Genomic DNA, 122,526 nt, shown 5'->3' on the forward strand with positions numbered 1-122,526 from the left:
AGAAACATCATAATTCATATTCTCATTTGTTTCATCACAATTTAAGCAAGCCTAGTAATAGACACAATATTTCTGACAATGTGAATACATTCCCTGAGGTCCATAGATGTCCCTAGATACCAATAATATGCAAATGGGCCTTTCGATTTTGATTACTATTATTGTGAAATAATAATTAAATGTGAAATATTGCTATGTTATTGTGAGATTACAAAATCTGATGTGATATTACAGAGGATTTGATTACAGTATTTTATTGTGAAATAATAATTAAATTATGTGAAATCAAAGGATACTGTATGAATGTCACTGTAATATGACACTCATAGCAGAATTAGTTATCAATAACCTACCTGTATAAATGTTAAAAGTTGTTGCAAATATTTTTTTTCCCTCATAAATATACCACTATATACATTAATTTCTTATATTAGTTTTAAAATGACCATTTAACAGTTTAACAGTGCTCTGAAAATGCTCTGAGAACATGCGGTCATCATTCACTGTTTTAAGCACAAACACATTAGGGAGGGAGGGAGAGAGACAGGCCCGGCCTGTATGCCTGCACCCTGCCATGTTGTTGGTTTACCATGACTTTTTAGCAAGCAAGGTAGCAGCAATGCTAAGCTAACTGATTGTGCCAGTGTATCCTGTTAAAGAATACATCATAAGCCACATTTTGAAACGTTACTGACGTTAGCCTACATAAAATGTATAACAGTATATGCAACAGGTGGATATCACTAAACACCAAAATCAAGAAACATTCATCATAGCTAACTGCTAACGCTACTAGCTAAATTAGCTTCAGCTAGCAGGCATGAATAACGGTTAATATAATATTCTCTACCATGTAAAAACGAACACGGCACTACTCCGCTGGCGTTTGCAATCGAAAGCATACATACAACATACAACATACAACATAATCGACATTATTGCCATGCAGTACTCACCAGTCTTAACGATGCAGAGAGACATGAGGTAGCAGCCAGGAAGCTGCCGCACAGGTGCATTTTGGGAGGCGGGGCAGCACAAGTGCAGTGCAGTCTGGGTGATGAGACAATGACGACAGCATACGTTGAGCAGTATACATTGATTCAACATTTATTAGATCTTGGCATTTCAATCATTAAAATTCAACCACAAAACAATATTGATTCAATGACATGTTTTCAACATTGGTCAAGTGGTTCATCGGTTAATGGTTGATCCACCATCAATCGTCGACCTTAACCAAAAATCAAGCATTTTGACCATAACTCAACATTGAATTAACATCTTTTGCTATCTGGGTATATATATATATTAGAGGTGGGCATAGATTACTTTTTTTAATCTAGATTAATCTATCTGCAATCCTGGATTTAATCTAGATTAATCTAGATTAAAATGGCAAAAAAAAAAAAAAAAAAAACTGCCGAAGGCATTCAAAATATGTGTGTTCTACCCAAATAATGACCAGAAGTAAGTCCTTACTTTTTCTTTCCTCCTTATGTTTCTCAGGCCAGGTGGCCCATTACACCATGAGCCCATCTACCGTTTCCAAAATGCATTACAGACTGTTTGAAAAAGCTGTTTTGCTATGATAATTGGTAATGAAATATCAAAATAATGTTCAATAAGATGTACTTGTGTTTAATAAGTTGTTTTATTCAGAAGTTAACACAAATAAATAATATTACCAGTACAGTACAGTATCTAGCACTCTCAGGAGCAAAACAGAAAGAATAATTTCAAACTTGAACTATGTGACATGGCTTGAATCAACTGCTCCAGTGGAGTTGCTCAGTGGCCAATGGTGTCAACTGTGGTTGTACTGGGCAGCTCCCAGGTGTGAATGGAACTGTGTGAATGTGAAGCAGGGCGTTCCTGAAAAAGAGCATCTGTGCTCAGCGAACCTACCCTGGGTAAATAAAGGTAAGAAAAAAAAATGTAAAAAAAAAAAAAAAAAAAATTAGATTAATGCGTTAATTATATTATCACGCGATACTAGTATAGCGTTAACGCAGCACGTTAACGCCGTTAACGGCCCAGCTCTAATATATATATATTTGATCTAGATAGATAGATGATCTGTGTGCTCCAGTAGTGTACCTTCCTTTTCAATGACTATATGGTCCTTATCTGAGCAACACCGGTCCTCATCAACAGGCTAAGCACGTGGACTTTTAACTATAAAACTATAATATATATAAATATAATAAAATGTCCTGAAAAGAAACAACCCTGTCCCCCCTCAAGTGACAGATAACATGTGGGCTCATACACACTGACCATATTTATGTTCCTGATTAATCAGATCACTTGAAGACACATCAGTGATCAATCCAATGATTGATCGGAGGTCAGTGATGCGGTGGAGGGACGTCCTAGCAGGAAGCAGGACCTTGTGGGCGCGTGGCGTGGCACAAAGGGTTAAGATCATCTAATACTTTCGCATTTCATCCTTTCTTTTTAGGCGAAAACATCATGCTTTAACGGAAGGTTATGTATATAACCTAGTTATATGAGTACTGGCTGAGCGTCCCGCTCTTAAGCCTATCGAGATATACCTCATCTCATGTACCTATTGTACTCCATCAACGAATAAAAACAAGTACACCCACACCTGCCGGGTCCCGCCTCTACCAATACACTCTTCCTCGCCAAAATCTCGTTTCCAGTAAAAGATCCCTCAAGGGGACTCAGGGCCGCTTAAGAGCGGGACGCTCAGCCAGTACTCATATAACTAGGTTATATACATAACCTTCCGTTATATATCGTACTTGGCTTATCACGTCCCGCTCTTAAGCCTATCGAGATATGGGTTAGAGCGGACGCGAGGCCCGACAAATGTACCCCCTGAGGACCCGTAAGCCCACATCAAGGGGTTTGGGGAGTCCCGTCACCCCATCCTTCCTAATGAAGGGGCGGCGCAGTCAACTCCACCGGAGTGCGAGCAAGGAGGAACTAGAACCCCTTGAACACACAGCACAGGCGGAACCACGTGTGACCTAACACACTGTGGCCCATACCCACACACTCCTGCTACCCTACCAACGGACGGGAAGCAGGAAAGGCCACAGACCCCAGAACCGCCTGGGAGACAGAACCCCCGGTCATGTCCATGAGGTAAAACCTTACAAAGGGGCCCAGGGAGGACCATGAAGCTGCAGCACAGATGTCCTCCACCGAGGCCCCACCCAGGAGAGCGGCAGAGGCAGCCACCCCACGAGTGGAGTGCACCCTGACGCCCCCAGGGGGATCCAGCCCGGCCAACGTGTAGCAGAGGGCAATGCTCTCGCACAACCAATGGGACAGGCGTTGTTCGATAGTGCCTTACCGGCATGAGAACCACCGTGACAGACAAAAAGCTGATCGTGACCCCGAGGTCCTGAGTACGGCTGAGGTAATTCCCAAAGCACAGACCCCGCATCTAACTCACTAGCGTGAGGAGGCGGATGAAACGCCTGAACCACAATATCCCTGGAGCGGAAGAACTCCAGATATTTACAGGCACAAAGGCAGGATTAGGCCGCAGAGTGGCACCGCAATCGGAACGAAAGACAGGCACTCTGGTCGTACCGAGAGAGCACAAAGCACACCCACGCGTTCAGCGGAGGTGACGGCCAGCAAGAACGCGGTCTTGAACGACAGCTGTTCCAACGGCGCTTGCTCAAGAGGCTCAAACGGGGCCAAGGACAACCGACCGAGGACCAATTGAAGATCCCAACTCGGAGCCAAAGAGCGTTGCACCGGCTTAACGCGTCGAGCGCCAAGCAGGAAACGCTTCACAAGAGGGTGGCTGAACAAGACATCCCCCTCAAATCCCTCATGATAGGAGGATATAGCTGCTGCATATACCCTCACCGTCGAAGCCGACAGTCTATCAAGGAGAGACTGGAGGTAACTAAGGACAGCATCCAGGGGGCAGGAGACTGGGTCCCGGCCCCCCGCCTTACACCACACTTGGAACATACGCCATCTGCCCGCGTAAAGTGCGACAGTGGAGGGAGCATGCGCATTCCGGATGGTATCAACCACAGAAGGGTCCATCCTCTCCAGACTACCAGTAGCTGGATCAGGACCGGGAACCACACAGCTGCGCCCCGGTCCGGCGCCATCAGGATCAAGAACCTGCGCTCCTCAGCGCACCCGTCCCAACAACTGACCTAACAGATGCATGGGGAAGAATCCCAGGCGGCACGGCATCGGTCCCAGACCTGCCTGGCTATGTCCGGACGTAATCCCCACCCGTCAGGATGAGGACCGCCCTGCGACAGTACACCTGTACCCACATTCACCCTGCCGGGGATGTGGGGAGCCCTCAGGCCGTGCAGATGGAGGACGCCCATAGCCAGCCGCCCGCCGCCTGGTGCAGGCGGGGGGAGCGTACTCCTCCCTGTCTGTCGATATACGACACTGACGTCGTATTGTCCGTCCTGATCAACACCGATTGAGGACCAGAAGGACCGCTTTCAATACCAACATATTGAACGTAGCGCAGACCGGGCAGCATGGTTTGCCAGCTGCCCCCTGCTGCGTTGGCCCGACGCGTCACCAGCGAGGAAGGCGTCGGTGAAAAACGTGACGTGAGACAGCGCCGTAACCGTCCCAGGTCGACAACGCGCTCTGAGAGGGATGCCCATAGCCCTCCAACCGTTGACTGGGAAGAGGAGTACTCCACTTCCAGTCTACAGCAAACCCCAGGCTGGTAGGGACCTGCCTGGTACGAGACCCGACGATCCACCTTGACCGCGAAGGACCAGAACGTCGTCAGGGCAGAATACACTTCGTAACCCCTGACGACGCAGAGGCCCCAGTGCGGCCTACACGCACTTGGTGAAGATGCAGGGAGCCAGAGAAAAAACCGAACGGCAGCCTCTGGTACTCATATGCTAACCCTGCAAAGGAAGCGTAGGTAAGCCCTAGGATGGAAGATCGGAGATGCGAATACGCATCCTACAGGTCTATGGAGGAGAACCAGACCCCCACCTGACAGTGTTCAACAGGTAGGAGACGATCCAAAAAATGCCGAACCTTCCCATGGGACAGGTCCAGCATGGGTCTGACACCCCCCCCCTCCCGATTTCTCAGGCACCAGAGAACACCGGGAGGAGAACGCCACGACGATGGCTTGCTTCGTCCACAGAGATTGGATCTCGTTGACCAGAGCTGTCACTGCTGGTGACCCTGACAATAGGGTTTGTACCAAACCCGAAAAACGGGCGGGGTTGTGTAAACACAAGTCCCCGCCTCAGCGTTCTCTCCATCCACCTCGACATATGGTACTGCCGTAGTCATATGTGATGACACTCCCAACGCACCCGCCGCCATGTGGCGCAGGTCCGCCAGGAACTGTAGATAGTCGGCCCGGTCCCACCCGCTGTGCGTAGCCAACCCTGGACCTTTGCGAGCAGAGCGTTCCGTGGAGTCGGGTCGGAACCCGACACTACCCACGAGTCAATCGCACCCAAGGGAGGACCCCGACAAAAAGGGCCGATTTGATACGGGGGAAGCTGACATCAATCCAGGTGACAAAAGCCCCCCCACTGAACACCCCTCCCAGAACATGCTGAGGAGTTGTTCTGCAGCCGGACATGCAAGGTGTGAGGACCCCATGGGTCTACACACCGTAGCCCTGCAGTGATATTACTACCACCTAAATCACGCGCACCTCTTCATTTCAGACCACTACAGATCTTGCGGGAGTGGGAGGTACCAACATGATACCTGGCCTGGCGAAGGCGAGGGCCGGGGAAGCCCGCACTGTGTGCCTTAAAAGGTTTTGAGCCCCCCTGCTGACACACTTATAGTTGACAGACGTAACACCAGGCTCAACCAACACAGCTTATGGTGTGGGAGCCGCTTGACAGCACAACATTCTCACGGACAGACCCAGGCTCAGCCATCAACTGGGTGTCAGCCCCTGTCCCCATGAGAAGCGAAAAGTGGGGCCGCCCACGCTTCAACGAAGGCATGCGGCCCGCAGCCAAAGGAAACAATCAGAGCCCCCTTTTTCCGCTGGTGTTGGGGGAGGGAGTGATCGGAGAGCGGGCTGCTTGCGGCAGGACGGTGACAGCTTGTTGTTCAAGCCGAGCCCATCCAACATGACCGATCCCTCGGCCGCCAAGGCTGTCGGCCTTGTGGACACCTGTCGATTCAACGCCCAGGATACCTCTGGCAGGCGGAAAACATGGCCCCCTGTCGAGGGCCTCGTCATCGCCGCTGACGAGGCCGTGCTCTCTCTTCTTCTGGCTGCGTGGTGTGAGGCGGTGTGGGGCCTAGGACAATACCGCCCGCGCTCCAGCAGAAGACCAAAATCCCCTGCGGAGAGGGGAACCCTGAGCGGTTATAGCTTGCGGCTAGGTCAAAGCTAATAACGTCAACAACCTTGCGCGGTGTGTCGACGTCGGCTGGCCCTCAAGGCCCCACCACCAGACACCATTTTCTTTTTGATAGAAAAAACAGAAATTCAAACACAGTTCTAATCGTTGCCAATTCCATACCGTGGCGGTACAGGCTTTAGCAGCCCACCAGCCACTCGCCAGGCCGACCCACCCATGGCGTCGGCCGGGCGGGGCACTGTTTCAATATGTCAAAAGCAAAGGACTGATGTTAACACGGAGCACAATTGGTGGTTGCAAACAGCAACCTCCACTGTGGTGTGCACCATGAAGGGGTTAAATGAATAAAAGAACTAACACCACAAAATACTGTAGAATGAGCAAGCCCATATACACAACGTTAAGGGGAGGCGGACCAGAGAGAACCAGTCCCGCATTCATTCAAAATATTCACAACAGCACACCAGCCCCAGCTTAGCCCATTTACCAAAAAAGGTAAACAAAGCCCCCTCCGCACTACTCCCCCAATAGACACCGATTGACCGTCAGCATGAATGGTTGAGAGAAGAGAAAGCTGTAGCATAGACAGACCTTCTCATAGCAGAGAGACAGAACAAAACAGTAGCCCACTACACTACTATAGCATAGCGTTCAATGCTACTATGGACAGAAAACAGTCAGCTGAGCCACAACACGGGCCGCTGTTAAGTCCCATCCTGCAGTAGTATAGCTCTACTGCTACCCGCCGAGCCTCAAGCATCGGCTCCCAGGTGGGAACACCGTTCAACAAACCCCGCCGGGACACAGGAGTAACGCTACCTGGCTAGGCTACCTAGCCACGGCCTACCCTGTTGTCAACCCATTTACCCGTAAAAAAGGTAATAGGACTCAGCAAAACCCCCACATCAGCTACCGACTGACCTTCATTGCGGGCAAGAGGAGGGAAAAGCGACAACATCCCACGGCGGAGACATTAGAACAGCGTAGCAGTAGTGTTAGCATGTAGCATTAGCATTAGCATGTAGCGTTAGCATTAGTTGTTTAACAGCACGCTTCCAGGACCGCTTGGAACCCGTTCACTGCAGTGAAACGTCCACCAAACCATCCCGCCCCTGGCGCTGACACACAACATGGTTGTGTAACAAAACAACCCAGCATTCTAACACTAATACCCATGCCTGATGACACAGGGCCTACCTGTGTACAAGCCGGCTCGATAGCCAACCTTGCACGCTGCTCCTGGATCTGCTGTCACCAGACGAGGAAACATCAGAATAGGCCCGACGTGTCGCTGAAACATGCCCCGAAGATTCCAGGGGTAAGCAAACCTCCGGTAAACTTTCAACATTACGCAATTTCTCATAATCTTTTCATAACAACTAGTTTACATAAGGTGCACTGCGACCGTTATGATGGAAACGAAAATAGAGGAAGAGTGTATTGGTGACCATGCCTACTGTCTTATAGGCTACGCCTCCATAGAGGCGGGACCCGGCAGGTGTGGGTGTACTTGTTTTTATTCGTTGATGGAGTACAATAGGTACATGAGATGAGGTATATATCGGTAGGCTTAAGAGCGGGACGCGATAAGCCAAGTACGATATATAACTTTTAGATTTGAATTTGAAAAAACAAGTACATGTTATTCTTGATCCATTTACTTAGACTTGATTTTTTATTTGAACTTCTCTCTGCCGTTAGCCGGGGCAACAGGGTACAGTTTCCCCCCCCCCCCTTTTCAGGGCAAATTCAGAAGGTGCAACAAGGGCATTGATGTAAAATGAGTACAACTGAAAAACAGTTTTTTATCCGTATTTTCTACGACCTTGAATATGTGGAACATGTTTGTTACGTTGGCAAATAAAGCCTTGATCTAACTTTGATTATTTATTTTCCAACAGCTCTTCCTGTGTACTGAACACACTGTATTTGGTCAGGTGGGTGTAGTGCGCAGTGCACACCACATTTTAAAGGTGCTATAGATAAGATTTGGCCACTAGATGTCGCACTAGATCACCAGCATGTCATTGATCATTGCATTCCATATGGGGAAATGAGAAGTACAGCACTCGACTGGTTTTCCTCCTACCTCACAGACAGACACCAATTCATCTCCCTCTCCGGCCACACCTCTTCCCCCTCCCCAGTCACACAGGGGGTCCCCCAAGGCTCAGTCCTCGGCCCCCTGCTCTTCATCTGCTACATTCTCCCCCTTGGTCACATCATCCGTAAATACCACCTCAACTTCCACTGCTACGCTGACGACACCCAAATCTACATCAGTACACAATCCCCCCACAATCCCCCCACAGCCCACCCCTCAGTCACATTGAATCCTGCATTACCGAACTCCAAACCTGGATGACTCACAACTTTCTCAAATTTAACAGTGACAAGACGGAACTTTTCGTCATCGGCACCAAAACCACCCTCACCAGTTCCGGACCCATCACACTCACCATAAATGACTCCACCATCACCCCTTCCCCCCTAGTCCGAAACCTCTGTGTCCTCCTTGACCCCACCCTCTCATTTGACCCCCACGTCCGCTCCATTGTAAAAACGTCATACTTTCACCTCCACAACATTGCTAAAATCCGTCACTGCCTCTCCCCCCCCTGCTGCTAAATCCCTGATACACGCCTTCATCTCCTCCCGCCTGGACTATTGCAACTCCCTCCTCACTGGCATCACCTCCCGCTCCCTCCATAAACTGCAGATGGTCCAAAACTCAGCCGCCCGCCTCCTCACTAACACCCGGTCCCGTGAACACATCACTCCTGTGTCCTCCACTCTCTCCACTGGCTCCCGATCAAACAACGCATAAACTTCAAAACACTACTCCTCACCTTCAAAGCCCTCCATAGCCTGCCCCCCCCCCCCCCCTACCTGACTGATCTCCTTCTTCCCTACCGCCCCACCCGTTCCCTCCGGTCCTCCTCCACTGCCTCCCTCACTGTCCCAACATCCAAACTCAAAAACGTTGGTGATCAGGCCTTCTCTCGCACTGCACCCCGACTCTGGAACTCCCTCCCTCAGTCCATCAGAGACTCCCCTACACTCTCCACCTTCAAAGCTCGCCTCAAAACCCACCTGTTCTCCCTTGCCTTCAACCCCCCCCCACCCATAACCCCCTCCCCCCTCCAACCCGATTGATGTCTGTTCCTGTCGCTCTGTCTTTTTGTGTTATCTCATGCTGTTTTCCCCCATGGTCTCATGTTCCTTTTTTGTTTCTTTGTTTTTACTATAACTATGTCAGCGACTTCGGTTCATTGAGAAGCGCTATATAAATACAATTAATTATTATTATTATTAGAAGTAGGGACCTGCCAAAATTTTTCTTTTATTATAAATTCATGAATCAATATCAATATTTTTTATATGAATACTTTTCTAAATGCGCTGTGGGTGTATATACACTTATATCCTTAAAGGAATGATATTTGCAAATTACCAAAAAGAGGAAAGGGGAGGTGACTATTGTCAATCTTCTGGATTCTAAGCTGTTGTTTTCTTTTATGGATACAGATATTATTTATTTATTTTATGTTGTTTTCAATGTTAATAATGAAGAATTATTGACAATGTGGATATTCTCCATTATATAATTTAAGTATTAATTAACACTTTCAACGCCAGGGATTAGCCTTATCCTCGTAGCTAGAGCACCAGCTATCTAGAGCCTATTTTCACTGTGCGTCACGATGTTTGCCGAGCTATATCTATATTCTATATTATAGCTATGGATACAATACTATGGTCATTTGACAGTAACTATCTTCTGTCCAAGATGCAAAAAAGAATAAACCTTTTCATGAATATTTCCGCGCGTTATCTCGTGGTGAATATATAGTTCCAGAATGATCCCGGCTAATTCCAGAAAGCTGCGTAATGGGGCGCTATGTGAATTCTGCTAAAGTCGTTGGCGTTTTTCGCCTGGACACGCTACTATTCCCAAATCAAATGTATATAATAGGTATTATGTTTCATCATGTTTTTTTATTCTTTGATCGCCAGTAACGGCTTTCGTTTTGAACACCACACACGCTGATCCGCCTGATCTGTATGAAATCATTGTAGGATCAAGCAAGTTCCTTACCTTAGATCGGGCTTATTCCAAAAAGAATATTCCAACTGTCTGATCGCGATTTCCAGTATTGATGTCCATCTGGTCCCGGACATAATGTGGCACAACTTATCCATCGAGGGGCATTGGACGCATTTCCAAGTGATCGTGTGAACCGCTAGACTTGCCTGAACCAAAATTCTGCCCCCGGAGGGGTTTAGATGTAACACACGGTCTGGAACAGGGTCTCAAGCATTCCCGATACTGCCACCTAGCAGGTTTTGGCCGGTACTGCACTTTTTGCGTCTCTAGATGGCTTTCACTCATAACATATAGGTCTGTGAGTGTAATATTGATATTAAGATCGAATAAAAGAAAAAACGATCTAAAAACGTATATATACGTTTATGGCGCTGAACCGTTGGCGAGCAAACACGTATATATACGTGGTTGGCCATGAAAGTGTTATTGTTCCCACTTGGAAGTGGCGGATAGGGGTAGGGCATGATAAGCTTAGGCTTCTTCCTACTGCTTTTTGAACAGTGATATGTATATTTTTCGTTGTTTGTCCTTTTTTTTATTAAATCTTTTTTTAATCATCAAAATAAAGATTCATTCATTCATTCATTCATTCATAATCATATATATTTTTCTTTTTAAAATGTCCCTAAAAAAGCACCTTTAGCACCTTTAAATTTATAGTATCCTTCCCTACCTGGCTACCCCACACCCAAGAGTGAAAACAAGTTACAAACTGGGCAGCACATTAGGTAGACAGTGTTCCTGGTTCCAAAAAAGCACAGCCAGTAATCAAAGCTAATGCATTGTTTGTGTGAGAACAGCTTGTTTAGGCTTGTTAAAAGGGAACACCACTCAAATAAAAAATTTGAATATGTTATTTCCATGCCCTATACGACAGTTCAATCAATATTCGTGAGCATGAGCTGCTCTCTCCCAAAGCCAGAAACCAGAGAAGTAAGAATCAAATGTCATTGGGTATAAAGTCTGGAACGTAAATCTAAGCAGATCAAGCGTGTTTTTATGATTTATGAAACACAAATTGAGAGGTGTGTGTGTGTGGATCGTTTTTACGATTGTGGATTCTCCTTTTGCGTTTGTTTATTTTTGATAGAAATCTACCCCCATACGCACACAACATTTTTGGAACTTTTAAATGCACTGTCTTACTTTAAGTGGTATTTTCTTTATTCTTAAATAAGTATTAAATAGCTGAATCATATCATGACGTCATCATCATCATCATCATCATCATCACCACCACCACCACTGATCAGGTAGTGGTTATGTACTAAACTTCCATACCTTCAATAATGCTAATGAGTGTAATCAGACATAAGTGTTGCCTCAGGCTGTGCATTTTACATTGATTTAGTGAGTTAGAATAGTGTCATTATTTTCCTCTTCAATCATTTACATTTACATTTACATTTAGTCATTTAGCTGACGCTTTTATCCAAAGCGACTTACAAGTTCTGTGCGACAAGACAGCAAGAAGGGTATAACTCTATCAGCTGAGTAACAATGTTCATCAAAGTGTTGCGTGTTACAGTGTAGGTTAGTTTATTAGGACAAGTGCATGACATTAAGGTTAGTCAGGGTTCGATTTTTTTTTTTTTTTATCATTTCAGATAATGGTTGAAGAAGTGAGTCTTTAGTCGACGGCGAAAGATTGGACGGGATTCGGCTGTCCTAACTGGGATGGGTAGTTCATTCCACCATTGTGGGGCAAGGACTGAGAATAGGCGGCTTCTCTTTGATGACCCTCCGGGAGCTTGGATAGGAGTAGATCTGAGGCGGCCAGAAGATGCAGAGCGTAGGGGTCTTGAGGGTGTGTAGTTAGAGACCATTGACCGGAGGTAGGCGGGAGCGGTTCCCTTTACCGCACGGTATGCTAGGTCGAGGGCCTTGAAGCGGATACGTGCAGCAATGGGGAGCCAGTGCAGGTCCCAATCAATCTTAAAGAGTCATCAGAGATCATTAGGTTTGATAGACATCTAGGGGCCATGCCAATATGATGACTACTACATGACATTTATCAAATGACACATATATTCATAATTTTTTAAGGAGCTGTAAGTGGTGTGTTTCTGTTCAAATACGTGTTAAATAGCTACATTCTGACAGCCAGTAACATGGGTCTCCCAGTCCCTCCACTCTGCAGTTAACAGAAAATAAATGTTCTGGTATCCTGTTCCCACTTTATCCAAGCAGGAGAGAGAACCCTAGATATTTAAATTTATTTCAAGAAATCTTGCCAAGCCAAATTTTCTTGCATATTATTTTAATTGTTTCGAGCACATATTTGTTTTTATTTCTTATTTTTGTCATTTTTGTCGCAATTATGCCACATCAATGTGGAACGTTCTACCCACAGCTGTAAAGGAATGTAAATCACTACCCACTTTCAAAACCACTCTCAAAGAGCACCTACGAGAGACTGCAATTCGAAACTGGCCCCTGTAAATGTCCTAACGCAACCCCCTCCAATGTACAATAAATGTCCTATTAAACCCAATAATACACGAGACCCTCTTCTTGGGACCAAGTAAGGTCTAGTCGATAATACAATGTACAGTTACCCCCCCCCCCCCCCCCACCCTGCCTACCCAACCCCCCCCACCCCACCCCACCACCTACAATGTACAGTTTCCCCCCCACCCCACCCCACTGGTACTGCTTCATCTATAAATCTCTCCTCGGTCTGTTCCCTTCTTACCTGTCGTCCCTCATGGTGCAGGTCTTGTTGTTTGTTTGGTGGATCAGGTCGCTCTTGTAAATGAGATGTCTCAATGAGATTTCTACCTGTATAAATAAAGGTTTGAAATTAAATGTATGTACTTTTAGGTGAATATTTGGAAAATATGGCTAGGGCATAAGAGGTTATGGTTAAGGTTAATTAGAGTTATGGTTATTTTTAAATTTAAAGGTTAGGATTAGGTTTAATGTTCTCCCAGGGATTTTAATAAATTATTATCTCTACTCCTTCCTATATTTTTTGTCAGAGAGACATGAACTTTGGGTAAGTATGTCTATGGTTTAAGGTTTAGGGTTCAGGTTTAGGGTTCAGGTTTAGGGTTAGGGTTAGGGCTAGGGTTAGGGCTAATCAATTTGGGTCAAAAGGCAATGGACGTCTGTCGTGTATTATCAAAATGAAACATGTAAAAACCCAAGGAACTGTACAAACGATACCGGACGAAATGCTGTTGTAAGTTGTAAGGAGGATGGATAAAAAATCAGCGCTGTCTCCCTTGCCAACGGAGCAGGGCCCAAGCCAACAGCTGTTAACAGTGTACCATCCCTCGTCAAAATAGCTTCTACAAGCAAGGCCACAGGGGTCAGCTCGTTGAAAACAGACCACTTGGGATCAGATGACAATCTCCCCTCACACAACCGATTTGACTGACTTTAGGTCATAAACTGACCGCCTCAAGGCTATAATGAGGTGAGCAGGAAAGAGTTTTGTTTACTGTAGCTAAAAGATCAACAGGCCAAATCACATGTTAGGTTAACCATACATTTGAGTCAACAAGAAATGCTGTCAACTGACCTCAGTCAAAATGGTGTCAGCTCTGGCAAATGCCTAAAGATAGTATGGTATTTGAACAGCTGCAACAATCACCAATCCTGAGAATGGGTGACATGAGGTCATTCTGAGTCAGGAAAGCTGTCTATAGAAAACAGGAATTAGAGAACTGGGTTAAAGACTAATTAACAAATTAACCAGAGAACAAGACATTTACTATAAGGCTAAGCAACTTGGTATAAAACTATAAAGATACAGATTAATTCGTTAAAAGTTGAGTTATACTATCAAACAGTAGGAACCAAAGATTAACAACTAAACAAAATATTACCCCTTTAAGTTATGTAGAGTAAATCATAAAGACAAAATGATCAGGAAGTCTGCTCAATAGAACAACCAAACTATAGACTAAACTATTTTAGTTTAGAACAAAAATAGGAAGATATGGATCAATTAAAAAGTTAAAAGTAAACTGTCAAACAAAATCACATTAGAATATTGGTTAAGAAAACAGGAGTAGTAAAAACAGGGATAAAACAAGTTAGAACTACCAAGTTAATTTATAGGATAAAAGTAAATCAGATCCATAAATAGGAAATAAACTGTAGAAAGGCTCTAAAGTTCGGGAAAAGTATTAAACTAACTTAGTTAGACTAAATAGGAAGTAATCTAAAAAGGAAATCCCATATAAAGCAATGCATTTAAGTAACACAAGTGATTTGAAATAGAACGGCTTATAGACAGTAGGATTATCCCCGTTATAGACCGCGTCAGGGGTCACCTTGTAAAACACCGTTTCACCAGACCAGGAAGACGTGTCACTCAAAAAGGGATGCCTTCTAGAAGGAATTTAGCCAATAGGGATGCAGGGGCTCCGGAGTGACGTCACCTGACGGGCAGGGAAAATGGGAGGGGATTTCTCTTCTTAACTGCAGGGTGAAACTGATGGAGACAGAGACACACACCGACGGAGACAGAACAGAATCACAGCAGGGATCCACAGAGGGACGATCCAAGCGCTCCCAGCTTTTAGAATCACGTACAATCAGGGTTGCTTTGGCAACCGGAACCAACACCAGGAGAAGACGCTCTGAGGGCATCAGCCGATCAGACCATGGATCAACTGCCACACCAAAGATGATGATTAGATATAGGAAGAAGATCCTGTACTTGTTTGATTCATAGTTGTGTTTATTTAGAATGGAATAAACACTGCAGCTGTTTTATTCAAACCATCTCGTCTGCGTTTCCTTCCTATAACCGAACACTTAAAAATGCAAACAACGGAGAGTAGAAGGGTGAATACCACTATACGATCACAGAGACTATAGATATTAATGGATGTTACTTCACGTCTTTTGTATTTCGGCCAATGGGCACATGGGCAGGATCTAATGGGGCCATATAGTTCACATTACTGGGTAAATCCATTATGAGAGCAGGGTATCTTCTCCATGTGAACATATGTTACATGTTACATATGAAGTCGTTACCTTGACCTCTGTTGAGGCATCCATGACAACGAGATTGTGGATAGATGGACCAGGGGGCACAGGGACAGAGACAGGGACAGGGACAGAGACAGAGACAGAGACAGAGACAGGGACAGGGACAGAGACAGGGACAGGTGTAACAGAGTAATATCCACAGTCACGATGGACTTCAAGTGTTGCAGTGACTGTGGCATATAGCGGTACTGTGAGTTAAACTCACTCCCCCTTAAAAGGCATACAGACATGTTACCAAGAAGTGAATTCACCTCTTGGTATAGCGGTCTGTGATGTCACCCCAATTCCAACCGGCTACACAGGTACAGGGACATGCACAGGTACATGGGGCCTTATACTGTAGTTCACAAATAGTGGGAATATCATTGGATGTCATGGTCAAACGGTGGTATTTACCTCCATCTAGTGGGTGAGTTGCTTCATTGCAGAGCTCAATTGAGGCCGAAAGCTTGTTATGTTATGTTAATAGAGACTTCTGTGCACAGGGGCAGTTTCTACTGGGGCCTTATAGTTCACATTACTGGGTAAATCTATTATGAGAACAGGGTATTTTCTCCATGTGAACAGCGGCGACAGTACCTCAAGAGGTAGAGGACGTCGACTGGGATATGTTTCAAGAAAGCGCCAGTGACGTCAGCGAGTTCGCAGACACTGTTGTTAGCTTCATAGCAACCTTAGCTGATAGTATCGTCCCCACAAAGAAGGCGAGGGTCTTCCCAAACCAGAAACCGTGGGTGGACAGTACTATCAGAGCAGCTCTGAAAACTCGCACCACTGCTTACAACCTGGGCAGAGAGACAGGAAACATGGACGAGTATAAGACAACAGTCTACACTCTGCGCAAGGCTGTTAAACTTGCAAAGAGGACGTACGCTGACAAGATGGAGGCACAAATGGCACAGAATGACACAAGAGGCTTATGGCCGGGACTGCGGACGATAACTGACTACAAAGTCAGCGCCCCCTCAATGGGGAGCGACGACGCCTCTCTCGTGGACAAACTCAACTCCTTTTACGCACGGCAACGCTAGCTCACCGGCTAGTGACGTCACTGGCGCGCCGGCTGTTGTGGGGTGGGGGGGGGGCACTCTCTCATTGACGGTACACAGTGTGAGAAGAGCATTTATGCAGGTGAACACCAGAAAGGCTGCTGGCCCAGATGGAATAACAGGACGAATACTTAAGTCCTGTGCTAACCAGCTAGCCCCTGTGTTCACCACCATATTTAATCTATCCCTGGCGGAGTCAGTGGTCCCTGCCTGCTTCAAGATGTCTACCATTATCCCGGTACCAAAGAAATCCTCCCCAACAGGTCTCAATGACAACAGACCGGTGGCACTCCCTCCCCAGCGATATGGACCCGATGCAATTTGCATACAGGCCAAACAGGTCCACTGATGATGCGGTCTCCCAAGTACTGCACAGCACCCTCTCTCACCTAGACCGCCAGAAGGGGGGCTATGTGAGACTGTTGTTCATTGACTACAGCTCAGCGTTCAACACCATAGTCCCCACCAGACTGGTGGACAAGCTGATCGAGCTGGGTCTGAGCTCCGCTCTGAGCGCCTGGATACTGGACTTTCTGAGTGAGAGGCCCCAGGCGGTCATGGTGGGGGGTCAGACCTCCAACACCATCACCCTGAGCATCGGGTCCCCCCAGGGCTGTGTTCTGAGCCCCCTGCTGTACTCACTATACACACATGACTGTGTGGCCAAGTTTAGCTCCAACTCCATAGTGAAGTTTGCGGACGACACAGTGACACAGTGGTGGTGGGGCTGATCTCGGACAACGACGAGAAGGCCTACCGGGAGGAGGTTGAGGTACTGGAACGCTGGTGCCAGGACAACAGCCTGCTCCTGAACATTGGTAAAACCAAGGAGCTGATCGTGGATTTTAGGAGAAGACAGCAGGGGACACGCACACCACTGAGGATAAACGGGGCTACCGTGGACAGGGTGAGCAGCTTCAAGTACCTGGGGGCCCACATCTCAGAGGATCTGACATGGACAACACACATAGACTCAGTCGTAAAAAAGGCGAAGCAGAGCCTCTACCACCTGAGACAGGTACAGTAAGTAAGTTCAGAATATCTGGCAAGATACTCCAGTCCTTCTACTCCGGAGCTGTAGAGAGCATCTTGACTGGAAACATCACTGCCTGGTATGGAAACAGCACGGCACAGGACAAGAAGGCCCTACAGAGAGTGGTGCGCTCAGCCGAGCGTACCACGGGTATTGCACTACCACCCATGCAGGTCCTATACAACAAGAGGTGCAAATCCAGAGCCTGCAGAATAATGAAAGACCCTCACCACCCCAACAACAGCCTGTTCAAGCTGCTGCGGTCAGGCAAACGCCTGCGAACACCAGCAACTAGGACAGAAAGACTTCGGCTCAGCTTCTTCCCCCAGGCCATCAGACTTGAACACTGAACTTTACACACACAAGCACACATGAGCACACACACAACACACACACTGTACACGCTCACACACTAGCAGCCACTTTAACATGAGCACACACACACTCATGCTGCACACGCTCACGCTTATGGTCACTTTAAAAAAAGGAAAAGTCACTATAAGAATAGTATAGTATAACTTGAGATTGTATAATATAGCATTATATAGCAGTGTACATAAATACCCAGTGCCTCATGTACATATACCGATATGCCCTACTTGATTACTTGTATTATTGCACAATGTCGTTCTATTGGATTCTTATTATACTATTATATATTATTATTGTATTTGCACAATTGTTGCGGGCAAGACCCCCCGCATTTCATTGTATACTTGTATGCCGTGACAAATAAAACTCTTGACTTGACTTGAGAGCAGTCACCTGGTACTCAGAAGATTCCCAGTTCGATTCCGGCTCCTCCTGAGCGACCTTGTTGCCTTGACCTCCATTGAGGTATCCATGACAACAATATTGTGGATGCATGGACCAGGCATGGCACAGGGTCAGTGTATATTGGGGCCTTATAGTTCACAAATGCTGGGTAAATAAATCATTGGATGTCAAGGTCAAACGGTGGTATTTGCGCAATTGAGGCCTCCTCAAAGCTTATAATAATGGTGCATTGTTATGTTATTAACAGAGCCTTCCATGATCACTTTCCCAACAGAAACTATATTAGAAGTGTGAGAATAAGTCTCTGTAATTGTTACGAAGGATCAGATTAAACCGAATATATATATTTATTACTTGATATATATTGCATAGTATTTGTATATCGTCTGATATCCCTTGTGTATTCTTTGTACATATACACGGAATATCCCTTTTACCTAGTACAGACCATAATATTTCGTTCTCCTATTGGAAGCGATCCACTAGGTGCCACAGCCATACCCCCAATGTCTAGTTCAAAGTCACCGCCAAGGCTTGCCTGGACATGCCCGGTTCGGCGCAAGAATACGAGACAGGAATAAGGCTGGTACTAGATTATTCGCCGTACGTATAAATACGTCGCAGGTGGATACAGCAGCACTTAGCCTAAAGTTAGTTAACCTAGAAACGTGTTACCCTCAAACGTAAAAGCCTTCATCACGAGTCAACGACCAAGTGAAGTGAGCAACCGTGCATCTAAATAGAGCACTTATAACCGCGTGCGAATAGGACAGTAAAAGTGTCAGAGCTTAGTGGAATAACGTCAAGTTCGACCTAGTTAATGTGAAGTACCGCGCACCGGAGAATCTACACCGGTGAATGCAGAGCCCTTTCCAGCTGGATTATTGCTTTGGTCCTGTGGCTGTTGGAGCGGAGGAGAATCGTCTACACCCACTACTGTGTGGGATTTACCCGTGAGGAACATCACTCGAGCCCGTCTCTGGGAGAGGCTGGCCGGCTTTCACCTATGCTGCACGCATACTTGGATTACAGCTGCTGCTTTCGTCTGCCGATCAAGGGAGTAATGTACCGTCTCCCGTAGCTGGAGTTTATTGATTCCCCGTTGATCCAGACTTTGCATTCGAACATTTCCTCCCCCTGCTGGCTTACAACCGGTGGGAACCCTACTAGTATCTCCCGCTGCCCTACTAGTGTACCATAGATATAATTCCTAAGATACAGGTGGTATTTATTATCTCCTGCGTACTATTCTAATGGACTTACGCTCTTGATTTACTCACGCACATTCTTCGCCTTATAAGCGCGACTCTACGTATAGTATTGTTATATACTATCATTGCTGTTAATAAATATTATTCTAACCAAGATTTGTGTGGAACCGTGTCATTGTGGAGGTGTTCATATCATATACCTGTGTACTGTATGGCCAGTAGTAATGTACATAAGACAGTAGTGGTTTAATGATACCATACTTATTTAATACAGTCAGGGAATTGTACCCCTCAGTTACAGTAATGATTCCCTCTTTGTAGAATCTTTCAAGAGGTTATTCAATCCAAACACACAATAGTATTTTGCAATTCCTTTATTTTTATTTAGCAAGAAAAATACCAAGAAAAATACCACAAACAACCAAAAAATTCACATTAAAATTGTACTTTGATCTCATTTGAATTGTAATGTTTTAATAAATGGCACCATTACCAGGTGTATCCTTGTGAAATAAAAAATTATTTAAACTTATGAAAAATGGGTAATGAAAAACGATTTCAAAGTTACTGTATGTAATTGCATAGAAAGCCAAAAAAAGGCCAATATGATTATCTATCACGCATTTAATGCCTGTTTTATACCCTGTAATAAAATGTAATATGAATGTGAACATGCAGTTACCCTATAGGTGGCATATATATCTCACAGTTAGTGGTTACAGATTCCCCATCAACCCTGTCCCACTTGGATCCCCTGGGATGGATTTGCTAAAAGCCCAGTGTTGTCTCTACCGTATATACTGTATATCTATCTCTTGTCTCTCTTCCTTCATCCATACTGGACCATGGGGTGGTCCACCCAGGCAGGCAGGCTGGACAGGTCCTCCTCAGTAGCTGGCTCTATAGGCCAGCCCCAGGCCTTCAAGAAGTCCACCAGGTTCCTCCCTACAGCCTTGGAGAAGACCTCTGCGTACAGGTTCATCTTGCCTTTGTTGTCGTTGGGGATGTCACGTGTCATATTGCGGTAGGCAGCAAACACCTTCTTAAAGGACTCCCAGCCAAACTCCTCCTTGAGCTGTGAAGGGGGGGGGGAAGAGAGATAGACTTGTAAGAGGTATTGTTAACTATTATTGTTGTTGACAAAGTTTACACATATCGTAATAGGAGATAGGGTTTACTTAAACCATATATATCTAATCTACCCTGCGTTGTGTTCTGTATGACCCTAAAACCTATCACTAAATAAACACCACGGTTGTTGGACGGCAGAGGAGCAGAAATAAGAAGGAGGTTGCTATTTCCCAGAGTTGATTTATTTCAAAGTCAAGAAGTACAAGAAATTCTCTGAGTCTAAATGAATGTACTGTGCAATAATATTAATGTACCAAAAGCACTATGCCGCTTGCCATTAATATTAGTCTAAGAAAGTAGTTTAAAGAATAATAATCTTCAATGGAGCCTCGGTGGTGGAGCCTCGTTGATTTGTTGAGTTCTTTGTTGCCTGGCGACAACAAAGAGATTGTTTTCTCGTTTCAAAGAGCTTCTTCTTCGTCTGTTCCCGTTCGCCGTCCTCTTCCGGTGGGGGTGGTGTGTGTTCTGTCTGTCGTGTGTTTCCCACACCCCCCTTTTATCAATGAGCTGAAACCTCTCAACGTGAGGTCATCAGTGACCTCACACATTTGGTATCATCCAATCACCAGCCTTCATAGTTCAAATCTCAAAGGAGGTTGGACTTAGTCCAACTGCTTCATTTTTCATTGTTTCAAATCAAAGTAATATCATTAGTCAAAAGTAGGCTTAATACTTTTAGTATTAAGCCTCAAAGTATTCATGGTTGAATTCTGCTTAATTCCCTAAACACATACATTCTATTTTTGTCTCAAAAGCATTTGGTTCTAGATGAGAATCACTGTTTGTCTCATCAGCCTAGTTTTATAGCATTGTAATCATTCATTTTAGCTTAAGTTAATATCTACTAACAGTTATACTTAGTTATCCTTTAAAATATGTCCAACTTGATTCAACCAAGGCTTAGTTGTATACTTCAATGATTCTTCTCCTATATACAACATTGTTTCATATCATCCCATTCATCAGCCTTTGTACAGTCCAACAGTAATATGTGCAGGTTGTTTCACATTAATGTAAGTATATTAAACCAGTTATAATAAATCTAAGTTACTTAAAGATAGTTCCTCCTTGAAACCTCCTCTGACCAACTGTCTGTCTCTTTGTCACAAGACAGCTAGATAAGCTAGATAACACCTACATGATATGCTCATCCTTTGTTTCAGCTTTTGGCCAACACCCTGTAAATAGAGTTTCTGTTGACCACCTACTGTGTCTCAGTGCCTGGTCACATTCCAAGTACCCTCACACACACACTATCCTGAGACCAGTCTTTAATTACATCATGTTCCCAGTATACTTATTGTCTCAATTATTAATCATTAACTTTTATAGACTAAAAGTGTATTACAGTAATTTTGCCCATAGTAAAGCTTACTTTAATTAACTGACTATCTATTGCAAAGTACCTATTTTCTGCATCCAAGATCTGTTTCTGTAACTTGAAAGAACCTTTATCACTCTTTGCACTTAATCCCTTTTGGGGACAGTTTCACAGCATGTTTTAGGAGCTATATTTATCATAATATACGACACACATAAATACATTATATTATTGTTGTGAAAAGGTTAAATTACCACCACTATCAAAACCACCACTACTACTACTACTACTACTACTACTACTACTACTACTACTACTACTACTACTACTACTACTACTACTACTACTACTACTACTACTACTACTACTACTACTACTACTACTACTACTACTACTACTACTATTAATACAACTACTACTATTACTATGAATACAACAACAACTACTACTACAGTACTACAACTACTATGTGGTGTCAACGTCTATTTTAATATATCTGACCACTTTCTGGACACTGTGGCTTTGCCTAGTTGAGATTGAAGCCTGTTTGGCCGGGACACCGTAGTCACCAGCTTGAGTTTAAACAGAAAATCAAAAAGAAGGTCCTGGGTGTAAAGGTAGATCTGACCCATACTGTTAAAGGTAGGTCTGACCCATACTGTTAAAGGTAGGTCTGACCCATACTGTTAAAGGTAGGTCTGACCCATACTGTTAAAGGTAGATCTGACCCATACTGTTAAAGGTAGGTCTGACCCATACTGTTATAGGTAGGTCTGACCCATACTGTTAAAGGTAGATCTGACCCATACTGTTAAAGGTAGGTCTGACCCATACTGTTAGAGGTAGGTCTGACCAATACTGTTAAAGGTAGGTCTGACCTATACTGTTAAAGGTAGATCTGACCCATACTGTTAAAGGTAGGTCTGACCCATACTGTTAAAGGTAGATCTGACCCATACTGTTAAAGGTAGGTCTGACCCATACTGTTAAAGGTAGGTCTGACCCATACTGTTAAAGGTAGATCTGACCCATACTGTTAAAGGTAGGTCTGACCCATACTGTTAAAGGTCCATTCCTGGTTCTTTAGTTTAAAGGGATAGTTCTGATCAGTAGAACGCTCGCCCTATTTCCTACTCACCAATGATGTTGTCGATGGTAGAATTCTTTCCCAGCACGATCCATGCTCATACAAGTTCTGAGTAGTTAGCCAAACTAATGCAAAGTCAATGGGGTCAAGCTGATTGAAGCTAACTGAAATGTACTGCACAATGCACACAAAGTAGAGTTCAGTGAGCTCCAGTCCGCTTGTACAGACAGAAGCTTGACCCCATCGACATAATCAATAGTATACAGCTAGATTAAAAAGATCTGAACTATCCCTCTAACCATAGAACTAAGCATACTTTCTCTTCCCCTTCAGAATGTACAGTAGGACAACTTTTGATCACCTGCAGGTAGGTCTCCAGGGCCGTCCACCCTCTCCAGCTGGCAAGGTTCCTGCCTCCCTTCACATACTTCTCGGTTCGTTTCTTCCTCTGCTCCGGCTTCAACTGTTCATGTGCCTGTGTTGCACACATCACATTCACCACGTGTAACATGGATAAAGACAGAGTGAGTATGTCTCTTGATGCTATTGACCTATCTCAAACCCTGTCCTCTTGATCCTGGTGTGAATGGGGCCAAACGACAATAGCTGGCAGAGTAGACAAGAATAAGCAAGGGTCAGGGGTCAATAACAACCATACTGACATTAGCTGGTAGAGCTAGTAGAGCTAGTAGACAAGAATAAGGAAGGATCAATACCTATTGTGAATAAACATGGGTCAAGGGTCAACACATACTGTGAATAAACATGGGTCAGGGTGCAACACCTACTGTTGTCTTACCTAAAAAGGTTATAACCTAAAAGGTGGTTGCAGGGCTGACTACTTCTAGACAGAATAAACACATGAGTTTATTAATCTCAGCCACTACTGTAGTTATAACTTATATACTGTAGTATCTAGTATAGAAATGGTCAGTAAGAGTTTCTATCCATTACAAAAGGTGTCCCCCAGGGATAAATTATGGGTGCTGTCTCATTTATATGAATAACATTGTCTCATCTCTGAAAGGGTTTCAAGTTCATTGTTATGCAAATTGCACTGTTATACGTTGTATTACCGATTCTGTGAAACTAGCCACTGGGAAGCTGCAATCCATTTGTCTCAAATTGATGCTAAATGCTAGTCAAATAAAATGTACGTTGTTCTCTAGAGCCAGAGTGAATTGAATGAATGGTGTTGCTCACTCCGCATAGACTGAAAACACCACTTTAAAATACAAAAGATTTGTATCTCAGAAATGGCTATATGCATTTAAAAGGTCACGCAGGTCTATCGGAAACAGAAGTAGAACATGATCTGAAAACCCCATTGAACCCCATTTTCATGTGGTATGAAACCAGACTAGAGGCTATTAACTGTATTCCAGACTGTTTTCATGTGGTATGATACCAAACTAAATGCTATTAACTGTATTCCAGACTGTTTTCATGTGGTATGATTCTAAACTAGAGGATATTAACTGTATTCCAGACTGTTTTCAGTTGGACAGCTTTACTCCACCTTTGCACCGTGGGTCCCCAGCACCTCTTCATTCACATACACAGACCACAGGTTGCATGTGGCATCTGTGGTGTTTGGTTGGAACTCCCAGCAGCCTCTCTGTTGGTTGTGTCCGAGCTCATGGTAGAAGCCCCATTGGCCAGAGCGCTGGGTCGTCTTAAAGTCGACCAGCTCATTGGCTATGGTGGAATGCATCATAATAGGGTAGCCTGCATGCATCCAACCTGGTAGGAGTTAATGAGAGAGAGAGAGAGAGAGAGAGAGAGAGAGAGAGAGAGAGAGAGAGAGAGAGAGAGAGAGAGAGAGAGAGAGAGAGAGAGAGAGAGAGAGAGAGAGAGAGAGAGAGAGAGAGAGAGAGAGAGAGAGAGAGAGAAAATATGGTTACAAGTGGACCTCAACTTGATCTGTTCAAACCAGATCAAAGTTATCTGAATATTGGAGTGAGCTCATTTTAAAAAACAACATATATTATTTTCAGATCTGAATGCATCAGACATTTACGCAGTTTGAAAGAGATGAGACTATGACACGATTCAAAAGAAACATGACCGTAGAAAGCTTTGAGTGGGACTTCCGGTATGAGAGCAGACAGGTAGCACACATGCGGTAGAGCTCCTGGTCAAATGAGCGAAAAAACTGATAAATAAAGACCCGAAAAGTGATTAAAAATATAAGATGCACACGAGAAGTAAGGAGGAGATAACGATTGTGAAGGAAAGAGAAATGGAGGCCTCACGAGAAGAGGAGAATTTGAAGGAACAGAGCCCCCGAAGCGAGGCCGAGAAGGGACAGGCGGAGGAAGGGGGAGGTCCCGCTGAGACAGACACGGGAATGCCAGGATGGGCCGTGGTCATGCAGGCCGGAATATTGGCAACCATAAAAATGAACACAGACACGATGCAGGCGACCATACAAATGAACACGGACACGATAAGGAACGATATTGGGAAGCTACGGGAGGAATTGAGGAAGGAACAGGAGGACTTCAGAGGCGAAATAAATACAGAACTCAAAATGGTGGATGAGAAGATGGCGGAGCAGGATAGGAACGTAACCGAGCTAGGAACAAGAGTGGCGCAAGCAGAAGAATGGAATACAGAGATACACGAGGTATTAACAAAAGCGATTCAACAACAAGAAAAGATGGAGTCAAAGATGTCGGACATGGAGGGGAGGTCACGGAGAAATAACATCAGAATATGGGGATTGAAAGAAGGGGTTGAAGGGGAATCGGTGACCCTATATGTGGAAAAGCTTATCAAAGAAGAATTGAAGGAGACGGGACTGGAAAAAATGGAGATACAGAGGGCCCACAGGGCGCTGGCTCCGAGACCGCAAACGGACAGACCCCCGAGGGCGGTGATTATTAACTTTCTGAGGTTCGAGGTGAAAGAATTGATACTTAGAACCGCGTGGACCAAGAAGATAGAAATCGAGGGGAAAAGGCTGTCGTTTGACCACGATTACTCGACAGCAGTGGCAATAACACGCAGGTCTTACGCGGGACTGAAGAGAATTCTGAAAGAAAACGGAATGAAATTCCAATCACCCATGACCTCACTAAGGATCCACTGGAAGGAAGGGACGGTGACATACGCGACAGCGCGGGAGGCGGCGGGGGAGATGAGGCGACGGGGGATGCAGACGGCGGAGGACGGAGACGGAAGGAGACAGGAGGACCAGACGCTGAGCCTGCAACAGAGACTGGAGAAAGCACGCAAGTGGACCAGAGTAGGAGACCGGAACCCGGGAGAGGAGAGAGGAGAGAGAAGAAGGCCGAGGTGAGACGTGACGGACCGAAGGCAGAGACAGACGAGGAGACCAGAGACGGAGAAGGAGGCGGGAGGAGACGAACGGATGAGTACACGCACAAGGGATAGAAAAAACTATCCAAATAGTGACAAAATATAGGAACTGAAATAACATATACATAAACACACATTCCCAGGTAGAGACAAGGTATAGGAACAGACGTGACATATACATGGACACGCAGTACAAACGCTGATGGAGGAAATAAATGGAAATATAATTAGGTATAATAGACGGAACACAAAACATATTGAAACAAATACATAGGCACACGCTGCGAGTAACAAAGTTGGAAGTAATTAAGGGGATAAATAAGCATCACATAGAAAATAGAGGGGGGGGGGGGAGAAAGTAAGAGATAGGAAGAGGGGTACACAGAGGACACCACACACTTGTTTGGGAGGAAGGAGGGACATTGGAACATGGGAGCCACATTGAGAGAGACCTAGGAAATGGGGATCTTTGAACAGAAAGAAAGACACAGAGCGCTTTTGACCAGGAGCTCGACAGCACTAAAAACAGCAAGAAGGCTGGACAATTATGACGAGCGGTTGGGGGCAAGGGTTTCAGACCCCCACGCCGTCAGGAGAAGGCCTCTCACTAGGAGAGCAGTCACCCACCAGCAGGGGACAGGGGGGGACACAGGGACCCCCCAAACGCCTTGGGAGCACTTTATGTAGAGTTTATGTTTTTTATTTATGTTAATCATTATATGTATTCGGTGAAGAGAGCGGAGGCTACAACCGGAGGGGGAAATATGTGTGACATGGGGGAGACTGATAGACGAACGAAGAAGAAAGATGACAAAGGTTAAACTAAAGGTATAAAAATGATGTCGTTAAACATTAATGGAATGAATAATCCGATAAAGAGGGGCAAAGTGATGTTGAAATGTAGAAAAAGTGAGATGCAAGTGTTTTTTTTGCAGGAGTCACATTTGATAGCACAGGAACATGAGAAACTGAAAAGATTTGGATATGAAAATGCATACTATAGTTCCTTTAAACAGACCCAGAGGAGAGGAGTAGCCACATTAATCAAGAACACAGTAAAGTTTGAATTGACCAAAGAAGTAAGAGACAAGGAGGGGAGATTTGTTCTGGTGAAGGGGAAAATGGAGGGTCAAATGCAGGGCCGCCTGGGAGAAATGTGAGGCCCTGTGCAAGATTTAAATGTGAGCCCCCCCCCCCCCCCCTAAAAGGTAAAAAAAATAATAATAATCATACAGTCAACATATTCTTAAATAATAGCGCTGCCCGAGGCTGGGCATGATACAGTCAACATATAGCAAGAGAGAGAGCGAGAGAGAGCTCCCGTTCTACAGTCAATATACAGTGTTATCGCTGCACAGACCCGGCAATGCCCCTGACCCTCCACCAGAGCAAGGCCAGAGAGAGAGAGATAGAGAGAGAGCATGTCTGTTTGTGTGTGTGTGTTAGAGAGAGAGCATGTATATGTGTGTTAGAAAGAGAGAGAAATATATAGAGAGAGAGCATGTCATTTGTGTGTTAGAGAGAGATATAGAGCATGTCTGTGTGTTAGAAAGAGAGAGAGAGAGAGAGAGAGAGAGAGAGAGAGAGAGAGAGAGAGAGAGAGAGAGAGAGAGAGAGAGAGAGAGAGAGAGAGAGAGAGCATGTGTGTTTGTGTGTTAGAGAGAGAGTGCATGTCTGTGTGTGTGTGTGTATGTTAGGGCCCTTTCTCACTCACTGCTCTGTGTCGAATCAGACCCGGCTCGCATCAGAAAAGGGTGCGTCTGTCTGAGTGAGAACGCTGTCCCCCGTCCCCGCCCCCCGCTGATTCGTCCCCGGGGGCGCTGAATCTGGACCGATGAAATAGGTGGTCTCAGGTGCGCACTAGTGGGGGCGGTTAGGCCTGGCAATTTTGTTTGCCATTGCTATGTCTATACATTGTTCAAATGCATTTATTTCTATTAGACCAGTGGTGCCCAACCAGTCGGCCGTGGTCGACCAGTAGATCAATGACATGCAATATAATTGCCACAAGCGATGGGATAATGTTAGCTTCTGAACAGGCTAGCTAACTAGCGTTAGCCATTGCTGTATACTATACTTTCTTGTTCGAATGCATTTATTTCTATTAGACCAGTGGTGCCCAACCAGTCGGCCGTGGTCGACCAGTAGATCAATGACATTCAATATAATGCATATAATCGATGCAGCAATGTTACTAGTAAAGGCTAAGCTAACTAGCGTTTAGCCGTTAGCTTAGCGCTATCATTAAAACGCTCAAAAGCGGACTCTACAACACCATCCATTCGTGATAAAATGGGGTGGGTTATATTGACAAGGCTTGACAACAGAGGTTCAAATATAACTTCATATTTATTGGCAATTTGTTCATTTTATATCAGCATCCAGAGTCCGCAGTCATTCCTGTTTACATTTTCGAACGTGACATCATCGCCTACGGCAAGCGTAAACGCTCAAAAGGCAAACCGTAAACAGAACCCGAAGCGAACCAAGACTGCAGTGTGTACACAAACTAGAGGGGGGAGAGGGAGGGGGGAGAGGGAGGGGGGGGGGTTCGCACTCTGACCCGGAATGAGGGCGGTACGCGACCGGTACGGACAGAATGAGTGAGTGAGAAAGGGCCCTTAGAGAGAGAGCATGTATGAGAGAGATAAGCAAAGATGAGCCCCTAAAGGATATGTCACCTGACCCCCACGGGAAGCATCCAGGTCTAAGGCTAAGGTGTGCACATGCACGGATACTCTTCCCACCGGGGCCAGCCGACCTACCACCATGAATTTCCCCAGGACCACAAACAGATACGGGAGAATGCGCCGAGAAACAGTAAGAAAGCTTTTATTGCATAAAAATAGATAGTTTAATACAAGGTTATATGTTGATATAAATAACTGGTCGGTTAGCCTATTTAAAAGACCCACGCCTCTTAAGCCTAGGGTAGTCTAAAAAGAGGAAGTGCTCCATGCCCCGTAAACCCACCCCCAGACTGTTACTCCCACCCACGTCACCTATCCCCACCCCTGAGACACTACACACGTGAAGGCAAAAAGAGTCTACCCTGCACATGGGTCTATGACTTATCAAACGTCAACTTAGAATCACACTATACCACACGGTTCACTGCAAACATCCTGAAATAAGCATCGATATCACACTATCCCTCGGGGAGCCACGGCAAATGCTTTAGGGAGAATATAGGTAGATAAATACACACTAAGTGTTCACACGGTAAATTAAGGGGGTTTGGATAGGATAGTGGGTGTTGTTCACCACTAGGGGTTATGACCAGGCCTAGAATATTCCTCCCATATCCTAACCTAGGTCTGGGGCAGTGGAAGCGCTGAGTTACAAACAATACAAAAAGAAAGGTTAATAATAACCGGGGCCCGAAGCTGAGGGCCGGAAGGACGTCAGCCCCTCTCGGCTTCGGGCTAAAAACTGTTCGGTCTGTACTGGGGTGTTTTAGGCCCTCCAAGCACCAGGCGTGCAATAATGTCCTTCCGCCTGTAATGAAAGGCACAGTCAGTAAGAGCAAGGTTCCCCCCTGTTCACGGGTTCGTCACAATGCACAATTGATTAGATATCCTCCATATGATTTAGAAAAGAGAGAAAAAGGTAGTTCACAGAGGATGGAGAATCCACAATACTAGGTTCCAGTCTTCGACAGTATTACTGGCTTTACTGTATGCCGTTCCGATAATCTTCAGCTTCACGCCACTAATAATATTCCTAATTGAAATGCAGTCACCGTTCGTCTAAGTCTTCATTTACCACTCGGGAAAATAGTTCGTTTGTTTAGGCACGTATTCCACTGTCTTGTGTTCTTTACTCACGGCGCCCGGTGTGGCGATAATGTCCCTCCGGTCTGAAGCTCCACTCGTTTCCACTCTGGAGGAAACACCGCAGTCGCCGCTATGAACTGGTTCCACTGGAGGAAAGGTAAAACACAAAAAGAGCAGTGTATCCTCGCAGCCCTGCGTCCTCTGCTAGCGTCCTCTTGACTCCCCTTTTCGTTCTGCCATTGTTCGTCATTGATTCTCCTTTCAGTAGCGCCAGCACTTCCGGGCACCGCCCCCGTCACGCCAGCCAGCCAATCACCTCGCGCTCCCTCCAACGACGCTCCCCAGCTGCGTAAGAAGAAGAGGGCACACATGTGTAGCCTGTATAATGTTTACATACGCTGCCCCCCCCTGGTGGTCCTGCACTCGCCTGCTGTAGCTGTCGTCTGCACAAAATCACCATCCTCCCAAGATGGCTCTCTCCGCTCCCATCAGGACCTCCTGGACTCCACTCCGTCTAAACAAATAACAGGGACAGCATGGTGCAGTACAGCGACGGTACTTCACATATCATTATCAGCTGATATTCACTTGCCTTTTCCATCAGCCAGGTATGCCTTTAGGTCCTCTTCCAGACCATCCCGGGACACGTCATCCTCTTTGGCTCCCGCAGGTATAGACACCCCCCATACAGATACCCCTAGACCCCCACCCGCGACATTTCCCCCCCCCTATTTCGATGGCTGTCCCGGCCATCACAGCTGGACCAAGCTGATGGGGGGTTTGCCCAAGTTGCTGCGCCGGGATCGTCGAGGCGGTCTGGCCTCCAGGGGGACCACTGCAGGCCCGGCTTCGGCCCTTCCATTCCCTCGGCTGCTCCCTCCTTCCTCAGGATTGACAGGTACCTCCACCTCTCCAGGACCTCCTTCCTCAGGACCGACAGGTCCCCCACTTGACTCCAGGCGCCGGGATCGTCGAGGTGGTATCATCTCCAGGGGGACTACTGCAGCCTCGGCTGCCTCCAGCTGCACAGGTAACGGGGGTTCCTCCGCAGGTCTCGGTACAGCGGGGCCAAAGTGAAGCTCTGGGACCGGGAGGATGTAACCGCCCTGGCCGGTCGCTGGGAGCGGCAGGAAGGGGAAGTGGAAACCCTGGGTTTCAAGGGGGGCCCTACCTTCTGCCGGTCCCTCCAGCACTTCATCAGGGTATGAGGGCACCCCCGCTGGACAGGGCCGGAGATTGTTCCGATGCAGGGTGCGACCAGGCCCTTCCTGACCCTCCGGCCGAACCAGATACACGGGTTGGTCGGGTCGGGGCTGTCCGATAATCACATGGGGTCTGGGTACCCACCGGGGTGCCAACTTCCCCTGGGCCCGCCGACGAAAGTTCCTTATCAAGACCCGTTCTCCCGGCAGCAAGGGTACTGCTCGCGCCCCTCGGTCATAACGAGCCTGGTCCCACGGCTGCCTCTTGGTCACATTCGCCTGTACCCGCTCGTAGGCCTCCGTCAGTGTCTGGTGATGGCCCTGAACCCATCCCTCCAGGGTGGCTCTCCGTTGCGGGGGTGAGACATCGTGTATCAAGTCCACTGGCAACCTGGCATGGCGACCAAACACTACAAAATGAGGAGTCATACCGGTACTTGCGTGTATGGCATTATTGTAGGCTTGGACGAGGTATGGAAGCTGATGGTGCCAGTTTGGTTGGATGTCGGGGTCGAGGGAGCCCAGTAGAGAGAGCAGCGTTTGGTTAAAGCGCTCACAGGCCCCATTGCCCTGAGGGTGGTACGGAGTCGTGCGGCTCTTCACGCACCCATACATGTCACACAACTGCTGCATCAGCCGGGACTCAAACGCAGCCCCCTGATCCGTCAAAAAACGTTCCGGACACCCAAAGGGTTGGATCAGCGTTGTCCATAGCGCCTTGACTGTGCTGGACGCCGTCTGATCTTTGGTGGGAACGGCAAAGGCGTAGCGAGAGAACAGGTCAGTCATCACCAGGATGTAGGGATAGACATCGGCCGGCCGGCCCAAGGATAAATAGTCCAAACCCACCACCTCAAACGGGTAGCTACTCCGGATAGAGCTCAGAGGCGCCCGTTGTTCTGGTCCGGCCTTGCTGACTGCACACGTGGGGCACTCCTTGGTCCAGAGCTGCACTGTCTTGCTCATGCCTGTCCAGAAGAACCGTCGCCGCAGCAAGGAGAGTACCTTCTCGGCACTAGAATGGCCAGCGGCCTGATGATAGTCTTTCCAGAGACCCTTGGCCCGACTGAGAGGTACAACCAGCTGGTCAGTGGTCAGATGGGTATCCGGCTCCACCCCTCTCCTCACAATCAGCCCTCTGTGGAGGTTCAGGCACTCCCACTCGGCCAGCAGACCTCGTAGGCCCGGACACAAGGGATGGCGGCGGTCTGGAGGTGGTGTGCCCCCTGGGTCAGCCACTGATGGACTTGTCGCAGGTCCGGGTCCCCCTGCTGGCTCTGTTTCCAGTCCCGTGCCTCCGTGGCTGCCGCCTCCGTGTCCGCAGCTTCTTCCGCCTCCTTCTCCAGCGGGTCCCGTCCTTCCACTGCCTGGACCGCCGTGTTCCCCGTCTCTGGCAACCGAGACAATAGATCGGCATTCTGATTGACAGCCCCTGGCCGGTACTTGATTACGTAGGAGTAGTTCGCGAGCTGGGCCGCCCAGCGCTGCTCGTGTGCCCCCAGCCGGGCCGTTTCCAGATGCACCAGCGGCTTGTTGTCCGTGAAGATAGTAAACTGGGCCCCCCAGAGGTAATCTTTGAATTTTTCGGTCACTGCCCACTTCAACGCTAGCAGTTCCAATTTGAAGGAGCTGTAATTTTGGTCGTTGCGCTCGGTCTGGGACAGGCCACGGCTGGCGTAGGCGATGACCCGCTCCTGGCCCCCCTGCACCTGGGACAGGACTGCTCCCAGCCCCTCCAAGCTGGCATCCGTATAGAGCCTGAACGGCTGGCCGTAATCAGTGAAGGCCAAGATGGGGGCCTCCAACAGGTTTCTCTTCAGCTCCTCAAATGCCTGCTGACAGGGCAGCGCCCAGGTCACTGGTGCAGATGGTCGTCCAGCAGTGCCTTGGAGCAGTCGGTTAAGAGGGGCGGCGATCCGGGCAAAGCCAGGGACGAACCGCCTGTAGTACCCCACGAATCCCAGGAATGACTTCACCTGTTTGGCCGTGGTGGGCACAGGCCAGCTGCGGACGGCCTGAGTCTTCTCTGGGTCAGTTGCCACCCCCTGGCCGCTGACGATATGTCCCAGGTACCTCACCTCCCGGTGGAACAACCTGCACTTCCCTGGCTGGAGTTTGAGACCATGCTCCTGCAGGCGATGGAACACCATCTCGAGATGATCCAGGTGGCTCTGAAAGTCGGGGGAATAGACGATCACGTCATCCAGGTATATGAGGAGATGATCATTCACCTGACCACCCAGGCAACGCTGCATCAATCGTTGAAAGGTGGCGGGGGCATTGCACAGACCAAAGGGCATCCGCTCGAACTGGTACAACCCCAGTGGTGTGGCGAAGGCTGTCTTCTCCTGGTCCTCCGGCGCCACTTCTACTTGCCAATACCCACTGGCCAGATCCAGGGTGCTGTACCAGGTCGCCTGGGTCAGATTGGTCAACGATTCCTCTATCCGGGGCAGCGGGTATGCATCCTTGTGGGTCACAGCGTTCAGCTTCCGGTAGTCTACGCAGAAGCGCCAGGATCCATCCTTCTTGCGGACCAACACCACTGGGGCCGCCCATGGACTGGAGCTCTCGCATACCACCTTGCTGTCGACCATCCCCTGCAGCAGCGTCCTCAGCTCTGCGTATAGCTTGGGTGGAATCGGACGGTACCTCTCCCGAATCGGTGGTGCGGTTCCAGTGGGGATATTATGTTGAATCACCTTGGTACGTCCGAAGTCCTCCTCATGTGCAGCGAATACATGGGTCCATCGGTGCAGCAGGGCCGCGAGCTTAGCCTCTTGGTCTCCGGTCAGTCCCTCTCCTCTCAGATCTAGGGCCGGATGGTCGGCAAGGGGGGATTCAGCCACTCGACGCACGTCCACTTCTACCACCCCAGGGCCGGTGTCCCTCAGAATCAGCTGGTTGGTCCCATGGATATCCTGCAGGGGGACCAAGGACACTGTGGCCAGGGAGCACCGCTGGGGGATCAGCACAGAGGAGAGGTGGGGGTTACAAATATGCAATGGCACCTTACCCCCCCATACCCAGCTGATGGATCGAGCCACTCGCCAGCCACGCTCTCCTACCACCAGGTCAGTGTGGTCTTCCACTAACACCGGGCAGTCCAGGCGACTCATCCGTGGACTAACCTCTGCCCATACCACGATCTCCGACTCGGGAGGCACCAGGACAGGGGCCTGCCGCCGCAGTCTAGCTGTGCCGCTGGCCACACCAGCTGGGGGGGTGCTCTGTACCTGCTGACAGAGGTTAAACGCCTTTTCCCACACCCTCCGGGCCGTTGGAGGAACAGTGGAGGTGAAAGCTTCCCGCCCCGGGTGTCCCCCCTGAAATATGCCCTCCCAACATTCTGAGATAACGTTCATGCCCAACAACCCATATTCCGTACTAATACAATCATTGTTTACAATCACCACTCCCCGACCCAGTACCTCAATACCGCCGATGGTAAAGTCCAGAACCACATAGCCCACAAATGGAATTTGTAGCCCATTAGCCGCTCGCAGGGTCAGCCAGGGTAGTCCTCCAGGCCCCTGGAACCCTTCGCCCCCGAAATGGCGCTGAAAGAATGATTTGCCAAATCAAACATCTTACCCCTAATCAGGACCTCTACCTCGGGACAGCGACCCACCATGGTTGGTCTCTGTAGGGCCTCCGTCGTACCTTCTGAACCGGTCACTTGCCCTGTAGTGACCGGGACTGTTGAAAATCCGGGGGAAGTGTGGTCCTACGCACGCAGTACCTCTCAATATGTCCCGCCTCCCCGCAGTTCTTGCAGATCGGCCGACCCTGTTCATCCCACTGGTAGTTTCGCGGCTCCCGGTTGTCAGGGCGTCGGCGCGGCCGTGCAGAGGGTCTAGCTGAAGGGCCTGGCTGTTCCCACCTCTGGGCTGACTCGGGTCCAGGTCCAGAACCCCACATCTGGCTCCGTATTTCCTCGGCAAGGGTGCTCCCCAGCAGTGTCACCTGGTCACGTAGTTCCCTCTGTAGCTCCACCCGTAGCGAGTCTTTCAGCTGTTGTAGGCCGCTCTGGGATACTGCTTCGACGCCGGGAGGTGGGATAGCTGGGGCAGCTCGGGTCTGGCAAGCCGCCGCCACCTCAGTGGATGCTCGTTCCTCCCGCTCAATGGAGCTTGCTTCCTGCCGAACCTCCTCAAAAGTTGCCTTTGGGTTCCGTCTCAGGTGGCGCAGGAATTTGCGCTTGATAGGGCCTTCCCGGAGGCCTTTAGTGAACTGCGCCCTCAGCCTCTTATTTTCCTCCCCTGCCCCATCTGGGTCACTAACCCTCCATAGGTACAGGCACTCTCTAAGGCGCAGGGTGAACTCCTCTATCCCTTCCTTCTCCGCCTGCCTACAACAACAAAAAACCTTCTTGAAGGGTATCAGAAGACCTATGGTCTCCGTACTTTAGGGTTAACGCCCTGATTACTTCCTTAGGGGAAGCTTTAATAGTGGCTGAGAGGAGCATGGCTTCTCTATGTGCAGGGCCATCAAGGGAGCTAAACAGGAAATCTATTCCCTGTGGGGAGGGCAATGTCTGTGCTCGCAAAAAGGCCTCGACCTGGGTTAGCCATTGACTATATTTAGTGGTCCCCGGTTCTCCACTAAACTTAGGGACCCAATGCGACCCCAAGTACCAGGGCATCATGACTGCTCGCATCCCCGCTTCTCTAACATTCTCATCGACCATGTTTGCTGTGGACTATGGGGAAATCCTACCGACTACGCCAAAATATGTCACCTGACCCCCACGGGAAGCATCCAGGTCTAAGGCTAAGGTGTGCACATGCACGGATACTCTTCCCACCGGGGCCAGCCGACCTACCACCATGAATTTCCCCAGGACCACAAACAGACACGGGAGAATGCGCAGAGAAACAGTAAGAAAGCTTTTATTGCATAAAAATAGATAGTTTAATACAAGGTTATATGTTGATATAAATAACTGGTCGGTTAGCCTATTTAAAAGACCCACGCCTCTTAAGCCTAGGGTAGTCTAAAAAGAGGAAGTGCTCCATGCCCCGTAAACCCACCCCCAGACTGTTACTCCCACCCACGTCACCTATCCCCACCCCTGAGACACTACACACGTGAAGGCAAAAAGAGTCTACCCTGCACACGGGTCTATGACTTATCAAACGTCAACTTAGAATCAGACTATACCACACGGTTCACTGCAAACATCCTGAAATAAGCATCGATATCACACTATCCCTCGGGGAGCCACGGCAAATGCTTTAGGGAGAATATAGGTAGATAAATACACACTAAGTGTTCACACGGTAAATTAAGGGGGTTTGGATAGGATAGTGGGTGTTGTTCACCACTAGGGGTTATGACCAGGCCTAGAATATTCCTCCCATATCCTAACCTAGGTCTGGGGCAGTGGAAGCGCTGAGTTACAAACAATACAAAAAGAAAGGTTAATAATAACCGGGGCCCGAAGCTGAGGGCCGGAAGGAGGTCACCTCCTTCCGCTCCCGTAGCCCCTCTCGGCTTCGGGCTAAAAACTGTTCGGTCTGTACTGGGGTGTTTTAGGCCCTCCAATCACCAGGCGTGCAATAATGTCCTTCCGCCTGTAATGAAAGGCACAGTCAGTAAGAGCAAGGTTCCCCCCTGTTCACGGGTTCGTCACAATGCACAATTGATTAGATATCCTCCATATGATTTAGAAAAGAGAGAAAAAGGTAGTTCACAGAGGATGGAGAATCCACAATACTAGGTTCCAGTCTTCGACAGTATTACTGGCTTTACTGTATGCCGTTCCGATAATCTTCAGCTTCATGCCACTAATAATATTCCTAATTCAAATGCAGTCACCGTTCGTCTAAGTCTTCATTTACCACTCGGAAAATAGTTTGTTTGTTTAGGCACGTATTCCACTGTCTTGTGTTCTTTACTCACGGCGCCCGGTGTGGCGATAATGTCCCTCCGGTCTGAAGCTCCACTCGTTTCCACTCTGGAGGAAACACCGCAGTCGCCGCTATGAACTGGTTCCACTGGAGGAAAGGTAAAACACAAAAAGAGCTGTGTATCCTCGCAGCCCTGCGTCCTCTGCTAGCGTCCTCTCGACTCCCCTTTTCGTTCTGCCATTGTTCGTCATTGATTCTCCTTTCAGTAGCGCCAGCACTTCCGGGCACCGCCCCCGTCACGCCAGCCAGCCAATCACCTCGCGCTCCCTCCAACGACGCTCCCCAGCTGCGTAAGAAGAAGATGGCACACATGTGTAGCCTGTATAATGTTTACATACGCTACCCCCCCCTGGTGGTCCTGCACTCGCCTGCTGTAGCTGTCGTCTGCACAAAATCACCATCCTCCCAAGATGGCTCTCTCCGCTCCCGTCAGGACCTCCTGGACTCCACTCCGTCTAAACAAACAACAGGGACAGCATGGTGCAGTACAGCGACGGTACTTCACATATCATTATCAGCTGATATTCACTTGCCTTTTCCATTAGCCAGGTATGCCTTTAGGTCCTCTTCCAGACCATCCCGGGACACGTCCTCCTCTTTGGCTCCCGCAGGTATAGACACCCCCCATACAGGTACCCCTAGACCCCCACCCGCGACAGATATTCAACTTTTAATGGAAGAACAAAACAGAAGGAAAAGATAACTTCACAAAGGCAACATGAATATACATAGATCCAAAAGGACAAAGATCAACACTTAAATCCAAAGAGAAGAGGGTCTATACCAGAGAAAACAAAGTAGCAAGGAGCCAATGGCCGACATCAGCTAAATAGGCTAACTGCAAATAGAGTAGCCAGGTACTGACACCAGGCCACACACAGCTTTGGCCAACGCTACCCAAGCTACACAAACGACCAAGACAATTCACACACAGCACAGTCGTATCTCCAAATGTTGTGAAGTAACATATGTTTTGCCTGGAAAAAAACATTGTTATTAACAAAACATTCGGGAGGGGAAGGAAGGAAGAGTGGGGTAATGTCCAATGGACATCTTACCTGCACCAAGGAACGCAGGGCGAAAGGCCGCAACACAGGTCTCCACGTTGACGAAAGGCCTCTCGCTGGCGGGACAAAAAGAAGCTATGGCCGGGGCCTTGTCATGGTGCAGGCCCGACTACATCTTCTGTCAAAGATGATGTCGTAGTCAGAGTGCCAGGGCCTGCTATTCTCACGGCGAATGTCAATGGTCGTAGCACAAGCTAACAGCTAACTCTAGGCTAACTGATAGCATCAAGCTAACGTTCCCAGCCGAGCGAAAACGAGCAGCTAACGTCGTAGCTAAACAGCTAACTGGCTAACAGTTAGCTCAACCCGGCTATCGCTAACCACTAGCTAACGCAGAAGCAAGCTATGTGGCTACCACTGAAAAACTGTACAACGTGAGAAAAGCAATACAGGCCAACACTTCAGACAGCCGCTGTGTTTTACTCTTCTCATCCGAAGAGGGAAGGGAAAAAGAAGGCAATACACGTCCCACTACAGAGTGGTGTTTACCATAGCGGTGCCGGCAACAAGTCCCTCGCGGACTATAGCCGACTTGAGCATGGAGATATTCTCATAATGAAACACCAAGCTCACCTCCCTCGCACCAGGTGCTGACACCAGGCCACACACCGTTAGCTACTACAACAGCTAGCCGGCCCGTTTGGCTCCCGAGAGAGAGAGAGAGAGAGAGAGAGAGAGAGAGAGAGAGAGAGAGAGAGAGAGAGAGAGAGAGAGAGATATCCACGGCAGGAATAGAATAGAGTGCATTAAAAACTCACCAAACGTCCAAGAGGATGGAGACAACCGCGTGGAGTTGATGAAGTTCATCTGCCGAATGACCGTCCTCTTCATCTTGGCATAACAATGCTGCACGCGCTCTCTCTAGGTTAGCTAACGCTAGTTAGCTTTTAGCTAAGCTAGCTACTAGCCGACATCATCATGGCTATCCCGACTGAACCACACGTTAGCACTCAATATTATAACGTAGCTAAAGCTAACTAGCTGTCCCTGCCTTTAGCCGGGATGGCTAGCCTGACTGAACTGTCTAACATGCAACAACTTTCATCTTCAGTCCATCTGCCGAATGACCGTCCTCTTCGTTTTGGCTGGCATAACTAAGCATAACCTCCAATGCTGCACGCGCGAAATAGTCAAACGCAGCTGACGCACGCCGCCCGGCATACACATGATGTAACCCCTCCCTTCTTGAAACCAATCTGCAGAGCCCCAGAGCTCCAATAGAGAATGGTGCAGAGCCGCAGAGCCAGGAACATTCTACAAACGTGTCTAATGTGAAATATATAAGCATATAAGCAAAACTAGATTTTAGGTCTGTGATGAAAAAGGGCCTCGCGGGAAGGGGGGCCTCGCAAAAATGTTTACAAATAAAAAAAATTTATAAACAAAATAATAAATACGATTTTTTTTTGTTTTTTTTTTGTGCGAGGCCCCCCTTCCCGCGAGGCCCTGTGCGACCGCACTGCTCGCACACCCCCTGAGGCGGCCCTGGTCAAATGGTTACGTTAGTGAATGTTTATGCACCCCCAGAGAGTGAGAGGGATTTATATGAGACCATTTTTGATATGATAGTGATGGAACTAGAAGGGATATTGATATGCGCAGGAGATTTTAATGTGGTATTGAATCACGACTTAGACACCACGAGTACTAGGAAAGCGCGGCCGCAAATCAGCAGATATATGAATATTCAAATGAAGGAAATGGGAATTACAGACGTTTGGAGGGGGATGCACGCCATGGACAGGGAATACACACATTACTCACACCCACACGTGACATATGCAAGAATAGACTATTTTTTGATGACGACGGGGGACAGTTACAGGGTACGGGAGAGCAGAATAGGAGTAGCGGACATATCGGATCACAGTGCCATATATCTGACAGTAGATCTGGAGGGAAGACGGAGGAACACGATCTGGAGACTAAATGTAGGAATACTAAATAACAAGGGGGTGGTGAGTCAGATCAAGGAGGAGATAGCCAGGTATAAGGAGGAAAATGACAATGGGGAGGTCGACCCGAACATTCTATGGGACACACTGAAGGTGGTGATAAGGGGGAAATTGATGGAGAAAACAGCAATGCTGAAGAAAGCCAGAACGGAGACATATCACAATCTGATAGGGAAGCTGAAGGATCTAGAGGGGAGACACCAGATATCAAAAGAACAGGAAACGCTCGGAGAAATCAAAGAAGTGAAGGCCAGGATAAATAGGGAATTATTGATGGAAATAGAAAAGAAAGCGAGGTTTATGAAACAAACGTACTATGAAGGGGGACCAAAAGCGACCAGACTGTTGGCTAGGAGAATCAGGACGCAACAGAAGTTAAACACGATACACACAATAAGAGATACAAAGACTAATGAAATATTGAGGGACCCAGCTGAAATAGAGAGGACATTTAGAGAATACTATGAGAAACTATACACACAGCCAAAGGCAGCGGGAGAAGAGGAAATAGAAGCTTATCTGGAGAAGCTAGAGTTACCATCGATAGGGAAAGAACAGAATGAAGAATTAAATAAAATAATTACGGAACGGGAACTGGAAGAGGCAATTAGTAGAGCTAAAAACAACAAATCTCCGGGGAGCGACAGATTCCCATCGGAATTCTACAAGACATTTAGAACAGAATTAGCACCCATGTTAGGGGCGGCATTCAGACACACGATGGAAGAGGGCAAAATGCCCCCCTCGTGGAAGGAAGCCGTAATCACCACGATACCGAAGGAAGGGAAGGATAGAGAATTATGTAGTAGTTTCAGACCTGTGTCCATACTCAACGTGGATTACAAGATGTATACATCAATAATATCAAAGAGATTCGAGACGTTTATGCCGGACATTATAGATGAAGATCAAACTGGATTCATTAAAGGGAGACAGACACAGGACAACGTGAGAAAGACATTACACATAGTGGAGGAGATACAAAAACAAGGAGGTAGTGCGGTACTGATTAGCCTAGATGCAGAAAAGGCATTCGACAGTGTGAGTTGGACATTTTTATATAAAGCATTGATGATGTTCGGACTAAACGGGAGGGCAATGAAGATGATCAAGGCACTATATCAAGAACTGACAGCGAGAGTTAAGGTGAATGGCAGCCTGACAGATAGAATCAGATTAGAGAGGGCTACCAGACAGGGATGTTGTCTCTCACCAACGCTCTTCGCCGTTTTCATAGAACCACTGGCACAACTGATCAGACAGACCGAGGACATCAAGGGAGTAAGGATAAAGGGAACGGAATATAAACTAGGCCTATTTGCGGACGACGTGATAGTATACATGAGGCAGCCAGACAAGAGCTTCCCGGCACTGATGGATCTACTGAAGGAATATGGCCACTACTCAGGATACAAACTAAACGTGACAAAGACACAGACCTTAGCATGGAACTATACCCCAACGACAGAAATTAGGGAGGAGTACGGGATAAGATGGGGCATGGACAAGATTAAATACCTAGGGGTGAACATCACGAGAGGAGTGGGGAAACTGTTTGAAGCGAACTATACACAGATAAATCAGAACATCAAGAGAGACTTAGAGAGATGGACAGTAATGCCCTTGGACTTCAATTCAAGAATAGAGGTCATTAAGATGAACATACTATCAAGGTTACTGTACCTGTTCCAGTCACTGCCGATACAAATACCACAGAATCAATTCAGGGAGTGGGACAGACTGATATCGAGGTTCATATGGGCGGGGAGAAGACCACGGGTCAGATATAAAACACTACAACTACCAAAGGAAGAGGGAGGGATGGCAGTACCCAGCCTACAAGATTATTATTATGCAGCACAACTGAGAGCAGTGACGTGCTGGTGTAACGACAGATATGAGGCAAGATGGAAAGACATTGAAAAAGAAGGGGAGGGATACAAGCATGGGCGGAGTTTATGGGGGTGCAGGGGGTGCATTGCACCCCCTGGTGGCCGGGGGTGAAATTGCTTTAAAAAAAATATATAAAGAAATCAAGATTATTTTTATTTTAATAAAATTATAATAATTGTGAGAAACAAATCTGAATTCTATTATGTTTTGTTTTACAATACATTCATTTTATAGTAGTAATCATGTCACAATATAAGGCGAACCTTCTGTAGTGTGGCAGTGAAAGGGTTAACGCGCGGCCAAGCACCACCATTCGCAGCAGCAGCAGCAGAATGCCCCGCGCGATAGTACATTGTAACGCTTGTACAAAGCCACTTATTCTGAGATGATAATTAATGTATCTGGATAACCAATGCACGGATTTTGTCGAGGCAGGTAGCGTTATTTCGGGAAAATTGATATCTATAGTCTGGTATATTTTTCGTCCACGAAAAATGGAGGCTGTAATAATTATTATTGCTCGAGAGTCTCTATGAATAATAATAATTAGAGCCTCCATTTTTCATGGACGAAAAATATACCAGACTATAGATATCAATTTCCCCGAAATAACGCTACCTGCCCCGACAGAATCCGTTCATTGGTTATCCAGATACAGATGAATTAGCATCTTAGAATAACAAATGTAAAAGACAAACGCAACATCTTTTTCTTTTCTTTTCTCCAGCGCGACCAGCACATCTTTCGTTGGATTGGCATGTCTAATAATGCTGTTACACTGTAAAATTTTGCACCCTAAAGTTACAATAAATTACTGGCAATATTTTGCATGACTTTTACAGTAAGATTCACAATAATTTACTGTGAATGGCTTCACAGCAATGTGTTGTAATTTCACAGTAATGGTAGTACAATACATTGTTGTAATTTCACAACTTCATACTGTAAGAAATTACTGTGATATTACAATAAATTACTGGCAATATTTTGCATGACTTTTACAGTAAGATTCACAATAATTTACTGTGAATGGCTTCACAGCAATGTGTTGTAATTTCACAGTAATGGTAGTACAATACATTGTTGTAATTTCACAACTTCATACTGTAAGAAATTACTGTGATATTACAATAAATTACTGGCAATATTTTGCATGACTTTTACAGTAAGATTCACAATAATTTACTGTGAATGGCTTCACAGCAATGTGTTGTAATTTCACAGTAATGGTAGTACAATACATTGTTGTAATTTCACAACTTCATACTGTAAGAAATTACTGTGATATTACAATAAATTACTGGCAATATTTTGCATGACTTTTACAGTAAGATTCACAATAATTTACTGTGAATGGCTTCACAGCAATGTGTTGTAATTTCACAGTAATGGTAGTACAATACATTGTTGTAATTTCACAACTTCATACTGTAAGAAATTACTGTGATATTACAATAAATTACTGGCAATATTTTGCATGACTTTTACAGTAAGATTCACAATAATGTACTGTGAATGGCTTCACAGCAATGTGTTGTAATTTCACAGTAATGGTAATACAATACATTGTTGTAATTTCACAACTTCTAACAGTAAGAAATTACTGTGATATCACATTATTCTGTTGTATATATATTACAACAATATATTGTGACTTCACAACATCAAATTGTAAGACATTTATTGTAATATCACATTATTTTGTTGTATATATATTACAGCAATGTATTGTGACTTCACAACATCAAATTGTAAGAAATTACTGTAATATCACATTATTTTGTTGTATATATATTACAACAATGTATTGTGACTTCACAACATCAAATTGTAAGAAATTACTGTAATATCACATTATTTTGTTGTATATATATTACAACAATGTATTGTGACTTCACAACATCAAATTGTAAGAAATTACTGTAATATCACATTATTTTGTTGTATATATATTACAACAATGTATTGTGTATTTACAATAGCCTACATGTATTTTTGTAGTCCAGCTCCAGTACACTTCCTGAAGGTCACACTTTGGTTTCCTGTCGTGTTTAATCAGGTCATCCTATTGTATCTTGACATGAAACTATTGTATGAGCTTCCTCCAGAAGTATACTGGAGCTGGAGACTATAGAGTTATGCATGTCTATCATTGTAAATTGACTGTTATTTTGCCAAATTATATAATATAATAATTATTATTTTTCAATTATTTTGTTGGCAAGTCTTTTGCATTACTTTTCAGACTTGCCAACAAAATAATTGAATAATAATAATTATTATATTATATAATTTGGCAAAATAACAGTCAATTTACAATGGTATGCATAACTGTATAGTCCCCAGCTCCAGTATACTTCTGGAGGAAGCTCATACAATAGTTTCCTGTCAAATACTATTGGATGACGTGATTAATCATGACAGAAAACCAAAGTGTGAGCTTCTGCCAGGAAGTATACTGCGCTGGACTTCAAAAATGCACGTAGGCTATTGTACATTAAAAACAACAGTCCAAACGCACAAATGAGGTAAGCCAGCATTTATTGTCAAAAGACAGAATTATTACAAATAATTACACGAGGTAAGCCGGCATTTATTGTCAAAAGACAGAATTATTACAAATAATTATATACAAAGAATTATATTCTTATTCTTGAAATGGTAAATGGCTGTTTTCTTTTTTACAATTTGTGCACATTTTACCCATAGGAAAATCCTGCTCGTTGTACAAGTATCGCAGAGAAAATTCAAAGGTACTCAGTTGCACAAGAGTTTCGGACAGAGAAACGCAATGGTTTGAAAGCTCGGCGTTGCTAATAAACATTTTAAATATTATTTTATAAACTGCTGGTCAACACTGCTCAAAATGGCTTTAGCTGACTGATGCGCCTTGCACATTGAGCGTTTCGCCAGTTCTTCAGAGTTAATTATGGGATTTTATTGTCAAAAGACAGAATTATATTACAAAGAATTATATTCTTATTCTTGAAATGTTAAATGGCTGTTTTCTTTCTTCTTTTATATACAATTTGTGCACATTTTACCCATAGGAAAATCCCATATTAACTCTGAAGAACTGGTCCTCTGCGAAACGCTCGTTGTACAAGTATCGCAGAGAAAATTCAAAGGTACTCACAGTTGCACGAGAGTTTCGAACAGAGAAACGCAATGGTTTGAAAGCTCTGCGTTGCTAATAAACATTTACAATATTATTTTATAAACTGCTGGTCAACACTGCTCAAAACGGCTTTAGCTGACTGATGCGCCTTGTATGACGAGCGTTTCGCCAGTTCTTCAGAGTTAATTATGGGATTTTATTGTCAAAAGACAGAATTATTACAAAGAATTATATTACAAAGAATTATATTCTTATTCTTGAAATGGTAAATGGCTGTTTTCTTTTTTACAATTTGTGCACATTTGACCCATAGGAAAATCCCATATTAACTCTGAAGAACTGGTCCTCTGCGAAACGCTTGTTGTACAAGTATCGCAGAGAAAATTCAAAGGTACACAGTTGCACGAGAGTTTCGAACAGAGAAATGCAATGGTTTGAAAGCTCGGCGTTGCTAAACATTTTAAATATTATTTTATAAACTGCTGGTCAACACTGCTCAAAACGGCAAAACTAAGACAAAGTAATCATATTCGTAAGTAAAATGGTAAATGGCTGCTTTTTTTTCTTCTTTTTTTACATATTTGTGCACATTTTACCCATAGGAAAATCCCATATTAACTGTGAAGAACTGGTCCTCTGCGAAACGCTTGTTGTACAAGTATTGCAGAGAAAATTCAAAGGTACTCACAGTTGCATGAGGGTTTCGGACAGAGAAACGCAATGGTTTGAAAGCTCGGCATTGCTAATAAACATTTTAAATATTATTTTATAAACTTCTGGTCAACACTGCTCAAAACGGCTTTAGCTGACTGATGCACCTTGTACGACGAGCGTTTCGCCAGTTCTTCAGAGTTAATTAAGGGATTTTATTGTCAAAAGACAGAATTATTACAAAGAATTATATTCTTATTCTTGAAATGGTAAATGGCTGTTTTCTTTTTTACAATTTGTGCACATTTTACCCATAGGAAAATCCCGCTCGTTGTACAAGTATTGCAGAGAAAATTCAAAGGTACTCACAGTTGCATGAGGGTTTCAGACAGAGAAACGCAATGGTTTGAAAGCTCGGCATTGCTAATAAACATTTTAAATATTATTTTATAAACTTCTGGTCAACACTGCTCAAAACGGCTTTAGCTGACTGATGCACCTTGTATGACGAGCGTTTCGCCAGTTCTTCAGAGTTAATTATGGGATTTTATTGTCAAAAGACAGAATTATTACAAAGAATTATATTCTTATTCTTGAAATGGTAAATGGCTGTTTTCTTTTTTACAATTTGTGCACATTTTACCCATAGGAAAATCCCGCTCGTTGTACAAGTATCGCAGAGAAAATTCAAAGGTACTCACAGTTGCATGAGGGTTTCAGACAGAGAAACGCAATGGTTTGAAAGCTCGGCATTGCTAATAAACATTTTAAATATTATTTTATAAACTTCTGGTCAACACTGCTCAAAACGGCTTTAGCTGACTGATGCACCTTGTATGACGAGCGTTTCGCCAGTTCTTCAGAGTTAATTATGGGATTTTATTGTCAAAAGACAGAATTATTACAAAGAATTATATTACAAAGAATTATATTCTTATTCTTGAAATGGTAAATGCTGTTTTCTTTTTTACAATTTGTGCACATTTGACCCATAGGAAAATCCCATATTAACTCTGAAGAACTGGTCCTCTGCGAAACGCTCGTTGTACAAGTATCACAGAGAAAATTCAAAGGTACACAGTTGCACGAGAGTTTTGTACAGAGAAACGCAATGGTTTGAAAGCTCGGCGTTGCTAATAAACATTTTAAATATTATTTTATAAACTGCTGGTCAACACTGCTCAAAACGGCAAAACTAAGACAAAGTAATAATATTCGTAAGTAAAATGGTAAATGGCTGTTTTCTTTTTTTTTTTTACAATTTGTGCACATTTTACCCATTCACACACCGACGGGAGCATGTAGGGGTTAAGTGTCTTGCTCAAGGACACATCGACGCGCTGCCCGGGGAGGAGCGGGAATCTCCGGATTGCCAGATGACTGCTCTACCTCCCGCGCCACTGTCGCCATGAAACTAGTACTTCCAGGTCTTACCCGAAAATGGAACTAATGAATACACTTTATGCACTCACTCAAAAGAACAAAAGAGGCACTCAAAATAACAAAAGAGGCGCAGGGACGACAGGAGCATGACAATTGTCTTTGCAAACCATTCAAAGTCTATGAGCTTCCGAAGAAGGGTGTTCACGTCAGGGGACGACAGGAGAAGGACGATTGTCTATACAGATGCAGACCATTCAAAGTCTATGAGCTTCCGAAGAAGGGTGTTCACGTCAGGGGACGACAGGAGAAGGACAATTGTCTTTGCAAACCATTCAAAGTCTATGAGCTTCCGAAGAAGGGTGTTCACGTCAGGGGACGACAGGAGAAGGACAATTGTCTTTGCAGACCAAAGTTTATGAGCTTACTTACGAAGAAGGGTGTTCACGTCAGGGGACGACAGGAGAAGGACGATTGTCTATGCAGATGCAGACCATTCAAAGTCTATGAGCTTATGAAAAAGGGTGGTCACTTGAGGGTTGATGGCGCTTCGCTTCTTTGCCCTGGAGCCTTTCTCCGGGTTGATGCCCAAGAAGAACCTGTTAATAAGCAAAGATACGTTTCAGTTTTAAATAGACTCAGCATTTATCAAGGTGCTCACCTGTGTTTTTTCATGGTACCTCTAACATAATGTTTACTCATCCGAATTTTGAAGCCATACTATAATGTGAATTAAACCATTATGTCAATTTCTTAACAAGATAGCAGCAACATCAAGTGATGGTGTGGTCCCAATTCACATAGTTGGTTCCAGGCTTCATACTCAAAGCATTTAATCTACTTTATGGCCTCTGTAGAAAGGCATGGACTTAATAGCCAGATAGTCTTTGCATGATAAGTCTTACTGATGACATTGATCATGTGTTCAGAGTGTTAAAATACCTTTGGATGAACTCAAGTGTGTATGATCCAACGGAAGGATACTCCAGGTTGAAGACATAGTAGCTGGTGAATAAAGCAGCTACCCCATGCAAAAATAATGGGTGTGGGCCCATCACAACTTCTCCCTCGATGGATAGCATCCATCCAGAAGGCTGCATTGCGTCACCTGAAATGAACAGATACCCCGTCATGCGTTGTTGTGGATAGGTATACATTCCTGCAAGGACATGACACAGAACTAAGGCTGTCTTAAATACTTCAAAGCTTCGTTCGATGGGCATGGGATTCGAATATGAAAATAAAATTCGATTATTAAAAAGAAAAAGAAAAATGCATATATATATATATATTTTTGCCAAATCAACTCTGCCTCTCTTACAACAAGCAATGCTGTCTCTTATTTAAGATGAGGTCGCACTGACAGATTTGTGTTCATTGTGCTGCTTTTATAAAGCCTCAAATGACGGCTTACAATATTTCATGAAAGCAAAGTGTTTTGTTTGTCTAAGATTTAAAAAGGTTTCAACTTTACAGCACTGACAAAGTTGAACATGAGACATGCCAGCTCAGGATATTATTTATAAGCGTCATATGTGTGCCGTATCACAAACTGCCTTCTGTCAGATTTTCCCCCTCGATGCAAAGGAACACAAGCTCATCCCTGAACATTATTACCTTGAATTATCAAACAGGGGGTGCTTGGGAGTGCTGCAGTATTCACATCAGCAACAGTGGCACAGGTCTGCAACAAAGTAACACACAATAGCAGATTTAACATTATGAAAGGATGAAGATAAGCTAATCCACGCACTACAGCTCACCACACATCAGCTCGGCCCATTTGGAGCAACTTGGGGGTTAAGTGTCTTGCTCAAGGACACTTCCGACATGCGGACAGTCAGAGCCAGGATTCGAAGCACCAACCCTACGGTCGATGAACGACCATCTCTACCAACTGAGCTTCAGTCGCCCCTAATGTAATCACTCGCATTTCAAATATTTTAATATTTAAATAAACGTACATCAACTTCGAGCAGTAGTTTCTCCGTAGGCTCCTTGAAGTACACCATAAGGAGCAGGACGATGCAGGCACTGATCTCCGAAACCTCTGGATGATATCTGGCCAGAACATCCCTGATCTTCGTGTTGTCCAGTTTCTGGCAGAACTGCAGGATGGTCCGTCCTCGATGACACAGGGCATCTTTGATCTTTTGAAGGACATCGGTGTCTGTCAGGAGGCCAAAGTGGGAGAAAAGCCCCGTCTGAGAGAAGAGAAAAGGCCATTCTTCTTTGACCGCCACCATCGTTGGTGCAGGCATTTTATTCAAGTAACGCCGCAGGATGACGTAGGTCCTCTCCATCAGAAGTTCTGCTCTCGCTGTCCCACCCATCCCTTCCTCTGTGTACAGACATACAAACCAAGTAACAACAATTAGATTTGATGTTGCCACATCTGGGAAATTGAGTGGCAAACCTTTAATTGTATTACTCATTCTGAATATTAAGGTGGCCTTTTTGCTTAATGTGGGATATTTATTCATGGTGTCAATTCACCAAAAGTAAAGTAGATTGCATGCCTGAGTAGATGTTCTGCAGATCCCTTTTCAAAGCCGCCATGGTTTCCTCTGTCTCCCCGTCCGGTAAGCTTGCTGGGCCCCACCTCACACACCTAGGGATAGGAAGGAATCATAGGCAACCTCTTAGTGGAATACATAAAAAAAAATATATTTTTTTTATCATTCTTTCCAAAAGAAAAAAGGCCTCTAACGCTAATGGCACGCATACCAGAGGCTAACTGCCTACGAAAACAGGCACAGAAGCACTGAAAGAGGATTTCACCCATCTAATGAACACACTAGACTAGACAAATATCAAGATGTATCCATCAGTGGACCAATTGCATGCTTTTGCAGAGGACAAGAAGCCTTCAGACATTAAGCACCCCCCACAGCCCAAATGGAATGATAAAAAAAAACTATATATAAATATATATATATATTCTACTTTTTATTTTATTTTTGTCGACTAACTGCACATTTTGGCCAATCATAGTCGACTATCCAAATCCTTAGTCAGGGACAGCCCTAGAAATTATATTAAAAAAAAATCTACACATAATTTAAACATTCAATCCAAATAACCTAAGTTAGTCTAGCATTGGCAGTGCCACTTTAACCCCTAATTGCTGCGAGCGTGAATGGAGAGGACACTGGCGCCGTTTGTTTTGCCACCCCTACCCGTATTGGTCAACAGGACCTCTCGTCAGCCTGGACTCTCCTGCCACGCCAGTGGGCCGTCTTTCCTCTCTGCCTCTGCGGCGTCTAGCCAGAGTGTTGTTCCTGCTTTTATACTCCACTCTTGTTTTTACTTGTTGGAGAAGAGAGTGGCATCCATCTCCAACCATTTCACCTCGCCTGCTAATGTCAGCAAAGGTGTCAGGATGGCTCCTGACAATTGTTCGGACGATACTGAGGCACGTGGTTCTGGTTGGGTTGTGCTCGTGCTCCATCATCTGATCCACCAAAGCGTTCACAAAGGCCCTTCTCTCATCTGGCTTTGGTCTCTGTTCTTTTTCCACTGCACGTTGAATGGCTGTTGACATCCGGTTCCAGTTGACACAAAAGTCTACATGCCATGCGCTGCCAGGCTGTGAAGAGTTTGGAGTGCTTGGGGGGCTGCACAACAGAGAGTGCGTGAATGATTGCATAGAGGTGTTCGGAGAGGACAGAGTGTTCACAGAGCTCGTTGTTGGGGAACTTGAAGCAATTGGATGTGTTGGGGAACTTGAAGCAATTGGATGGGGAGGGAGCACCTCCATATTAAGGGTTACTAACCCTAGAAGGGACAAAAACAGTTATGCCAATGTTCCAAGGGCATAGTTCCAAGTGTCACGCAAGTCTAAATATGAATTTACCTTTCTTAAGACCATCCATCAGCTTCCGACACTGGATTGGTTTGAGGTGTCGGACCAGATCCACCCTCTCCATTAAGGCCAGATCTTCGACACTCTCCACTCCAAGATCCTCAAGTAGGGTGGTCAGTAAGTCATCAGGGAGGCCCGGTAAATATGACCAAACTGCTTCCTTTATAGCTTCCATTACCTAGTCTCATTGATTAGGGTCAATCATGAATCAGTTTGTGCATATTCCCTACTTGTCTGTTTGCAGTGCACTATATGCGGTTAACTGCCAACATGTGCTCGCTATACAATCAACAATACAAAATCAACTATCTTAAGGTTACTTGATATCCTGCTCCACTTACGTCTGTCCTCACGTCTGTCATATCCTCCCTTTCCTGTTTAAACTGCTCCTGGAAAAGAATGGTGGAGCGCAATAAGCATCTGATCGTGCACGTTGTATGCTGGAAGAGGATAGTAGTCCAGTACATCTTTGTGCTTAATGCACACGTAATCCTCTTGGGCCACTCCTAAGTCACAGTACACACCCATGTCAATCAACTTCACACAAATGTGTTTCTCTGAGACAAAGTGGACAGAGTTTTGGGCAACAATGACCAGCATAATCTTCCCCATGTGAAGTCCTTCATCACTGTTCCCAAACAAGATGAACATCCCCTTTCTGTAGTCTGTGCCTTTGACTGTAACATTGTTACAAGCCACTGCAGACTGAGACTCAAATTGACAACTGGCTACAGATGCCCTGATCTTGTTGTTGTAATCATCCAAATAAAAGGCAGTCCCCTTCTCTACCTGTATAACAGGAGGAAACAAGTTTCCCGCACTCAGGTAGGCCTGGAGGAGTTGGTGTCTCTCTGCTAGTGTTTTGCACAGATTTTTGAAATTGTGCAATTTTCTGGCACACTGTTTGAAAAAAGTGTGTTTGCTTTCAAACCGCAGAGTCCACAGGCGAATAAGTGGGCCAAAGTGGATGATTAGATCTGGATAATGGCCAATATAGTGATGCTTTGGCCTCAGGGGGGCATTGGGGAAGAGCCTTTTCCTGTTGCATATGTACTCCTCTGTGATGACTTTCAGATATGCTACCTGGCCTTCTGTAATGACTGGTGCACAGATAAGCTCAACCATCTCTCTCAGCTGCAAAATGAGCTGCCACACCTCATTGTCACAGGGATCTTTAATCCTGCCACCCACCAAGAGAGGGAGTAATCTAAGGAAACACCAGTTTTGAACTGCATGCCCACTTAGTTTGTCACTGCTGGGAGAGAGGTCTGCTGGTTTGTCCCTACCATCGTTCCCTTCATATCGGAACTTGTTTTTGCACCGATTTAACTGCAGGTAAGTAAAATGATTCTCCTGGACTAAATGGCGAATATATAAAGGAAGGTCATAAGCCATGACTCCCTCAAATAAATCATGGCCTAGACATGGTGGGAGGCCAGGCTGGCAAACATGGAAATGAGAAAGCTGGTTGAAAGGAGAGTCAAACTTGATACCGCATACAGAGTCTGTGGTACTAGTTTCCAGGTCTTGCAAATTACTTGTGTATGATTGGACCGTTCTTGTGGCACCACACAACACTGGATTCTTCACAAAATCCTCTCTCTGTACCTGACAGTAGCGACAAAAATATTTAGATCGACTGAAGTTTTCTAAAAATCCCCCAATAGAATGGGATCCTAAGTTGTCTCCTGCAATGGCAACCAAAGAGCCCTTTAGTACAGTGCCATCAGATATGACTACACCTCTCTCCTCCAGGATTTTGAGGTCCTCAATCAGATGTGCAAAAACCTTTTTTAGCCCAAAATACTTAAAGTCCTGCTCCCTACATAAGAGAACAAGTTGCATTTGATCTATAGAAGATCTATTGTGAGGCAAGATGTCAGTCAGGGTTAGGTAAACAGCTAAGACCTTGTGCTTTTTCTTCCCTGAGCCCAGTGGATTAACAACCTCGAAGGCATCTTGGTACAGTATCAAACCAAGTGAGGAAGGGTCAGCTTTCAACATTGGATTACTTTGAAATCCTTCTCCATCCTTGACATCCTGATAGACAGCATCAGTAGATTGCTGCAAACGTGTCATGTTATACTGTTCTCGTAGAGACTCGTTTTTGAACAGTGTCACCAATGTCTCATGTATAGGTACATACTGAGCAAAGCATTCTTTGTCATTTTCATCATTGCCCAAGAGCAAAGGCACGGGATGAACATGGTTGAAACACTCTTTAAAAGCAGACTTCCTCTTTGTATCTGTACTGAGTCTTCCCTTGTTAAAAAGTGTGAGTAGATCATCTCTGTTCACTTCATCAACCATGCTGCTTATAGTGGCCTGAGGGATTCAAAGTTTCTTCAATTTCTCACTCAGAACGTTAAGTGTATGAGACAGGCCAAGTTCATGAGCAATTTGAAAGTCCTCAATAATGGTTTGTATGGTGCTTGCCGGTAAGAGTAGCTTAGATTGCAATTTCAAATAGAAAAGTGTAAGGTTATGTAAAAAAAGGGTTTCGTCCACAGCTAATGGCACTTCTGGTTCATCATGTTCACCAGCAGCTTCTGAATACGTCTGACTGGGTTCTGGCAATGACTCTGTAGACTTGTCTAGTACCAAGTCATCTAAAACTGAATCCTTGTGTTTCCTGGAAATATGTGAAGCAAAAGTCATTACGTTTGTGAACCTGCAATCACAACCTCTAAATGGACATGGCGATTCCATTCCTCCCTTTATGTGTGTCTTCAAATGCTTGATAAGAGAGGCTAAAGTGTCACACTTAAATGCACAAGCCTCAAGCACACATTTCAAGGATGTGTCAGGTGGTAGAGCTGATCTAGGTCTAGGCGGCTGACCAGCTTGCAGGTAGCACCTATGCAGCCTATATATATGAGATCTCAGTGCTGCGTGTTTTCTGAACCTCTGTGAGCAGTCAGGTATCCCGCACTGATAACGATAATTGGGGGCGTTACTGTGGAGCTGCGCGTGCTGGACAAAGGTATGCACACTCTCAGACACATGCTGACATCGAATATATTTACAGTGGAACATTGTTGTGCGTGCTATAGTTACCTACCCAATCATTACATCTGCCTCACACTGAACACTGGTTAGCCTGGCTGCCTCACTGAACAAGATGCCACTGAACAGGATACTGTATGTTAAAGACCTCTCTGATGACCTAGAAAAAAGGAAACCAGAGAAAGGAGAGATTACAGTTTGCATGCAGATTATGAACGTATACTATAGGCTAATCTCAGGTGTACTGCACAGGAAACAAATAGTCTATAAACTACGATCTGTGTTGCATATAGGCCTACCTATACAACCAGGAAGCAATCCGTGCATGGATCTGGGGAGACGTCAGTGCAGATTACTGTCCTGTACGCCTTGTCGGCCGGAAAGATTCAGGCAGGCAATCAGTAGGCAGGCCCTAGGACAAGGGAGGGAGGCAAGAGGAAAGAAAAAAAACACAGGGAACGACGCATAAATTCATGTCAAACAGTACTGGATGAGGTGATTAATCTCAGGTGTACTGCACAGGAAACAAATATAGTCTATAAACTACGATCTGTGTTGCATATAGGCCTACCTATACAACCAGGAAGCAATCCGTGCATGGATCTGGGGAGACGTCAGTGCAGATTACTGTCCTGTACGCCTTGTCGGCCGGAAAGATTCAGGCAGGCAATCAGTTGGCAGGCCCTAGGACAAGGGAGGGAGGCAAGAGGAAAGAAAAAAAACACAGGGAACGACGCATAAATTCATGTCAAACAGTACTGGATGAGGTGATTAATCTCAGGTGTACTGCACAGGAAACAAATAGTCTATAAATTAGTATTGTTTGTCTAGCAGTGTCGAGCTTGAGTGTTATACTCCGAGTACATACTGTAGTATAGACAGCATAGTTGGTGGTAGTATAGACATGGTAGCATAATAGTAAAATTCAGTAAGACAGTTATTATTAGTTAAAATTCTGATATTGAAGAAGTTTTGGTTGATAAAGTGGGCAGTTTATCCTGTGCTGAAAAGTCTCCATTCCAATAGAGAGAGTATATATTTTAGTGTTTATTTGATTGATTTGGCCTTTTATTTATTATGTTTCCACAGTTATTTCCTCATACTTTATTAACATTTTGTACATAATACAAGTTCATGTTAAAATGATGACACAAAAAGCCAGACCGAGGGCTTGTTTCATAAACAAACTGAACTTTCTTTTGCCTGCCTATACTGTATTTGTTTGGTGGAAACCTGATCATAAAGTAAAGTAAAAAAAAAAAGAAAAAGTAGTGTGCTATTTTTGTAGTGTAGCTTGCTACATTTATCTGGGGATAGCTTCCATTGTAGTTGAGCTATATTTAATCGAGTGTAACTAGTGTAGCTTACTACATTTTCCAAGTAGCTTGCCCATCACTGGCTAAATGCTGCATGTAGCTAGTTAGCTGAACTGAAGCTATATAGGTAGCCAGGTAGCTAAATGGCTGGCTATACTATAGCTCCAGTTCAGAACAACACTTTTTCACTGGTAGTTTGTGGAAATGAACCAACTTTCCTCTCTTTCACACGGTAAAATTAGTTTGAACAGCCAGGAGCAATATAAAAAAAAACACAGTGGTCCCGTTGTTTGGTAGGCAACGTTGCATTACCCAACAGAGGTCAGAAATAGCTAACAGCTAACATTAGCAGCAGGCACGCATAACGTGTAAAAACGCATAACCATGTAAAAAACGAACACAGCACTACTCCGCTGGCGTTTGCAATCGAAATCATAGATACAGAATAATATCCACCATCGACTTTATCATGCACTACTCACGTTTTATTGTCGATTAACGATGCAGAGACACAGCACACGCTGATACAACAATGGAGGAAGGTTGCAGGTATTCTGGGAGGCGAGGTACAGGTGTAGTGCATTCTGGGAGGCGCCCGCCCAGGAAGCTGGTGTGTGTGCAGGCAGCCTAGACAAGTCTCAACATGTCTCCTAATCATGCATTATATAGTGGCCCCCAATACGCAGGTGCAGAACGGGTACTGATTGATTGATTGATTGATTGAAAACTTTATTAACAGATTGCAGAATGGGTACAATACAGTACAGCTCAATACACACAATTGTTAAGGGGATGCAGACCAGAGAAAGACTTTCGTCTTGTTTACATCAGGGTCCCCCATTTTCAATTCATCAGGACATACATCGTCATCATCATTTATTTATTCGTACATGGAATTACCACAGTCCAACAGTACATATAATTCACCAAATACCATGGCCGAAAGGAACAGGAAGAAGAAAAAATCTTCTACACCTGCCCCTACACACACACAACACACCAATAGACTTATTGTGTAAAACAAACAGAATATGCATTTTGCAAAAATGGAAACATCAACACAACCAAATTAAATCAACATAAATAAACCCATTTTGTGTATCTATCAGCAAACTACATATTTCGGTTCATTCATTTACACACACACACACACACACACACACACATACATGACATACAGACAGTACTGCTACATCTATACATTTATGAAACCGTACATTAGGTGGGGTGGGGTGGGGGGGGGCTGTACATTTGTGGTTGGTTGGGTGGGTGGGGTGGGGGGGTTGGGTAGGTTGGGTATAGGAGGGGTGGGTGGACACTGTACAACTGTATACAAGCACATTGGAATATTGACAAAACCATGTTTGGTAATTTACTGTACATTGGAGGGGGTTGGGTTAGGACATTTACAGGGGCCAGTTTCGAATTGCAGTCTCCCGTATAGGTGTTCTTTGAGAGTGGTTTTGAAAGTGGGTAGTGATTCACATTCCTTTACAGCTTTGGGTAGGGCGTTCCACATTGATGTGGCATAATTGCGAAACATGTTTAGTCCCTGATTGAGCCGAATCTGGGTACCAGGCCCATTGCATGTTGCTGTACTCTGTCGTCTCTAAGCCATCCTAGGTTGTCAAAGTGGGCAGGGGTGAGGTGGGTTCTAGGAGTAAGGTCAAGCATGTAGTCTGACCAGTTTGTTTTGAGATGTTTGTGTAGCAGGGTGGATTATCCCTATGAACTTTCACCAGGTAGGGGGAACGCAGCATGCAGATCTGAGTCCAACTGAATCCCTGACTTTAGTGCAGGAGTAGAGTGGAGCTTTAGCAGAGTGGTGGATGGGGCCTATAGGATTTACTAACCTAGGGGTAGTGAGCTGGTCCTTCTTGCCCTCCAGGGCGACTCGCAGTAATTCCCCACACACCCACACTTCTCCTAATACTACCCGCACCCTCCCACACCTGGTGGCAGTAGTGATAGATGATATACTTTCTCCCCAAAGCAGTACCTTTCCTTGCTGATGAGCAGAGACCTGTCCCAATGATATAGGCTCCCCTGTTAGGGAAGTTTAGGCTGCAGAGGACTATGATGGTCCAGTTCTACACTGCCATCATCCAGTCCATCCTCACCCTCTCCATCATCACCTGGTTCCCTGCAGCCACGGTCAGGGACAAGGCTGCAGCGGGTGATACGATCAGCGGAGAGGGTGATCGGCTGCCCCCTTCCCTCCCTCGAGTCCCTACATTCCTCCAGGGCCTTGAGGAGGGCGAGGAAGATCATGGCAGACCCCGCCCACCCGGGTCACGACCTCTTCACCATGCTTTTCACCCTAGCAACCACCTAGAAACACCCTAGCAACCACATATAACACCCTAGCAACCACCTAGAAACACCCTAGCAACCACTTATAACACCCTAGCAACCACCTAGAAACACCCTAGCAACCACATATAACACCCTAGCAACCACCTAGAAACAACCTAGCAACCATATATAACACCCTAGCAACCACCTAGAAACACCCTAGCAACCACTTATAACACCCTAGCAACCACCTAGAAACACCCTAGCAACCACTTATAACACCCTAGCAACCACCTAGAAACACCCTAGCAACCATATATAACACCCTAGCAACCACCTAGAAACACCCTAGCAACCACTTATAACACCCTAGCAACCACCTAGAAACACCCTAGCAACCACTTATAACACCCTAGCAACCACCTAGAAACACCCTAGCAACCACCCATAACACCCTAGCAACCACCTAGAAACACCCTAGCAACCACCTAGAAACACCCTAGCAATCACTTATAACACCCTAGCAACCACCTAGAAACACCCTAGCAACCACCTAGAAACACCCTAGCAACCACTTATAACACCCTAGCAACCACCTAGAAACACCCTAGCAACCACCCATAACACCCTAGCAACCACCTAGAAACACCCTAGCAACCACCTAGAAACACCCTAGAAACCACTTATAACACCCTAGCAACCATAGAAACACCCTAGCAACCACCTAGAAACACCCTAGCAACCAGCTATAACACCCTAGCAACCATAGAAACACCCTAGCAACCACCTAGAAACACCCTAGCAACCACATATAACACCCTAGCAACCACCTAGAAACACCCTAGCAACCACTTATAACACCCTAGCAACCACCTAGAAACACCCTAGCAACCACCCATAACATTCTAGCAACCACCTAGAAACACCCTAGCAACCACTTATAACACCCTAGCAACCACCTAGAAACACCCTAGCAACCACCCATAACACCCTAGCAACCACCTAGAAACACCCTAGCAACCACCTAGAAACACCATAGCAACCACTTATAACACCCTAGCAACCACCTAAAAAACACCCTAGCAACCACCCATAACACCCTAGCAACCACCTAGAAACACCCTAGCAACCACCTAGAAACACCCTAGCAACCACTTATAACACCCTAGCAACCATAGAAACACCCTAGCAACCACCTAGAAACACCCTAGCAACCAGCTATAACACCCTAGCAACCACCTAGAAACACCCTAGCAACCACTTATAACACCCTAGCAACCATAGAAACACCCTAGCAACCACTTATAACACCCTAGCAACCACCTAGAAACAACCTAGCAACCATATATAACACCCTAGCAACCACCTAGAAACACCCTAGCAACCACTTATAACACCCTAGCAACCACCTAGAAACACCCTAGCAACCACTTATAACACCCTAGCAACCACCTAGAAACACCCTAGCAACCATATATAACACCTTATTGTGAAATAAGAATAATATAATGTGATATGTTGATATGCTATTGTGAGATTACAACATCTGATGTGATATGACAGAGAAAGACTTTTGTCTTGTTTTTTTTTATAAAATTACAATATATTATTGTGAAATAATAAATAAATTATGTGAAATATTCATATGCTACTGTGAGATTACAAAATGTGATGTGATATTACAGAGGATTTTGATTGCAATATTTTATTGTGAAATAATAAATAAATTATGTGAAATATTCATATGCTACTGTGAGATTACAACATCTGATGTGATATTACAGAGGATTTTGATTGCGGTATCTTATTGTGAAATAAGAATAATATAATGTGATATGTTGATATGCTATTGTGAGATTACAACATCTGATGTGATATTACAGAGAAAGACTTTCGTCTTGTTTTGTATAAAATTACAATATTTTATTGTGAAATAAGAATAATATAATGTGATATGTTGATATGCTACTGTGAGATTACAACATCTGATGTGATATTACAGTGGATTTTGATTGCAATATTTTATTGTGAAATAATAAATAAATTACATGAAATATTCATATGCTACTGTGAGATTACAACATCTGATGTGATATTACAGAGGATTTTGATTGCGGTATCTTATTGTGAAATAAGAATAATATAATGTGATATGTTGATATGCTATTGTGAGATTACAACATCTGATGTGATATTACAGAGAAAGACTTTCGTCTTGTTTTGTATAAAATTACAATATTTGATTGTGAAATAAGAATAATATAATGTGATAAATTGATATGCTATTGTGAGATTACAACATCTGATGTGATATTACAGAGAAACACTTTCGTCCTGTTTTGTATAAAATTGCAATATCTTATTGTGAAATAAGAATAATATAATGTGATATGTTGATATGCTACTGTGAGATTACAACATCTGATGTGATATTACAGTGGATTTTGATTGCAATATTTTATTGTGAAATAATAAATAAATTACGTGAAATATTCATATGCTACTGTGAGATTACAACATCTGATGTGATATTACAGAGGATTTTGATTGCGGTATCTTATTGTGAAATAAGAATAATATAATGTGATATGTTGATATGCTATTGTGAGATTACAACATCTGATGTGATATTACAGAGAAAGACTTTCGTCTTGTTTTGTATAAAATTACAATATTTGATTGTGAAATAAGAATAATATAATGTGATAAATTGATATGCTATTGTGAGATTACAACATCTGATGTGATATTACAGAGAAACACTTTCGTCTTGTTTTGTATAAAATTGCAATATCTTATTGTGAAATAAGAATAATATAATGTGATATGTTGATATGCTACTGTGAGATTACAACATCTGATGTGATATTACAGAGGATTTTGATTGCAATATTTTATTGTGAAATAATAAATAAATTATGTGAAATATTCATATGCTACTGTGAGATTACAACATCTGATGTGATATTACAGAGGATTTTGATTGCGGTATCTTATTGTGAAATAAGAATAATATAATGTGATATGTTGATATGCTATTGTGAGATTACAACATCTGATGTGATATTACAGAGAAAGACTTTCGTCTTGTTTTGTATAAAATTACAATATTTGATTGTGAAATAAGAATAATATAATGTGATAAATTGATATGCTATTGTGAGATTACAACATCTGATGTGATATTACAGAGAAACACTTTCGTCTTGTTTTGTATAAAATTGCAATATCTTATTGTGAAATAAGAATAATATAATGTGATATGTTGATATGCTACTGTGAGATTACAACATCTGATGTGATATTACAGAGGATTTTGATTGCAATATTTTATTGTGAAATAATAAATAAATTATGTGAAATATTCATATGCTACTGTGAGATTACAACATCTGATGTGATATTACAGAGGATTTTGATTGCGGTATCTTATTGTGAAATAAGAATAATATAATGTGATATGTTGATATGCTATTGTGAGATTACAACATCTGATGTGATATTACAGAGAAAGACTTTCGTCTTGTTTTGTATAAAATTACAATATTTGATTGTGAAATAAGAAATAATATAATGTGATAAATTGATATGCTATTGTGAGATTACAACATCTGATGTGATATTACAGAGAAACACTTTCGTCTTGTTTTGTATAAAATTGCAATATCTTATTGTGAAATAAGAATAATATAATGTGATATGTTGATATGCTACTGTGAGATTACAACATCTGATGTGATATTACAGAGGATTTTGATTGCAATATTTTATTGTGAAATATTAAATAAATTATGTGAAATATTCATATGCTACTGTGAGATTACAACATCTGATGTGATATTACAGAGGATTTTGATTGCGGAATCTTATTGTGAAATAAGAATAATATAATGTGATATGTTGGTATGCTATTGTGAGATTACAACATCTGATGTGATATTACAGAGGATTTTGATTGCGGTATTTTATTGTGAAATAAGAATAATATAATGTGAAATCAAAAGATACTGTCTTTTTTACATGTATTTGTTGGGATATTACAGGAGGCCTTAATTACAATATGTTACTGTAAGATAATACTGTTAAATGTTGTGAAATGCTGGTAACTTTTTACAGTGTATTAGAAAATGTGAACTTTTGTTTGTACAGCCTTTGACAACCTACTGTATGCATACGTGTGCGCGGCTGTGCGCTTGGCAGAGTGTTGCACAGTATTTTGTTATTTTTGTATGTCATGACTCATGTTTGGTACAGTAAAGTGGTCTAGTGGAGCAGCAATATACTTGTTGTGGTCTTTTTATTTTAGTATTTCCTTCTTTATCTTTGTCACTTTGTCAATGATTAAGAGTAAGTCAGTTAAAAATGATCCCCGTAGTGCTGTGTGTGTGAGTGTGTGTGTGTGCTGCTGTACTACCTAAATAAAATAAAAAATTAGGGGTTAGGGCATTGTAAAAACGCTAAAATAATAAAATAAAGGTAAAAAAAAAACGCGCGCACTCGCTGTATCGTTCGCCAAGCAGTCGCACCCCCTGGCGTCAAGTTCAAACTCCGCCTATGGATACAAGGTACAAGCTCTGGTGGGAGATAGGGAACTATTCAAAGAAAAAGAGGGACTGTTAGATCCAATCACCAAATGCACCTTGACCATATGGAACAGAGTAGTAAAAACACACAAATTGGAGAAGCAGTCAGGAGTTCTGAGATGGGTAGCACATGACAAGAGATTCAAACCAGGGAGGTTAGACCATGGATTCAGAAGGTGGGAGAGGGGGGGGGGGGGGGGGCAACAGCGATATGCAAAATGATAGAGAAGGGGGAAATGCAGACACTACAAAAATTAAAGGAGAAATTTGGACTAGAAAACAGGGACCACTTCAGATATCTACAGGTTAGAGACTACTACAACAAAGAAATAAGGGGGGCCAAAGACGAAGAACAGAATGGAATAATCAAGATGATAGTATGGGCATACGAAGGGGGGCAAGGAAGAGTAATATCAGCAATATACCAGGCTATAATGAACAGCAAGGGACACACGACCGATTACATAAGGGAGAAATGGGAGAGAGAACTAGAGATAGGAATAACAGAGAAGGAATGGGGCAACATATGCGAGGTACAACATTCAACAACAGGATCGAGGATATGGAAAGAGTTTGGATGGAAAAACATAATCAGATTCTTTATAACCCCAGAGTTGAAGGGAAAATATGCACCAACACAAAGGGCATGCGTGGGAAGGAGGGGGCAAACCACACACACATATTCTGGGGATGTCAGAAGCTGAAGGGGTATTGGGAGGAGATAGGGGAGGCAATGATCAGAATATTAGGATACGGGTTACCACAAACGGGACTGGTGCTTTACTTAGGGGACCTGACACACGAGGGAATACAAGGGGGGGACAAGTATTTAATAAAGATAATGTTGATATCGGCCAGAAAAGCAATAACGAGACTGTGGTACAAAGAAGACCCACCGACAATAGCACAATGGGTAGGAATAGTAGAGGAGATACAGGATATGGAGAGGATAACGCACATGCTGAGGCTACAGGAAGAGAAATTTGGGGAAAGATGGGGAAAGTGGGAGGATTATAAAGGGAACGAAAACGACATCACAGAGGAAGGAACAAATGGAACACAAGAGGGCGAAGGGTAAAGGAGGAAAGAGGTTCAAGGAGGGTCTCTGAACCCATGTCACACACTTAATGTTTTCTATTTTCATTTTTGTTTAAGGTACGACAACTGTTTTATGTTTTTACATTTTATTATTTATGTATGTGGGAACTTTGCTTAAGTCAGTGTGTTTTTTTATTTCCATTTTTTAGTATTTAAATTCTTATTGTTTTTATCTTTATCGTTTATATCTGTTGATGTCATTGTATATGTTGTGATGTATGTCTATAAATGTTTAATAAAAATTTAAGTTAGAAAAAAAAAAAAAGCTTTGAGTGGTAACGTTACTTAATATTACCAGAGATTCCATTAGTAACATGTTATATTACATGTTTGCTACTCATTCTATGTCTGCACTTTATGCATTGCTTTTATTTTCGCACGGTTCCCAGTACAAGGGGCCTCAGACCCTGGAGTGGGAGGGACCTGTGCAGGAAGCCCTCTTGGGGTTGGAAATCTTAACATCTATCACAATCCTTTTTATAGATTTTAATATTACAATATTTTTTCAATTTTAATATCTTATGACTTTTCATTTAATGAATATTTTAATGTCAATTCTCTGCTCATTTTATTCCTGTCTATAATTGTGGCAACTATGTCTATTTTGTGTCTACATCACTGCTGCGAAGCACTTTGGGCTGCAATTCATGTATGAAAGGTGCTATATAAATAAAATGTATTATTGTTATAATTATTACATTTCCACAGTATGTAATCCTCTAAATGAATTATAGTTTTTTGCAGTTGGCAGCCTAAAATTAATGGATACAGAATGGCAGCAATGCTTTGATTCCCCATTGACTAGCATTGCTAACAAAGCTACCGCTTTGTTTGTCGCACATTTTTCAGAAACTAAAACTCTGATGTGAAAACGTTGTGGGGCGTACATCACTACTTTTACACATGAGGATATAGTACTATTATCTTTTCAGATATCACCAAGCCCTGGAGGGACAAGAATGAAGACTCACCATGGGAGATTTGGACATCTGCAACAATGCGTTCTTTGCGCCGGAACTTATGGGCTGCCAGGTCATAGACGGCCTTCATGACGTCGTCCCAAAGTGACGCAAGCTGATCAGGACTTCTTTTGAAGGCAAGGTAAGGACGATATTCTCAAACTCTAGCTCCGCCCAGGGGGGGGGGGGGGGGGGGCTGTACGCAGCGACAACCAATCAGCTGGTGTTGTCACACCTGGAGAAAGAGAGGCGGATACCAGAGCTCCAGTACCAGTACACAGTCTTCACCCAACACATACACCCGCATGCATACACCCACTCACCAGACTTGTAGTATGGTGCACGTACGGCCTTCTCCACCATGACCTCTGACCCCTCCACCTGTGTTCTGGGTGGAGCCACCAGGTAGATAAGGCCGCCCCACATGTTCGACACCTGCACCTTTTCCGCATTGACAGGAAAACGCTCAGTGACAGTCTCTGCCCTCTTCAGCTCTTCCTTCTTCTGAAGATTGTCACTCTGACAGCCAATCTGGACCTGAGCAACACACAGAGTGAACTACGTTACTTTGTGAGTTGTGACATTTCCCAGAATGATGGAGGTGTCCTTGATGCCTGGAAGCTCAAAACAGAGTAATCACACTAATCAGAGTCATCAGTTCCACAAAGGCCGCCAGTAAAACAAGCTCTTAGGATATAAGATACAGCAGGGAATGTGAAGACATTGTGGTGGATCTGGACTCGTCAATTATATCATAGGTTTAAACAATTTAGTACAAAGTACATACATAGTTAAATGAGCTTTGGCTGAGAGGAGTGCTCTCATTGTGCAGGAGACACACTGAGGAAGAGAAGGAGACAATGGGTCTCATTCTCCAACGGATTTACGACAAAAAATTTGCTCTTAGGGCCATTTGAGACATATTAGGGCCGGTTGTGGGATTCCCCACAAGATTGGATTCGGCCGTGACTAAGAGCAGGTTTTACGAGTGCTGAGGAGCACACTTAACTTGACAGACTGCTGTGCTTCGTGTTCTTAATGGCTTTATTTGGGAGGAATCATAGTGATTCCTTCATGTCAACCCTACAGGCCTCCTTGGAATTAATGAATTAATCATAATTAAAATAAATATGACAATATTTGTACGATAAGAAATTACGCATTTGATGTCGGAAAAATAAATAATATGGACTCATCTGATCACAGGGCAGCTGGATTAACCATATCTGAACCAGCTATTTTGGACAAATGTATAATTACTTAATTACTCAGATAATCAAACACAATTATGCAATTATTGTGAAATGATTGAAAATTATAATTATTGAATGCCTTCTGTGGCATTTGTATTTCTTATTTGTTAGATATCCATTTAATTGATGAATTATACATTTGAAAGAATGCAGGTTATAGCCAACATGCAATATATCCCATTGATTGGTACAATGGGACAGACATTTGTTTTATATAGCTATAACCTGCATTCTTTCAAATATATCATTAATCAATAAAACAGATATTGGAATACACTATGTAGCCTACGTGTCTAATGAATGAACAGTAGGCTTATATTATTCTAATTACTTGTTTAATTAGGATTTAGTAGATACTATATATATGCTCTGCCCTATACGTACAGTAAGTACAGTACAGATATTAAGGCCGCCAGAGTCGGGCAGCGGACTGGTGGACTGTACTACTATAGGCAGCGCGGTATCTGTGATTTCCTAATAAAACAAGTCATTAGAATAATATAAGCCTACTGCGTTAATTCATTACGCACGTAGACTATACAGTACTGCGAGTGTGTGTCTGTGTGTGTGTGTGTGTGTGTGTGTGTGTGTGTGTGTGTGTGTGTGTGTGTGTGTGTGTGTGTGTGTGTGTGTGTGTGTGTGTGTGTGTGTGTGTGTGTGTGTGTGTGTGTGTGTGTGTGTGTGTGTGTGTGCATGCGTGCACTACGGCAGGTGGGCACGAGCTGTAGTAGCCTGTATATATGATGACAATACATTAATCTAATCTCATTTTGATCGGTCGCAAAGCGCTTCCGCCACCATTTTTACCTGGCTGCATCGCATCAATTGCATTTAATGAGCTGGACAGGTGTGTCTAAACTCTCGGCTTTTTGTGATTTCTTTTGCAAACAGCACAGAACCTGGCTTATAAGGAGTTATCGGAGGCGTGTCTTGTATGCAAATGACCTAGACGGGAACGCACGTTCATAGTGACATTCCTCATCGCCGGCATCCCAGCTGTGATCGTTTGAGCCACTTAAGACATCTTCCCCACGCGTTGGGGAATCAGAGTGAACTTGTCCTCGATTCTGTCTCAGTCGGTTCCAAGATGGTTGCCCTAAGAGAAGTCTTTGGAAAATGTTGGAGAATGAGACCCAATGATCTTAAGTAGAGAAAGGGGTGCAGGCCATAGCCCCTGGACTCTCACCTTCCATCCCTTATTGACCATCTCATGTGGCATTGTCATGGTGGTCTGCAGACCAGGTGAGAGATAGAGACCTGTGCTGATCCACTCCTCTCATTCTGACACACACACACACACACACACACACATGGCCGCCTAGTTATAGTTGAGAGTGGGGGTGCAATTTTTTATTTTTATTTTTTTTGACAGGCAAGGGGTGGTTTGGAGGGGGTCCGGCACGACCCCCTCCATGGCCGATTTTTTTTTTAATTTAATGAACCTGTACGTGCAATTTCCTGCAATATAGAGCCTTCAATCTTGACCAATAAAGCTGCTCTTTTCACTATAAAACTCAGTTTATATTGCAGTATGATAGCCAATTACTATAATAATAATAATAATATATTAATATATATACTGTATATACACTGTATATTGATTTTTCGCTCATTCATTTTTATTAAATCAATCTCCTTTCAAATAGGCCAAGTTTTTAATAAGAAAGAGAAAAAAGATATATTTCCATTACCTGTAAATCTTGTGTCTCTTTCTCTCCTTCTCTGCCACCTCCCTGAGTCTGCAGTGCACAATCATGACATCGATCTCAAAAAAAAAAAAAATAAAAAAAAAAAGGAAAAAAAAAAAGATGGAGGCCCCTCGTCACTATAGGCCCACGGGCCGCGGCCGTCGTTAATACGGCCCTGCTCGTCTGCCATATATATAGCGTTAACGTTTGCAAATGAAGTCAACGTCATCCAGCTCACAGTGCCTCACACCACATATCTAGATAACGTTAGCTAGCGGCTAGCACTAAAGCTAACGCCAACCAGAGAGGGAAACGTTATTATTATTTATTCGAGGAAACCGTATGACCAGATCGCAATTCGGGACCGTGAAACACTTTTATTGTATTGCGTGGTAGAACCGTAGAAGTTCTACTACCACTCAATAGTAACTTATGTCTAACATAATCCTTTTATTTGAACAACTTACTGGAAAAGCCTGCTTGCCTGCCACCAATATTATGACACACTCTGTGGGATTTGATTTACACTCAGCCTACCCGCTGCAGCCGTGCAGCCAGACTGCAGCGCTGTGTGCTGAAGGTCTACGCGCTGCCTGGGAGGTACTGGATCAAACCATAATGGGGCAGGGGGGGGGTTCGCAATCTTTGGAAACTTAAAAACTTGTTATTAAGTGTCATTGTGTATTATTAATTTGATTATAGTTATAGACTATAGTTATGGTTAGATTTATATATTGGGGGGGGGGGGGTATATCATATTTTTCATATGATCAAAAAGTGGTGGAGCAAGATCATAAACTTGCTCCCCCAAGTTCAATAGTCCTAGAGCACGTGCATCGTCTGCTCTATTACGTGGGCGTCTATGCACACACACACACACACACACACACACACACACACACACACACACACACACACACACACACACACACACACACACACACACACACACACACACAGAAAATTACTCAATATCCAACAATAGCATAATACATATACCTTTAACATTTTTCAAAAGGGAGGGTTCTTGTCACAGCTGAACTGAAGGCACTATGTAGATATAAATATATATATTTTTTATCCTCTTTTTCTCCGCCTGATTTTCTATTTTTCTCCCCATCCCAATTTAGTCGTTATGCCAATTCCCCCCCCTCCCCTACCTGGTTGTTGTGCACATGTTCTTCCTACTGGTCGGTACAAGGGAACCCTGAAGTCCACCACATGCTTCCTCCGACACATGTGGAGACAGCCAGTGGCTCTCTTCTCACCTGGCAGCGAGGACTCTCATTGGTGAAGCGTAACGCGTGGGAGGTAACGCTGCCTTCACCATTTCCTGCCTTTCGCTGAGCAGGCGCCCAGACCTGACCTGTAGGCGTCGCTGTCCACAACGCCAGATTACCACCTTCGACTTCCCTCCCGCTAACTCAGCCAAACAAGTTAGTATGACGATCGGCCCAAGCCGCAGGGCAATGCTGACTCCGGGAGTCGAGACCGCAGCCTCTTGCATTGGTGACGAGCGCAATCTCCGCTACGCCATCCGACCGCCACTATGTAGATATTTAACATGCTCTGTGTTGGGACAACCTTTCATTCTGTAAATGAATGATTCTGACTTGTGTAAAGGAATCATATATCATAGCCGTGGTATATGGATATTATACCACAGCTATGACCAATCAGATTGCTTGCTGTGAGCTACCAGTTTTATAGTAGCAGCATTTGCATATATATGTCAAAGTTAGCAAATGCGCAATGCTGGACACCAAGGTTGGACACCATTAAATCTTGGGATTTGCTTTGAGTAATGGCTCATTTTGCTTACTAATGTACCTGTTGTACATGTGTCTGTAATATATATAGATCACATTTAAATGCACTGTCTAGGTTTTTCGATTTGAAATGAGGTCCATGTAGACTCAACCACATATGTCTGTTTGTATGTATATAGAGAGTATATCCAGGTCTCCATCTTGTCTTCATGGGGAATAATGAGGTCTTACCTGCTGTGTTGACATTAATATTGACCGTGCTGTTATAGACAGCGGGCATCTCAGGAATGTCCTTGATGAGGTAAGGTAGGATGGCTTTGGGCTCTAGACACACCTTGTACACCGCTGTTCCCACACAGAGGAGCAAGTGGTCCTGAGGACTCGTCACCGGCAGAGTGGAGGACACCTGGGTGTAAGACAAGAGGACATCACAGAAAGAATGAGTAGGCATGTTGGAATTAGAAGAAGTGTCCATGGGTACGTAAACTTCTGTCTGTTGGTACTATTGAGAAGAATATGGACACATCATGACTAGTCTAGAGCTGAACTGGGATTAGTGGGGGGAGGGGGGTTAGAGTGATTTTTTATGATTTTAAATGAGGGCAGTTTAGACTCAACCACTTACAATGATCTTCCAATCACAGCTAGTTTTGCTTATATGCTTATATATTTCACATTAGACACGTTTGTAGAATGTGTCTGACTTGTTCCTGGGTCTGCAGTCTGCAGACATACTCACTATTGGAGCTCAGCCTCTGGGGTTCTGCAGCAGACATACTATTGGTTTCAACGAAGGGAGTGGTTTTACTTACATCATGTGTAGTACGACGGCGTGAGTCAGCTGCGTTCGACTATTTCGCGCGTGCAGCTTTTGACTATTATGCTTAGTTATGCCAGCCAAGACGAAGAAAGAGGTCGGTCATTATCAGTCGGTCGGTCACCAAGGAACGTTGACGAAAGGCCTCTCGCTAGCGGGACAAATGGCCGGAGCCTTGTCATGATATAGCCATGATGATGTCGGCTAGTAGCTAGCTTAGCTAAAGGCTAACTAGCGTTAGCTAACCTAGAGACAGCGCATACAGCCAAGATGAAGAGGATGGTCGTTTGGCAGATGAACTTCGTCAACTCCACGCGGTTGTCTCCATCCTCTTGGACGTTTGGTGAGTTTTTAACCTATTCTATTAACTCTATTCTATTCCCGCCGTGGACATCTCTCTCTCTCTCTCTCTGGAGCTAAACTGGCCGACTAGCTGTTGTAGTACTACTAGTAGCTAACGGTGTGTGGCCTGTCAGCACCTGTATGTAGCCGCATAGCTTGCTTCTGCGTTAGCTAATGGTTAGCGATAGCCTGGTTGAGCTAACTGTTAGTCAGTTAGCTGTTTAGCTACGACGTTAGCTGCCAGCTGCGCTCGGCTGGGAACGTTCGTTTGATGCTATCAGTTAGCCTTGAGTTAGCTCTTAGCTTGTGCTACGACCATTGACATTAGCCGTGAGAATAGCAGGGGGTTATTTTTGTCCCGCCAGCGAGAGGCCTTTCGTCAACGTGGAGACCTGTGTTGCTGCCTTTCGCCCTGCGTTCCTTGGTGCAGGTAAGATTAATGAAAATCATGACATTACCCCACTCTTCCTTCCTTCCCCTCCCGAATGTTTTGTTAATAACAATGTTTTTTTCCAGGCAAAACATATGTTACTTCACAACATTTGGAGATACGACATGTGCTGTGTGTGAATTCATTGTCTTGGTCGTTTGTGTAGCTTGGGTAGCGTTGGGCCGTTGGCCAAAGCTGTGTGTGGCCTGGTGTCAGTAGCCTACCTGGCTAGCCTTTAGCTGTCGGCCATTGGCTCCTTGCTGCTTTGTTTTATCTGGTATAGACCCTCTTCTGCTGGGGAGGCTACATCAACTCAAGGGACACCAACAAGCTCAACAAGCTGGTGAGGAAGGCTAGCTCCGTGGTGGGAGTCGAGCTACCTAGACTTGAGGTGATGGTAGAGAGGGGGATGATAAGGAAGCTGGATGCCATCATGGAGAACCCCTACCACCCACTCTACGACGAGCTAGTCAAGATGAGAAGCTCGTTCAGCCACAGACTCATCCCCCCCCGACACTCAACTAACCGCCTCGGACAGTCCTTCATACCAGCGGCCATCAGGCTCCACAACAGTGGGCAGCGACTAGCAGCCTCCAGGCCCCACAACAGGGGGCAGCTACAGCGACTGCTACCAGACATTGACCTGGGACTTATAGGAACCCAAGGGGGACAAAGTAGACTACCCTGGTACTTTGATTAATGTATACTCAGTAGATAGTAAATTATAACACTACCTCATGCATACTGCACCTCATGTGACACTGTGAATAATGTGAATATTCCTCAGCTAGTCAGATAGTAAATTATATTGACCATATTGATCAAATTGTTTACACTGCCTGTGTTGTCTTTTACTACCTGTATACTGTGTTGTTTTACTACCTGTACCCCTCCCCCCCTCCCCCCCATGCTGCTATGATGCCTGAATTTCCCCAAGGGGATCAATAAAGGAATATCTTATCTTATCTTTTCTCTTTGGATTTAAGTGTTGATCTTTGTCCTTTTGGATCTATGTATATTCATGTTGCCTTTGTGAAGTTATCTTTTCCTTCTGTTTTGTTCTTTCATTAAAAGTTGAATATCCTTTAGGGGGTCATCTTTGCTTATCTCTCTCATACATGCTCTCTCTCTAACACACATGCTCTCTCTCTCTCTCTCTCTCTTTCTAACACACACAGTCTGCCTATGGCGGCCTTTCTCGATGGCTAGGCTGTGCTCGCTGAGTCTGTACCTAGTCAAGGATCTTCAGTCACAGTGCTCAGGTATTCTGCCACTGTGTACTCTCTGTTTAGGGCCAAATAGCATTTCAATTTCTTTCCAATGTGTCTCTCTCTCTGTACACTGTATATTGACTGTAGAACGGGAGCTCTCTCTCTCGCTCTCTCTCTTGCTATATGTTGACTGTATCATGCCCAGCCTCGGGCAGCGCTATTATTTACGAATATGTTGACTGTGTGAAAAAAAAAAAAAAAAAAAAAATTATATATATATATATTTTTTTTTTTTTTTTTTTTTACCTTTTGGGGGGGGGGGGCCTCGCGTTTAAATCTCGCACAGGGCCTCGCATTTCTCCCAGGCGGCCCTGAGTGTATGGTACCTGGGTCTTACCTGGGTAGTCAGCAGGGGCGGATTTAGGATTGTAGGAGATCCGGGGCTTAGCCCAGATGGGCCCCCCCCCCATTTTTTTTTCTTTTTTTTTAATTTTAAAAAAAAATAAAAAATAAAAAAATTTAATTTTTTTTTTTTTTTTTTTGCAGGCAAGGGGTGGTTTGGAGGGGCTCAGGCACGACCCCCTCCACGACAGATTTCTTTTGAATTTAATGAACCTGTACGTGCAATTTCCTGCAATATAGAGCCTTCAATCTTGACCAATAAAGCTGCTCTTTTCACTATAAAACTCAGTTAACCATAACATAGTTATGGTTAGATTTATATATTGGGGGGGGATATATCATATTTGCCATATAATCAAAAAGTGGTGGAGCAAGATTATACCTTTGCTCCCCCAAGTTCAATAGTGGGAGAGCAGAGATGCTCCGAATGCTCTTATGGCCAGGCGTCTATGATTCACTGATACAAAGTAAAATAGTGCAGTGCAATAAAATAGTTAGTAAAATAGAATAAAATAATGCAATAGTGCATTGCAATAAAATAGTTATCATCATATTTTTTCGGGAGGCCGGTAAGGAGTGCATTACAGTAGTCGAGTTGGCTTGAGATAAAGGCATGGATCTGGTTTTCAGCGTCCTTTTGATTTATAAATGGCCGTACTTTAGCTATGTTTCTAAGGTGGAAGAATTAAGTTTTTGTCAACTTGTTGATTGTGATTTAAAGCTTAGGTCTGAGTCTACCATAACACCAAGACTTAACTCACTCAAATACAGTTAGCAGCTGGATAGACCACAGATGGAAATTAGCTTCTGCTAAATCTGGTGCAAACATATTTTCATGTAACAATGATGAATTGTAAAAAAAAAAAAAAAAAAAAAATTATTTATTTTTAAATAGATTCGGGGCTTTTCAGAATACATCCGGGGCTTGAGCCCAGGTAGCCACCCCCTAGCTCCGCCCCTGGTAGTCAGCCAGTGCGTTTTCCCCACGGTAACTATATCTCCAGTGCCATGCGTGCCCTCCTACGATAAGACCTCCTCCTTCAGCCACAAAGGCCTGGATCTCTTCCTTATGTGCGTCAGAGTATGACCAACAGACATATACACTCAAGTCCTTTCTGAAGTCTGTCTTCTCACACTTCAGTCCTGCTTCGCTGAACAAGGAGTGGGCACCGGCACCGCCTAGCGCTGGTAAAACACCAACCACCCCCTTACGTCCCTGGTCCAACCATTGAATGGCGTTGTTCCAAAATGTCTGCAGCTTCTGGAGAGGACAGTTCATCAGATAGTATTAAAAATATGAAGATCATTCTGCTCATCATCACATGTATGTATCATAGTATGACATGCTCATACATGCTGATGTCAGTACTGTCTCTGAGATGTGCTCTATTCACCACCCAAATCCTACACCTCATTATGCAGTTACAGGCTGAGTAGCAGCACCAAACACTGAGGGGTCCACTTGTCTGGTTTACTTCTGAGGCTATTTGCATTTGCCACCAGAAAAAAGCCATTGGTTTTGTAACAAACAACAAAAATACATACAAATGATATTGTTTTCGTTGCCTCACTGTTCTTCAGTCCATGTAAAGTTTCAATATAGTGTATGATTTCTATTTTGAATTATTTCTTTTTCGTTCATTTGCATTTCTGAATTCATTATTTCCACTATAAAGGTTGAAAATAAACATTATTTTACATTCAATATCATTCTTGTTCATATCAATCATATATAATACAACAGTAGAAAGTGATCAAATAGAAGCCTTGATGGAACGTTTGTGTAGTTTTCTCTCTTCCAATATGGCTGCCTGGAACCATTGGTAACCACTTTCAAAAGAAAATAGCTCATTTCTGTGCAGTGGTAGAGTAGGTAAAACACTGGAAAAATACTACGACTTGTTTACAAGGTCCAGAAAATATTATCTATTTCTCATATATCAACACATAGCAACCATTGCTTTGCACATAGCAACCGGTGTATCTTCCATTGCCATGTACAAAACAATGGTTGCTATGTTACAGGCAGCCATACTGGAAAAACGAGAACTTCACAAACATTCCATGCAAGGCCTCCATTACCATGCTGAGACAGATGCTGCCTTCAAATGGAACTCGTGAGTTTGTGGTCTCGACATGGGAAGTCAAGTACATGATATGCTTGGCACACAAGTGGTTAAAGGGCACCATTGCTAGGCAACTGGGCAATGCGTCTTGAAGACAGAGACCAACGATTTAGCTAACTAAATGCAACGCCATAATGACAGAGGAAAGAGACCATTGGGAATATCAAAATTTTTTCAGACATAGTATTCATTTACTAAAAAAGACGATATTTAATATACTTTTTAAATATTGTCACCATGTCACAAATTGTGAATTCTGAACTTTCAGAATATTTTCACTTAACATAGTCATGACTCAAAATAGTGAGTCGTTCATATGGACTCTTCTCTTGGACGCGTTAAACACGACCCCATTTGAAGGCATGACCTTTTCTCTGACCTTGACCATTTCAGTGGAATGTTTCATGTGTTGCTAGGCAACAGCTGAAACAACAGTTGATTTCCTGTTTATACAACTGACAGTAAATCAACTGTAGTCAGTTCTGGAACACTTGGCTTGTGTTTGTTTCTGTTGTCAAGTGGAAACAAGCTGTAAGTTATTCACACCACACCTTATTTATCAGGAAGCCCTCGTGTGAGATCACAAGGACTCTGCCCTGTCCGTAGTTGCCGTAGAAAACGTAAATGTCGAATTCAATAATTTTTTATTTCTCCACGTGGTAAATACACAGGTCACAACATGTTTACAGGAACGTTTTTGGAGTTGTATTTGGAGTGTATTTCGTGACTGTAGGGGACTGTAGGGAACTTCAGGGTAAAGGACTGCCCCACTTCCAGTGATGAAGCTAAGCTACGCTAACGGTGCGGGCGTTCCCTAAGCCTAATGCATGCACAGAGACAAAAAAGGTATGTATCTTCTTGTCTAACTCCAGGGAAGATGTTAAATAAGCTAATTTCCCAAAATGTTGGAGTTTTCCTTTAAAGGAGTGGTTATTTTCTAGTTTATAAGGCTGTTATGTAGAGAGAGAGGGCCTCTTGCTCTTCTACTCTGCTACCATTCTGTAGGATACTGTGATGATCTGACATTGTGTGTGTGTGTTAGAAGGAGGACGGAGCCAATCGTGACTTAACTTTGTCAATTGAACCCATTTTGTAATAAAGCATCATTGAAACTTAGAAGTGAACCGAACTCGTATTTCCTACAACGGTATTTGACCATCTCATCGACTGAACCAAAAACATTTTTTTAAGGACAGTCCAGTCCCGGTTAGCTGCCGCCAATGTCAAGCTAGCCCACACTGTAAAAAAAAAATCGGTAAAAAAACGGTAAAAGTCTGGCAGCTTGGCGGCAGAGATTTAGTGTAAAATTTACATTGAAATACCCTAATTAAAATAAAGTGGAAAAGCAATACATTTACAGATAATTCTGTTTATTATTTGAGAACCAGAGAACAGAGAATCACTGTTAATTGACAGGTTAGGTTCAGCAGTGAAACACTGTTATTTTACAGGTTTTTTCCTACATTATTATGATCAAACACCTTCAATAAAGTGACAGAACTTAAAGTTCAGCAGTGAAACACTGTTATTTCACAAGTTTTCCCTACATTTACGATGAAACTCCTTCAATTAAGTGACATAACTCAAAGTTCAGCAGTGAAACACTGTTATTTCACAGGTCTTTCCTAAATTATTACGATCAAACTCCTTCAATAAAGTGACAGAACTTAAAGTTCAGCAGTGAAACACTGTTATTTCACAGGTTTTTCCTAAATTATTATGATCAAACTCCTTCAATAAAGTGACAGAACTTAAAGTTCAGCAGTGAAACACTGTTATTTTACATGTTTTCCCAGAATTATTACAATCAAACTCCTTCAATTAAGTGACAGAACTCAAAGTTCAGCAGTGAAACACTGTTATTTTACATGTTTTCCCATAATTATTACAATCAAACTCCTTCAATTAAGTGACAGAACTCAAAGTTCAGCAGTGAAACACTGTTATTTTACATGTTTTCCCATAATTATTACAATCAAACTCCTTCAATTAAGTCACAGAACACAAAGTTCAGCAGTGAAACACTGTTATTTCACAGGTTTTTCCTCAATTATTACGATCAAACTCCTTCAATAAAGTGACAGAACTTAAAGTTCAGCAGTGAAACACTGTTATTTTACAGGTTTTCCCATAATTATTACAATCAAACTCCTTCAATTAAGTGACAGAACTCAAAGTTCAGCAGTGAAAGACTGTTATTTCACAGGTTTTTCCTAAATTATTATGATCAAACTCCTTCAATAAAGTGACAGAACTTAAAGTTCAGCAGTGAAACACTGTTATTTCACAGGTTTTTCCTCAATTATTACAATCAAACTCCTTCAATAAAGTGACAGAACTTAAAGTTCAGCAGTGAAACACTGTTATTTTACAGGTTTTCCCATAATTATTACAATCAAACTCCTTCAATTAAGTGACAGAACTCAAAGTTCAGCAGTGAAAGACTGTTATTTCACAGATTTTTCCTAAATTATTACGATCAAACTCCTTCAATAAAGTGACAGAACTCAAAGTTCAGCAGTGAAAGACTGTTATTTCACAGGTTTTTCCTAAATTATTACGATCAAACTCCTTCAATAAAGTGACAGAACTTAAAGTTCAGCAGTGAAACACTGTTATTTCACAGGTTTTTCCTAAATTATTACAATCAAACTCCTTCAATAAAGTGACAGAACTTAAAGTTCAGCAGTGAAACACTGTTATTTCACAGGTTTTTCCTCAATTATTACAATCAAACTCCTTCAATAAAGTGACAGAACTTAAAGTTCAGCAGTGAAACACTGTTATTTTACAGGTTTTCCCATAATTATTACAATCAAACTCCTTCAATTAAGTGACAGAACTTAAAGTTCAGCAGTGAAACACTGTTATTTCACAGGTTTTTCCTCAATTATTACAATCAAACTCCTTCAATAAAGTGACAGAACTTAAAGTTCAGCAGTGAAACACTGTTATTTTACAGGTTTTCCCATAATTATTACAATCAAACTCCTTCAATTAAGTGACAGAACTCAAAGTTCAGCAGAGAAACACTTTTATTGTACAGATTGTTAGAAACAAAAAGCTTCAAGTGTTAACAAACGATCAGGATTGTAAAACTGCTTTATTTTGGAAGCAAGTGTGCTGTATAAAACAGATTCAAATGATTTAAAACTTTAGCTTGCAGTGTTTGTTCAAATATAATGTTTAAATACAGTATGTAAAGTTAAAAACCTATAGAAGTACAATCTAAACACTATTTATGGATCAATATGCATGGCAGCTGCCACCATTGGTGTGTGAATGTGTGTGAATAGGTGAATGAGAGGCCATACGCGCTTTGGATAAAAGCGCTATTGCTATATAAGTGCAGTCCATTGAACATAACATAATGGCCAAGTAGTAAATTAAACTTTATGTCCACAATTCTGAACTATCCCTTCAATGTCATCAGATGATTTCAACTTTTAAAAGCGGAGAAAGCAACATATTGTGCTGTTGAACCGAGGGGGTTGTGGTCAGGTCTACAGTTTTTTAGCTTTACCATTTCAGTTTTATATTGTTTTCCACAATATTCTCCCGACCCCTGGGGGCTCCATAATATATGTGAACATTATACTGTTTAATTCAGAATCCCAACTATACAGTGTATTACTAAGTAAAAATCAAAACATACCACACCACAAAAGGTCAATGAATCAGTGGCACAAGTGAAGAGCAGATAAGGAACAATCCTCCAGATTGGCAGTAATCAGCTGGATCCTTGGTGCATGGTGCATCTGGGAAAATGAAAAAAAAGGACACTATGATTCACTGGAAAGTCCGGGACTGTACATTAGGAGGGGGTGGGTGGTAGGAAAAAAGATATATACGGTGGGGAGGAGACTGTCTACAGATACACCTGTGTGATGTTGCTACGGAGTTAAGCTAATAAACGTATACTATACTCACAACCACAGCAGGGGACACAACTATTTTGTTACCCTGCCATGTGGCGGACAGACCTCGCAAATGTCACTCGCCCAATAGCCTCCAGCTGCAACCACTCGAGTCCCTGAGTGATGACTGCTTGGCGCCGCCTCGGTAGAAAAAATTCCCTTTTCATGATATTTGGCGCCTCTGATTGGCTCAATTTTGTTTCAATCTGTATGCATCTACAAATCATATTATACCAGGTAGTCAATTCCGTTAGACTGCGAATCAAATTGACGGATCTCCCCAATCAAATTGACGGAAATCCGTCTTGAGACGGTGTTACGTTCTGGACACCGACCTCGGTCGGTGATCACCCACATTCCTGGCATATGTCACTGGGCTTGTCACCTGTCATTTCCCTGTCAATTAGTGCTGTCACTTAGGGGTGGTTCCTGATTGGCTGTCACGGGGGTGTGTGTGGAATGTTGGTATTCTCTCTCCATTTAACATACCTCTCTTCTGCTTGTCCATTGTCAGGTCTTCACTAATTGCGTTCGGGGATAACGCGGACGGTTCTACTGTGGACCTCCAATAAGCTCCCATTTACCTTATCTTACACTTGTGCTTTTAGCACTTGTTCTCTCTTAGAATTTACTCTGTGTTCTTACTATTAAAGTCGAACCTGTTCAAGAGTAAACACTCTCTGTCTCTGTGATTGCCTTCAACCATTGGAATTCACCTACCTGCATTCTGACAGAAGACCTGACCGAGTTAATCCGACTCAATGGGGTCGTCGGATCATCCCAAGCGGTGGCGCAGTCGGCGTTGGCCACAGCTCGACAAGCCCAAGAAGGAGTGGCTGGTGTGCAGTCGGCGGCGGGGGAAGCAGCGCTCCACGCAGAGGAAAGTCGGGGGGGGTTCGGGGTCCAGGAGCGGTCCCGCGAACCACATCTGCAGGCGCCCGCTCGCTATGACGGATCACCGGATGGTTGTCGGGAATTCATCACCCAGTGTCTACTCGTTTTCCGGCTGCAACCACGATCATTTCCATCGGAGACAGCGCAGGTAGCGTATATTATCACACTGCTCACCGGCGAAGCTCTCTCCTGGGCTACGGCGGAATTAGAGGCAGGGGCGATAATCTGCGACAGTCTGGACGCCTTTACCCGGGAATTGAGAAGAGTATTCGATACTTCCCGGGTACTCTCGATCTTCGAGGCTGGTGGTCGTCTTCTCGACTGCCGGCAGGGCCTCCGCACAGTCGCAGCTTACGCTATCAATTTTCGGATCTTGGCCCGGGAGACAGCTTGGGCGGAGAACGTCTGCGTGGTTCTGTTCGTCAGGGGACTCTCAGCGCGGATGCGAGATGCTCTCTCCGCGCGTGAGATCCCCGAGCAGCTGGAAGTGCTGATCAACACCACCATCAAGATGGATAATCGGCACCGGGAGAGGGAGAAGGAGCATGTCAACAACACCCAGCCCCAGGTATGTTTTCCTTCTTCTCCTGGTGTTGATAATTCCATGCATTACACGAGTGGGCCACTGGGTGATGAATCCATGCAGCTTGGAGCGCTGTCGCTCTCGGACGACGAGAGGCAGCGCTTCATCAAAGAGCGACGCTGCTTCCGTTGCGGCCGCACCGGTCACCGCTTCGGCAGCTGTCGGGTCCAGGCTGTATCGGCTCGGCGCCAATCGGGGATGGAAGGTGCGCCGTCGGGCCTCGAGAGGGCGCCAGCAGGTGGGCTCATTCCTGCCAAAACCACGGATTCTCGCACTTTTTTTGAGGTGGCGATCAACTGTGGGGGTGACATTAGGGGAACTAAGGCTCTCATTGACTCAGGGGCGGCGGGCAATTTTATTCACGTGGGATTGGTGAAGGAGTGGGGAACCCCGGTGGAGGACTTAGGGGTTCCCTTACCAGTCTATGCCCTGGACGGTCGGCCCCTGGGCAGTGGGAGCGTCACCCAGCGCACAGTTCCCTTACACATCCGGGTGGAGGGTGGGGAGTGGGAATGGGTTACTTTTTTTGTCATCTTTTCCCCCTATTCTGTCATGGTGTTGGGTCATCCCTGGTTGTCGTCATGTGTTCGTGTCATTAATTGGAGCACGGGCGAACTCTCAACGGCGGCCGACGTCAAGTCGATCGTCAGCGGGAGTTTGCCCAAACCCTTGTCTCCCCCCCCCTCTTCTCTTTTGTCTCCTCCCTCTTTCTCCAGGATGGTGGGGAGCGTGGCAGATTCTGATCTACCCTCTAATCCCGATTTAATAGGGGTGCCTGAGATCTATTGGGACCTGGCGGACGTTTTTAGCAAGACGCGTGCTAAAGCACTTCCGCCTCATAGATCATACGACTGTCCCATTAATCTTCTACCCGGTACCTCCCCGCCTCGCGGGCGAATGTTCTCTCTCTCACGCCCCGAAACCTTGGCCATGAACACCTACATAGAGGAGGCATTGCTTGCGGGGCACATACGCCCTTCCACTTCCCCTTTTTTGTTGATAAAAAGGATGGGGATCAGCGCCCATGCATTGATTATAGGGGATTGAATGACGTTTCCATCAAGAACCGATATCCTTTACCCCTCATGGACACGGCCTTTGAGTGCTTACAGGGGGCACAGGTCTTTTCTAAACTTGACTTACGTAATGCATACAACCTGGTCAGGATTAGAGAGGGAGACGAGTGGAAGACTGCATTTAACACACCCAATGGGCACTATGAGTATTTGGTCATGCCCTTTGGTTTGGCTAATGCTCCGGCAGTCTTCCAAGCCCTGGTTAACGACGTGCTGCGAGACTTGATTGGGGTGTCGGTGTTTGTCTACTTAGATGATATCCTGATTTTTTCTCGCGATATGGTGCAACACCAAATGCACGTTCGGGAGGTGCTAGACCGTCTCCTCAAGCATCAACTATTCGTTAAGGCTGAGAAGTGTGTGTTTCACACGGACACCGTGTCCTTCCTGGGCTTTGTGTTGACGAAGGGCGATCTGCGCATGGATCCAGCCAAGGTGAGTGCAGTTTTGGACTGGCCACGGCCTTCGTCGCTCAAGGGGTTACAACGGTTTTTGGGCTTTGCAAATTTTTACAGGCGCTTTATTCGCAATTTTAGCGCCTTAGCCAATCCCTTAACAGCTCTCACTAAGGCCTCTCTCCCTGGCTTTGAATGGTCGCCTAGGGCTGAGTCGGCCTTCTGCGATCTTAAACGTCGTTTTACATCCGCTCCTGTATTGATCCGCCATGACGCGGAGGTTCCGTTCATTGTGGAGGTGGATGCCTCTGACGTCGCGGTGGGGGGGGTGCTCTCTCAGAGATGCTTAAAGGATGGGAAAGTGCACCCGTGTGCTTTTTTTTCTCGCCGTCTGTCACCAGCCGAGCGTAATTACGACGTGGGTAATCGGGAGTTATTGGTGATCAAATTGGCACTGGAGGAGTGGAGACATTGGTTGGAGGGGGCGGCACATCCTTTCATTATTTGGACTGACCATAAGAACTTGGCTTACATCCAAGGGGCTAAACGCCTTAACGCTCGCCAGGCCAGGTGGACGTTGTTCTTCACACGATTTCGATATACCATCTCCTATAGACCCGGCTCCAAGAATATCAAACCTGACGCGTTGTCGCGCCAGTTTGATCTTCCTGGGCGGGAGGAGCAGCCCCATCCCATTATTCCACCGGCCTTGATTTTGGCACCCGTGTCTTGGGGCATAGAGAAGGTGGTAAGGTCGGCGCTAACGCGGGAGCCCGATCCTGGTGGGGGTCCTCCGGGACGGTCGTATGTTCCCAAGGTGGCGCGCTCACGCTTGCTACAGTGGGCACATGCGTCATCCCTCACCAGCCACCCAGGGGCAACCAGGACCCTGGAATTTATCCGTAGGAGGTTCTGGTGGCCGACAGTGGAGGGGGATACGCGTTCCTTTGTGGCGGCCTGTCCGGTGTGCGCACGTAGTAAGACCTCTCGACGGGCACCGGCGGGTCTCCTCCGACCACTTCCTATTCCTAAACGACCCTGGTCACACATATCTCTGGACTTTATTTCTGGTCTTCCCCTTTCGGACGGATTCACCACCATTTTGGTGGTGGTGGATCGGTTCTCTAAGGCGGCTCACTTTGTCCCTCTCCCCAAGCTTCCTTCGGCCCGGGAGACTGCTGATTTAATTATACAGCATGTCTTTCGGGTCCACGGGCTGCCAGTAGATATCGTGTCGGACCGGGGTCCTCAGTTTGCCTCCAGGTTCTGGAAGGCGTTTGCCGCCGGCCTCGGCGCCTCTGTCAGTCTGTCGTCTGGGTTCCATCCACAGTCGAACGGGCAGACGGAGAGGGTCAACCAGGATTTGGAGGGGGTCTTGAGGTGTTACGTTGCCGGTAGTCCGGCAACGTGGAGTAGGAGGTTGGCTTGGGCTGAGTACGCGCATAATACCCTTCTCTCCTCTTCTACCGGTATGTCTCCCTTTCAGTGCCAGTATGGTTTTCAACCTCCTCTGTTTCCCGAGCAGGAGCAGGAGGCGGAGGTGCCCTCGGCCCAGGCACATGTGGCTCGCTGTAGCAGGACGTGGAAACAGGTTCGGAAGGCGCTACAGAAGGTTTCGGTTAGTACCCAACGGCAGGCTAACCGTAAGCGTCGTCCGGCTCCAGTTTACCGTCCAGGGCAGCGGGTTTGGCTTTCCACCTGGGATCTCCCTCTCCGGGTGGAATCCAAGAAGCTGGCTCCTCGCTTTATAGGACCATTTAAAGTGATTCATCGGGTTAATCCAGTGGCTTACAAGCTACGACTTCCGAGCTCTATGAGGGTTCATCCGACGTTTCATGTGTCCCTGTTGAAGCCATTCCTCTCATCGCCCTTGGCCCCGCCACTGCCTGTGGTTCCTCCGCCCCGGTTTATTGGCGGTCAACCCATTTACACGGTGCGGAGGATACTGGGTTGTAGGCGGAGGGGTAGGGGGTTTCAGTTTTTGGTGGATTGGGAGGGGTACGGGATAGAAGAGCGTTCTTGGGTGCCTCAAAGGGATATTTTAGATCCCAGCCTGATCGTTGATTTCCGGCGGCTGAATCCCGAGGCTCCTAGGTGAACGTCTGGTGCCGTTCGTCGGGGGAGGGTACTGTTACGTTCTGGACACCGACCTCGGTCGGTGATCACCCACATTCCTGGCATATGTCACTGGGCTTGTCACCTGTCATTTCCCTGTCAATTAGTGCTGTCACTTAGGGGTGGTTCCTGATTGGCTGTCACAGGGGTGTGTGTGGAATGTTGGTATTCTCTCTCTATTTAACATACCTCTCTTCTGCTTGTCCATTGTCAGGTCTTCACTAATTGCGTTCGGGGATAACGCGGACGGTTCTACTGTGGACCTCCAATAAGCTCCCATTTACCTTATCTTACACTTGTGCTTTTAGCACTTGTTCTCTCTTAGAATTTACTCTGTGTTCTTACTATTAAAGTCGAACCTGTTCAAGAGTAAACACTCTCTGTCTCTGTGATTGCCTTCAACCATTGGAATTCACCTACCTGCATTCTGACAAGACGGAACACTTTAATGCCTGCATTCAACATCGATTATCTATTGTTCAGGATGTAGGAACGTTATACTTTTTCATTCATACAAAAATACAAAAATACCTTCTAGAATATAAGTATGTTTTATCATTTCCTGTAGTAATTCCTAGAACGTGAGTTATAGACCTAAATGCATCGATTGCCGTTTATTCCCTAGACACGCTATATTAAAAAATTCAACTGTATATGATCGTATACGTTATGCGTCATCATGCACGGAGGAAAGGGGGGGGGGGCGGCGTTTATAATTACGTGATCGTCAGTAAATGCTTTATGTAGTATGGGTGATATATTGATCAGATGGTTTGCAGTGAAATGAATAAATTGGGCTGAAAATAACCAGGGTTTAGCCCAGTCAGATTTAAGGCTTTAAGACTTTTTAATGCCAATCAGAATAAAATTTAATACCAATTTCACGATAACAAAATGGCAAAAATCATGGGTACTCTCAGTACTCATTCAAGGGTACTACGACTATGCCTGCACCTCATGGTACCAAAGCACCTCAAAGGCACTAAAAACAAGATTACAAACATCACAAAACAAACTGGTCAGACTACTGCTTAACCTCACTCCTAAAACCCACTTTACCCCTGCCCACATTCAAAACCGCTCTTAAAGAGCACCTACGGGAGACTGCAATTCGAAACTGGCCACCGTAAATGTCCACCCCCCCCCCCTCCTCCTAATGTACAGTCTCATCCCCATCATATATATATAATATTTTCTGTTAGGATCTCTGGGTAACAGTACTGTATATTATTTGCATATCGTATATGTCACAAATGTAACAGTACTACAGTATATACCTGTATGTCATGTATGTCCCTATGCCATAAATGTCATGATGTCATGTATGTTTTTACTGTATTTATTTCTGTATATGTTCGGACAGAGATACGGGATGGTTTGAAAGCTCGGCGTTGCTAATAAATATTTTTAATATTTTTTTATAAACTGCTCAAAGCGGCATTATTTCCGCCGTTGGGTGATCACAGCACCTGCGCACCATCCCGTATCTCTGTCCGAAACCCTCGTGCAACTGTGAGCACATTTGTAATGTCTCTGTGATACTTGTATAACGAACGGTTCTGCCAGAACCAGTCCTTCAGGGTAAATCTAGGTTGGTTTCCCATTGAGGAGCAAGTGACTGTGGATTCACTCGGTGCAGCACAGTCACGAAAGGGGCTAGTATGGACCCTGATGTAAACAAGACAAACGTCTTTCTCTGGTCTGCATCACCTTAACAATTGTGTGTATTGAGCCGTACTGTATTGTACCCATTCTGCAATCTGTTAAATAAAGTTTTCATTCATTCATTCAGCCAGCCGCCGCGCTCACTGGGGCTATTGATAGCGTCAATTAATTGTTGTTGTTGTTGGTACTGCCGCTGCGGATGTGAATGGGCCGGAGGGGCTTTGGGAGGATGGGAAAGTTATTATTATTATTATTATTATAATAGTAATTGGCTATCATACGTGCCTAGCTAGCGTTAGCTAAAAGAGCCCTCGCAGTGAAGTTATTATTATTATAGCTATCATACTGCAATATAAACTGAGTTTTATAGTGAAAAGAGCAGCTTTATTTTGGTCAAGATTGAAGGCTCTATATTGCAGGAAATTGCACATACAGGTGTTCATTAAATGTAAAAAAAATAAAATAAAAAAAAAAGAATAAAAAATAATCTTGCACCCCCACTTTCAACTATAACTAGGCGGCCATGGGTGTATATATGAATTTTGAATGCCATGGCGAAAAAATTCAATATTGATCTCAATAACGCTGTACAGCGAGATCCAATAGGGTCCAGCTGCAGACTCGGAGCCTCGGTCCAGATCAGACCACGTGAGCGGATCGGCGCGGCCGAGAAATCCGCTCTTCGCTCTTTAAAGCTTGGTCCGCTCCGCTAATCACTCATGTTGACCCCGCCCCCAAGTCGCTCTCCGCTCGCTCCCCGCTCACCTTGAATCGAGCGCTCCCCGCTCCCCGCGCCAGATCGCTCGGCAGTTTTTTTTCTTCTTTTTTTGGAGCATGGTGTAAATGAGCTCAAACTACAACAGTCTACACCCCCTGGGCCCCTTAACAATTGTTTGTATTGAGCCGCATTGTAATTGTAGCCATTCTGCAATGTTAAATAACGTTGTTTATCCATTCACTATCTCTATTAAGCGATGATAGGCTAGCCGAGCCACAATGCTATGGTCGCTGCCATTAACGTTAGCATGTAAGCTAACGTCAACAACAATGGCGTCGATACTTTTTCTACCTGGAGTGAGTGTGGGCGTCTCTACAGTGACAAAGCCTGAACGAACAGCCTATCACAGGTTCACCCTTCTCATTGGTTGAAAATGGCCTTCATGTTTGTACATCGCCATCTGTTGCTTTGGCATTGTACTGCATGTATATATTACATCAGTGTTAAACCACTGTGAGCGGCCTGGAGTGGATTGGAGCTCTCGCTCCGGACGTCGCGCCGACTCATTTTAAAACCCACTCCTCGCTCACGTCAAAACCGGCCGCTCCGCGCCCCGCGCCGCTCGCGCTCCGATCCGCTCACATGCACTGGTCCAGATTGGAACTTCCGCCCTGCCACAGGACTATTACTCCTGTGACAGGGCAATGCGCTGATTGGCGGAAAGTACGGAAGTATCTCGAAGTACGTCTGACGTATCTCGAATTACGTCTGACGTTTCTCTACGTTAGCGAACATTAAACGTTGTATTCATAAAATAATATAAATTCAGCAGCATGGGGAGGGCCGGGGGGAGGGGAGGTACAGGTAGTAGAAGACATAGTTATAGTACAGTGGAGAAGTAAAAATAGAATAAAAAGGCAGTGGAAACAATATACAATATTATTAACTCTAATAATAACACGCCACGCGGGCTCATTATAATACGAGAGCCGTGGGTCTGCATTGTATAGAGCGGATCCCCCGGCCGTATTCAAGCGCTGGATCGCTTTGCCATGGATAAAACTGTATTAATATAGTAGTAATAATAGTAGTTGGCTAGTTGCGCGCTTCTGGCCACCTCCCGCAGTGCGCGCATACACACATACTGTCTGTAGCCTATACAGTACGTGCAAAATTAGTTGTCAAGAGCCAATCGCACAGGTTGCCTCATCTCATCTGGCTCTGCAAATAGATCTAGAGTCTGAATATCATATATAGCCTGCTGATGATCTCTCTCAAATCCATTCTGAGAACGGAATGCAGTGCCTGCGACGCGGGTCTTGATTGATTGATTGATTGATTGATTGAAAATTGTATTAACAGATCATGCTGGACCTACAAAAGGCCTTTGACACTGTCAATCACTCCATTCTTGATTGAACATTTTATTAACAGATTGCAGAATGGGTACAGTACAGTACAGCTCAATACACACAATTGTTAAGGGGATGCAGACCAGAGAAAGACTTTCGCCTTGGGGGGGGGGGGTCGGGTAGGAGGGGGGGGTGGGTGGGGGACACTGTACAACTGTACAAGCAAAACTGTACATTGGAATATTGACAAAACCATACTTGGTCATTTACTGTACATTGGAGGGGGTTGGGTTACAACACAGGAGCAGAGTATAAACAACAGTACAGGAATGAGAAACAGTACTGTACTGTTGTTTATACTCTGCTCCTGTGTTGTAACCCAACCCCCTCCAATGTACAGTAAATGACCAAGTATGGTTGTCAATATTCCAATGTACAGTTTTGCTTGTACAGTTGTACAGTGTCCCCCCCCCACCCACCCCTCCTACCCGACCCCCCCCCCCCCCCCCCCCCCCCCAACCACCTCCAATGTACAGTCCCCCCCCCCCCCACCTACCCAACCTCCTCCAATGTACAGTTTCTACGTCAAATGTATATACTCTCTTTTCTGGACTCTTTTTGTATCACAAACAATACTGTATTTGCAAATCTGGTATGTCATAAATGTATAGATGTAGCAGTACTGTCTATCTGTATGTCGTGTATGTCATATGTTATGATGAATTGAAAATGGGGGACCCTGATGTAAACAAGACAAAAGTCTTTCTCTGGTCTGCATCCCCTTAACAATTGTGTGTATTGAGCTGTACTGTACTGTACCCATTCTGCAATCTGTTAATAAAATGTTCAATCAAGAATGGAGTGATTGACAGTGTCAAAGGCCTTTTGTAGGTCCAGCATGATCTGTTAATACAATTTTCAATCAATCAATCAATCAATCAATCAATCAAGACCCTCATCGCGGGCACTGCATTCCGTTCTCAGAGAGAGAGAGAGATCATCAGCAGGCTATATATGATATTCAGACTCTAGATCTATTTGCAGAGCCAGATGAGATGAGGCAACCTGTGCGATTGGCTCTTGACAACTAATTTTGCACGTACTGTATAGGCTACAGACAGTATGTGTGTATGCGCGCACTGCGGGAGGTGGCCAGAAGCGCGCAACTAGCCAACTACTATTATTACTACTATATTAATACAGTTTGATCCATCGCAAAGCGCTCCAGTGCTTGAATACGGCCGGGGGATCCGCTCTATACAATGCAGACCCACGGCTCTCGTATTATAATGAGCCCGCGAGGCGTGTTATTATTAGAGTTAATAATATTGTATATTGTTTCCACTGCCTTTTTATTCTATTTTTACTTCTCCACTGTACTATAATTATGTGACCTGTACCTCTGTCTTCTACTACCTGTACCTCCCCTCCCCCCGGCCCTCCCCATGCTGCTGAATTTATATTATTTTATGAATACAACGTTTAATGTTCGCTAACGTAGAGAAACGTCAGACGTAATTCGAGATACGTCAGACGTACTTCGAGATACTTCCGTACTTTCCGCCAATCAGCGCATTGCCCTGTCACAGGAGTAATAGTCCTGTGGCAGGGCGGAAGTTCCAATCTGGACCGAGGCTCCGAGTCTGCAGCTCGACCCTACTCGCGAGATCTGGCGGTCAAAGCATGGCGGGCAATAACCCTTTACAGCGTGGATGTGTTAATAATGATTTGAAGATGTTTACACTTTTTTTTACAACCCTACTGTTCTCCCAAGAATTAAATAAAGGTTTGATGATGATGACATGTCCTAGAAGAGAGATATAGATAGAGTGGGTGTGTTTGTGTTTGTACATGGAAGTTATACTCACATCAGCTTAAGGGAGATGCCATCCATGTCAATTCAGCATAGGATGATTCAGATGGCCTTGTGGTCAGCAGGGTCCCCCTCTGGCTGCTGGCCTCTGGTAGAGGTGTAGATCACCAGTGTCATCCCTCTGAGAACACAATTAGACTTTAGACAGTGGCTTGCGAGCACGATGAGCCTCATTTCTTTATTTTGTGATTGCTCTATCTATCTGATCTTATTACAAAATACTTGCCTCCTAGATCACTAAATGCGGGGCTCCTATCCTATTGAACATATTTTACTGTGTGTTTATTTTAACAATAATTTGTGATGCCATCACACAAACTGGCATTTAAAGGGTAAAATTTCAAAAAGTCCTGCACCAGAATGCAGGAAATTAAGTTTTTGTAACAAAATAATTGTGTGTGTGTGTGTGTGTGTGTGTGTGTGTGTGTGTGTGTGTGTGTGTGTGTGTGTGTGTGTGTGTGTGTGTGTGTGTGCGTGTGCGTGTGCGTGTGCGTGAGAGAGAGAGAGAGAGAGAGAGAGAGAGAGAGAGAGAATGATGGACAATTGCTTGCTGTGTGAGAGAGAGAGAGAGAGAGAGAGAGAGAGAGAGAGAGAGAGAGAGAGAGATAGAGATTAAGTACATTTGCTGAAATACAGTAAATACTTAATTTTCTCACTTGCTATGTGAGAATGTTAGTTATTATGTTCTCAATGCCCCTTGCATTGTATGAGTTGTGTGGAAGCGTTTGCTAGTTCTAGTGCTATCCCTTTGTACATTGTGGCTGTGTCTGACAAAAGTTAACAATAAATAATGGTATTAGGAATACATTTGCCTCCTGCGTGAACTGTGCATAGCTGAATAGACTGTATTTTAACACCGGTCATATGGTGGTACTTGGAGAGCCAGCTACATTCTCAGGTGGTACTTGGTGTAAAAAGTTTGAGAACCACTGATCTATCATGTATAAAATTCAACTCACAATTCTACATGGGCTTCAGGTGGTGGTCTGCGTCTTCAGGTGGTGACATACTTCCCGCAACTGGCGAAGAATCTCTGAAATATTGGATTGTTTGACAGTGACACACAACAGAATATTATTTTATGCCTGAATTTCCCCAAAATGGCTAATTGGACAGCACTTCTCCACCATCAGTGGCTATACGTGTCAGATAGGTGCAGATAGGAGAATCTGTCTGAATGACAAAGAAATCGCTTAACTCTCCCTCCCTCGGCCGCTATTGGCGCGACGGTGTAGCGGTCATTCCTATATGGCTATGACTATGAGCCCAGATGCAACGAGTAATTGTCTACTCAAAATCAACTAAGTGTCATGATTACGTCATTACAACCTGGGACTTGGATGGGAGAGCAGGAAAGATCCAATGTCTTCAGTCAAAAATCCGCCAATCAATGCAAAGGTAAACATACGTCTTTAGAGACGTTTTATATAAGAATAAACACCAGTGAACTTGTGTATAAAATTCAACTCACGCTACAGGCAGTCTCTGCCTGTGTGCAACTGCTGGTCTCTGGTGGTAATTCAGGAATGGCTTCAAGTTCCTCTGGCGAAGAATCTCTGAAATATTGAATACGACAATAAAAATGTTATGCCAGTGAGAGAGGGAGACGGAGATAGAGGGAGAGACAGACATAGCACTGCTGTGTCATCAAATGACAAAGGCTTTGGCAATGTAGGTGTTGTGTGAAGTGGAGGGGGTCGAGGTGAGAGAGACAGAAAGACAGAGATGAAAACACAGATAAAGGTGTGAAGTTTGAAGTGGGGTGAGAGAGACAGACAATATTGAATTGAAAGATAATACTTACTGAGCTGAATCAATGGCAGTGTGGTAATAGGGGCTGGAGTTATACATTGGCATTCCTAGAGAAAGAGCAACATAATTAACAAAATAAGGAAAAAATAAGCACCATCAAAGTAGTTATCAATGAGCACCATATAACCTACAGTAGCAAGTGTACCTAGCTCCATATACCTAGCGCATGTCTGGTGGTAAAAACAAAACATGATTTGAGAATGTGTTAGTTAACTCACCTTGATAGCGGCGATGATTGCCAGCGAATTCTAAAAAGAAGACGATCAAAATATTCAAAAAACCTTGTATGCAATTTATCAAGACTGTGTATATTATATATATATATATATATGTTTAGAGTAGCAGGAGCTAGAAGTTCAAATATGTCAGTCTTTCAAAGCCCCATTTTTTATATATAACAAAAGGCAGAATGAACATCACTGCCGCCCTGCTGGATTAAATTCTGAATTGCAGGTAGGCCTGAATAAGTATTTACTGTGCAAAATAACCAAAACCAGATAAATAATATCTGTTTTTTTATGAAGCACAGATCATGTTAATTAAGTATTCTGAGTCTGAGCAGACAGAAAACCATCTTACCCTCAGCAAGGGATTACTTTGTGCTGAAGACCCACAATGCAACACAACAACTGCAAGCTAAAATACCTCACATACAAAACGAAATAAAATATAGAGCCATGGCTGTGTCCCAAGTTTAACACAATTGAACTATAATAAAGTATTTGTTAACACTAGTTACAACAATGCTTATGTAACTATTGGGAGGGGGTGGGAGAGAATATATACATATACGGTGGGGAGAAGACTGTACATTAGGAGGGGGTGGGAGAGAAATATACATATGGTGGGGAGAGAATATATACATATGGTGGGGAGGAGACTGTCTATTACCGTACTTTTCGGACTATAAGCCGCACCTTTTTTCCCCATTTTTCGACCCTGCGGCTTATATAACGGTGCGGCTTATATGTGACTCGACGTGACTAAACCCGAAAATGTAAAAATCGAAATATTGCTTTTTTGACTGCATTGACATTTTATTTATCTGTTCCCTTATTTGCTAAACTTAATACAACTTGTAAATGAGTTAATTATTGTTATTTGTCCGACAGTATTATGTCCCAATGCTAATTACATATGGTAATTAAACATTAAAACACCTGCGGCTTATAGTCCAGCGCGGCTTATATATGTACACATCATTAAATTTAGCTGCTGCGGCTTATATTCAGGTGCGGCTTATATTGCGAAAAGTACGGTATATGTATATTTCTCTCCCACCCACCCCCTCCTAATGTACAGTCTCCTCCCCACCGTATGTATATATTCTCTCCCCATCATATGTATATATTCTCTCCCCACCGTATGTATATTTCTCTCCCACCCACCCCCTCCTAATGTACAGTCTCCTCCCCACCGTATGTATATATTCTCTCCCCATCATATGTATATATTCTCTCCCCACCGTATGTATATTTCTCTCCCACCCACCCCCTCCTAATGTAGTCTCCTCCCCACCGTATGTATATATTCTCTCCCCACCGTATGTATATTTCTCTCCCACCCCCTCCTAATGTACAGTCTCCTCCCATATTCTCTCCCCACCGTATGTATATTTCTCTCCCCACCGTATGTATATACCGCCATCTTTCTCCCGGGTTGGTGTGATCACATGACTGACAAAGCCGTGCAGTGATAGGCCAGAAGTCAGTTCGATTGCATCCAGGCTCGATTGCTTATCCTGTCTGGTTAGCCCGGATGCGTGAATACCAAACCAAGCCGCATTTCTCGGAGACGCTCTCCGATTGGCCGACGCCTGTTTTTACACTGGTTAAGCTTAGGCACTCTTCGAAGTTGGTTAAGGTTAGAGTTTGTCTTAGTGCGTGACGGCAAGTTCTTTCGACGGTTAAGCTTAGGCACTCTTTTGAAGTTGGTTAAGGTTAGAGTTTGTCTTAGAGCATGGCGATAGAATGCCAGGTAGTTTGCAGGCTCTTTGACGTGGAAATGGGCAAAGACACAGCTCGTCACGGATTGGGCAAACGCGTCAGTGGCCAATCAGAGAGCGTGGGACGGCAAAAACTTGCCGTCCCACGATTGGCGCTCATGTCACATGACCTGGCCAATCAGAGCGTCAAACGGGAACGCGGAAGGACAAGCCAGTTGCTGAAAGGATTCACGCAGCCCGGATGATCGAATTTTATACACCGCAATTATGCATCGAATTTTTTATATAGAATTTTATACACCGCAATTATGCATCGAATTTTTTACATTGAATTTTATACACCGCAATTATGCATCGAATTTTTTTACATTGAATTTTATTATGCATTCGAATTTTTTTACATTGAATTTTAAACACTGAATTTTTATTTCACATAAGGTAAATTTGGAGCAAAAAAATTCAGATACATGATTTTCAAAGTAATTATTTTCAATGCTATAAATTCGGTGTCTGAAAAAAAACAGATACATGTTTTCAAAGTAATTATTTTCAATGCTATAAATTCGGTGTCTGAAAAAATTCAGATACATGTTTTCAAAGTAATTATTTTCAATGCTATAAATTCAATTCAGATACGCGTTTTCAAAGTAATTATTTTCAATGCTATAAATTCGGTCTGATAAAATTCAAATACTTCTGTCACTCATTTGCTTCCATACCACAACAACAATAATAATAATTTTTAACAATAATTTGTGATGCCATCACACAAACTGGCATTTAAAGGGTTACAATTCAAAATGTATTGAATATGTGTTTTTTTTTATTTTTTATATACAATACTTTGTGATGCCCATCACAAACACTGGAATTTAAATGGTAAAAATTCAAACATTCCTGCACCAGAATGCAGGAAATTAAGTCTTTGTAACAAAATAATGGTATTAGGAATACATTTGCCTCCTGCGTGAACTGTGCATAGCTGAATACTGTATTTTAACGTCGGTCATATGGTGGTACTTGGAGAGCCAGCTACGTTCTCAGGTGGTACTTGGTGTAAAAAGTTTGAGACCAGGGTGAGGCCAGGCTATGGAGGGCTTTGAAGGTGAGGAGTAGTGTTTTGAAGTTAATGCGTTCCTTGATCGGGAGCCAGTGGAGGGAGTGGAGGACAGGAGTGATGTGTTTGCGGGACCGGGTGTTAGTGAGGAGGCGGGCGGCTGAGTTTTGGACCATCTGCAGTTTATGGAGGGAGCGGGAGGTGATGCCAGTGAGGAGGGAGTTACAGTAGTCCAGGAGGGATGAGATGAAGGCGTGTATGAGGGATTCAGCAGCAGGGGGTAGAGGCAGTGATGGATTTTGGCAATGTTGCGGAGGTAAAAATATGAAGTTTTGACAATGGAGCGGACATGGGGGTCAAATGAGAGGGTGGGGTCGAGGATGACACAGAGGTTGCGGACTAGGGGGGAGGGGGTGATGGTGGAGTCATTGATGGTGAGTGTGATGGGTAATACAATAATTTATACTGTAGCATTACAAACCATTTGACAGCCAGGTCCTGCAGTGCACCTCCGTTCTTGTCCTCTAGGAGCCATCGCAGCATGGCCAAGACCTTCCTCATCCAGCATATTGTCCTTCTGAAGCTCTGAAGTCATTAGTGGTCATGAACCTAGAGAGAGAGCGAGAATACGTTAGTAGATAGTCTAAGGCCAGTGATTCTCAATATTATTTAGCATATCTAGGACCTCTAATTTAGTCCATGTCATGCACATCTACATACAATATACTGTAGCATTACAAACCATTTGACAGCCAGGTCCTGCACCTCCGTTCTTGTCCTCTAGGAGTCATCACAGCATGGCCAAGACCTTCCTCATCCAGCATACTGTCCTTCTGAAGCCATTAGTGGCCATGAACCTAGAGAGAGAGATAGAGAATACGTTAGTAGATAGTCTAAGGCCAGTGATTCCAGGGATTAAAGCAAAAGAAATTCTCCTTTTAAGTACAGTCCTAACATAGTCTCCTAATGTACAGTCGCCTCCTCATCATATGTATATATTTACTGTTAGGATCTCTGGGTAACAGTACTGTATATTTGCATATCGTATATGTGACAAATGTAACAGTACTATAATATAGTACTGTTACATTTGTCACATATACGATATGCAAATATACAGTACTGTTACCCAGAGATCCTAACAGTAAATATATACATATGATGACATTTATGACATAGGGACATACATGACTTACAGGTATATTATACCTGTAAGTCATGTATGTCCCTATGTCATAAATGTCATGATGTCATGTATGTTGTGTATGTCATAAATGTCACTATGAATTGAAAATGGGGGACGCTGATGATGTAAACAAGACACACATCTTTCTCTGGTCTGTATCCCCTTAACAATTGTGTGTATTGCTACTGGATTTACCAGATCCAGAGTGAATGAATGAATAAAAACTTTATTTAATACACAAGACCCTCTTCTTGGGACCAAGTAAGGTTTCGTCGATAATCCAATGTACAGTCCCCCCCCCCACCCCTCCTACCCAACCACCTCCAATGTACAGTCCCCCCACCCCACCTCCTCCAATGTACAGTTTCTTCGTCAAATGTATATATACTCTCTTTTTTAGACTATTTTTGTATCACAAACAATACTGTATTTGTAAATCTGGTATGTCATAAATGTATAGATGTAGCAGACAGTACTGTCTATCTGTATGTCGTGTATGTTATGATGAATTGAAAATGGGGGACCCTGATGTAAACAAGATGAAAGTATTTCTCTGGTCTGCATCCCCTTAACAAGTGTGTATTGAGCTGTACTGTATTGTACCCATTCTGCAATCTGTTAATAAAATGTTCAATCAATCAATATTTAACAGATTGCAGAATGGGTACAATACAGTATGGCTCAATACACACAATTGTTAAGGGGATGCAGAGCAGAGAAAGACTTTCGTCTTGTTTACATCATCAGGGTCCCCCATTTTCAATTCATAGTGACATTTATGACATTACACAACATTGACATCATGACATTTATGGCATAGTAGGGACATACTACAGGTATATAGTAATGTTACATTTGTGACATATATGATATGCAAATATACAGTAATCAATGTTACCCATAGATCCTAACAGAGAATATATACATTATGATGGGGAGGAGACTGTACATTAGGAGGGGGTGGTAGAAAAAAAGATACATACGGTGGGGAGAGAATATACGGTGCTACGGAGTTAAACTAATAAAGGTGACTCACAACCACAACAGGGGACTCACGTATTTGTACTGTGAAGTAACTGTTAACATGACAATGACAAACGTGGTTTCTGTTTTTCTTTTTGACATACTTGCGGCACATGGAACAAGTTAACTCACCACTCTACAGCATGCAGTAGCCTAGCCAGTCTCTTGAAACACCGCCATCTTCAAACTTCCATATCTAGGACCTCTAATTTAGTCCACGTCATGCACATCTACATAAAATATACTGTAGCATCCATCAACACTTCTTGATTTGTAAGAATTCTTTGCAGAATAGCTAAAAGTAAGGACATTCAACAGTCAGTATAGGCATTTACAGGATGACTCTTTCCAGCTGTTGAAATGAAAGTCCCAGATTGAAAAGTATATATATACACAGTCACACACAATAAAACATTTTATACATCACTTACAAGCATGACCACTTGAAGATCTTGAAGACTTGGTAGATCTTGACCGTCTTGGGAGAGAGAGAGAGAGAAGGCATTACAGGATGACTCTTTGAAAATGTCCCAGATTAAAAAGTATATATTATATATACAGTCACACACACAATAAAAAAAAATTATACATCACTTACGACCACTTGAAGTATACCGGTAGTTGTTATTGAGCTGTCTTCTGCTTTCATGTCATTGTTGAGATCCAGCACTGTAACAGTATTTGCTGTGAAATTATATATTTTACAATTAAATTAAACCATGAAAGATCTGCGTGATATGCAGTGGTTAGCTAACGTCAGTATTCTGCAGTCTAGGCCTGCTAGCAGTAGTGCTACTGTAGTTTACAGATCCCACCAGTTTCATAATATCGAGCAAATAACATTACAGTAGACTAGTCACTGAAACACAGACTAAACAGCATTTATATCAGCAGCATGCATTACTTATAAATAATAAAATATATGTGTTACACAATTACCTGAGATGAGAACAGTTGGTGAGGCTCTGCCTGTAGCAGTGTATGTAGCCTAGTAGCACGTGAGCTCGCGCTACAGTGTATGTAGCCTAGTAGCACTTGAGCTCGCGCTACAGTGTATGTAGCCTAGTAGTAACGTGAGCTCGCGCTAGTGTATGTAGCCTAGTAGTAACGTGAGCTCGCGCTACAGTGTATGTAGCCTAGTAGTAACGTGAGCTCGCGCTACAGTGTATGTAGCCTAGTAGTAACGTGAGCTCGCGCGCAGTGTATGTAGCCTAGTAGTAACGTGAGCTCGCGCGCAGTGTATGTAGCCTAGTAGTAACGTGAGCTCGCGCTACAGTGTATGTAGCCTAGTAGTAACGTGAGCTCGCGCCACAGTGTATGTAGCCTAGTAGCTAACGTGAGCTCGCACGCAGTGTATGTAGCCTAGTAGTAACGTGAGCTCGCGCTACAGTGTATGTAGCCTAGTAGCTAACGTGAGCTTGCGCTACACTCACTGAAACACAGACTAAACAGCACTCATTTATATCAGCGGCACGCATTACTTATAAATAATAAAATATATGTGTTGCACAATTACCCAATAGTATGATCTCCAATTACCTGAGGAGAAGATGCAACAGTTGCTCACGGCGTGGTGCAGGCTCTGTCTGTAACACGCTTCAATTCAAATTTCAAACCGGGATCCCCCACAATGCAACGCATCAGTGTTGCCAGATTGATTGATTGAAAACTTTGTTAACAGATTGTAGAATGGGTACAATACAGTACAGCTCAATACATACAATTGTTAAGGGCATGCAGACCAGAGAAAGACTTTCATCTTGTTTACATCAGGGTCCCCCATTTTCAATTCATCATAACATGACATGTGACATACAGATAGACACTTCTATACATTTATGACATACCAGATTTGCAAATACAGTAGGGCCTACTGTTTGTGATACAAAAAGAGTCTAGAAAAGAGAGTATATATTTGACGTAGAACCGTACATTATAGGTGGGGTGGGGGGGGGGTGGGTGGGGGACACTGTACAACTGCACAAGCACAACTGTACATTGGAATATTGACAAAACCATGTTTGATACTTTACTGTACATTGGAGGGGGTTGGGTTAGGACATTTACAGGGGCCAGTTTCGAATTGCAGTCTCCCGTAGGTGTTCTTTGAGAGTGGTTTTGAAAGTGGGTAGTGATTCACATTCCTTTACATCTTTGGGTAGGGCGTTCCACATTGATGTGGCATAATTGCGAAACGTGTTTAGTCCCTGTTTGAGCCGAATCTGGGTTTAACATGATTTGTGGAGCTCCCATGGTGTTGTGGTCGTGGTATTCACTGACCTTTGGGAAGTATTTTGACATGTACACATACCTTGGTCGTGTATGTATCTTGTAGACAGGCCCATTGCAAGTTGCTGTACTCTGTCGTCTACTCTAAGCCATCCTAGGTTGTCACGTGGGCAGGGGCGAGGTGGGTTCTAGGAGTAAGGTCAAGCAGTAGTCTGACCAGTGTGTTTTGTTATGTTTGTGTAGCAGGGTGGATTCCCTACTTTATGAGAGTAGATCGATGTACACACTGTCACCAGCGGTAGGGGGGAACGCAGCAGATCTGAGTCCAACTGAATCCCCAACAATAGTGCAGGAGTGGAGCTTTAGCAGAGGGTCACAGCCTCTTCACCCTGCTCCCCTCTGGGAGAAGGCTGAGGATCCCAAAGGCTGTGAAAGCTCGACACAGACTGAGCTTCTTCCCCTCAGCCGCCAGGCTGATCAATGCCTCAGGTACCCCCCCCCCCCCCCTCGGTACCCCCCCCCCTCTGCCCCCAAGTGACACTGGCACAATGACACTGACTGCACTGCACTAGTCCGTACTGGATCCCTGCACTCTTCACTTTATATATATATATATGTATTTATTGATTAATCCCCCACTGCACTGTTTCGTTTCTTGTCTGTGTTGGTGTTGTTTTCTGTGAAAAAAGAAAGGAAATGCATTCACTGTATTGCTGCAACAATTACCAATGTGTTTTACACAAATGGCTAAATAAAGGAATCTGAATCTGAATCTGAATCTGGGGCCTAGAGGGGCCTGAATCTGAGGCTGAATAGTGTTGAAGGCACTAGAAAAGTCAAAGAATGTTACCCTCACTGAGCTGCCCGGCTTCTCCAGATGTAGATAGGCCTTGTGGACCATGTAGATTATGGCATCCTCCACACCGATGTTCTGCTGATATGCAAACTGCAGCTTGTGCTAAGCTATAGGCTAGCTGGTATGCAAACTGCAGCTTGTGCTAAGCTAGGCTAGCTGGTCCCTACTGCTTCCAGTCCTTGTGCTAAGCTAGGTAGGCTAGCTGGTCCCTACTGCTTCCAGCCCTTGTGCTAAGCTAGGCTAGCTGCTCCCTACTGCTTCCAGCCCTTGTGCTAAGCTAGGCTAGCTGCTCCCTACTGCTTCCAGTCCTTGTGCTAAGCTAGGATAGCTGGTCCCTACTGCTTCCAGCCCTTGTGCTAAGCTAGGCTAGCTGCTCCCTACTGCTTCCAGCCCTTGTGCTAAGCTAGGCTAGCTGCTCCCTACTGCTTCCAGTCCTTGTGCTAAGCTAGGTAGGCTAGCTGGTCCCTACTGCTTCCAGCCCTTGTGCTAAGCTAGGTAGGCTAGCTGGTCCCTACTGAATTGAATTGAAAACCTTTATTTATCCCAGAGGGGAGATTAAGATGTCATTTACAGCATAAGCAGCGTAACAGCAATTTAAAAACAGAAATTAAAAAACAGTTTATACATAACATACATGTGTTAAAAACAAGACGGACAAGTACACAGGGATAGAAATAGCTAAAATAGTCCAATCATGAATGTGTTGTTAAATAATTAAATTAATTTGTTACAGTCCACAACCCAGCTCGTCCAGTTCACAGCAGTTGGCCCATCCTGGCCCTGCTTGGTTGTGGAGCCTGATTGCCACCGGCACAAAGGACTGCCCAAAGCGCTTTGTGGTATGTCGGGGGGGGGGATGAGTCTGTGGCTAAACGTGGACCGCATTGCGGTCAGCTCATCATAGAGGGGGTGGCAGGGGTTCTCAAGGATAGCATGCAGCTTCCTCCTCGTCCTCCCCTCTGCCACCACCTGCAGACGGTCCAGGTCCGCTCCCACCACAGAGCTTGCTTTTTTTTTACCAGTTTGTTTATTTTGTCTGTGTTGGTGTTGCCCCCCCAGCATACCACAGCGAAAAAGAGGGCACCCGCCACCACAGACTGGTAGAACATCTGCAGCAGTTTGCTGCAGACATTAAAAGACCTGAGCCCTCTCAGGAAGAACAGTCTGCTCTGTCCCTTCCTGTAGAGGGCCTCTGTGTTGTCCTTCCAGTCCAGTTTGTTGTTCATGAAAACACCCAGGAATTTGTAATTCGCCTCCCTTTCCACCTCCTCCCCCTGGATGATGATGGGAGTTGAGGGCTTCCTCTTGCTCCGCCGATGGTCCACCACCATCTCATTCGTCTTGCTGATGTTGAGCTGTAGGTGGTTTTCCTTGCTCCACTCTGTGAATCTCTCCACCACAGCTCTGTACTCCTCCTCGTTGTCGTTGGTGATGTATCCAACGATGGAGGAGTCATCAGAAAACTTTTGGAGATGGCAGTTCCCGGAGCTGAAGCGGAAGTCTGAGGTGTACAGGGTGAATAAAAAGGGTGCCAATATAGTTCCCTGGGGGGCTCCAGTGTTGCAGATCAGCACGTCGGAGTGGCACCCCTGCAGTTTGACAGACTGTGGTCTGCCAGTGAGGTAGTTGAAGATCCAGGCCACCAAGTCGTCCTCCACCCCCATCACTGACAGCTTCTCAGCCAGTAGTGGAGGCTGAATAGTGTTGAAGGCACTGGAAAAGTCAAAGAATGTTACCCTCACTGACCTGCCCGGCTTGTCCAGATGTAGATAGGCCTTGTGGACCATGTAGATTATGGCATCCTCCACGCCGATGTTCTGCTGATATGCAAACTGCAGCTTGTGCTAAGCTAGGCTAGCTGGTATGCAAACTGCAACTTGTGCTAAGCTAGGCTAGCTGGTCCCTACTGCTTCCAGCCCTTGTGCTAAGCTAGGCTAGCTGGTCCCTACTGCTTCCAGCCCTTGTGCTAAGCTAGGCTAGCTGCTCCCTACTGCTTCCATTCCTTGTGCTAAGCTAGGCTAGCTGCTCCCTATTGCTTCCAGTCCTTGTGCTAAGCTAGGCTAGTTGCTCCCTACTGCTTCCAGTCCTTGTGCTAAGCTAGGTAGGCTAGCTGGTCCCTACTGCTTCCAGCACTTGTGCTAAGCTATAGGCTAGCTGCTCCTTACTCCTAGCATTCCTTGTGCTAAGCTAGGCTAGTTGCTCCCTACTGCTTCCAGTCCTTGTGCTAAGCTAGGCTAGCTGCTCCCTACTGCTTCCAGCCCTTGTGCTAAGCTAGGCTAGCTGCTCCCTACTGCTTCCAGTCCTTGTGCTAAGCTAGGCTAGTTGCTCCCTACTGCTTCCAGTCCTTGTGCTAAGCTAGGCTAGCTGGTCCCTACTGCTTCCAGCCCTCATGCTAAGCTAGGCTAGCTGCTCCCTACTGCTTCCAGCCCTTGTGCTAAGCTAGGCTAGCTGCTCCCTACTGCTTCCAGCCCTTGTGCTAAGCTAGGCTAGCTGGTCCCTACTGCATCCAGCTCTTGTGCTAAGCTAGGCTAGCTGCTTCCTACTGCTTCCAGTCCTTGTGCTAAGCTAGGCTAGTTGCTCCCTACTGCTTCCAGTCCTTGTGCTAAGCTAGGTAGGCTAGCTGGTCCCTACTGCTTCCAGCCCTTGTGCTAAGCTATAGGCTAGCTGCTCCTTACTGCTTCCAGTCCTTGTGCTAAGCTAGGTAGGCTAGCTGGTCCATACTGCTTCCAGCCCTTGTGCTAAGCTATAGGCTAGCTCCTCCTTACTGCTTCCAGTCCTTGTGCTAAGCTAGGTAGGCTAGCTGGTCCCTACTGCTTCCAGCCCTTGTGCTAAGCTAGGCTAGCTGCTCCCTACTGCTTCCATTCCTTGTGCTAAGCTAGGCTAGTTGCTCCCTACTGCTTCCAGTCCTTGTGCTAAGCTAGGCTAGCTGGTCCCTACTGCTTCCAGCCCTTGTGCTAAGCTAGGCTAGCTGCTCCCTACTGCTTCCAGTCCTTGTGCTAAGCTAGGCTAGTTGCTCCCTACTGCTTCCAGTCCTTGTGCTAAGCTAGGCTAGCTGGTCCCTACTGCTTCCAGCCCTCATGCTAAGCTAGGCTAGCTGCTCCCTACTGCTTCCAGCCCTTGTGCTAAGCTAGGCTAGCTGCTCCCTACTGCTTCCAGCCCTTGTGCTAAGCTAGGCTAGCTGGTCCCTACTGCATCCAGCTCTTGTGCTAAGCTAGGCTAGCTGCTTCCTACTGCTTCCAGTCCTTGTGCTAAGCTAGGCTAGTTGCTCCCTACTGCTTCCAGTCCTTGTGCTAAGCTAGGTAGGCTAGCTGGTCCCTACTGCTTCCAGCCCCTGTGCTAAGCTATAGGCTAGCTGCTCCTTACTGCTTCCAGTCCTTGTGCTAAGCTAGGTAGGCTAGCTGGTCCCTACTGCTTCCAGCCCTTGTGCTAAGCTATAGGCTAGCTGCTCCTTACTGCTTCCAGTCCTTGTGCTAAGCTAGGTAGGCTAGCTGGTCCCTACTGCTTCCAGCCCTTGTGCTAAGCTAGGCTAGCTGCTCCCTACTGCTTCCATTCCTTGTGCTAAGCTAGGCTAGTTGCTCCCTACTGCTTCCAGTCCTTGTGCTAAGCTAGGCTAGCTGGTCCCTACTGCTTCCAGCCCTTGTGCTAAGCTAGGCTAGCTGCTCCCTACTGCTTCCAGTCCTTGTGCTAAGCTAGGCTAGTTGCTCCCTACTGCTTCCAGTCCTTGTGCTAAGCTAGGCTAGCTGGTCCCTACTGCATCCAGCTCTTGTGCTAAGCTAGGCTAGCTGCTTCCTACTGCTTCCAGTCCTTGTGCTAAGCTAGGCTAGTTGCTCCCTACTGCTTCCAGTCCTTGTGCTAAGCTAGGTAGGCTAGCTGGTCCCTACTGTTTCCAGCCCTTGTGCTAAGCTAGGCTAGCTGCTCCCTACTGCTTCCATTCCTTGTGCTAAGCTAGGCTAGTTGCTCCCTACTGCTTCCAGTCCTTGTGCTAAGCTAGGCTAGCTGGTCCCTACTGCTTCCAGCCCTTGTGCCAAGCTAGGCTAGCTGCTCCCTACTGCTTCCAGTCCTTGTGCTAAGCTAGGCTAGTTGCTCCCTACTGCTTCCAGTCCTTGTGCTAAGCTAGGCTAGCTGGTCCCTACTGCGTCCAGCCCTTATGCTAAGCTAGGCTAGCTGCTCCCTACTGCTTCCAGCCCTTGTGCTAAGCTAGGCTAGCTGCTCCCTACTGCTTCCAGTCCTTGTGCTAAGCTAGGCTGGCTAGCTCGTCCCTGCTGCTTCCAGTCATTGTGCTAAGCTAGGCTAGCTGCTCCCTACTGCTTCCAATCCTTGTGCTAAGCTAGGCTAGTTACTCCCTACTGCTTCCAGTCCTTATGCTAAGCTAGGCTAGCTGGTCCCTACTGCTTCCAGCCCTTGTGCTAAGCTAGGCTAGCTAATAATTTAGGAAAAACCTGTGAAATAACAGTGTTTCACTGCTGAACTTTGAGTTCTGTCACTTAATTGAAGGGGTTTGATTGTAATAATAATGGGAAAACCTGTAAAATAACAGTGTTTCACTGCTGAACTTTAAGTTCTGTCACTTAATTGAAGGTATTTCATCGTAAATGTAGGAAAAACCTGTGAAATAACAGTGTTTCACTGCTGAACTTTAAGTTCTGTCACTTTATTGAAGGAGTTTGATCGTAATAATTTAGGAAAAAACTGTCAAATAACAGTGCTTCACTGCTGAACTTTAAGTTCTGTCACTTAATTGAAGGTATTTCATCGTAAATGTAGGAAAAACCTGTGAAATAACAGTGTTTCACTGCTGAACTTTAAGTTCTGTCACTTTATTGAAGGAGTTTGATCGTAATAATTTAGGAAAAAACTGTCAAATAACAGTGTATCACTGCTGAACTTTAAGTTCTGTCACTTAATTGAAGGTGTTTCATCTTAAATGTAGGAAAAACCTGTGAAATAACAGTGTTTCACTGCTGAACTTTGAGTTCTGTCACTTAATTGAAGGAGTTTGATTGTAATAATTATGGGAAAACCTGTAAAATAACAGTGTTTCACTGCTGAACTTAAGTTATGTCACTTAATTGAAGGTGTTTCATCATAAATGTAGGAAAAACCTGCCAAATAACAGCGTTTCACTGCTGAACGAGGTTCTGTCACTTAATTGAAGGAGTTTGATTGTAATAATTATGGGGAAACCTGTAAAATAACAGTGTTTCACTGCTGAACATAAGTTATGTCACTTAATTGAAGGTGTTTCATCATAAATGTAGGAAAAACCTGTGAAATAACAGTGTTTCACTGCTGAACTTTAAGTTCTGTCACTTAATTGAAGGAGTTTGATCGTAATAATTTAGGAAAATACTGTCAAATGACAGTATTTCACTGCTGAACTTTAAGTTCTGTCACTTAATTGAAGGTGTTTCATCTTAAATGTAGGAAAAACCTGTGAAATAACAGTGTTTCACTGCTGAACTTTGAGTTCTGTCACTTAATTGAAGGGGTTTGATTGTAATAATAATGGGGAAACCTGTGAAGAAACAGTGTTTCACTGCTGAACTTTAAGTTCTGTCACTTTATTGACGGAGTTTGATTGTAATAATTATGGGAAACCTTGTAAGATAACAGTGTTTCACTGCTGAACTTTTAGTTATGTCACTTAATTGAAGGTGTTTCATCATAAATGTAGGAAAAACCTGTGAAATAACAGTGTTTCACTGCTGAACTTTAAGTTCTGTCACTTAATTGAAGGAGTTTGATCGTAATAATTTAGGAAAATACTGTCAAATGACAGTATTTCACTGCTGAACTTTTAGTTATGTCACTTAATTGAAGGTGTTTCATCATAAATGTAGGAAAAACCTGCCAAATAACAGCGTTTCACTGCTGAACGAAGTTCTGTCACTTAATTGAAGGAGTTTGATTGTAATAATTATGGGGAAACCTGTAAAATAACAGTGTTTCACTGCTGAACTTAAGTTCTGTATCGTTAGTGGCTTAGCTTGGCATCGCTACTGCACTATCTCGCGTACGTGCACGCGTACTGAATAAACCACAAATGTACCTCTAATACCAGTATTAGTCTGACCACACCCCTCATCAGCTTACCTTCATAAGCAGGTGTGTGGTCACCTGCTCTCCTCCTTCTCGCTTTCACCACAAGGAAGAGGTGCCTCGGTAGATCCCCACACTTGACACCATGATGGAAGAAATTGGATTAGGAACAGCTTGGGAAACAAGGATACGTTGACATCATATCTTTATTTTCTCTCTCACTATTTTCGAGAAAATACGGCGATATTGTCTTCGTACTGGAGTGTCTAGAAGATGATGATCATTCTACAAACCCTCCACCGGTTTTCGTATTGGGAGCACGCCGCTGCATGCTTCTCAACTGCAGTTCCTTGCTGTGTTTGTTGGGGTGAAACCTGTCAGGCCACAGCTGAACTGTCGGACATGCCGCTGTTGTGAGGAGCGGTGCGTTCCAGGTTGGGTGAGTAGTGTTTGCTGGCGGGCTCCACTTGTCTGTTAGTGCTATGGGGGCTACTTGACAAAGTTTATGGAAACCGGCCCCAGGCTAGGGTCCTTTGTTTAGCCGTCTAGGCGACAGAAGGCCTTGGTCTGGCGACCATTATAGTTTTAACTAGTGGGCCGCGACCATTGACACTGGTGATCCCTGTGTGTTCTGGACGAGTGGATTCTCTCTGTCACCGTGTTAAGACCCCATCTTTCATATCCAAATGAGAGTATTCCTTCACGAGGGGATATGTGCATGTAATGTGCGATAGCGGCAGATTCATGTTCAAAGTCAGCTATACAGGCCAGTTGGTACTGTGCTGATTCCGCCGGACGTGGTAATATCACCGTTGTGAAGCGGTGTTGACGTCTTGTTTTCTCTTTTCTCTTAAAAAGTGAGGAGGGTTCAGAACGGCGGCCTGTCTGGGTGAGTGTTATGTCATTGTTTACATGTTCATAGCTTACGGTTAGCCGGTCGGTGGCCTGGCGCGGGGTAGCTTGGCTTCTCGCGCGCCGCCGGGAGCTCGCTCCTGATCGCGTGCGTCGTAGATCGGCGTCTCGCGAGCGGAAGCAATAGCACCCGAACGGTTGGAGCAGCCGTTAGCTTGATGCTATTCTGTTGAACGTGCTTTGATTTTAACATGTTTTACACTCTTGACCACGACGTCATCCTTGACAGGGGATGTTCGTCGACCCTGCCTGAGCCTAGACGGGGATTGCGTCAACAAAGAGGACTGTAGCGACTGGTGGAGCGGCGACGCTGCCCGGATCGAACAACACGGGACGGCTGTGTTCTACGGTGGCTTGTGACTGCACTTCGCTGATCTGCGTTCCGGGCAGGTACGGGGTTGGCCAGACCTCATAACACGTCTTCTGGTTTTACCTTGCTAAATGTATTGTGAATAACGGTGTTTTTTCCCAAAACGTGTGTTGTTGCAATGCATTTGAGATACGTTGCGGGTTGTGTGTGAGCTGTTTTTGTCACTGGCAGTTAGCTTCTCCGTGCAGATCGTGATGTATTGATCTGGTTGTTGTGTGAGAAACATCATGGTGTTTATGTGTACCGTGTACTCACTACTAAGGCAACTAACCTATGAAGCTATGCTTGGTGACGAGTGAGTAAAAGAATGTTCTTTCTCAGACTGTAATGACAATGAACAGTGAGTTCACACATTAACAGGTTTTCCTGTTTTAACTGGCCGTATTGAGGGTAAAATAGGAGGATTGTGTTTCCCCCCCCGGTTCCCTGGGGACTTTATCACCTCCTATCAGACATGTTGTGCATTAATTGTGTCTTTTGTGTGGTAGGGATACGATGTAACTCTCAGCTTGATTGCTGAGGTTGTGCTAAATCTGCTGGAGAAACTTATTTCCTAAAGGGAAATTGGTTTGGTTGCTGTCATGTGTGCTTAGCAAGGCCTGTGGTCGATACTAATCAAGAATGATGTATTCTCTCATTGTGAAAAAAACGGCGTTCCTCTGTTGAGTGTTTTTGCCATTTTTTGTAGGTGATGATGGGTTGTGTGTGTCATGTGACCTACAACTGGGTTGTACTGGCCACAGAAGCACATGTGTATGTTGGACCGGGGTTCTTAGAGCCCTCTCTATTCTGTGTTTTTCCTTAGTAAAAATCAGATAGCAGGTTAGCTCGTGCGCTGTGTGGAGCTGTGAAACGCTTCATAGAGCTGACTATGACTGTGTCATATTCTCTTTTTGTCGTTACGTCGTATCATGGGTGTGGGGTCGTAAAGGGGTGAACTGGTAACCTTTCCTCTCCCCATTGTTCTGTCGGTCAGGGGTACACCCCCTGTCCTTCAAGGTTCCCGTCACGTGGCGGTTCGGCACGTTACGGGGGGGGGGGGGGGGGGGGGGGGAGTTCCTGGTCCCACGGCCTGGTATATTGGGCGTGTGCACCGCAGGAATTCCCCCGCCATAGAGTACGTCACCGTGCGCGTCTCTGTTGGTAGGACTTCCGTGTGCTGTTCAGGTCCATGTGATGGATCTGTTTTCAGGGGGGGTGGTCAGGGCTCCTCCTCACCAAGCGCCTACTCAGGCCTTCTGTGAGTTCGGACTCCTTCTTCCATGTGAGGAAGCCTCCATCAGAGTACAGAGCCTTCCTCCTCAGATTGTCAAAGTGAGTGGACCCTCTAGAAGGGTCCTTTTCTATTGTATGTATATTCGATTCAATTCGTTTATTGAGTGTGTATGGGTTCGGTGCCTCTTCCCCGGAGGCCCTAAAACCAGTTTTTTACATGGCTCAAGGTGCAATATATTCTTTTCAATCTGTACAGCTCGCGTGGGAAGTCTCTCTGGGGATCCCCGTCTCTTTCCTATGGGAGGGTGGTGGGATGTAAAAATGTGAACATTTTTTACCCCGGCTGTGTAGACTGGGATACATACTGTTGATGCTTCCTTCTTTCTATTCCAGAAGTGTTGGAGTTAGGGAGTGTCACACCCCTCTTGTCGTTCCCCTGGGCGCCTTGGGGATTCAATGACAGGTCTAAATAGCCTGTTCATTGATGGGGGTGTGTCCCGACGCACGTATAGTGCTAGCTCGCTGTAAACAGGCGATTGACTGGCACGCCTTAGTTGCTTGTGGTTGAAACAGCGTTTTTATAAAGCAACTGAGATGGGGGTTTTTCCTCTTCCGGCGACCACATCCCATGACCTGGGTGGGTTGTCGACGGATTCTCGTTCATGTCTGGGGGATGATGACGGGATGGATCTGAACATATGTAGTGGGGTCTCACGCCCTTGGGGTGGGCCACCAGGCGCGGTTCGTCCCAACGTCTGGGTGGCGCCTTCTTTTCATGTTAAGATCAACACGCATATCTGCCCTTCTCCTGGAGTAGGCATGTCGGCGTGGTTAGGGCACGGGACTGGTTCTGGTCACGCTGGTCCAGATCAGTTGAACCCGTTGTCCGCCGGGGATGCAGATCTGCTGTTCTGGTACCCTGAGGGACTTGGGCTTTTTTCAGGGGGAAAAATGCCAGGTCGGTCTGGGTGTCACAGGGTTAAGCGCTATGGAGACCCTGGTTGGGTATGTTTTTACTCAGCACTGTCGTCATGGCTTACAGCCATGCCATTCTGTACGCGCTCGATCTCGTCGGATCTCGGCCGCTACACAGGTTGGTCCTGGTTAGTACTTGGTTGGGAGACCGCCGGGGAATACCAGGTACGGTGTGCTTAGGGGCTGGTTCTCCATTATTTTTCGCTCCTCTCTCACGCATGGCGAAGAGGGGCCTGTGGGGGTGGTTTTTTGACCTCCTCTGGTGACCCTGTGCTTCCCGTACCGCCAGGCCCGGTCCGAAGTGATGTTTGCGACCCGTAGGCCTGGGTTAACCCTTTTTGGAAACTGAAACACTTGTACTGCGGTATAGCCGGTGTATACCCGCAGGTGTGTTTTGGAGTTTTTTCTTGAGGGGTTATAGGAACAACCACCGCATTGGGTAACACCGAGGTGGTTGATTCCCTGGTGTGTTGGAGCAGTGTCAACTCCCGGGTTCACCGTTTGAGGGTGCCCCTGCACGTTCATGACGTCTGCCAATCGTGTCAGCCTTCTCTGCCTCGACCCCTCTGGGTGGGGGTTGTTAAATGGAGGCTTGGTCATGCAACACCGCCAGCTTACGCTCCTTCCGCCGGGGCGGCTGTGTTCAGCTGTCCCCTCTGGCGCCTGTCTCGTCCGCAGTCTCCAGGCTAGGGTTAACAGCCTGTTGCCTGGTTTTTCCCCGGTGCGCTGCCTGCTTCCGTTGGTTAACCTTTTTTGTGTGCTTACGGCCATGCTGACTGCCTATTCTGCAGGGTCAGTGTGCCAGGCGGTGTACTATTGGGGGGACGGGGCCCGCTCGGCTTACGGCCATACCGACCTGAACACGCCCGGTCTCGTCCGATCTCGGAAGCTGGGCAGGTTCTGGCCTGGTTGGTTCCGCCTGGGAATACCAGGTGCAGTAACTGAGGGGCCTTTGTCCGAATACGCTGGCGATGTGGGGGGCGGGGCACTACGTGCCCACCTGGTGGGGTCTTGATGCTGGCATCATGGACTTCTCCGGGCCCCCATTCCAGGGAGTCCAGTCCTTTTGGTGGGTCTGGGTCTTCCTTCGTGCTCCGCTGCTACGGCCTTGCCACGGGGTTGGGTTTGCCCTTGACCCCGTGATTCTGGGGGCAGTAACGAGGTTGTTCCTCCGTTCGTTCCCGGGTGGCATGCGGGTTGTGCGTGTGTGTAGTCGTGGGGTCAAGCCACGGTCTGCTCACCCTGTGCGTTGAGTTGCTTGAGTGCCTCTTCGCACGGTCGGGTCCGTCGCCCTCCCGTGACGTCCCTAATAGGGGGGCTACCCTCCATTAGGGGGGGTCGGGGGGGCTCGGCCCTCCCTGTTCTGATGGTTTTGGGGGGCTGTCAGCGGGGTGTATTTGTCAGCCAAGTGGCTCCGCTTGGCCTCCCTTGTGCAGTAGCGATGCCAAGCTAAGCCACTAACGATACAGAACGTTAGGTTATGACTATAACCAAGTTCTGTTAGTTAGGGGCGATGCTTGGCATCGGACGCCGCTGCAGCCCTTGTCCTCACCTTGTGGTGAAAGCTTGGGAAGGAGGAGAGCAGGTGACCACAGACCTGCTTATGAAGGTAAGCTGATGAGGGGTGTGGTCAGACTAATACTGGTATTAGAGGTACATTTGTGGTTTATTCAGTACGCGTGCACGTACGCGAGATAGTGCAGTAGCGATGCCAAGCATCGCCCCTAACTAACAGAACTTGGTTATAGTCATAACCTAACGTTATGTCACTTAATTGAAGGTGTTTCATCGTAAATGTAGGAAAAACCTGTGAAATAACAGTGTTTCACTGCTGAACTTTAAGTTCTGTCACTTAATTGAAGGAGTTTGATCGTAATAATTTAGGAAAATACTGTCAAATGACAGTATTTCACTGCTGAACTTTTAGTTATGTCACTTAATTGAAGGTGTTTCATCATAAATGTAGGAAAAACCTGCCAAATAACAGCGTTTCACTGCTGAACGAAGTTCTGTCACTTAATTGAAGGAGTTTGATTGTAATAATTATGGGGAAACCTGTAAAATAACAGTGTTTCACTGCTGAACTTAAGTTATGTCACTTAATTGAAGGTGTTTCATCGTAAATGTAGGAAATACCTGTGAAATAACAGTGTTTCACTGCTGAACTTTAAGTTCTGTCACTTAATTGAAGGAGTTTGATCGTAATAATTTAGGAAAATACTGTCAAATGACAGTATTTCACTGCTGAACTTTTAGTTATGTCACTTAATTGAAGGTGTTTCATCATAAATGTAGGAAAAACCTGTGAAATAACAGTGTTTCACTGCTGAACTTTAAGTTCTGTCACTTTATTGAAGGAGTTTGATCGTATTTTTTTTAAATACTGAAAGTTGCCTTATTTTCACATTCAGTAAAATGATGAGTATCTTATGTGTTTTTACATACAATTCAATGTAATTTAACATTCAACACAATTAAGCAAATACATGTATTTAAAAAGAATTACCTGTAGAATAACTGAAGGTTTTTACTGTTTTTTAATTATATTATTCTCTTTTTTAACATTATTTAACATTACATTTAAAGTTTAACAGCAAAAAAACAGAAAGTTGCCTTATTTTCACATACAGTAAAATGATGTATATTCTAGGTGTTTTACATGTAATTTAACATTCAAGACAATTAAGCAATGGAATAATCCTGTAAAAAAAAGATAATTTCTTATTAAATCAATCTACAGATTACAACCTTTATTTAATGGTTAATATTTGTATTAAAGGTTATTTACTGTATTTTTATGGAATTTCATGTATTTTTATGGGATTTACACTTAAAGTAGAAAAACAAAAGTAATCTGTAAAATAATACATTGAAAGTCCCGTAAAAATACATTTTTTTTTAAGAGTGCAGACCCAGACCCAGAGGGCACTGCTGCTAACCCATGGAAGATGCTTGTAGAGAGGCAGAGGGCATAGAGGAAGACAAGGCTCAAGGAAGAGAACAGGGTAAGTTTGAATACAAATTTTAACACACACATAATGAATAATTTGTAATATTTTTCTATTTTATTTTATTATATTTAGTTTCATTAATTCATTCATAACTTTTGAACAATAGATGCTATTCCTTTTTTTTTTTATTGGTCTTTTTCCCCCTCCATTTTCCTCCGATTTTCTCCCATCCCAATGTTAGTCGTATGCCAATTCCCAGTCCCTTCCTGGTCGCTGCGCACTTACCCCCCACAGTCAGATCATCTGGGAGAGTGGAGGCTACCACGTGCTTCCTCCGACACACGTCCAGCCAATCACCGCTTCTTTTCACCTGGCAGCGCGGATTGTCATTGAGAGGGCGTAGCGTGTGGGAGGACCACACTATCCCCCTCAAGTCCAATCCGCGCTTAGCAGGCGCCCCGACCGAACTGTAGGAGTCGCTGTTTACAACGACCCGGACCCACCCCGCCAGCTTCTCCCACCCTCTAATACAGCCAATTGTATTAGTGCAGACGGCCAGCCAAGCTGGTGACAACCCCGGAGCTGTGAGCTGGATTCGAACAGGCGAATCCAGCTCACAGCTCCGGGGCTGGTGACGAACGCAATCTCCGCTCGGCCACCTAACCGCCTTAATAGATGCTATTCCTAATCTGTCAGCTGTTCTATATTGCCAACACGATTGTCTACATTCCAAACCCTCTAATTTGTCTGTTACCAAGTAAGGAAAGTACTTGAAAATGAATTTTTATCTTCAAGTTCAATTTCAACAAGTTCAAGTGCAACTACATATGAAGAATAATAACAATAATAATGATGATAATCACACACATATTTTATATAATTGGAAAGCCCTAGTTGTTAGCTTCAAAATGGTACCAAATATGATACCCAGTAACTAATAATCTATCACAAACCGATTTTCTAACTGGGCCAGTAGTCACAGGAGGGTTAATTAATTAATTACGGACGGACGGACGGATGGACGGACGGACGGACGGACGGACGGATGGACGGACGGACGGACGGACAGACAGTGTGCTTCACACATGGGTGTAATAAGTGTGTAATAAGTGTGTACTCACGCCACGGCCAGGTAGGAAGATTGTCAGGATAGAGGTAGGTGAGTTCCAATTGTTGTAGGCAATCACAGAGACGGAGAAGGTATACTCTTGAACAGGTTCGACTTTAATAGTAAAGAACACAAAGAGTAATACTAGGATACTATGCCAAGGCAAGAGAACGAGAGAATTAGATAATGGAGCTTAGTGCTGGTCCAGAACAGGAACCGCCCGCGTTATCTCCGAACGCCTATAGTGAAGACCTGACAAATGACAAGCAGAGGAAAGGAATGTTATATAGCCACCAAATACTAACATTCCACACACACCCCCGTGACAGCCAATCAGAAGCCAACCCCTAATTGACAGCACTAAATGACAGGGAAAACAAGTGACAGTAACCAAGTGACAGATGACAGTGAAGGTGGGAGGTTCCCGACCGTAGTCAAGAACCAGAATCGTAACAGTACCCTCCCCCGACGAACGGCACCAGACGTTCACCTGGGGGCCTCGGGATTCAGCCGCCGGAAATCATCGATCAGGCTGGGATCTAAATATCCCTTTGAGGCACCCAAGAACGCTCTTCTATCCCGTACCCCTGCCAATCCACCAAGAACTGAAACCCCCTACCCCTCCGCCTACAACCCAGTATCCTCCGCACCGTGTAAATGGGCTGACCACCCATAAACCGAGGCGGAGGAACCGTAGGCAGTGGCGGGGCCAAGGGCGATGAGAGGAACGGCTTCAACAGGGACACATGAAACGTCGGATGAACCCTCATAGAACTCGGAAGCCGTAGCCTGTAAGCCACAGGATTCACCCGACGTACCACCTTAAAGGGTCCTATAAAGCGAGGAGCCAGCTTCCTGGATTCCACCCGGAGAGGGAGATCCCGGGTGGAAAGACAAACCCGCTGCCCAGGATGGTAAACCGGAGCCGGACGACGCTTGCGGTTAGCCTGCCGCTGGGTACTAACCGAAACCTTCTGCAGCGCCGCCCGGACCCGCTTCCACGTCCTGCGGCAGCGAGCCACATGTGCCTGGGCCGAGGGCACCTCCGCCTCCTGCTCCTGCTCGGGAAACAAAGGAGGTTGAAAACCATACTGACACTGAAAGGGAGACATAGCGGTAGAGGAGGAGAGGAGGGTATTATGCTCGTACTCAGCCCATGCCAACCTCCTACTCCACGTTGCTGGGCAACCGGCAACGTAACATCTCAAGACACCCTCCAGGTCCTGGTTGACGCGCTCCGTCTGCCCGTTCGACTGCGGATGAAACCCAGACGAAAGGCTGACGGAGGCGCCGAGGCCGGCGGCAAACGCCTTCCAGAACCTGGAAGCGAACTGAGGACCCCGGTCCGACACGATATCCACCGGAAGCCCGTGGACCCGAAAGACATGCTGTATCACAAGATCAGCAGTCTCCCGGGCCGATGAAAGCTTGGGGAGAGGAACAAAATGAGCCGCCTTCGAGAACCGGTCCACCACCACCAAAATGGCGGTGAACCCGTCCAAAAGGGGGAGGCCAGAAATAAAGTCCAGGGATATGTGCGACCAGGGCCGTTTAGGAATAGGAAGTGGCCGGAGGAGACCTGCCGGTGCACGGCGAGAGGTCTTACTGCGCGCGCACATCGGGCAGGCCGCCACAAAGGAATGCGTATCCCCCTCCACTGTCGGCCACCAGAACCTCCTACGGATAAATTCCAGGGTCCTGGTGGCCCCAGGGTGGCTGGTGAGGGATGAGGCATGTGCCCACTGCAGCAAACGTGAGCGTGCCGCCTTGGGCACATACGATCGCCCCGGAGGGCCCCCGCCAGGATCGGGCTCCCGCGTCAGCGCCGACCTTACCACCTTATCTATGCCCCAAGACACGGGTGCCAAAATCAAGGCCGGTGGAATAATGGGATGGGGCTGCTCCTCCCGGCCAGGAAGATCAAACTGGCGCGATAACGCGTCGGGTTTGATATTCTTGGACCTGGGTCTATAGGAGATGGTAAATCGAAATCGTGTGAAGAATAACGCCCACCTGGCCTGGCGAGCGTTAAGGCGTTTAGCCCCTTGGATGTAAGCCAAGTTCTTATGATCGGTCCAAACAATGAAAGGATGTGCCGCCCCCTCCAACCAATGTCTCCATTCCTCCAGTGCCAATTTGATAGCCAACAACTCCCGATTACCCACGTCGTAGTTGCGCTCGGCTGATGACAGACGGCGAGAAAAAAAAGCACACAGGTGCACTTTCCCATCCTTTAAGCACCTCTGAGAGAGCACCCCCCCCCCACAGCGATGTCAGAGGCATCCACCTCCACAATGAACGGAACCTCTGCATCGTGGCGGATCAATACAGGAGCGGATGTAAACCGACGCTTGAGATCGCAGAAGGCCGACTCTGCCCTAGGCGACCATTCAAAGCCAGGGAGAGAGGCCTTAGTGAGAGCTGTTAACGGATTGGCTAAGGCGCTAAAGTTGCGAATAAAGCGCCTGTAAAAATTTGCAAAGCCCAAAAACCGTTGTAACCCCTTGAGCGACGAAGGCCGTGGCCAGTCCAAGACTGCACTCACCTTGGCCGAATCCATGCGTAGATCACCCTTCGTCAACACAAAGCCCAGGAAGGAAACGGTATCAGTGTGAAACACACACTTCTCAGCCTTAACGAATAGTTGATGCTTGAGGAGACGGTCTAGCACCTCCCGAACATGCAGTAGGTGTTGCACCATATCGCGAGAAAAAATTAGGATATCATCTAGGTAAACAAACACCGACACCCCAATCAAGTCTCGCAGCACGTCGTTAACCAGGGCTTGGAAGACTGCCGGAGCATTAGCCAAACCAAAGGGCATGACCAAATACTCATAGTGACCATTGGGTGTATTAAATGCAGTCTTCCACTCGTCTCCTTCTCTAATCCTGACCAGATTGTATGCATTACGTAAGTCAAGTTTAGAAAAGACCTGTGCCCCCTGTAAGCACTCAAAGGCCGTGTCCATGAGAGGTAAAGGATATCGGTTCTTGATGGAAACGTTATTCAATCCCCTATAATCAATGCACGGGCGCTGATCCCCATCTTTTTTGTCAACAAAGAAGAAACCAGCGCCGGCCGGGGATGTGGAAGGACGTATGTGCCCCGCAAGCAATGCCTCCTCAATGTAGGTGTTCATGGCCAAGGTCTCGGGGCGTGAGAGAGAGAACATTCGCCCGCGAGGCGGGGAGGTACCGGGTAGAAGATTAATGGGACAGTCGTATGATCTATGAGGCGGTAGTGCTTTAGCACGCGTCTTGCTAAAAACGTCCGCCAGGTCCCAATAGATCTCAGAACTCCTATAAAATCGGGATTAGAGGGTGGAACAGAATCTGCGACGCTCCCCACCACCCTGGAGAGAGAAGAAGGAGAAAAAAGAGAAGAGGGGAAGGGAGACAAGGGAGTGGACAAACTCTCGCCGACGACCGACTTCACGTCGACCTCCGTTGAGAGCTTGCCCGTGCTCCAATTAATATTCCGTACACATGAAGACAACCAGGGATGACCCAACACCATAACAGAATAGGGGGAGACAATAACAAATAATTGAACCCACTCCCACCCCTCACCCGCCACCCGGATGTGTATAGGGACAGTACGTTGTGTGACGCTCCCACTGCCCAGGGGCTGACCGTCCAGGGCGTAGACAGGAATGGGAACCCCCAACTCTTCTACCGGGATTCCCCATTCTCTCACCAACCCCAAGTGAATGAAATTGCCCGCCGCCCCTGAGTCAATGAGAGCCGTCGTTCCCCTAACGTTACCCCCACAGTTAACCACCACCTCCAGAAATGTACGTGAGTCAGATGGTAGTGCTGGGGTGAGCCCACCTGCTGACGCCCTCTCGAGGCCCGGCGGAGCACCTTCCCTTCCCGACTGGCGCCGAGTTGAGCCAGCCTGTTCCCGACAGCTGCCGAAACGATGACCGGTGCGGCCGCACCGGAAGCAGCGTCGCTCCTCGATGAAGCGCCGCCGCTCATCGTCTGAGAGCGACAGCGCCCCAAGCTGCATGGATTCATCACCCAGTGGCCCACTCGTGTAATGCGGGAAGATGTCAACAACGGGAGGAGAAAGGACACGTACCTGGGTAGTATCTTCATGCTCCCTCTCTCTCTCCCGATGTCGGTTGTCCATCCGTATGGCGGTGTTGATGAGCGTTTCCAGCTGCTCAGGGATCTCACGCACGGAGAACTCGTCTCGCATCCGTGCGGAGAGTCCCTTGAGAAATAGGACCACACAAGGAATTTCCGGCCAAGCCGCCTCCCGAGCCACGATCCGAAATTCGATGGCGTATTCTGAGACCGTGCGGGAGCCCTGCCGGCATGCGAGAAGCCGCCCACCGGCCTCGAAGAACGAGAGTACTCGGGAAGTGTCGAATACCCTTCTCAACTCCCTGGTGAAGTCGTCCACACAGTCGCAGAGAGGCGAACCGCTCTCTAATTCGGCCGTAGCCCAGGAGAGTGCTTGACCGGTGAGGAGGTTGATAATAATATGCGACTTGTGCTCTGGAAGAGGGAAATGAGCGTGGCTGCAGCTGGAACACGAGTGAGCACTGGGTGATGAACTCCCTGCATCCCTCCGGTGCTCCCGCGTAGCGGCCTGGTGCGGGTAGCCGTGGCTCCTGGTTCCGATCCTGGTGCCCAAGAGCTCCCCGACTCTCCTCGGTGTTGAACGTGGTGTTGAACGCCGCCTCTCCTGCCGCCGTCTCACCCACCGTCGTCCTTACCCCCGCCACCTCGACTTGTGCCTGCCGGGCTGTGCTGAGCGCCGACTGCGCCGTCTCCTGCGACGCGCTGACGATCCCGCCCAGCCGAACCAACTCGGCGCTGACCAGATGTTGGTGTTCCTCCATGTGCTCCTGTGCACACTTCTGTGCCTGGAGCATCTCCATGATTGCCTCCATGGAACTCTGATGGTCAGGTCTTCTGTCAGGATGGAGGTAGGTGAGTTCCAATTGTTGTAGGCAATCACAGAGACGGAGAAGGTATACTCTTGAACAGGTTCGACTTTAATAGTAAAGAACACAAAGAATAATACTAGGATACTATGCCAAGGCAAGAGAACGAGAGAATTAGATAATGGAGCTTAGTGGTGGTCCAGAACAGGAACCGCCCGCGTTATCTCCGAACGCCTATAGTGAAGACCTGACAAATGACAAGCAGAGGAAAGGAATGTTATATAGCCACCAAATACCAACATTCCACACACACCCCCGTGACAGCCAATCAGAAGCCAACCCCTAATTGACAGCACTAAATGACAGGGAAAACAAGTGACAGTAACCAAGTGACAGATGACAGAGAAGGTGGGAGGTTCCCGACCGTAGTCAAGAACCAGAATCGTAACAGAAGATGGGATCTGAGTGGTGACGCGGAGACACTCCCACTTCCCGTAGTGATCTGTGAAATAGATGCCTGCCACACTGGACACCTTGTTCCCTGGGAAGCTCAGGAGTACATTCTCCTTAGGGTTCAGCGCATAGTTCCACGCCTGGCCAGCTATCAGCACACCTCCTCCAGCCTTCAGATACTCCACAAGGCCCTTAGCATACACGCCAACGTTATAGGCATCAGTCACGTACACGCCGACCCCCAGATTCTCATGGAAGCCCCCCACCTCTTTGGCTTGGAAGCTGGATCTGCTGAGGTTCTGAGCCACTGACCTGGAGTTCTGGTGGACCCCCACCAGCAGGTTGTCTGATCCAGACCCCCTCAGCCAGGTGAGGGCATTCTCTACCAGGGCAGAGAAGGTAGTCAGGTACGCCTCATGGCCCAGGACCACTATCCTTCCACGGCCATACCGGGAGGCTGCCATCAGAACCTGGCCTTGGGTGTTCATGGCTAGAGGGAAGGCGTCATCCCCAATCAGGACCAAGGGACAGGGGACAGGGGGCCCCCGCAGGTCCAGCTCTGTCAGGCCTTTCATCAAGGAGCTGTAGGCCTCCTCATGGTAGGCTGGCGCAGGAGTGGCAGACATGATAGTGGTGGAGTGAGACTCTGAAAGTGGAGAGTGTGGATGCAGGATAGAAGAGACAAGTACAATGTAAGGATGTAGGATGTAGGGGTGTAGTCACCTAGGGTGGATTAAAGTCTAGAGTGACCTTGATCCAAATAGATACCAAATAAAGACAAACAGAGAATATGGTTTCTATTAGGATAGGCCTCCTTCAGGGGTCCGACAGGGAGAACATTCAGTGTGGAGGCCTGCTCTCTTCCTTACTGCCTCCTGAGATCAACATGGTTCAACCCTGAAGCCCTTATCTCTGTGTTACATTTAGTGGCCTAGTTTCTTTTTTTCTTTTCTTTTTATTATTATTATTATGTTTTTGGTAGATTTATTTCTTTATTATTTGTTTGTACTACCGGGCAGTCCGGTAGAGAGAGAGAGAGAGAGAGAGAGAGAGAGAGAGAGAGAGAGAGAGAGAGAGAGAGAGAGAGAGAGAGAGAGAGAGAGAGAGAGAGAGAGAGAGAGAACGGGAGACAGAGCGGGGGGAAGACATTCGGCAAAGGACGCCGGGGTCCGGGAATCGAACCCGGGTGGGCCGCTTTGCGACGCAGCGCGTTACATGGGTCGCCACTTGGGTGCCCCTAGTTTGTTCTTCTGTATAAAGGTAACCTTAGTTACTTTTAGTTTTAGTGGGGTAACCCACTTCTCAGCCAAAGACATAGCCAGACATTTTCTTGCTACCTTGGAACTTCTGACATACTGTAGCTAGAGAAATAACCAGACACCGTCTCATCACTGTGCATTTCCACACAGGTTCTCTTAGAAATGCCTGACATGACCAGCATTTTTAACCTTGCGTGTCTTACGCTATAAAGCTCAGAGTTATTAAACACTCGGTAACACTTTATAATAACACTCAGTTATAAGACCTTTATAAGGTATTTGTTGATAATGAACTAATCATGAACAAATCATTGCCGGCCATCCACGGTGCAGATGTGACATTTCAAAAACAATGACTTAATCAAAATAACAAAAATACTATACTACTGCAGTCTATCAGATGCGTTCCACAATAACGTCATCATGACAGACAACACTTAGTGTGTGGCGCTTCCCTAGTTACACATTTTGCAACCGTTAACCCCAAACCTTGGGCACGCAGCCCTCATGAACACCTGGACTCATCCACAAGTGCCACACATAATTAATTAACATTACTAAACAGGTGCTACACATCAATTGATTTGAATACTCACGTTGGTTTATTTGAAGAAAAAAAGGTTTGCATTCCATTAAAGGTCTATCGGTTTGACAGAGCGTAATTTAAAAGCAACAAAAAGCAGTGTGTTTGGTTACTTAAGCATCATTGGTGCGTTTGAGTTTAGGGAGGATAATTTCTGATTGGGTAAAGCTTTATATGGGCATCGGAAGACGGACGTTTTTTTTTCAAATGCTTTTGAAGAGGTCCCTCGGGCCCCTCGCAGAAACACTGTGGCCTTGGTCTATTTTATCAAGCCTGCATATGAATGCCTATTGTTGCAGATGTCGCTTCACACCTCTCTTGAAGACAGCAATAGTGGGGGGGTTTTGAATGGCCCTGGGCAGAGAATTCCACAGCCGGCAGGCTGTACACAGAAAGCCATTCTGTGAATAGGAACCCTTTCTTATCAAGCTACCACACAGGGAGAAGACCTCGGGAGGGGAGGGGGGGGGACTGGATAAGCATGGGTTGGGGTATTTCCATGATGGAGGACATCCATGGCCGCATACCCTCTGGTTGTCCCTCCTGAGAAGAGCAGAGGGAGGCAGGAAGCCATTAATGAGAACCGTGGCAGTTTAATATGGCTATATTAAATATGGCTAATATTTAATCAATCCCTGGCGGAGTCAGTGGTCCCTGCCTGCTTCAAGATGTCTACCATCATCCCTGTACCGAAGAAACCCTCCCCAACATGTCTCAATGACTACAGACCGGTGGCACTCACCTCTGTGGTCATGAAATGTTTCGAGAGGCTGGTCAAGGATCACATTTGTGCCTCCCTCCCCAGTGATATGGACCCTATGCAATTTGCATACAGGACAAACAGGTCCACTGACGACGCGGTCTCCCAGGTACTGCACAGCACCCTCTCTCACCTTGACCGCCAGAAGGGGGGCTATGTGAGACTGTTGTTCATTGACTACAGCTCAGCGTTCAACACCATAGTCCCCACCAGACTGGTGGACAAGCTGATCGAGCTGGGTCTGAGCTCCGCTCTGAGCGCCTGGGTACTGGACTTTCTGAGTGAAAGACCCCAGGCGGTCAGAGTGGGGGGTCAGACCTCCAACACCATCACCCTGAGCATCGGGTCCCCCCAGGGCTGTGTTCTGAGCCCCCTGCTGTACTCACTCTACACACACGACTGTGTGGCCAAGTTCAGCTTCAACTCCATAGTGAAGTTTGCAGACGACACGGTGGTGGTGGGGCTGATCTCGGACAACGGTGAGAAGGCCTACCGGGAGGAGGTTGAGGTACTGGAACGCTGGTGCCAGGACAACAGCCTGCTCCTGAACATTGGTAAAACTAAGGAGCTGATCGTGGATTATAGGAGAGGACAGCAGGAGACACACACACCACTGAGGATAAACGGGGCTACCGTGGACAGGGTGAGCAGCTTTAAGTACCTGGGGGTCCACATCTCAGAGGATCTGACATGGTCAACACACATAGACACAGTCGTAAAAAAGGCGAAGCAGCGCCTCTACCACCTGAGACAGTTAAGGAAGTTCAGAGTATCTGGGAAGATACTCCAGTCCTTCTACTCCGGAGTTGTAGAGAGTATCTTGACTGGAAACATCACTGCCTGGTATGGTAACAGCACGGCACAGGACAAGAAGGCCCTACAGAGAGTGGTGCGCTCAGCCGAGCGTACCACGGGTATTGCACTACCTCCCCTGCAGGTTCTATACAACAAGAGGTCCAAATCCAGAGCCTGCAGAATAATGAAAGACCCTCACCACCCCAATAACAGCCTGTTCCAGCTGCTGAGGTCAGGCAGACGCCTGCGAACCCCAGCTACTAGGACAGAGAAGCTTCGGCTCAGCTTCTTCCCCCAGGCCATCAGAGCCTTGAACACTGAACACTTAGTGCCACAGAACACTGAACTCTCTACACACAAGCGCACATGAGCACACACACGCACGCTGTACACGCTCGCACACAGGGCCGCCTCAGGGGGTGTGCGAGCAGTGCGGTCGCACAGGGCCTCGCGGGAAGGGGGGTCTCGCAAAACAAAAAATTAAAAAAAATTAAAAAAAAATATTTTTTATTTATTATTTCTTTTATTTTTTATTTTTTTTTATTTTTTTATTTTTTTTGCGAGGCCCCCCTTCCCGCGAGGCCCTTTTTCATCACATACCTAAAATCTAGTTTTGCTTATATGCCAAGGTCGGTCATTATCAGTCGGTCAGTCACCAAGGAACGTTGACGAAAGGCGGGACAAATGGCCGGAGCCTTGTCATGATGCAGTCGGGATATAGGCCATGGCCCATGATGATGTCGGCTAGTAGCTAGCTTAGCTAAAGGCTATCTAGCGTTAGCTAACCTGCAGCCAAGGATGAAGAGGGTCGTTTGGCAGATGAACTTCGTCAACTCCACGCGGTTGTCTCCATCCTCTTGGACGTTTGGTGAGTTTTTAACCTATTCTATTAACTCTATTCTATTCCCGCCGTGGACATCGCTCTCTCTCTCTCTCTCTCTCTCACTCTCTGGAGCTAAACTGGCCGACTAGCTAATAGTACTACTAGTAGCTAACGGTGTGTGCCTGGTATCAGC

General features: G+C 45.3%; 1 pseudogene across 1 annotated transcript; it reads right to left on the minus strand.

Annotated features, from left to right (window-relative positions):
* Positions 1–20,346: 20,346 nt before the first annotated feature.
* On the minus strand, positions 20,347–118,739 carry LOC311226061 (TRPM8 channel-associated factor homolog; annotated as a pseudogene). The gene is made up of 11 exons: positions 118,110–118,739; positions 117,490–117,639; positions 75,046–75,090; positions 73,381–73,629; positions 69,398–69,572; positions 66,896–66,984; positions 64,780–64,993; positions 64,469–64,691; positions 24,576–24,799; positions 23,418–23,531; positions 20,347–20,592 (listed from the first exon to the last, which is right to left on the minus strand). The product of its transcript is annotated as a TRPM8 channel-associated factor homolog (transcript).
* Between the last annotated feature and the right edge of the window lie 3,787 nt (positions 118,740–122,526).

Source organism: Notolepis coatsorum, assembly GCF_963971535.1.
Source record: "Notolepis coatsorum genome assembly, chromosome: 3".
NCBI classification, from domain to species: Eukaryota; Metazoa; Chordata; class Actinopteri; order Aulopiformes; family Paralepididae; genus Notolepis; species Notolepis coatsorum.